We start from the raw sequence: 144,179 nt of genomic DNA on the forward strand, positions 1-144,179 counted from the left end.
CCGATTTTTGAGTGTGAAAAATCACAAAGATATGTAACCGTTTAGGTTAATAACCAAACCTATTAAAATTGTCACACCCTAACCTAAGGCGGAAATGTCGGGGCGTGATCCGATTGCTCACAGCTTGAAGATACTATCATAAATATAAGTGACAGTATCTAATTTATTATTTTATTGAAAATAAATGCACAATATTCAATTACAACAAATAATTTAAATATATGAATATAAGCTCAAATTATGATTATCTTGATTATATCCTAAGGTCTTGTCTACGTGTCCAAACTTCAATCTTCAATACAAGCAACATTCATATGCGTATAAAATGGAGTTTGCAACATAAAGTTGAGTGAGAATATCCCAGTTTTGACACAACAATATAAATAAGCATAACATGATAAGTGCGGTAAATATAATCAAGCAGGCCATAAACAAGTATGTAGACTGTTGCCAAGCGAATCGGGCGTTGGTCAATAGCAAGAGCACCCACTATACGAATGAATGAATAGTAATACAAGTAAGCAAGTAGCACGTATGTTTGATTAAGTCACTCACAATAACACGTATGCATTTGTTTGAATATATATATATATATATATATATATATATATATATATATATATATATATATATATATATATAGTATGAAATACGGATACGTGCGCATATGTCCCAAAAACGTTTAGAAAAGTTGGTAAAATAGGGTAATGATAAACTCAACTGATTAAATAAGCCAAACGGGAATCAATACGACAAGAAAGTGGAAATCACTCTATTCGGAAATTACCAAGAATCCTAATTAAATAATATAATATTACGAGTTAATCATAAATGATATAATACGTATAAAGAATTTAGGATTTCGATGTGGATTGAGTTACAAATACGATTGGTACGTTATAGATTGAACGATTGATCTCTACGGATTATTGTTATTCCAAAAACAATATTATTAGTTACCATTTAATTGTCAGAATCATTGTTTATCGTATAATTGAATTTACAATTAATTAGTTTAAATAAATATGAGTTGAGATATACTATAATGATAAACGTTTAATATATAATTATCATAAAATTTATATTTTAGAATCTTTAACGAAATCCGACGGTAAAAATATGTTTAACATGTTTAATACGTTTATTATAGTTTTGTTTAAAAAGAATAATACACACACACACACACACACATATATATATAGGAGAAGTATATTTTGAAAACCCTCTTGAGTTGAGAAAACCCATGAAAACACTATGTAACATCATTTTTTTTGTTAAATGTAATATATGTCGTTACATTTAATACAAAACATCGAAAACATAAAAAAAAGTGTTTTGTTATTTTTTTTACATTCTTTTAATAATTTTTATATATGTTTTCAGGAGGGAGATAATGTAAATAAACTTTTACATTTTTTATTAACTTTAATTATGGACCACAAGATTTAATATTTAATTAAAAACATGTGGCTGAGAATGGGTTTCTAGAATTTTCACAACTCAAGTGGGTTTTTATTCTAACCTAACCCTATATATATATATAATATAAATATGAGCAAATTTATAAAGACGTTTGAGAAACCTTAATAGTGGTGTCGGGTTTTAACAAGATAATTGTTGGTTTAATATATATACACGAAAACTTGTAACGAGACTAATTGACACGAAACGTTTAACTTATGATGTCGGTTAAATAAAATATTGTTTATTTAATATTAATTACAATATATTATAAACCATTAAAACAAGTTAAAACAATAAAAAAAATAAAAATAACCGAAAAAACCAGCTAGCTGGGACTCGAACTCGGGCCAATGGCCGGCTCAAATGGTTTAACACACACACCCTAACCAACTGTGCTAGGGTGTCAGTTGGTTAAGGTTTGTAAACTGCGTAATATATACGGACACTAATTGAAACCAGTTTGATTATGAACCCTAATTCTGAAATCGCTCAACCTGTTAATCGATTGTTTAAATTGATTTAGGGCTATTGTGAAGCATAACAAGACGAATTCAAACATATAATTTATTACCTGATTCAATGTCTAAACAGGGCCGGCATAGAGGACGACGAACCGGGTATCACCAAACTTCGATAATCCAATTAACCATAGGGGTTCTGTTGGCGCTGGTCTTCGAGATGTGCAGACGCGAACAATTGAATTATGGTTAATCCTAGAATATATAATCGATTTTTAGGTTAAGACGGTTTATCAATTATATCAATATACATTATATTGGATCTTGTTTCTTAATTAATGGTGTCGGTTAGGCCGATAATGGCAAGAATAATCACAAACATGATTCGATTCCTAGTTCAGATCGATAATTGTGGCTCAAGCAAGCTAAACGGTCACGGTTATGGGTATATGGGTATGGATCACGGGTTTTTGGATCAAGGACCAAAGGTGGAAACATTAGAGGATTAAAGTTTATATTTGGGTTAAAAGTGTATATTTTCCAAAGTTATATATATATATATATTAAATAGAATAAACCAATAAATTTTAATAATTATTCGATAGACGCGATATTTTTCAGTGATAAAATTTCCCGAACATAAAATGGGTCGAGTAACAGATATAAATTAGTATGTGGAAAAACCGAGTTGTTACAAAAATAACATGTTAAATTTATGGTCTTTTAGTCCAATGCATAGAGGTGATGGTTAAAGTTCGTGATCTTAAGGTCTGAAGTTTGAAACTTAACTCAATAGGTTTTTCTAACAGTGGTAGGTTTTCTTTTTGATGTTGTTTATTGGTGAGTCAGGCCCGAATGTCAAAATTTGTATGAATGGTTGATATATCGTATCAGGAAAGCTCACCCGAGTATTGAGGGCACCAAACTTATATAATTCTAGTCATTATGCAATCTACAACCGGAAGTCTATTGTCGTGTGGACGTGTGGTTTTGTGAATCTAGAAATTCCACTTTTGATCGGCAATATGATCGTAGCGTTATAAATATTAAATGATACTTAAATATATGTCAAAAACCATGCAATCTCTTATCATGCTTCAAATGGTGATAATCCATGCATGCTCATTTTTTTTCTTTAATTTCCATTTCATCTGTCGACGGTAGAGAATTAATAAATTTATACTAGTTTGAATCCCCTGTGTCATGGGTTTTTTTATCTTTTTAAATTGTTTTTGCTATTTTATATTTTACAGTAATTTATTTTATTTTTTAAAGTTGTTTTTTTTTAATTTAATAAGTATATATTAGTTTATTACCTTCATTATATTTTTTTAGCGTTACTCTTTCAATTGAGATGTGTAGTTATTTAGATTTTAACGAACAAACATAAACGAACACGAACATTTTGATTTTTTTTAAACAAACAAACATTAACACAAATATTTGTCTTATGAAAAAGGGGCGGTTGATGTAGGTAACAATTGTGATTGATGCATGAGAGGGGAGGTTGACGACAGTAGGTGGTAATCGGAAGTAACCGGTGATGGAGAAGATATAACTGGCAACAAAGAATATGTAGATGATAGAAATTAAATTAGGGATTGATTATGAACTTATTTCACAAATAAATAAGATGTTATAACCCGTTTAAGGGCTATCCGGGCTTGGTGAGACCCATGGCCCGTAGAATTTATTGTTTGGTGATTAAGGGGTTATTTCACAAATAAATAAGATGTTATAACTCGTTTAAGGACTGTTCAGGTTTAATGAGACTCATACATGTAAATTAGGGCCAAACGTATGAGAAACTTCAAATCATAAATCAATCAATTTGGTGGCTTGAGAGAGAATGAATAACAAACCAGAGTGTGACAGAGAGAATATTTTATAGGCATTTATTTAGGTGCTGTTTGTTTTTCAGAGGTAAAATGTCAGAAGACTGCGAAACCACATCTGCCAACATCTGTAGCAGAAGAGGTGGACCAAAACTCTGCAGTCTGCAACAAGAAGACTGTTTGTTTTTTAACATCTGCAGACTGCTAAAATAAGCTGAAATTTAAATAATTAAAGAAAAATAAGTAGTATAAACGATGATGGTTCGGGTGAAATATATGACTCAAAAATCTTCAAATACCATCATCTATAAATATCAAAAGAAACTAAAACTTGAAATTCATCAATGATTTAATAATCACTATAAAGAGGCTCAGACCTATCGAAACATTGGTGCAAAAGGTTCAAAGTGCCATGGCTGCAAGGGTACCTGCCATCCTGCATTTTTGCCACGCCAGGCACATATCCTGAGCTGATGTTAACTCGAACAACATTAGATCATCACAGCCACAAACCTGATTTCATATTTCAAACAACCATCCAAAAAACCCAAATCAAATGTCAATCGACATCGACAGAGGCGACAACCGGCGTCAGAAACCGTGGATTTAAAAGCCATCACTTCCCCACACCGGAGTACAGCCACCACACCGAATCCAGTAACAATCAGAGGTCATAAACCCTAGATTTAACAACCGTAATTTCCCAACATCGGAGAGCTGCCACCACCACACGATCGCTGCCTAGGGTTCGTAAATCAAACCCGGTAACAATCGGCGATGATGGCGGCAATCGATAGAAAAACACAGCCATAAACAAAGATTATGGTGACAACAAATGAAAAGAATAAAATGAAGAGTGAAGAATTGCTGGTGGAGTCATCAGTAGCAACTTGGCTCATCACTTCTGGGAGAAGAGGTTAAAGAAGTAATAATACCAACACTTCTGGGAGAAGAGGGCGCGCAGACGTTTTTTAATGAAACGTCTTCGAAAAAACAAACACACTGCAGAGCTCAACGTCTGCGCGCCCTCTTCTCAGTGCAGACAAAAGAGGTGGAGAAGTCCTTCTGAGGAAAAACAAACAGCACCTTAGATTGATAGATAAGGTTCGTGGTTTGTTTTATAATTTATTAATCACCGTAAATACATGCCGACTAATATATATATAGTAACATTTTAGCAATAATTGAGTAAACTGAACTTTAATAATGCAGGCATAAGTCATGGACCATGCTTCATTGGTGATCATCTGTGCATGTGATACATATATTATATTCTCAAACTGACGTATAATTTTATACTGTTGCAAACAGTATTTAGGAAAAACTTTTAAAATTCGATGAATTATTATAGTTGATATTATATTCTTAGGACGTACATATAAATAATTACTATTTTAGTTGGTAGATAATTTATATGGACATAATGTGTCATGGGAATTTTTATGCTTCTTTTTCAGCCTTTTAAATTCCAATAAAACTATAGTTACGTTATAATTTATGATATACATAATGTATTTTTAATTTGTTAGATGTAGAAAAGTATAAAATTATAAATTATGATAGCCTCCCATTTTATTTTTTAAAGGTATGTAAGACAAGTATTAAGAAAAAGAATACATGCCTAGACATTGTCACACATACACACACATACACACACACACACACACTTATATATATATAGAATCAGGATCATGTGAGAATTTTTTGAAAATTGAGAACTATGAGAGCTATTTTGGACCACAAAAAAACCCAAAAATAAAAAAAATCATAAAACACAAAAATAAAAAAAGTAAAAAAACCAAAGTTCTTATTTATCATTCCGATTTCTAAAAAAAACGTAAAAAAACAAATTTTTGGTTTAGCTAAATTATACATATACATATATGTATAATATGTACATATATGTACACACATGTTTTTTTCCTATACACATATGTATAATTTAAGGTAAATGATAATGTACATATGTGTACATTACATAACTAGAGATTAAATGAAAGTATACATATGTGTATAAGTATAATACGAATTAAAAAAAAAATCGGTTTTTTTTATTATACATATATGTATAATATGTACACATATGTTTTTTCCTATACACATATGTATAATTTAAGGTAAATGATAATGTACATATGTGTATATTACGTAACTAGAGATTAAATGAAAGTATACATATATGTATAGGTATAATACGAATTAAAAAGAAAAAAAATTTTCGGTTTTTTTTAATGAAACCGGAATGAAATATAAGAATTTTGGTTTTTTTACTTTTTTAAAATTTTCGGTTTTGTTTGTTTTATAATTTTTTTAATATTTTTTTAGAGGGTTTTTTTAGTGGTCCAAAATGGTTCTCAAAGTTCTCAATGGTTCTTTTAGGATCCTTACCCTATATATATATATATATATATATATATATATAAATTTAAGTAGCTTCATATTTATTATATGTAATTTTGTAATTACATATTTAATCATAAGTTTACATATATGTGTAATAGAAATTTAACCAAGTGTAAAAACCAATTTTACGTGCATATAATTATAAAACTAAATATAATAAACAATAAAACTATGCTCAAGTAATACTAATGCATGCATGAATGAATTATTAAAGTTAATAATGCTTGTTGAATATCTGTGGTCATATCTAATAAGACTTTATTATGTAATAAAGTTTATTTTTAGCTTTCAAAATATAAAGTTCTACTGTTCCATGCCTCCACATTACCGGCTACTAACAAGACTGCGACACAGTTGAAATAAACTAAAATAGCACGACTATAAATTCAAAGAGGCTGGGTTAAACTCCTCTACATTTTAACTTTTACAAAATGGGATATGATTAGACTGTGGTCAAATGAAATCCCCAAAACCATATCCCTCCCCCCTCTCTATTATTATTATTATTATTATTATTATTATTATTATTATTATTATTATCAGAGGAAAAACATGTTGCACTTTGGATGGATTGCATACACCCTTGAAGTGGCTACAAAAGTAGATATCATGAGCTACAAAATTGAGTTTGCTGAGTAGTTCATGATGGCACATACATGTAGGACGAATTGTCATGAAGGGCATATGGCCGACCACATTTAAGGAAGATTTTGTTAATGTATTCATGTTCTCCTTCTTGTATCATATGTAGTCTGATTAAAGATCCAAAACTATAACCATATCGTAAACATTCTTGAACCACATCGTGAATAATCCAAAACCATTTATTTTACAAGCTAACCACATTGCTTAGATTCATTCAAACAAAGGTTAACTAATAACCATGCTACAAGCTTTGCTTGAGACATAGACTGATAGACAAGTAATATGACTTCATTTAAAGTCGCTTTTCCTTTGCTTGTATTTGGAATCTATCATCAATAATTAATATGCAACACACTCAAATTTTTGTAAACCCTTTTTAGAATATTTTCCAAAATGGTCTTATATTTTTCAAAATTTAACACATGACGAGTCACATTAACTATTTATAAAACCAATAATTTACATAAAATTTTTCACAAACTCCGTTTTATTTAATAAATAACTACTGATAAAACCATAATATAACTTTAGAAACCTACAAGTTTTGTGGCATATGGGCGTGGGCTATTCAAATTTTAGTCCGTTTTCGTCTAGAACCCGATCATGCCTTTTCATCCCAAATTATATATTCAAATAAAATATTAGTAATGTTAAGTGAGAACACAACTAAAAATACATTAAAACTTGGTTAAAAACAAAAATCAAACAAATTAAGATACAACATATAACTGGTGTAGAGAAGAGGGACAAATGTTATACCAGACTTCGGCCTTTGTACCAGCATGGACAACCTCTTTGTTAAAGCCATATCTTTTAAGTTTTCAAATCAAATAATAAATTTTTTTTTTCACATTCATTCACACACGACTAGTTTATATAACATAAATGAACAAATAACTCATTTAATTCTTAATAGTCTCAACTTAAGGTTTATACCTTTGATATACCTCTGAGATCCATATATCACAACTTGCCATCCCTGCCAAAAAGTTCTTGTTGCAACCCTTATTGTTAACCGTCATGGCCGATCTTCAACTCTAACGTGAACCAATTGTCATAACTCGTTATATAAACCATTTAGAGAGAACTGAAAGAGGGTTTGAGAGAGAGAAACCATGATGAAAGACATCTAATTTCCTCCACAAAGAGAAGAAGATAAGAGAGGAAAGGCCAAGTTCTCATCATACAGGAATTTCAATTAACATTAGATATTTATTACACTACTAGTTCTAGCTTTACTATATATATATATCAATATCAATATGAAAGAAAAGATGAGAAATGTCTTAAACCCAACCATATTTCCTTTATGATTTTACATGTGACTTATATTCTAATTTCAAATATAAGTTTACCAAATACTTTTAGAAACAACAGTATATATCTTCTGTCATTCTTCTTTGATAAAGGTTTCATCTCCTCCATTCTTCTTCTTTTCATTTCACTTTTCTGCATATCAAAAACCAAACTCATGCAACATGAGTATTTTAATTACAAAAGATAGCATAAAACTAAGATAAGGGGTGGGATCCAAAACAAACGAAATTAACGTATTAAAGGTACAAATAACTATACTAATTATTACAGTATTATTTTACAATTTTGAACTAGAATAATTACAAAATGAAGTTGAGTAACACCAACTCTAATTCAAAAACTATAGAGTAATAACAATTATTTTAGTGTTAGCATAATTACTATAGTTGTTTGTATGTTTCTCACGTTAAGAGTTACTTGTATATAATTGATATTTGCATATATATATATATATATATAAAATTCAGAAAGCGTTACCTAATGATCTTTTGCAATGAACAATGGCCTCATGAACCAATCCTTCATTATAATCACAGTATGCTTTATCATTTGAACACGAAATATGAGACTTGCTTATCGAATTGTGACTCCAGCTCTTCGTTCTCCGGAATGTAACAACCGAAGACGAGATACAAACTGAATTGCTTGAACTGTCTACAATCCTTGTACCTTTTCTAGGTACAAGAAAGCTAAAACACTTTCTAAATACCTTCTTCGATGAAACTCGCCAACTTGCAATATGTTGACTATATTTTTCGTACATTTTGAAGGTTTTTTGTGGAAAATGAACCATAGGTGTAGTGGGACACGAGTAAAGCTTGATCTGATTGACGGATTTAGGAATTATATGTCCATTAAAAATTACTTCATCGGCGTCGACAAGATTTGTAGCGTATGGAAGATTGAAACAGAAATTCGTGTTGTTATCTTCGTTGTTGCGGTTGTTTTGATCGAAGATGCGGTCGAGGGAGGGCTTTTGGTTGATTAACCAAGAGTAGGAGAAGCTTTCTATGGTGAGAGGTTGAGAGGTTTCCATGGTTGCCTTTGGAAGGAATAAGGATATTAGTTTTGAGTTTGGACATATGATTATCATGTAAAAGAACATTTATATAATTGAAAGGGGGGCCAGGTTGGTGTTTTAGGTTTTTGACTTATAGTTCTAGCGAATGTGTATTCACTTATGAGGTGTATGTTTATATGAACTCTACATATGAAATTAACGTACAGATTTAACATATCCAAATTTCATAAAGAGACCAACATATGCGCAAATATATATAGGTATCACTATTTTAATTTCTGTCACTGAAGAAACACTAGTCGAACCCCGACAGATTACGAGTAACCTGAGGGTTAGATAGATGTTTCCCACGAGGGGTTAGACCCTTAGAAGATGGTTCTTCTGATAACCTGTAAAACAGACACCGTGAGCTTGTCACTGAGAAGGGGGGGGGGGGTTCCTCCTTGTGACCACCCTCCGGCGTGAGAATCAGACTAGATTGCTCTTTAAATATAAAAGTATATTAAGAGGTTGCTAGAGCAGATATCAGGTATAATATGATGATATAAGATAAGATATGATGGTCATACCATTTGTGGTATTTATAGCCGAAGGTAGGTTTCCAAGGAGGTATGGCCGGCTGCAACAGTGTTCCTGTTCTACCAACAGTAGCCTACGTACGTGCCCTGCTGGTAGTTGGTGGGTAGGTAGCGGCTGATAGCGATCAGGCCTGCTGTGTACTATTCCTTTTCCACCAACTGCCGGCTATGCACGTGGTATGACAAGAGTTGGTGAGTAGGCAGCGGCTAATAGTGACATACAGTGTAGGAGCATGCTGCTCGCCATACTGTTGTCCATAAGCTGTCGTATCTTTAGTCAGATCTTTTTCCCATACCTCGTCAGGTACAGTACAGAAGATCTTCCCGTATCGTACGGACTGGCTTATTTGGGCGGGAGTATTCCCCCTCCCGCCCTTGTGCGGGATTGTTCCCGGCTTCGCTCATTCCTTCAGGTGACACTGAATGAGAGCTAAGTGCCTTGTGCGTGTAGCCTTGCTGCGCGGGTGGCCTTCCCTAATGGCTTGTATCCGAGGCTGCGGGGACAGGCGGAGTCCTTCACCATTGGGAGGCATTTCCTGCGGGACCAGCTTGCGTACTGCGCGTAAGGACGTCACGTCTCTGAGCATGGTTGGTCATGCGGATCCAGTTGGTTTCTGCGCAGACGTCCCTGTTTAAGGTGAGTCTTGCGGGTCCAACTGGGCTCTGCTGGGACCTACCTCTTCAAGTCCCCCCAGTCCAATGTTCTTCTCATGCGTGTTTAATAAAATGAGGTGAACTTTTGGACTTAAGCAAAGGGTTTTGAAAAGGGTTTTTTAAGGTTTTCCATGGGGATTCTTCCCGCGGAAGTCCTTGTCACTTGCAGAAATTCCCGAGTTTCCTGCTTGGTCTTTGGGTATGATGCGGGTAGGTCTGTAACCTCCTCGCAAGTCAGGAGCGTTGAGTCCCACTTGTGTGGACTCTCTATGAGGTTTTGGTAGTTTTGAACATAGTGATCAATTATGTTAAAACCACCAATTCCATCCTGGAGCTTCAAACAACGTAGTTCTCGACGTTCCCGCTATGCGGGGATGTTATTTCCGTTTCCGCAAGCATTGCCCAGAAGATCCTTCTTGGTTTCAATTCCCAGCGGAGCGCTAGGTATGTGAAGGGTTTTGCCTTAACACTGTACCAGCGCTCGTCTTACGGTTACTTTACTTCCAAGGTATTCCTGGCGTCAATTCCCTGCGGGTGCTAGGTATGTGAAGGGTTTTGCCTTTACACTGTACCCGCACCCGTCTTATAGTTACTTGGTTGCCGAGGAATATTTGGCTTCAATTCCCTGCGGGTGCTAGGTATGTGAAGGGTTTTGCCTTTACACTGTACCCGCATCCGTCTTACGGTTACTTGTTCGCCAAAGTTTACTTGGCTTCAATTCCCTGCGGGTGCTAGGTATGTGAAGGGTTTTGCCTTTACACTGTACCCGCATCCGTCTTACGGTTACTTGTTTGCCAAGGTTTTACTTGGCTTCAATTCCCTGCGGGTGCTAGGTATGTGAAGGGTTTTGCCTTTACACTGTACCCGCATCCGTCTTACGGTTACTTGTTTGCCAAGGTTTTACTTGGCTTCAATTCCCTGCGGGTGCTAGGTATGTGAAAGGTTTTGCCTTTACACTGTACCTGCATCCGTCTTACGGTTACTTGTTTGCCAATGTTTTACTTGGCTTCAATTCCCTGCGGGTGCTAGGTACGTGAAGGGTTTTGCCTTTACACTGTACCCGCATCCGTCTTACGGTTACTTGTTTGCCAAGGTAAGGGGTATTTTCCTGCTTACTTTTTAATATTTTTAAATTTTGAATTTTGAAATTCGAAAGGTTGATGGAAAGATAGGAACAGTCCAAACCTCTGAAACGTCGTGCGACGGTTTCTTCTGACTGTGTCAGGACGTGCAGGAAGTTATGGTGACGTGACAGTACATGGTCATTCCAGACGCTTTTTCAGGCGCGTGGGCGCGATTTTTCCGGCGCGTGGCCGCGAGATTAGTGGTACGCGTCCTGTCAACAGCTGTTTCCAGCTTGCTTTTTGCCACGTGTCATAGTTTCATTGCACCTTCGATTTCTCTCTCCTCCGCATTAAATTCATCGCATTAATTGCGATTAGTATATAAAGGGGGAGAGGCCTCTTTGTAATCCACACTTTCACCCTTCTCTTCTTCTCTAAAGCGATTTCTGGTGAATACTCCCTTATTCAGTTGAGCATTCCTCCGAAATCGTTTCTTCTTCCTCTGCAATATGTCTTCCCATGATGCTGAAGCTGTAGCCGACGATAAGAGTACTGCTGGCGAGTGCCAGTGTGCTCTACCTGTCGATCTGTACCAGTACGTCGTCAGGAAATTCATGCTTGAGTCTCTTGAGCCTGAGTTTCCTGAACCCCACCAGACTGTGTACGATGCCCCCAGCGGCAAGATCGGAGTATATGCTGCATTCTTTGTTTATGGGAACCTTAGGTTCCCATTGACAAAGTTTGTGTACCGTGTCCTGGAGAGGCACGGTGTGCACCTGACCGAGGTGCATCCGATGGCGATTGCCAAGATTCGGCACTTCGAGTGGGTGTGCCGGATTCTGGGTATTGAGCCCTATGTGGACCGCCTGATGACCTTCTATACTTGGAGGTGCATTCAGGGGTGGTACACCCTGACAACCCGTATTAAGGGTTTGAAGATTTGCGCGACCGAGCGCAGTCTCCGATCGTGGAAGCGGGAGTTCTTCTACATTTCTGCCCGCGCCATCCCCATTGCCATGAAGTTTAAGAAGGGGCAAGCGCTTCCGAGCCTTCACGCTTCCAACTACCAGGAGGCGGAATGGTTCGCGAAGATATCCCGGGTCCAATCTCCGGTTTACCGGTTTGCGGAGTCCGGGATGGTGATGCTGGGGATGAGCCGGGTATGGAAGGAGGCGTCTCGGTTTCCCATCCTTCTCGAATACGGTTTGAACTATATTCCTTATGGTATGTCTTGTCTTTCTTGCTGATATGAGTTTGTCTTCTAACTGTTTCTTTTCTTTCAGAGGGGAACGATTTGGAGTCGCTCCTGTACCCGCGGGAAGCTGACGGTCCCGTGCGGGTGGGTACTCGTGCTCTAGACGAGAACGAGTTGCCCATCCTGGAACAAACGGCGGATCGGTTTGTGGAGGTCTATCCGCTGGGCCACGAGATCCTGAGCCACCGGCGGCCAGGTAAGGCGATACTCTATCCTCAACCCCTCAATGCTGTACCCGCTGCTGGAATTCCTGACATCCTGTCTTCTTCTGAGGAATCCGCAGATGGTCCTCCGCTGGTGCGGAAGAAGAAGGCTGCCGGCGGGAAAGGGAAGGAGAAGGTGGCCTCCACAGCTGATCCGGTGCTTCTATCTGACACCGAGTCAGATAGTGAAGAGGTGGCGGGGAACCCCGGTGGTGAGAAGACCACTGCTCCGGAGGCTACGACTGTTACCTCCGGAGAACCAACGACGACGACGGTGACCGGCATCAAGAGACCGGCTCCATCGGGCTCGTCCCCGCCCGTCCGTACGTTCAGGCTCAAGAAAACCCGTAGGTACAAACGTCCTTATTTTTGTAGATTTATCACTTTATAAATTTATTGAAACACATCTTCTTGTGCAGGCGTGGATGTTGACGCATTCCAGGGTGGAGCGCAGAGGAGTACCCCTCCGCCGATGACGGTAGGCTCGGTCAGCCTACCTGAGGCGACGACCCAGGCGCCTGCGCCTGCTTCCGCTGGATCAGTTGCTCACTCCCTTGAGCCGACTGTTCCAGCCGAGATGACGTCACCGCCGGTGGTAAGTGCGATTTTTACAGCATCTTTCACCGAGCCGGCGGTTACGATTGCTGCGGATTCTGCGGCGGCGACCGCGGCGGCGACCACGGCGGCCGCTACTATGCCTCCGCCACCGGCAACGACGGCCGGCCCATCAGGTACGCGCGGGGCTTCTCGCCAATCTTTGTCACCTTCCCATCTGCCCGACCTTTTGGATGGATTTCCCTTAGGTTCAGGTGATGGGTTCGATGGCTATCGGCCTGTGATCGACCCTACAGGTGCGTAGGGTTCTTTTGGCCTTTATATTTTTCTTCATCTTTTCCTAACTGCTTTGTTTCTTTTGCAGTGTCGGATTCCAATGAAGTGTATGTTCCGCGATGGAACATCCGCCGAGGAACAACCCTTCGTACCCCTGTGGAGTGCGTGGAATGGGCTCGCCACGCTGCTCCCCATGGTGCGTTGGGGGAAGCCATGGCTAGCTACCAGGAGGGTAGGCTAACCAATGAGCTTCGGGTTCTCCAGGCCCGGATGCAGCCGCACGTCGAGCTGCTTTGTCGTGAAAACGACAAGTTGAAAGCAGCTCGCGCCAAGGAAGTATCTCAAGCGCGGGCTCTTCGGGAGGAGAACCAACAGTTGGCCGCAGCTGCTGCGGAGAAGGAGAAGGCCTTCAAGGCCCTCGAGGTTGAGGTTCAAGCGCGACTCGAGGCCCGCTCCAAGGCTGCCCAAGCTGTTAACGAACAGCTTCGGCTGGCTAAGGAGACTGCGAGGAACGCAACCGAGAGGGCCACCAAGGCTGAAGCCGTTGCTGAGCCTTTACGCGTGGAGAACGAGGAGCTCAAGGCCAAATTAGAGGCTCTCCAACGTGCTCATGATGCCTTGGCGATGGAAGATGCCAAGAAGCTCCAAGAGATCCTGGACCAGAGGGGCGTGCTTGACCACACCGAGCGGAAGCTTAAGGGCGTTGAAGAGGCTGCTGCAAAGGAAGTGCTACTTGCCAACCTTAACAAAAGCGAAGCCGAACGCGCCCGCACCCAAGCTCAAGCCGCCCTCCAAGAAGCTCTAGTTGCCAAGGAATGGCTTCTTCGAGAAGCGTTGTCTCAGGTATGTTTAGCTTTACGTCTTCACGCTTTCCTTTGTACATAGAAAAGGTGTTTGACACTTGTATTTTCTTTGTAGGTTGTGCATCGGGTCTTCTCAGAGACTACTTACGATGATGCCATGAGCGCAGCCCTCAACGCTTCTCATGAGGATGGGGAAAAGGCCGGCTTCCTGCTTGGTCTAGGGTTCGTTGAGAAAGGCGTCCCGCCTTCCAACTTCCCTTTGTTCGATGTGGATACCGAAGCTGCATATGACCAAGCGGTGAACCAATATGCCGCCTTCCCGCATCCGGTGGTGGAGAAGGTGAAGGAAGTCGCTGCTGCTGATGATGGACTTGCTATCCTCAAGGCTTTCCTTGAACCGCCACGCTCTACTGATGGGGCGGGTCCAAGTGGAAGTGGTCCTGAAGCTTGATTCTGAAGATCCCTTCCCGCTGCTAGGATAGACTAGATTTTGTTTTGTAGGCGGGTAGTTACCCGGCCATTCTTGTAATATATCTTTTGTGAAATACAAATCTTTTTGTGGATAAGACTGTTATTTCCTTTGGGTTTATTGCTTTATAAACCTTATATGACTTGCATACTTAGTATAAATTAGCGATTTTCCAAGTGTTTAGAATAAGTTAACCTCTGAACGTGGTAGATAATGGGTGTGAAGTTTTGCTTCCTCCTTAGTGATTGTGCGGGTAGGACCGTCACTTGCACTTAGTAGGATGGCTAAACTTTACCCATATCTGACCTGCGTGTAGGTTTTCCTCATCTTTTGAGGATAAGTTAACCTTTGAACGTGGTTGATAATAGGTGTGAAGTTTTGCTTCCTCCTTAGTGATTGTGCGGGTAGGACCGTCACTTGCACTTAGTAGGATGGCTAAACTTTACCCATATCTGACCTGCGTGTAGGTTTTCCTCATCTTTTGAGGATAAGTTAACCTTTGAACGTGGTTGATAATAGGTGTGAAGTTTTGCTTCCTCCTTAGTGATTGTGCGGGTAGGACCGTCACTTGCACTTAGTAGGATGGCTAAACTTTACCCATATCTGACCTGCGTGTAGGTTTTCCTCATCCTTTTAAGAATTTTGTTTTGAACCGTTCGACGCGCGGTTGTCAATAGGTTAGTGTTCAGTTTCCTTTCATGATTCATGCGGGTAGACCGGCACTTTCATTTGATGGGATAACTGAACTTTTCCCCTTCAACTGACCTGCGTGAAGGTTTGTCGTTTTTTGGGTTTATGCGGGTTAGGCCGCCTTCCCCATGCAACGACTTTTCACGTAATTATGCGGTAAAAACCGGCATATTAGTGTTGATAAAATTAACCGTTCGACGCTTGGTTGTTGATAGGTTAGTGTTCAGTTTCCTCTCATGATTCATGCGGTTAGACCGGCACTTTCATTTAGTGGGATAACTGAACTTTTCCCCTTCAACTGACCTGCGTGAAGGTTTGTCGTTTTTTGGGTTTATGCGGGTTATGCCGCCTTCCCCATGCAACGACTTTTCACGTAATTATGCGGTAAAAACCGGCATATTAGTGTTGATAGTTCATAAAGTACAAATGTAAAATTATCAGCATCAATGTTTTAAGGAGAATCATTTCCATTAGAAGTGGCTCTTGGCCTTTTCTTTACAAATTTGGAATTGATTTACATGCAAACTGTGTAAATAAGCTCCCTTCCATGTTGTTGGGATGGGAGTGCCATCGAGCCGATACGCACCTGGTTCGGGATCTCGTTCTTTACGCAGCATGTAGTCTCCACCTTGAAGCTGGAATTTTATTCGTGTTTCCCCCAGCTGGGGTTCTACACGCATCAGCCTGCTCAGCGTTTATTGCGCCACGAGGTGCGCAAGCGTCCCATCTCTGACGAATGCTTCGACCATGTCCTTCACGTCTATGCATTCTTAGGTGGTGTGGCCTTTTGTCCTGTGAAAGTCACAGTACTTGCTCCGATCAGCATTGTGACGATGTCGGATTATTTGAGGCTTTGGCCATGGGAGCTCCTCGGTGGCGAATATCTCGGTGACGCTTTTGGTGAGCGGCGTCCATCTGGAGTTCTTGGACTGTACGTTATCCCTTCCGCCTAACCGATGCTGCAAGCCGGATGAGGTGTCAAAGTTTACCCTTGACTGCCAAATGCCTAGCTTCCGCTTTTTGTTTAATCGGGCGGTAAGAACGTTGTCCTCTCTTGTTTTTTGGGTGTAGAGGTTTGTGCTCTGTGGGAGATCTCTACCCAGTTGCTTCTCCGTTTCCGCAAAGCGTTTAGCTGCTGTCATGATGGCATCCCATGTGGATGGCATGCCATTTTTACCTGTTAAGGTGCGGATGAGCTCTGGGTCGTTCGCGCCCTGTATGAAAGCAGCGCGAACAAGATCTTCGCTAATGTTACCCAGACTAAGCTTCTTCGAGTTGAAGCGAGTGATGAAGTCCAGCAAAGATTCATCTGTCTCTCGAACGCATTTGAGGATTGTCCATTGCTCCTCGGTATATTTTCTTTGCTGGCTGAAGTGCTGGCTAAACTTCTGTTGGAAGTCTGCCCAGTCGTAGATGTGGTTGACCGGTAGACGATCGAACCACGCTCTAGCAGCCCCGACCAATGTCATTTGGAACATGTAACACCATGTAGGTTCCGTCCAACTACTGACGGTTGCCCCCGCTATGAATCTGTTCAAATGATCATCGGGGTCAGATATACCATCATATGTGCCTATGCTTGACATTTGTTTGGCACTTTTTGGGGCGATTGCTTCCGCAATGTCCCTTGCAAATTTGGACGTTCCCGCATTTGCAACTTTTGGTCTGAACGTTTTGGAGAAGTCTCGTGGACTTCCACCTGTGCTTTTTGGTTTGAAGGCTTGTCCAAAATGCCTTTTCGGTTGGGATTCCGTTTCCTTACGCTTCCCTTTTGCCCTATGGCGAGGGTTCGCGTCGGAGTTGGATTCTTCCGAGTCATCCTCCCAGTATTCGAATTCGTCGGCCTGTTGTACGGAACGCAAGCGTTCGTCCAACTCAGCCTGGAATTCCTTTTGTCGTGCCTCCGCCCATGCCTTAACTTCATCGAGAGTTTGGCGGGGGAATCTTCGTTTCTCAAACTGGGTATCAGTGGATCCCAGTAGGCGATCATTTACTGCACTTGCCCCAGCATGAGTAACTGGGGTAGTGTTCGTAAAATTTACTTCACTTGCCCCGGCTTGGGTAACCGGGGTAGTGTTTGTAAAAACTGTGTTGCCGGTATTCCCCCCAGTAGCTGGGGTTGTGGTTACCGGAATTTCTCTAACCATCTTTATAGAAGTTTGAAAAAACTGGAGAAAAATGTAGTTCTAGCTTATGCACGGATGGCGCCAATGAAGAAACACTAGTCGAACCCCGACAGATTACGAGTAACCTGAGGGTTAGATAGATGTTTCCCACGAGGGGTTAGACCCTTAGAAGATGGTTCTTCTGATAACCTGCAAAACAGACACCGTGAGCTTGTCACTGAGAAGGGGGGGGGGGTTCCTCCTTGTGACCACCCTCCGGCGTGAGAATCAGACTAGATTGCTCTTTAAATATAAAAGTATATTAAGAGGTTGCTAGAGCAGATATCAGGTATAATATGATGATATAAGATAAGATATGATGGTCATACCATTTGTGGTATTTATAGCCGAAGGTAGGTTTCCAAGGAGGTATGGCCGGCTGCAACAGTGTTCCTGTTCTACCAACAGTAGCCTACGTACGTGCCCTGCTGGTAGTTGGTGGGTAGGTAGCGGCTGATAGCGATCAGGCCTGCTGTGTACTATTCCTTTTCCACCAACTGCCGGCTACGCACGTGGTATGACAAGAGTTGGTGAGTAGGCAGCGGCTAATAGTGACATACAGTGTAGGAGCATGCTGCTCGCCATACTGTTGTCCATAAGCTGTCGTATCTTTAGTCAGATCTTTTTCCCATACCTCGTCAGGTACAGTACAGAAGATCTTCCCGTATCGTACGGACTGGCTTATTTGGGCGGGAGTATTCCCCCTCCCGCCCTTGTGCGGGATTGTTCCCGGCTTCGCTCATTCCTTCAGGTGACACTGAATGAGAGCTAAGTGCCTTGTGCGTGTAGCCTTGCTGCGCGGGTGGCCTTCCCTAATGGCTTGTATCCGAGGCTGCGGGGACAGGCGGAGTCCTTCACCATTGGGAGGCATTTCCTGCGGGACCAGCTTGCGTACTGCGCGTAAGGACGTCACGTCTCTGAGCATGGTTGGTCCTGCGGATCCAGTTGGTTTCTGCGCAGACGTCCCTGTTTAAGGTGAGTCTTGCGGGTCCAACTGGGCTCTGCTGGGACCTACCTCTTCAGTCAAATATGAAGTTAACATACAAAACCACTTACTAAAAAAAATTAGACATATCCAAGTCGCTCATTCAAGTTTGATCAATATAAAGTTTTAAGCATTTCTTCTACATCACATGTTACCTGAAGAAGTTAATTGTTTTTTCCACATCACCAAAAAATTGCCTGTTATTTGTCTTCTTCCATACATTGTATACATGATATCACCTTCCAATTATTTTATAATTACTTACCATCAACTAACCAATTAAAAAATCACAACACTTTTATGAACCCCAAAGTTGGGCCACCGACCCTTGCACCCATTATAATGCATAAGATGATAAACCAAAAGAAAGAATTTAGAAAAGATTTGAGAGAAAGAAATTTGGTAGGCTAATAATGATTAAAATAAAAGGGATTTTTGATTTTTAAATTGTTTGTGACCCTTGTCTCGTTAAATACAATAATCGTAATTATGAGCTCTTAAATTCTTCAAATGTATTATTAAGAGTTTTAAATTAATGCCGCTATATACACACCGAAACACTGATCAAGGGACTATAATAAATACATAAAAAGTATATGCTTTGTTTAAAAAGGTTAAGATATTATTAATTCGGTTAAAAGTTAAAAAGAAACAGATAATGTCAGAAGTGGGATTTGAACCCAGCCCACTCTCGAAGACCAGAACTTGAGTGTGGCGCCTTAAACCACTCGGCCATCTTGACCTTTTTGCTTATGCTCTTCATATCAGTTATTAATTTTGTTACTTTATGTCACAGAGCTAACAGTTAACTGTTATTAGGAACATATAATATGGATAATTGATAACAATGAGATAAACAAAACTAATCAAACAAGTTTACCACCTGAATTTTATCAGAAACAGGTTAGCGTACAAGATAATTGCATCAACTAGGCTGTATAAATATATCATATAAGTATGCCATGCTGATTGCTATGATTTTATTTCATAAAACATTTAATAGTTCATAAGGGGCAATAGTTTAGGATTCACACCTACTACTATTTAAATTTAAATTTGACAATTCTGTTTCTCATATTGTAGCTCAGGGTTAGGTTATAATAGGAAGCATACTTTTTATAGGAAGGATAAGAAATAATCTTGTCTATTGATTTTAAATATGAAGGGTTGAGATTAGTTTAGGGAAAAATCAAGTGTAAAGAAGGGGGGGGGCATAAAAGGAATAACACATTTGTTAACTTTCTCTCTCCACATGCAAGGCACATGCCAAATTCCCCTATCATTTTAAAACGTTCATAATTTTTTTTACGACGTTTTTATTAAAAAACAAATTCACCATAATAACGAGTGTCTTTTTATCTTTTATATGTATTGTAATATAAAAATTAAAAAAAAAATTAGTGGGTTTTTTACAAATTGTGTTTTACCAAATTGTGTTTTACAAAATTGTATTATACAATAATATTTTTCATTGTGCTTTTTTTTCATTGTGTTTTTTCCATTGTGTTTTTTACATTGTGTCATACAATTGTGTTTTTATTATTGTGTTTTTTTTTTTCATATTGTCTTTTTCCATTGTGTTTTCCATTGTGTTTTTTGAACTTTTCCAGCGAGGTGGTGGCGGTGGGTGATGGTTGTGGTGGCGGTGGGCGGTGGAGTGGTGGTGGTTGTAGGAGATGAGTGAAGATGTAATTGGGTTTTATGTAAGTGGGTTTTGAGATTAAAGTAAGTGGGTTTTAATATTAAAGTGTTAGACTAAAATTCCCTCCTTCCCAGCTTTCTTAGAAAAATCAAACTTCTTATTTGAACCTAACCCTTGTAGCTCATTACTAATGACTAATGAGTATGACTGAAATCTCATTATAGTTTAATCTTGATTAACAACTATATGTCAGTAACCAAAACCAATCCTTTCAAAATGCGAAGTTAGCGAACTAATTATTTGACTTGTCAAACCATACACTATTAAACTTGAACAATGTTTCATAGTCGGACTCGTCATCAAACATGTTACTTTATTGATTCATCTCAATTTTAGTCCGGCACACTAACTCCGTTGGATAATTATACTAAATAAAAAGGCAATTTAGTCTTTTGGAACGAGATACAACCCTTGTTGAACAATAGATTCATTCCCATTATTTTTTTAATAATTGTGTGTGTTCATGATGAATCTGAAGGTGCTAATATAGAAGGCCAGATGTTTGATTAAATATAAAGAAATCACTCATTATCCTTGATAAATTAGCTGATAAACTAAAATTTATAATAAATAAACTCTTGATGATGGTTAAATAAACAAAATAAGTACATATGTGATTACTATAACTTATATAAGAAATTAGTACACTTACAAACAATGTTTTCATAATCAGACTCGCCATCAAACTGGCTCGGGCTCAACACTCAAGAATCGGATGACGTCATAAATATATTTACAAATATTTAAACATCACATAAAATCTAAACTATATATTACGTTTTAAGTTTGAAATAAGTATGTTGTTACGTTAGTTACTTAGTTATATATTAAAATAAAAGAAAAAGGAATATTACATTTTAAAAAAGAGATTAAATAAAAAGTGTATTGAATTTATATAATCATAACTATATTATCAGGCCCGGCTCATGGGGTGTGCTGAGTGGGCGACCGGTAGGGACACGTGTTTTTCGGGGGGCACAATTTTTTAAAAAAATTCCCGATGTTATTTATGTAAAATATCCGAATGTTTATAATCCCCCTATTTTTATAACACTCAAACACTTTTTAGACCGATTATTTTTAAATTATCCAAAGACTTATAGGCTCAATCAAAATTGAAAAAGGCCAAGTACTTTTAATTAATCAATATTAGTTAAACAAATAAAAGAAACGTATATGCGGGATAACAACAAAGTCGATTTCGAACACCAGCAGTCACGTTAGCATCTGCATAAATGAGCTTTTCGAAATTATATTTATTGAAATATTATTTACGATCCACAATGCCTCAACAACTGGTTGGCGATGATAGCTATCGAGAACGGAACGTTAGAGAGAATAAACTGTGAAGAATCGATTAACCAATATGTTATCAAAAATGTTAGCAGAGCTTCACAAATCCATTAGCTATTAGCCTATTCAGTATGTCATAAACTCATTCTAATATCATGATTTTGCTAATTGTTATGTTTATCGCTATAACTTTAATCGGCGTATAAAAAATGTGTTTACATTACTTAGTGCGTTAAGGTTTAAGGGGCATATTTTTTTGGCTCGGCCGGGGCACGTGAATTCTCAGAGCCGGCCCTGTATATTATCCATCCACTGAACCGGTAACGGGTACGGTTGTGATCCGGCCATGAAATCACTACACACAACTTCATCAAATCCACGTCTCAGCTTTTGCTTGAAGAAGACATTATTTCATCCATATCTTTTTAGCAATGTTTTAGGGCTAATTGTATGCTTTGGTGAGGGTAAACGAGAAAAAGAATGTCAAATAACTCATAAACTGGTTGAACCGGTTCAACCAAAGCACTATGGCCGGTTCAAAATTCGTTTTTCAACCCGGGTGAACTTCAAATGGAGTAAGCGTCCCATCGATTGCAAAAGCATAGCGGGCCGGTGGCCCATCGAACTCCTCAATTATTTGGAGACTTGTAAAACTATATCAATATCAAATAATGATAATGATATTTATGGTCATCCATAAATCATTTTACTTGTTTTAAAAGCAAACTAAGATTAATATCTTGTTTTTCTTCTTCTTGTTAACATATGGCAATTATAATGAGATTTATTTCTTTTCTTTTAATTCAAAGAAGGAGCAATATTAACTACTAGGTTCTATCCCCTGTATTACGGGGAATGTTTTACAGTTTTTGTTTTTTAATATTTATGTTTTGGATTTTATTTTTTTTATTGTAACGAGGGTTGTTTTATATTTTTTGTTTTTTAATATTTATTTTTTGGATTTTAAATTTTTTTATTTTAAGAAAGTTAATAATATACTTAGGCCATGTTTGGGATTCCTTATTTACACCTCATTTTGACTTATGTAAGTTGTTTTTGATAAGTTACTCCCTCCAAACTTATTAAAACCTCCTTTTTCCTACTTTAAAAACTTAAAAAAGTCACATTACCAAACGCCTTTTTAACTTATAAAAGTTAATAAGTTACAAGAAGGAAAAAATAAAGAATCCCAAAACCCCATTAGGGTTTGATGATGAAAGGGTTTCACAAATAAATGATATGTTATAACTCGTTTAAAAGCTATCTGAATTTGGTGACCCATGAGCCGCTTATTTTTGTTACTATAAAATTGTTTCTTAATTATAAATAATATCATTTTTTAGTATATCCCTATTTTATAGGATTTTCATACCAAATATTTAATTAATTTTTAATTTAATGGATGTTATAACCCGTTTAAGAGCTATCTGGGTTTGGTGAGATCCATACCCATGAATTCGGGTCAAATGCATGAGAAGCCTCTATTTACAAATAAAGCAATTTGATAACTTGAGAGAATTTAGGGAGCAACCACAGAGTTTTTAAAAACTTTCATTTATATATATTACTTGATTATATTTATACTAACTAAAATAAAAATCGTATCACTAAATTTTAAGACTTACTCTTTTTTTTTTTAAATTCATTATCCTTTTTCTTTTGAACGACAAATACACCTATCCCTACTCCCTCTTAAATTACACCAAATTTTTGCTTGCTTATCTTGAACCCGAACCCAAGACCTTCTATCAAAGAGGCTCGCACCTCTGTTGGGATTCTAAGAAAACCAAAACTAAGAATCTAAATAAGATGTGATTTTTTGTTAGATGTTATGCAATTTATCACCAAAAGCTTTATTTGGATCTAATATAAATTCAGCTTTAGAAAAATAAGTTGGTGTGAAAACTACAAAATGTTCAACAATAATAAAAGTAGCATATAAAAATAAATTGTTATCGTAGTATGTTAAAAAGCAAGAATAAACGAAGGATCGAAATAGATAAACCAAAACACAGTACAAAATAACGGTTGTCAATTAAATTCATTTAATATAGGAAAATTGGATTTTAATAATCAAAACTATTGATCATTGGCCAATAATAATCCAAACTAATAATCTAATCGGTGGCAGTCCCAACTTTTAGTGTAGTTACTAACAACAATCTCAGTCTAATAAACTACTAACTCCGTTAATTATGGTCGTTAAATTTATGTTAAATGACCAAAATACCCTTCACTAACAAATAAATAATAAAAAATAAAATTTACCCCTTTCTTCCTCATAAATCACAAAGCACACCATTCAGGTCATCATCTCCGGCAAGCCACCACTGCCTTCACCATCTCCGTCCTGCCACTGTCAGTAACCTTATACGTCATCATCTCAGTCCGCTACTACCCATTTCCGGTCGACCACCATCATCTCGTCCATCACCACCACGATTTTCCGGTGAAGGAATTTGAAGTGAAACGTTATTTCACAACTAAAATTAGTAAATCAAATTGTTATTGAATTAACCAAATTTTGGTTGTCTTAACTGAAAGATTACAAGATAGAAAACCGAAAATTGATAAAGAACTAGAATAAGGATGGGAAGACAGATTCATAGAATATGGGATGAGAAGAAAAGCTAAACATTCTAACAATATTCATTCATGCCATACTCTCTCTTCATTCTCGTTGGTCCTAATTACTTCTTTTGACTTGGGCTGTCTATCTTGACTTGGGCTGCTAAATGGGCCTGAATAAGTGTTCATAACATTACTCTCCCCTTTCAAATTCACCTTGTCCTCAAGGTGTAAGTTCGGACTAGAATTGAAAGATAGTACCCAGGTGAAGGTGACTAAATTTGGCGGTTTACAACCACAAAGAGTGTCAAATGATTTAATGTTAGGAACCCGCTGCGCAAAAACTGTTTCAATCAAGTCCGTGAAAGGTGAGAGGCGGAGTGGTACTGGGCAGAGACTGCTGCCAATGTCTAAAATTGATGTCATGTGACCCATATAACCATCATAATGAACATGAAGAACAAACACCAGTGGTTGTAGCTTTTTAACACCTTCTGCAACTTTGGTTAATAGGAGGAATGTTGTGAATGATGTTTGGTGGCGGTTGAAAGTTGAAATTTTGCTGTCAATACCCAACCCTTTATTATGGACCACAAAAACTTGTGACTCCAATGTATCAGTAGTATCAAAAGTACCAATTTTGATCACAGTGTGATTTTTCTCCACAATGCCCATTTGCCCCATGTGAGAGTTGAATGTTGTGGGCCCTAATGGAGTTGTTCCAGTGTTGGCAACAATGTTATCTTTAGTCATAAAAGAGAGCGTTTTACTGGTCTTTTGATTGGTTGACTTTGGATGCAGTTTGACCTTTGGTTGACTTGGATAAACGGGGGTGTCTCTTTTCATATTTCTATGCGAACAAAAATGGCATGTGTATACACTGTGATGATGGTTGGTTGTGAACTGAAGCAAACAATTTATCGATGTTGACTCCAAGGCGCTCTGAACATAGGGAAGCTCTATCGCGTTGTGGCTTAGTGAAGTACCCATTGGCTCGTGAACACAGTCATGCGGTGCAACAACTTTGATAAATATTACATAGAGAATTCTGAATTGAACTTATACCCACCCTCAAAAGTTTATGTTGCTGCTTATTTAATCTACTAGCAATCCCACCATAACTCACAGATCCAAATAGTTGAATAGCAACAATAGTATGTCCTAACGCAGCAATATATCCACTACTACTAGCTCCAAACTTATGTATAACTTGCTTACCAGCGCGCCATTCAAAATTTTTGCCAAAAGCATCCAAGAAACTATAGTTAACTGTAATGCAACAACTCATTTCCAGCTTGAGAACATGAATATGTACCTCATTCGTCCTCACAATGTTCTCAGCATACAGCATCTGGTCATCTAAAATAACCGAAATATCAAAAAGTCAGTGCGTAAAACTCGATCTATTTAATTGCTTCTTGATATCTTCTGTAATATACCCTAGTTCATTCCATATTAACATAAATTCTTGATCATTTTTACCTACATTCTTATCTCCCCAAATACCACCTGGGTCATAAGTCAACTTTATAGAAATACAAGCATGAACAGAATGAACCAAATTCTGTACCGTATGAGCCTTAACAGCAATTGCAAGTTCCGAAAGGAAATTACTAGACTCAAACAAATCCACACCAATATGTTCAAAGATTATAATAGTGTGATTATAATAAAGCCTCATAATTAAATACGGGCCATGATCAACAGCGTAAGTCCTTGCTAACCAGTTAGCCCCAATATTCGAACAAGAGCCGACAAGGAACTTAAGAAAGCTACCAATATCATCATGAGGTACACGAATAACTGCAATACTAGTGGGTGGTGTATGAGGTGGAATTTTAATAAACCGATCAAGCATATGCAAATTATATACCTGCTCAGAATAATCGAAGTGAGTTGTTGTCGCATCATGGACTACTGATTCTGTCCTATCAGATGGCAATCCAACATCAACCAGAATTAATTCCTTTCTGACTCTATTTGGTTAAACCGATAGGTCATCAACACCAAATTGATGAGCAATGTAAATAATGTGAGTAGAATAAGGCATGAAGACAACATTGGGACCGGGATCAAAACCAAAAGTACCAACAGTAATATGCTTTGTGCAACAGCGGTAACAGTGGGTGGTGTAGTAACAAAACTTAAATCAGTGGCTTGCAATTTACCAACAAAAGGTGAATGACAACGAGCAGTTACCATAGCAGATTTCCCAAACTGGAAATTTAGTGTACTAGCAGCAGGGATTATGAATTTCCAAGGCGATCCCTGAACATGATTCGCGATCAAACCCGGTTTCCATGCAAATGAGTGAATAACTATTGAGTCAGCACAAGAATCAATATCATAAATGTTGGTTTCTACCATATGATTCTCCTTTGAATCATCTGCCAAGACTAAATTTAGACATGATTTAACATGTGCAAGCCCAAAAAAAGAATCTGATAAGTCGATTTGAGCATCCGGTAGTCCTAGTGACCCATGAACATCAACCATGGAGTCAGATTGAATTTCGATTATCTCATCATCCATAGTTTCATATTCGGCACCGATAGTTTAGTTGCAATACGATCAGGCATTTCATCAAACACCTGGAGAGCATTCTGTGAATAACCAAATTGATGCACAAGAGACACTATGAAAGCTGACCATTCCGTGTATTGATAAAAACGTATCCACATGGCTGCCTCATTATAGAAACAATTAAGCACATAAGGAAACCGATCCGTATCATGAATCCGATAGTAAGTGAAATACCTTTCAGCATATGCGAGCCATTTATCTGTATGTACACCAGTAAATTGAGGTAAAACTGGTGTTGGATCGTACATACCTAATTCTGGAGTAGATAACACATCATCTGGTAAGTCACTAAGCTCAATTGGATGTGGAATTGGAAATTGAGCCAGTTGACTGTAAATCTCCTCAAGTAGAGCATGGCGTTCCGGTAGGGTAAGCAATTGCAGATCATCATCCGAAGCCATCTGTGCTAAGGAGCAATGAAAGCACCATGTGCTAAGGAGCCACATGGCTACTGTTTTTGTCGGTTCATTCGGCTGAAATGGTAATGGTTGTCAAGACCAGATCTGTATCTTTCCGGCGTAATTGTCACAGCCCGATCTAAATGATGGGAAATGGGCCCTAGTGAACTGGTGTGTTGCCGGAGACGGTGAAGTTAACAGGGGGCGGAGATGGTGACTGGAATGTGTACGGGTGTTTCAGTCCTTTAACACAAACATAACTAACGGAGTTAATAATTTATTAGATCGAGATTGTTATTGGTAATGAAACTAAAAATTAGGATTGCTACCGGTTAGATTGTTAGTTGGGATTATTATTAGCCAATAGTTAATAGCTTGGATTATTAAAATCCAATTTTCCTTTAATATAAAACAAGTTAAGTTTTAGTTCATGTCTAGCATCAGTAGTAGACGGGCCATGGCTCGTGTGTACTAATATTTTAAAATTGAACGTGTTATACTAACAAATTAATTAACAAGTTGTACTAATATTTTAAAATTGAACGTGTTATACTAACAAATTAATTAACAAGTTCACCCGTATAATGCCTTCCTAGGAAGGTCTATTATTAATCAATAAGAATGAGTCTTCTTTGGTTCTCTATATATCATTGAAGCTTGACATCTTTTTGCTGTTAAACTTCTCGTTGTTCCGGCATTTCCACAAAGTCCAAAACGTTCATAAGGAAAACGAACATCGAACATGATAACCCTTTTAGACTATGTGTAGTAAGTTAATTAACCAAAATTTGCAAAAGTAAATTGTCATGTAGGGTTAGGGATTTAACTAAACCAAATTTTCACAAGGATGTAATGGGTTAACTAAACACATAATTACTTTTTAATCCTTGTATTAATTTTATAAAAAAGGAAAATATTTTTTGATTGGTTAGATTGCAATTTGGGCCCCACGCCCATGCCCTCACATCCATTAATGGCATATCGGAAGGAGGGCGTGAGGCACGTTGGCACCCTGTAGATTGTGCTCGTAATCGGTTGACAGTGCGATGTTTGTGACGTGGAGGCTCATTGACGCCCCACTACGTTTAGTCTTATTTTCGCTTCTAAGTGTCTTGGTTTTCCCCATGCATACGCTCGTCTTATTGATGATTATACAACTGGAAAGGACATTTGATCCAAATCCAAATTTGCCGTGAGAAGTTTTAAGACAAATTTATATCATCTTGTATACAGGTGTGTAGCCATTTTTCTACATTTGAAATATCAACCATGTTGTATGCATTTTGGTGTTAACAAGTTAGTGTGCTTTTTACAAATTTCATTTATACATACAAAAGTGTATTTTATTTGTTGATGATATTACCCGATACGTTGATATACCAAATTATGTCTACACATTACAAATTTCATGTATTCATAAAAACTTTGATACACCAAATTAACTAGAATAAAAGACTTTTCTTTATAAAACCAAAATATATCTTATTTGTTACGAGTCATAAATGTTTCTATTAATTTGATCATTTGTTTTTTCAATTTCACTTTTGGGTTGCATGCATGTGATTTAATACCCCATATATACCTGTGTTATTTGCTTTGGCTAAATGTAGTGTGGTAGTTAGGTCGTTGGTATGCTTGATTTGGGAAGATGAACTAGGGCCGGCATAACACTTGGGTCGCGTCAATTTGTGCAATTTACCTGGAGCACTGTTGCTAGTTTGCTACTTGGTGTAAGGTATCGTCTGTCTTTGTCTTTTCAACTCATGCTTCATTGGAATTATATATGTAATCTTTATTACCAAAAGAGTAACGTGACATTTTCGTCCTTAAGGTTTGGCAAATAATGTGAATTTAGTTTAAAAAGTTTATTTTTTTGCATATGGACCATCCACGTTTTCCAAATTTTGCCAATTGCATCCAAATCACTAATCCCGTTAAATTTAATCGTTAAGTTAGGGGTATACATATCTTTTCACTCTTTCTTTATTATATGATTAAAGTGCCAAAATCGTCCCTGAGGTTTGGTCACATTTGCGAGTTTCGTCCAAAAATATTTTTTTTCGCAATTAGACCCTCGATATTTCCCAACCGTTGCCAATTTCGTCCAAATGTTAACTCGGTATAAATTCAGCGTTAACTTAGTGGTATTACTGCCCTTTTACATGTTTGTTTACATCATCATCATCATCATCATTATTATTATTATTATTATTATTATTATTATTATTATGTGTTTGTTCGATGACATATGTAACATCTCACAATTCCTATGTTTGAATCTAATATAGTATCCATCTGTTTATTCATCTTTACTTTTAGTCATATAAAGGGTTTAGTTCAGTTTAATAATAATAATAATGTAAACAAACTTGTAAAATGACAGCAACATCTATAAGTTAACGTTGAATTTAGACCGAGTTAACGTTGAATTTAGATGAAATTGGCAACGGTTGGGAAACATCGAGGGTCTAATTGCGAAGAAAAATATTTTTGGACGAAATTCGCAAATGTGACCAAACTTCAGGGACGATTTTGGCATTGTCTCATATAATAAAGAAATTGAAAAGACATGTCCGCCGCTGACTTAACGATTCAATTTAACGGGGTTAGTGTAGTGATTTGGATGCAATTGGCAAGAATTGGGTAACGTCGATTGTCCATATGCAAAAAAATAACATAAACTTTTTGGACTAAATTCGCATTATTAGCCAAATCATAAGGACGAAAATGGCACTTTACTCTTACCGAAAAGAACGGTGAAGACATTTCATACGATTTGCTTGACAACTATTTAGCGTATTTTGAAAATAAGGAATTTAATGGCGTTTGAAAGGAAACGGGTATCGCTAAGTAGCGTGATTGGTGAGTTAAAGAACTAAGTTTTTTGTGAGTAAAGCAAAGGTCCAAGTGACCAGATTTAACGTGAGAAAGGTAGTGTTTGATGAATGGAAATTAATATATATATTAAATTATTAATATTAAACTCTTCATATGTTGAAAATATCGAGTAGAGTTTTATTTATGACGCTTGATGAGTTTTATTAGAGTACTAGGATAGAGCCCGTGTGACACACGAGTGGTTAAAAAAAACAAAAAAAACTAAGTCACGAGTTATAACATAACTAAAAGGGTTCGTGTCCCATATTGTGTTTAGAAGAAGAGATAATAAAATAGAAAGCTGCTCACATGACATCTTCGTGACATCCTATGTAAAAGCCCTAGAATGATGTCATGTGAAAAAATTATCTTGCTTTAATATTAGATTATACACTTTTGACCCGTAATACCTCTGTCAAAAAAATTCAACAAATTGATCAAACTGTTGAAACCAGTTATTATTTCTTAGGTAATAACTAACTTGTGGTAATTAGAAATTGTTAATAATATAATTTTAAGAAATTCATAATTGGTTTAATTGAGGTAATTAATAAATACTAAATATTAATAAATGTATTAATTGTCATATGATTTATCATAAAAATGTGTATTAAATTGAATGAGTGGTAATTAAAAAATTAGTTAATTAGGTGGAATATGTATAAATGGAAATTGATTAGTTGACATCCCATGTGAATGACATATTTGAAGGCAATGTGAAAAACATGTATTACTTTAATATATTAGTTAGATTAAATCTCTAATTAATCCTCACTCACCCACAACTCTTGTATATGTAGTAGACTTGATGTTTCATTTGGGAGATGGGAAAAGAAGTATACAAGTAGATATATAAAAGAGAGGTATTGCGAGCATACAGAGCACTTTAAGACCCATATGTTAGAACCCATAGAGAGGATACTTTCTACTCGATTACATCATCATATTATTCTTCCCATTCTTTTTCAAAAACATCAATATACCTAGTGCAATCTTGGGTGCAAGAGCCATCTCCGGCAGTACACATGTCTATTTTGGTTGTTGTATCCTATGAGACAGACAAACTCTTTAGTAGAGACCCGAAATCTATTTTAAGATAAGCGTATTGAATAAGTGCCTCAACCAACGCTCAATATAGATGTATGTGTGTGTGTATATATAGTTCATCATTTGTTGCGGTTAGTGGAATTGAGTCAAGATCTAAAATCTATAGCCACAACAATGAAACTACGGCGAAGGTAAAGACATTTCACATTTAATGGGTGGATGACTCAAGTCAAGAAGTTTGTGCTCAAACTTTCACCAAAGACATCGACTTGAATCTTTATATTTATATAAGTTGTATTCTATTTCCTTTCCGATTTTGTATATGATATTATACTACGATATTTCCCTTATACGAGAGTATCTTTATGTTTATTATTTCTAATAAATGTGACTCAAATCCTACAAATAGTTATCGGGTGTTAGTCATTATCATGATATTTCACTGTATCGGTGGACTTAGACTAGATTTTGTGTTATTTACTTCATACCTAGAACATTCATCACACATACACGTGTTTGCTGTATGCCATATGCCACTCACAATCTAACATCATCATATTTGACTACATTAACGGTGGTTCCTTCCAGATCCTCATTTAAATCAACTTCGCCGCTTATTCTGAGATTCAACAATCAACAGTTTATCACATAAATGGGAGAAGTGAAGAACACACAGATTGTGTTGAAAGATTACGTTAAGGGTTTCCCTAAGGAATCCGACATGATCCTCAATGCTTCTGCCACAACCAACCTCAAGCTTCCACAAGGCTCTACTGCCGTTCTTGTTAAAAACCTTTACCTCTCCTGTGATCCTTACATGCGCCTCCGGATGACCGAAACCGGCGGTGGTTTTCAACCCCTCACACCTGGTTCGGTCAGTAACTTCGTCTTCATATGTTTTCTGATTTATTTTCTAATAAAAATTTAGCACAAAATTGTTAATACGACATAGAATAAAACACAATTTTCTTATATATTTAGTTGTCATTTTTTATATAATGATATGCACGGCTGACCCGTGGGCCAGCAAAAACGAGTTATGGGTTTAAGTCCACAGTTAGTTAGTTAAAAACCTTCACGTCTAAAAAAAACATTATATATTAATATATTATAATGGGTAAAGCAAATTCAAAGAAATGTATTGATGTAGCGGTAGGCTTTGTTTTTGCTAAAGTATAGGTAATTAGTTCAAAACTTGTAAACAATATTTTCTTTTCTTAATAATTGTCATAAAAGGATCCCAAAATCTTATTTTGATTTAGGCTTCCACATTCGTTGAGCTGCCTGCTGATATGGTACTCAAGTTATGCATATTTATGATGCAATTTCAAAAATGCTTGATTTTATGATGCAATTTCGAAAGTGCTCATTTCTTAACATACATGTCTCCAATATTTTTATGTAATTAATCTTTACCGGCTTGCAGCCTATAGAAGGATATGTAGTAGCTAAAGTTATTGATTCTGGGCATCCAAACTTCAAGAAAGGTGACCTAGTTTGGGGAATGGCTAGATGGGAAGAATACAGTGTTGTCGATGCACCTGAGACTCTGTTCAAGATTCAACATACTGATGTGCCTCTATCTTATTATACAGGAATTCTTGGTATGTTATTTGTGTGCTCACGTTTAATATTTTATTACAACTCAAATGTTGGTGTATGATGTATAGTCCAACTTATAAATTATGTGTTTTATTTTCTGATTTTTATCCTTCTGGTTTATCATGCATGTAGGTATGGCTGGTATGACTGCTTATGTTGGTTTCTATGAGATTTGTGCTCCAAAGAAAGGAGAGAGTGTCTTTGTTTCGGCAGCTGCGGGTGCAGTTGGTCAGCTTGTTGGGCAGTTTGCAAAGTTGTCCGGATGCTATGTTGTTGGGAGTGCGGGTACAAAAGAAAAGGTTAATTTGATCTTTGATCATTTTAAATAGTATCAACTCGTATGATTGCTAATTCCTTGCTGGTTTGCTGCTTATTACCATTAATGTTTTCATCTTATTGTCACAAACCTAGCTAACAATTTTATTTCCTCCGAATCATTGTTGTATGTGTACAAGGTTGATCTGCTGAAGAATAAATATGGATATGATGAAGCTTTTAACTACAGGGAAGAGCAAGATCTAAATGCAGCTTTGAAAAGGTTAGCATAAGATTCTAGAGGTGGCAAAATGGATTGCTCTATCGAGTCGTTTTATTTTTTTATTTTTGTTATGTGTCTGGTCAGATTAACAATTTAAAAAAAGTATTTTTATTTAACAATTTGGAATGAAGTAATTTTAAAAATAGTCTAATGTTTTGTAATTGTTTGGGAGGCTCTATGCCTTATAAATACCCTTTTAAACACTTTCAATTAGACCTTGTTGACCTGTTTTGTTTTGTTTTGTTTTTGGTTTTTTTACATGTTTTCTTTTTAGCTACTTTCTTAAATCTGCCTATTTGAGATAGAACACAACCCTGTCGTCCAATTCGATACATAACGAAACCATCAGTAAGATATAGTGTTTTGATATTGTTGTTTTATGTAACAATGTCAGGTACTTCCCCGACGGCATTGATATTTACTTTGAGAACGTCGGTGGGAAGATGTTAGAGGCGGTCCTCTCAAACATGAGATTAAATGGTCGAATTGCAGCTTGCGGGATGATTTCACAATACAATCTAGAGCAAGGGGAGGGGGTGTGCAACCTGTTTTTGTTTGTAGCAAAACGTTTGCGCATGCAAGGTTTCATCGTGGGTGATCACTATCACTTGTATCCAAAGTATACGGAAATGGTTATACCTTTGATAAAACAAGGAAAGATTTGCTACACAGAAGACGTTACAGAAGGGCTCGAGAATGCACCCGCGGCTTTAATTGGGTTGTTTTCAGGCAAAAATGTTGGGAAGCAGGTGGTTGTTGTAGCTCGTGAATGAGTCCCTTGTATTTAGGCTTTAACTACTTATGGTGTGGTGTTTTTATTAGTGAACTGTGATCACTTATTTTATAATTTGCTTAGTGAAATAAGTGCACTGAGAAAACATAAATAAATCTTTGAATGTAATGGGCTACATTTAAAGTGTTTGTGAAAAATTAAATTGCAATAATTTTAAAAATATGTCAGAAGTGGGATTTGAACCCACGCCCTCTCTCGAAGACCAGAACTTGAGTCTGGCGCCTTAGACCACTCGGCCATCCTGACTTTTGTTAGATGTCTTGTTTTGTTGGAATTGATCTTTGTATTCAGTAGAAAGCATTTAAAACACTAAATAATTAATCTTTTACATTATTTCCATTGGTAAAGCATAGGTTTTTCCCAGTTAAATACCATTCTCCATCAATTGCAGATACTAATAGTCATGCTCATCACATATCAGCTTTTAATTTGTACTGCTTAGCGTCCGATTGCATAAACATCGCATTAGCGTTACGATAAAAAGGTGATTGGGATTCATGTTTATGTGAAAATTGATGGCGAACGTTTGAATGTATCGATGGTTTAAGGAAATACCTATTAAGTGTTAACACCGTTTAGAGGAGTCTAGACTAGGTAATGCTCCTTATTAGGATGAGTTCACCAAGGATCTAAAAGATGAAAATAAATATAACTAGGATGGATCATAGATGAAGATTAAATTTATATACTTTCTCTATATGCACTAGTTGGTATGTGTAAAAGCCTTAGGTATATGAATCCTTAATTATTCGATTTGACAGAATAAGCCTTTCAAGGTATGCTAATTCAAAGATGGCATTTGTAGCAACAGGCGGACCCAAACTCCATTGTGGTAAACTAGGTTGGGGGGGGGGGGGGGTGTTAATCAACGGGGTAATTATGGAAAGTTATTGAAAACGGCTCATCACAACTACTCGATCCATAAGTATTATAATTTGGTCCAATCTATAACCTATTGGTATGTTGTTTGTCCCTCTAAACGTGAGGTGAGTGGTTCAAATCTTTTCAAGTACAAGGTTAGGGGATTTTTGGTGAAAAATTAAGTCAAAAAAAACAAAACAACAAATCCTTCGGTCCATTATTGAAGAGGTATGTACCCGCCTCAACACCAAGCAAGGCGGGTCAACCCACAAGATAAAGACATTATGAAGGCACAAAGCCAAAACCCAGGCGCATGGCGCATACAAAACATGCTCAGGCATCATATGCTCGCGCATCACATATGCGCGCGGCGCATATCGCATGCTTCTTGCACATCACATATGCTCGCGCGTCACATATGCGCGTGGCGCACCAGCGCGTGGCGCATATCACACGCTCGTGCATATCACACCTGCGCATGAAATATCTGCGCGTGAGAATAAAAAGAAGACTTCGCGCATCCTCAGGATGGGCGCATATCACACGTGCACATAATCAACCTCGTCCTTATCCAAATCAGGATTAGGGCAACCTTGATTGTGCACGTCAGACAATCTTCTAGAAGGCATCTTTTTAAGGAGTAAGAATATGCTGATGTTGACAGCTGCCAAATGAAAGGTCGACAACTCAGCATGACACATGTGCTACCACATGATTACAACCAACGAGAAAGCGCCAGGTGTCCCAGAGGGCACGTGGCGCAGTGCGATTGGAGGAGGCCAACGAGGTTGAGCCCAACCAGTAAAAACCCTAGCACTATAAATACAGCATCAACTCCACTTTGATGACAGATTCATTCACACTCAATCATTGACAGTTACAAGCAGTGATATCACATTCAATCATATTGAATTATATTCACTCACAGTCAGTTACAGAAAAACACACAGTCACACAAATCAAGAGTATTCAGCGATTCAGCAATACTCTTGAGATTCACTTACATACAACATTATTATCTTCTCCAAAAGATACTGATTCTCACGCCGGAGGGTTACCCCAAAGAGGACCCCTCTGTCCCTTTCTGAGGGGTAAGTAACGGCGCTGTTCATTTTGTAGGTGGAAGAACTCGGATCCAGAAGAACCATCGGTGAAATAGTTTAATCACACCCGAGGAAAGTAGATCTGCTACCAGTGAGTAGATCCACGTTTCTTCATTGGCGCCATCCGTGGGACAACGGCAATCAGAGCTCATCCAGATCTAAAAAATTCAATCACCATGGTTTCTGGAGTTCGTAACGTTGATCAAGCTCTGGAGGATATTGAACGTGAGGGTGTTAACGACGGACAGCAGGTTCTGAGGGTTCCGCGTGATTCTACGCGTACCACCAGCAACCGTCCCTTCGTCACAACCCCTCACGGCCAGACTGAAACTCCTCCAGACGATCACACGTTACAAAATATGGCCGGCGCGAAGCTGAAAGGACCAATGGGTCCAGAAGATGAAGCAGACGATCCGAATGAATGGCTCATAAATGAGCAGCGGCGTCTGATGGAAAGGTACACTGAAATGATCAAACAGAAGAAGCTAGCCGACCAAACACAAAGGCAAGCGATGGAGAAGCAGCCCACAAAAAGGCCGCGCGCGCCGGAAGAAGGGCATTCTGTTCACACTGCACACACAGAGTTCAGTGATGAAGAGGTGCATAGCATGAGAAAGACAAGGGATACTCATGCAGGAGGCTCGCAGCTCCGCGCGCCTGTGAACATGGCGCCAGGAGCCAGAGCAGATCCGGATCTGCACATGCCATACAGCCCACCGGTCAGAGGGCAAGTGGACGTAACCACACCCTACAGACCAGCCATCCTGGTAAAACACTCAAAGTTTACTGCGCGCATCGCGCAGGCTCCCATCCAGCACAAGACCAAGATGCCAAGTGGTCTGGGGAAATATGATGGCACGACAGATCCAGATGACTTTTTGCAAGGTTTCTATAACACGGGAAACCTAGAGAGCTGGACGATGCCAACATGGTGTCATATGTTTGCCCGCTGCCTCACAGGTGCAGCGCGAGTATGGTTCGAGAGCTTGCCGACAGGGCAAATTGATGGGTTCGAGGAACTATTAGAAAAGTTCCAGGCCCACTTCGTACAGCAGCGCAGGCACACGCGCGATCCTGATGACATCATGCACTGCATCCGCAGGAATGATGAAACGATTGAAGATTACATCACTCGTTTCAATCAGGAGTCCCTGGCAATCAGGGGCATAACTGAGCAGCTCCTGCGCGTGGCCTTTATACAAGGCGCGCGCAGTGATCAGTTACGACGAACTCTCGTAAGCAAAGATGGTATGCCCACCACGTGGGCCAAGTTAATGGAGGCATCGCGAGTTTTCGCGAGAAATGAGAAACAGATTGCCCAAGATAGGGCAAGAGAAAGAGCGCATCAGGCTGAATCACCGCGCAGCAAAGAGAAGAGGGCCAAACAGAACTCTGTATGGTCCAGGTTGCAGCCAACAAGTTTTTCTTCCGCGGAAAAACAAGCGCAACCAAGCTCACCCCAGCCCCAAAAGGATGCTCGTAAACACGGGGAGGGTGACAAGAGGGAGGGCGGCAGAGATCCTAGCAGACCTCTGCCAAGAATATGGACTCCCCTCACTAAAACACCTTCACAGGTGTTAAGTACTGAGAATGTCCAATTCAAGCCTCCCAAGCAACTACACTACAAGGGGCCGCAAAACAGTGGTAAATATTGTGAATTTCATAGGTCCCCGGGCCACAACACCGACGCATGCCATCATTTAAAGGATGCGATCGAGAAGGATGTAAAGTCTGGCAGGCTGGCTCACTTGGTGAAAACCCAAAGAATAGAAGATGAGCAACCGGAGGGAGCCTCTGCCAGCAAGAAGTACAAAAGAATCTGTGTGGCTGAGGGGGGACGACAAGGGCACACGTCAAGAAAGAGAAGCGCGCAAATTCACGGAGATTGGCGCGAGCAGCAAGTCATCTTCCCAAGAATCAGGGGAGGCCCTTCAATAAGCAGTCCTCTCGTCATTACCACACACATTGCTCATTACGAAGTGTCAAAGGTCCTGGTGGACACTGGAAGCGAATCTGACATTATGTATGAGCAGTGTTTCAGAAAGTTAGACCCAGCAGACCAAGCTCGGCTCGAAATTGTGAACGCACCAATCTGTGGTGTCTCAAATGAAATCATACATCCCCTAGGCCAGATTCAGTTTGAACTAACTATGGGGGATGATGAGCACAAGCGAGCCGAAGTTGTTAACTTCTTGGTCTTGCCCACCACGTCATGCCACAATATGATCCTGGGTAGGGGAACAATTGCCCAATTTAATGCTGTACCATCGCCAGCGCACGGCGCATTGGGGATCCCTACACCAACAGGCGTAGCATTTGTTTACCGCGATCATTTGTGCGCAGTGACAACCACGCCGCGGGAAGGGAGAATGAAACTTCCAACGGCGGACAATGCGCCAGAGAAGTGGATTTTAAACCCAAAATTCCCCGACCAAACGGTCACAATTGGCGCTACCATTTCAGACGATACGAGATTGAGAGTGAAAAGGTTGCTCACAAAATACATGTCGGTCTTCGCGTGGCAACACTCCGATATGACTGGGGTCCCGCGAGACTTGGCGCAACACTCTCTTAACACGTTCAAGTCGGTGGAGCCAATTGCTCAGAAGAAGAGAATCATGGGGGATGAAAAGGCGAAGGCCATGAATGAGCAAGTTGAGGACCTGTTGCGCGCAAACATTATCCGCCCGATCCGATACCAGACGTGGGTAGCCAATCCTGTGATGGTAAAGAAAAGCAACGGGTCATGGAGGATGTGTATTGACTTCAAGGACCTCAACAAAGCATGTCCGAAAGACTGTTACCCACTACCAAACATCGACGCAAAGGTGGACTCCGTGGCGCCATTCAAACTCAAATGTTTCTTGGATGCCTACAAAGGCTATCACCAGATTCAAATGGCACCACAGGATGAAGACAAGACGGCCTTCAGAACCGACAAGGGTGTTTTTTGTTACACAAAAATGCCCTTTGGTTTAAAGAATGCGGGCGCCACCTATCAGAGACTTATGGATTCTGTTTTCAATGAACAAATCGGAAGGAATCTAGAAGTCTACGTTGATGATTTGGTGATCAAGAGCAGGGAGGAGAGACAAATGCTCAACGACATCGAGGAAACTCTTCAGCGCCTAACGGAAGTTAACATGAAGCTCAACCCGAGCAAATGTACTTTCGGCGCGGAAGAGGGGAAATTTCTTGGTGTAATGGTCACTAAGGATGGTTTCAAGGTGAATCCTGAGAAGGTGGAAGCCATCCTTGACATGCCTTCACCAGCCACCATGAAAGAGGTTCAGAAGCTGAATGGTAGATTGGTGTCAATCAACAGGTTCCTAGCTAACCACGCCAGCAAATCTACTCCATTCGTTAACACCTTGAGGAACTGTTTGAAGAAGAGCCAATTCAAGTGGACGCCTGAGGCTGAGCAAGCTTTCACTGAGATAAAAGAATGTCTCATTAAATTGCCAGCGCTCACAGCTCCACTTCCTGGCGAGGCCCTTACATTGTACCTGTCAGCTGGAGACCGCGCGATCGGCGCAGTATTATTGGTGGATCGCAAGGGGATACAAACGCCGATATACTATGTGAGTCGGGTGCTCACAGACCCTGAGACGCGCTATTCCATCATGGAAAAGTTAGTTTTGTCGCTAACACACGCGTCGCGCAAGCTCCATAGATACTTCAATGGTCATCCTATTGAAGTACTGACTGGTTACAACATCCAGCAAGTCTTGCGACGTCCCGCGCTCTCCGGAAGGCTGACAAAGTGGGCGCTGGAATTAGGTGAACACACGATCACTTATAAGCCCCGTCCAGCAATAAAGGGTCAAGTTTTGGCGGATTTCATCACGGAAATCCCAGAGGGAAAGATTGAAGAAGCTCAGCGCGAGGTAGACCCTCCGCGACCAAATGATGAAGAAGATGTTTGGAGGCTATTCACTGATGGAGCCTCCAACAGCGAAGGGTCTGGCGCAGGTCTCAAACTGGTGGACCCTGATAATCATGAATATACTTATGCTATCAGGTTGGACTTCAAGAGTACCAACAATGAGGCTGAGTATGAAGCCCTGCTGGCTGGTCTGCGCATCGCGCGCAAGTTTGGGGTTAAAAGACTAGAGGCGCATGTTGATTCTTACTTGGTAGCTGCTCAGGTCAACGGCCTATATGACGCCAAGGAGAACACAATGCCTCTGTATCTAGAGCAGGCAAAAAAGCTCGTTGAGCAGTTTGACTTCTTCAGAATCATACACATCTCGCGAAGCGAAAACAAGTCCGCAGACGCGTTGAGTAAAATGGCATCAACTAATTTTGATCACTTTGGCAAAGATGTCAGGGTGGAAATAATGAGCAGCCCGTCAGTGCAAACGCAATCGGTCCTGGTAGTTCATACAACTCCTTCATCCTGGATAACTCCAATAATGGAATTCCTGAAAGAGGGGAAGTTACCGGATGATCGCGCACAGGCGAGAAAGATAAGACACAAGGCGCAGAACTATGAATTACTTGATGGTACAGTGTATCGGCGCTCTTATCTTGGACCGCTCATGAAATGCCTGGATGCGGAAGAAGCAAGCTATGTGATTAGGGAGATTCATGAAGGAATCTGTGGAATTCACGCTGGTCCGCGCATGGTGGTTGCCAAGGCGATGAGCTCAGGCTACTATTGGCCAGGCATGTACTTGGATGCGCTAAAAGAAATCCAAAAATGCAAGGCATGTCAGAGCCACGCGCCAAACACCATGCGTCCAAAGAACAACTTGATTCCAGTCACCTCCGCATGGCCTTTCCACAAATGGGCCATTGATATTGTGGGGCCCCTGCCGCAAGCGCAAGGGCGAGTGAAATTTTTGGTAGTGGCGATAGACTATTTCACAAAATGGGTTGAAGCCAAGCCACTAGCGAAAATCACAGCTGAGGCGATGAAGCAATTTATCTGGAGCCACATCATTTGCCGTTTTGGCCTTCCTATGGAAATTGTGAGCGACAATGGCAAACAATTCACTGACAGGAAGATGTCAAGCTGGCTCAAAGAATTGCACATCAACCAAATCTTCACGTCCGTCTACCACCCTCAGGGGAATGGCCAAGTGGAGCGCGCGAATCAAAGTTTACTAAATGGGCTGAAGAAAAGATTGGAGGGAGAATCCCATTCTTGGGTCGAAGAGTTACCTAATGTCTTGTGGGCGCACAGGACATTAACCAAAACTAGCAATGGCGAATCCCCGTTCAGCCTAACCTATGGGACAGAGGCTATGATCCCAGCGGAAATTGGATGCCCATCCCATAGGGTACTCATGATGAGCAAAACTGATAACGACCGCGAAAGAAGATTGGACCTTAACTTGCTTGAAGGGCGCAGAGAAGCGGCTATCATTACTGAGGCCAGATACAAGAAAAAGCTGGAAAAATATTATAATCAGCGCGTTAAAGAGTGCCACTTCAAGAAAAATGATTTTGTCCTTCGAAACAATGAAGCTAGTCGCGCAATACCCCCAGGAAAAATGTCCCCCAATTGGGAGGGACCTTATCAAATTTCAGAAGATCTGGGGAAAGGCGCGTACGCTTTAAAAGATTTGAACGGAAAAAAGATACCGCGCGCGTGGAACGCGGCACAACTTAGAAAATGCTTCATGTAAAAAGTTCAAATTTGTAATCAAGGCTTTTAAGCCATCATGAATGCTGATTCGCGCTATCTTTCAATATTGGTTCTATTACCTTTGCATACATGTTTCACACTTCCTTTATTAAATTGGAACAATATGACAACATTATATTGACTTCAAAACAAAATAAAGCGAAGTAAAACATACATGCGCGAGCCTTAGCTCAAACACGTTAATGAGTCTTAACTTTAAAATCGTCAGGGCCTTAGCCCAAAACAAAGAGCCTTAGCTCAAAACACTCACATACATCCATCTTACACCCCGCGCAGCCTGATCATAAAAATCCTTAAACAAAACTAAGGCAAAGTACATGCCATATCATGTTAAGGTCTCAGGTCGAGGCCGCGCGCGGAACCATAGTGGATATCTGAGTAACACAAGCTGACATGTAATGGCTAAACTCATACTTCCATACCGCGTGACACCAACGCGCGAAAAAGAAATAACGAAAAATTAGCGTGCATGTCAGCATGAGCAAGATACTGCGAGAGCCACAAACAAAATAGAACAGAGGTTAAGTGAATAATTTCCTTACAACCTTGTTCTTATTTTAACGTTCAAGCATATCTTATATCTATACAACCAAACATGAAGAGATGAATGGAAATGCGCAAGATACGAAAAGGAGATAACAAGTTTCATTTCATTGGATCGAAATTTACAAGTATGATGAGTTACAAACTACAAGTATAAAAGATAAATATACAAAATTTGATGAAGGGCTTCTCAAGTCTCCACGTCGACGTCAGCCGCTTCATCATCCTCATCATCTCGCGCAGCATCTGGCGCGGTCTGCTCTTCATCTCCGAACTGACCATAGTCAAGTTCTTCCTCCTCATTGGAGTCTTCGATCACAACGGTGTCACGAGCAGATTCTTTCGCCGCGCCAGAGCCGCTGGCAGGGGCAACATCCCCCGCGCCACCATCATCGCCACCAGCCCTCTCGCAATCATCAAGCAACTTCTTTAGTGCGCCGAGGTCGGGCTGGTCAGCAAGCGCAGCGATCTGTAAATCATTAGAAAAGTAATGAGTACAAACACTTAGAAAAGTTAGTAAAGTAAAACTCATTAAGATCAACGTACCTGCATAAGGATGGGGATAGGAGTATTCATATACTTTTCCCCCACCGCGGCCATGTCCGCGCAGGCCGCATCGAACTTGTAAGGGTACTCGGATGGGTTCTTCCTCAATATGCCATACTCATACCCATCCGTAAACCCTTCAGCTCGGCCCACCAAACGCGCGGCGGCATTGCAGTCCATCACAAGGGCTTGAAACTCGGCGGAATATTTCATCGCCAAAGCGCAGCGAGCCATGCCCTGTGACACCAGCCATTGGCGATCCTGCGCGAGGCCAGCAACAGACGTCTCGAGGGCAGGAACCTGAGAGTTTAATAACTCAATAGTTTCCTTAGCCTTTTTTAGTTCCTCCTTGTCAGACGCTGCTGCCGCCAAAATTTTTTCTTTCTCCGCCTGCGCAGCACCAAGTGCTTCCTGGCTGGACGCCGCCGTGGCCAAGGCCTCATCTCTATCGCCTGCGCGGCCGCCAAATCCCTTTTCAGGCGCGCAACCTCGCTCTCCAACGATGATTTCTCAGTAATACTCTTGATGATAGCTTGGTCACGCGCCTCGGCCTGCTGTTCCAAGACACGCACTCTGCGCGCGTACTTGTCAACTTCGGCCTCCGCCAACTGCTGCTTCTCCCGCGCAGCCTGGAGCTCATGCCCGCGCTTGATGTATGCGGTGTTGGCACTTGCTCGGTTTTCACTGAGCTCCGCCTGGAGTTTCTCAGCTCGCGCGCGAGCATCAGACAGGTTCCAGGCGGCCACCTTAGCCTCTCGCTGGGCTTCCACAAGAGCGTCGCGTACTTTAATATAATCACGACGAAGCTCTTGGGAAGCAGCGAAAAAAGCCGACCCAGCGAAAACATGGTCGTTCAGCAAGTCCGCGCGAGTGCGCTCCTCTTGATACCTCCTTTCAGTAGGAGGCACGGCATGAGCCCAGAAGTCCTCGCATACGCCCATGGATTGAAAGGAACTTTCTTCATTAATATTCCATCTCGGGCGGTAAACGTGGTCACCTTCCTGCAAAAATGTAAGAAAAGTTCTAAGTCATAAAACATACTTATAGGGAGATACGCGCAGCGGACCAACAAATCAATACATACCTGCGGGGATGAAGCAGGAAAGTCAGCGCCAGCCCCACCAGAGGTCTGCGCTGCGAACACTTGCGGCATCGCAGGGCTGGCGCGATCTCCTAAGGAGTCTTCACCTTGAACCCCCTCGTCCTCCTCGTCTCCTTCAACAGGCCTCTTCTGCTGCGACCTGGAAGGCTCCAAACCAGCCTCGCGGGGAGGGCTACGTGCAGGAGGAGGCGAAGGAGGTCTCGACGCCGCCAGTTCGGCGCGCAACACCGTCTCCTGCTCCTTGGTAATCCCAATAAGGGGAGACTCAGCACTAGCAGGAGCAGGACCAGAACCAGCGGCGCCAGAAGCGGCGCCAGGAGTATCACCAGCAACTGTTGCGCCAGCTACAACTCCTATGAACAAATAAACAAGGAAAAATTGTTTATGACTGACTTCAAAGAGAAAAATTCATAAGACATATGTGCAAAAACTTACCTTGGCGCAATTCTGTTCGCGCATCGAACATCGCCATAAAATCCATTCTACCCTTCTCAGAGGGTAGAACAGGGGACTTCGATGGAGTCCCCGGCGCAGCCGTGGCACCTTGGGGCGCCGGCGGCTGATCTGTTACCGTCGCTGCCTCTGCAAACATTTAAAGGAGCAAAGGTTTAATAACAATTCAGCCAGATGAAGATAAATAAAGTATACCTGTTGCAGGCGCGGCACTGCTTCTCTCGTCAGCCGCGCGAAAGGAGGAGGCGACGCCACCATACCTCAAGTGGACAGGAGGTCTGCCCACTCTCACAGGCAGAGAACTTAAAGAAACCTTTGTGGTTTCCTTAGGTCTCTTCGTTTGAGCATGGGGATGAGCGACAGGGGTGTCCTCTTTCTTCTGTTTCTTACTGGCCCCTGCGCCAGATTTCCCCTTAGCTTTGCGCTTTAGTAGAGGCGCCTCCTCTTCCTCCTCCTCCTCCTCTTCCGCGAGCTCTAGCTCGTAGTTTTCAAGCGCATCTACAAAAACAAGCGACAGAACTGTTAATAAGCTTGGGTCTTCTAAAGGAATGAGCAAGAGTGCGAAGGCTTACCAGGCGCGTCACCGTCAAAGTCAAAATCCAGATCCACTGGGATGAACATGTCATCGAAGCGATCCGGGAAACCAACCTCCCCAACGCCAAGTTCGACGGAGCCGCCCTCCACATGTTCATCATAAGCGGCAAGGATGTAATCCTTGGTGACTGCGCAAAGACAAGTTAAATGATATCAGCAAAAGAACGATGTTCGCGCAACAAAAAAAAAAAAAAAAAAAAAAAAACTTACACAACCCGTCGACTTGGATAACGGGCTCAAGCGCGCTGTCGGCCCAGAGCCTGCTCATGCCGACCCCAACCAGCGCCTCCTCGCAAATTTTCTTCGCGGGGGATGGTTCGGCGGTCAGTTTCTTAACCCATGCGCCAGTTGGGTTCTTGAGGACATCCTCATCCGCAGGCGCAGAAGTGATAGAGCGCATGGTCATACGGATGGGGATCACACCGGCCTTAATGTAAAAAAACCTCTCAGACCAGTCATGAAGGCTCTTGAATGAAACAGTGGAGCACTTCACCTTCTGACTGCGAGGAATAAAAGAGATCCAATTGTCTTGGATCTTGGCCTTATAAAAATATTGAAAGCGCCGAGGAGTGGGTTCCTCGCGCTGGGATTTGCACATGAACTCAAAGTGAGTCACGCGCACGAGTCCAAACGGATGGACTTGGGATATGTGAATCCCATAGAACTTCAACAGTGCACCCACAAACCTTGTCATCGGGAGACGAAGGTTGCAGTGGGTGAAAAAGTGGCTATATAGGGATATATAGCCGGCAGGCGGGTCCGCCGCCGTTTGCCCGGACCTAGGCAACATGCAGCCAAACAGGGTGGGAAAGCCCTGAGAGGCGATGAGGTTGTCGAGATCGGCCTGCTTCAATTTGCAGGGGATTTCATTCCACCTTTTGGTGGCCTTGGTCCTCCCTACTTCCTCCGATGTGGTTTCAACAACCTTCTTCCCCTTTCCTTTTTGCTTCAATGTCGACATCACCACAGATTTCACACGGCGTCTTCGAGAGGCAACGGAGGTGATTGAAGGGCTAGACGAGTATGAACTATCAGACATACAACTGTAATAGCCGATAATCGAGGATTCCAATCGATGTAAACACTCAAATCAGAATTTGAAAGCAGAAATTTGAATTTTAGAAACAATGAAGATGAAGATAAAAATTTCCTAAGGGCCTGCTTTTATAGGACCAGGAGAGAGAAAAGTGGCAGCTGATCGGATTCCACGCGCCCCCACTCGCAGGGGCAACCCAACGAAGGCGCGACACGTGTCCCTAACAGCTGTGTGAGGGGACAAAAAGATGTAACCGACCTGCCACGGAACAGACACGCGCCCTCACTCGCAGGTACAAACCAATGCGAGTGCGACACGTGTTCAAGACAGCTATGAGGGGACGTGAAAGGCAACTGTAGCACCTCGAGCACACGAAACGTCTGACACGTTTACGGCGCACGTCATCACCAACCAACCACGTGTTTGGACCTTTCGTTTTCAACCAAATGGATAGAACTTCGCGCGACGATGGAAACAACCAAGAAAACGACAAAACCCCCTACAAAAGGACAATTCAGTGAGTCTAATATCTATCTTACCGCGCTCGCGCGAGATAAGACACACATTAGACTGGGGGGGCTTGAAGAGGTATGTACCCGCCTCAACACCAAGCAAGGCGGGTCAACCCACAAGATAAAGACATTATGAAGGCACAAAGCCAAAACCCAGGCGCATGGCGCATACAAAACATGCTCAGGCATCATATGCTCGCGCATCACATATGCGCGCGGCGCATATCGCATGCTTCTTGCACATCACATATGCTCGCGCGTCACATATGCGCGTGGCGCACCAGCGCGTGGCGCATATCACACGCTCGTGCATATCACACCTGCGCATGAAATATCTGCGCGTGAGAATAAAAAGAAGACTTCGCGCATCCTCAGGATGGGCGCATATCACACGTGCACATAATCAACCTCGTCCTTATCCAAATCAGGATTAGGGCAACCTTGATTGTGCACGTCAGACAATCTTCTAGAAGGCATCTTTTTAAGGAGTAAGAATATGCTGATGTTGACAGCTGCCAAATGAAAGGTCGACAACTCAGCATGACACATGTGCTACCACATGATTACAACCAACGAGAAAGCGCCAGGTGTCCCAGAGGGCACGTGGCGCAGTGCGATTGGAGGAGGCCAACGAGGTTGAGCCCAACCAGTAAAAACCCTAGCACTATAAATACAGCATCAACTCCACTTTGATGACAGATTCATTCACACTCAATCATTGACAGTTACAAGCAGTGATATCACATTCAATCATATTGAATTATATTCACTCACAGTCAGTTACAGAAAAACACACAGTCACACAAATCAAGAGTATTCAGCGATTCAGCAATACTCTTGAGATTCACTTACATACAACATTATTATCTTCTCCAAAAGATACTGATTCTCACGCCGGAGGGTTACCCCAAAGAGGACCCCTCTGTCCCTTTCTGAGGGGTAAGTAACGGCGCTGTTCATTTTGTAGGTGGAAGAACTCGGATCCAGAAGAACCATCGGTGAAATAGTTTAATCACACCCGAGGAAAGTAGATCTGCTACCAGTGAGTAGATCCACGTTTCTTCAATTATCTTTGTCCATATGAGACTTTTGAGTAGTAACGTTTTATCCGTTAAATAGTAGTCTCCCTTGATAAATATATTGATCGGGCTTAGTGTAGTAGATTAGCCTACTACTTGGTAGACAAAAAAATTTTGTTGGGCTTCCAGGTTCCCTAGCCCAGTCCCTACATTGATCACTATTTGTATTTTAATATTTTGTGCAAATCATTTATCATCGATGATATATACTTTGTATATTTTATTAACTTCTTTTTTTAAATCTTAGTGTAGTAGATTAAACCACTACTGTGGAGCTGATTCTATTGAGCACATTCTTACCGGATGCTTAGTGTCGACGGTGGTTTGGCAGCACATCAGGATGTGGTGTAAAATCCCCCGATTTTTCCTTTCTCTCCGAAGGATGTTTTCAACTTACATGAATCAATGAAGCTAGGGGAAAAGGAGAAGTGGATTTTACATGGTATTTTGATAATAGCAAGTTGGAGGATATGAAAAACTAGAAACGAGAAGTTATACGAGGAAAAGGAGGTTAAGATAGAGTCTATTATTGGAGGCATTAAGTCATTGAGTTTCCTATGGATTAAAAATTGGTCAAAGTTATTTGAGAGGAGTTGGAAGGATTAATGTAAATTTGCCTTTATGTAATATTTTTGTGTTGGGATGTGGCGTCTCCGAGCCCCGTGAAGGTGCCCTGCTGCTTTCTGTTATGTGGTTAGTTTTGTTTGAAGTTCACGTTTCAAAAAAAAATGTGTATAACGAAACTATTGAAAGCTAGCCAACAAAAGAAAAGCAATTATTGAGTAATTAGCATTGATGCCTTTGTATAGGTGGGCCGGTTCGCACGCTGACCAATTTTATTACTCATTTTTCTACACAAATAAATTTAGAACTTTGCACTGGCACGATAAATTTCACATGATAAAGAGCCAAAACATGTTGCTTAATTTTTTTTGAACGATCAATTAATTAAAACGAAATTAAAGTCGACGAAATAACAAGAAGCTATCTCGCCTAATTATACCACCAAACTTTACAAATAAAACACCCTAGCTTACAAGTAAAGGAAGCCCATGCCACCACCTATACAAAGATTACATATTTTCAATATCAAATCTCCGCCACTTCTTCCATGAAATACATGTATTCTTCGACCTATTACGACCAAAAGGAAACTCCTCGCTCTTATTTCTCCGATAAGATTACATCGGTTCACTGGTTTCCGCTCGAACACTGCCGCATTTCTAGCCTTCCAAATACACCATATTGTCGTTAGACAAACCGCATGAAAAATCTTTGCTTTTCGTTTAGAGAAGAGGCAATATTTATATAATTCTAGCACATCACAAGTGGAAAAGGCATATATCACCGGCACCTTACACCAATTGGCTATTCCATTCCAAATGGCCTGGACAAAGCTGCATGACACTAAAAGGTGTTCCGCAGTTTCCTCCGCATCACCAAATACCGGGCACCAAATGGACTCCACATTGACATTTCTCCTAGCCAAAGCCAACAATACCGGTATCCTTTCCATTTTCGCCCTCCAAGCTAAAATCCCAACTTTTTTCAGAACAAAGTTATTCCACTCGATTAGATAGCCAATGTCGCTACCTACTATCACCTCCATCTTTGTTTTAAAACTTTTCACAGAAAAAAAATTTTCTTCGTTGAAACTCCACACAAAGCAGTAGGGGTATTCACGGTCCAGTTTTTGGGTCAAACCGTGAACCAAACCATTGGTAACGGTTTTTGATTTTTGTAAACCAAAACCGAACCGTAAAACTCCTAAACCGAACCGAACCGAACCAAACCGTTACTAACGGTTTGGTTCCGATTTGGTTTTATGGTTTGGGCTTGTTAGAATTTTATACAAGATGTCCGAATTAATGGATAATATATTTTAGTAATGTTGTCATATGTTTTTATAATTTAACAAGCATATACACATCATTAAGAAATAAGCAAAACACGAGTTTAAGTCATAAACTGCCAAGTAGAAAACCTGTATGGAAATTAATTATGTATAGCAATAAATTCGAACATATATATACATATAAAATATAAAATTTTAAAATGTAAAATAATTAAATCACACGGTCCGGTCCGGTCCGGTTTTATACTGTTGGTTTTCGTTGTAAACCGTAAACCAAAGCGTTTGCAACGGTTTGAATTTTTTGAAACCGACCGACCGATAGTTAATGAAAAAAACCAACAGTGAAACTAAACCGATGACCGGTTTGGGCGGTTTCAGGGTTTCGAACCAAACCATGAACACCCCTACGAACCGGTCAACACCCGAAACAAGTAGAACCGGTTGACATGCCAATAACAAGCCTCTCAATTCCTCAATTTCCACCTGGAAAGTTGCGACTCCAGACCAACCCCACTGTTAGCGGTGGATTTATATAGAAAGGGGGTCGTTCCCCGGAACCACCCGAGTTTCGAAATAATAGTGCACTTTTATATAGAAAATATTATAGGAATCACCTTATAAATTAGGAAGGAACACCCTAATCTCAACTGTGAGCGTTGGCCTATTGGTAAAAACTTGGTTTTGTAAGGGGGAGGTCGCGGGTTCGATCCGGTCATGATGCATTATTTTTGAACTTTTTTTTAATTAAGCCTTACATGTTATATCAATTTAGGGTTTTAAGTTTTACCACATGTCACAACAGCCGCTGCATATCAAGACTCACGCATACACACAGTCGGCTCTCCATCTCCGACCACCGCCAACGCTACTGCCTGCCGGCCTGGCCTGTTCTCCGACCAGTGCCCACCCCCCACCGCCACTGTCGGTCGGCCTGGCTTGTTCTTGATGTGTGGGTGAAATATCGTGTATTAAATGAGTCATATCACATATTTTACGAGTTTATATGCCGGAAACACGATTACTTTGTTTGAGTTTATGATTACAGGTGTGCGGAGCTTAAAGGAGCTAAATTGGAGCATAGGAGATGGAATGAAAATGAAGGTTTTATTGCATGAAATGATAGAGAATTTGAAGACGAAGACATGGCCGAAAAGAGCCAAACGAAGAAGTTACAAGCGAAACACCATGGTGGGTGACAGGCCCACCATAGCCTACAGTGACCCACCAATGCCTACGGTGGGGCTGTCACCGTAGCCTACGGTGACCCACCATAGCTTACGGTGGGACTGCCACCGTAAGGCAGAAGATGAAGACCGTAGGCTACAGTCTCCACCGTAGCCTACGGTGGTGTGACCGTAGCTTACGGCCGCCTGGGCGGAAAAACGCGATTTTTAGGTTTTTTCTTCCATATTTAAGCCCGGTTAAACCCTATGCCGCCTATGCTTCATACCCTAACCTATTGTGACGATTTTGGAGTTTCTTTCCACCATCTTAACACTTCTTAATCATCTGAATCATCCATGGCATCATCCACCCAAGAATCAAAGAAGATATTCAAGACCACTATGCTAGGCTAAACCACTCGTGACCATCTCCGGGTGTAGGGTTGAGTTGTTCATTGGATTGTTGGTACTCTAAACCTTATTTTTGGATCTTGTTTGTGTGCTTGAAGATACTTTTGGGTAATCAATGAGATTTGGAGTTTATCAGTTATTAATTTTGGTCATCAACAATTAGAATTGAGTTCTTAGTGTCATTGGCCTAGTTATCTTTAACCATAGAAGTAATGTTTCATCATTACCTAAGATTTACAATCAATTAGATTATTGTTTAGTTGGGTCAATCAATTGGATTATGTTCTAACGATCAACATAGTCAAACATCTAGTCTCTTGGTTTATTGATTCAAACAAAGAGTATAATTCCATAGGTTTAATCATTTATCCAATTTACTTCAAAACCTGAACCCTGGAGTTTGGTTGCTTTTTAATTATTGTTTACAAATCAAAATCTTTAAAACCGCTTGACATCGTTTGTCCACTTAGTATAATTAATAATTAAGTATTAGAATTGATTAGCACTTTCCACTGATTTCCTGTGGATTCGACACCTTACTTGCCCTTGCTAGTAAAGGTATTTTATAAATATTTTTGATTGACCTTTCGACATCGATCAGTTCTCCGCCCACATCGGCCTGGCCTGCTCTCCGCCCACCGCCGCTGCCCGCTGGCCCTCTCTTTTACCGGCTAGCCACATATCCACACTCAAAACAGCTCTTGCCTTCAACCTTCTACTTTTCCTCAAAGCTCGAATCCTCCCACTTTGAAGGTATGTTCACATTCATTTGTTAAATGCTAATTACTTGTTCTTGTTAATTGTTTTTTATGTTGTTAGTTATGAACTTTATTTTTAATTTGTTAATTTCTTAGTTTTTATGAACATCACAAGATATTGGGTGATCTTTGGGTGATCATCTTCAAGTAGTAAACCGTCAAAAATAAATTTTGGTGATCTTTCATGGGATCCTTCCGAAAGGCAACCAATTTCATCTTATCACCCAAATCAAAAAGATGAAATTTGACTGGCATATCTACTTAGAGGTCTTTTATTATTTTATCGTATTTTTATTGTGTAATGAGCTTTGCCATCGAACCGACCCGAACCTCAAACCGACCCGAAACTTTTTTATACCAAACTCTATGAAATTGAAGCATCTATAAGTAGTGCACCACCCAAAAAAAAATTTCCTGGATCCGCCACCGCCCACTGTCCACATATCTCGCCCTCATGCATTATCAACCTGTCCAACACACTACACCATTTGTGGGTATCGAGTTGAATTAATGATGGAAACCGAACCTGGAAAGTTGAATCCCCACACCACCGGTCAATCCAAAATAAAGTGTTATTCCCCTCCTTTACTTCTCGCTGAAAACCGTTTTCAAGATCTAACCCAAGTTATTTCAACCCTTTGGAGATGTTAACAATATGTTTCCAAGGACCTAGAAGCACTATCCTCGCTAGAATACAAGACCATGACCTCTCCGAATGGTGGAAAGCCCATATAATTTTTCTCCACAACCCATTTGTCTCGCTTTCAAACCTCCACCACCATTTTGCAAGTAACGAGAAATTAGAGTCACGAAGCGACCCTATGCCAAGACCCCCACTTTTAACCAGAGATGTAACTTTTGACCATAGAACCCAATAAATCTAAGAATCATAAATCTTTTTTTAATTGTCCTTTCATTGGTTAATATTATCAAAGCAAGAAAGGCCATCTAGCAAGAATTACTATATAATACTATGTTAAGTCCAGGGTTTTAGGTCCATATTTATTAGTTTCAAAGGTTTTTTCTTTCGTAAAAATTTTAACCCCAAATACTGAAATACAAAACCAAATTAAACCCAGTATGAAAACTGAAACGCAAACGGTTTTCAAAAAACCTAGAAACGAATTTCGTTTTGAGCCCAAAACGACCCATCACACCACTAAATCCTAATTAGAAGCATGTAATTAGTTATTAAAATGATTAATTGTTAATTTTCAATCGTAGAAACGTTAAAATAAATGGATAATCAGTGTGACGGACCATTGTGTGATCACTACATGGTCCACATGCCAACACATATGTTCGTATGCGTGTGGTCAAAAAAAGAACTTATGTTGTCGTACTTGTACTTGTACGTGGATGGTCAACAAATAAAACGAAGTCTATTTTTAATTTAAAATTAATAACAAAAATCCTTTCTTTAAAAATTAAATCAGGATTTTTTGCGTTGTGACTAACGAGGTGATGGTTTATTCGAAAAAACAAAGTCTTTAAACATCTAAGTTCGAGGGGGAATGTTTAATATTCAAGTTTCACAGAAAGAAATTTTCTGTTAAAATAAAAAAACAGGTGTTACATTGTTAGATAGGTTACTACTATTTGCAACAGTTCTTTTATCGTATACGTGAGACTTTCAAACACTAGGGGAAAGAATCCAGAACACGAACACGCTTAAAGTACAACACCTTTTGTGTCATAATTATGCACAAAGTATATAATTACGCAACATATATAAGTAATATTTACAGATTAAGTAATTAAATTATACATTAAAGCTAGCACAAAAAACCACACAAGTATGCAATATGTAAAAACAATCACGCAGCCTATATTTAAACTTGCGTACGCTTTATACATTAATAATCGGTTTCCGACAATAACCTGAACTAAAATACTAATTAATTAGCACCAAAAAAAACAAAGTTATTATTAATTAAAATCAAAGTTCGTAAACAATTATATTGCTTTACACAAATTTCAAATCAAGCCACCAACGTACCAAACGCCAATCAACAAACTACAGTACCAGAAAACCAGATCTGCTGACGTCAGATCACCTCCTGCGACGGCCATCGGAGTACTGCGAGAGCGGAACAACCTCCGCCAACGGCGTAGACAGCGGTGTAGGAAGCGGCGAGTTCCGGCAAACCGGACACGATGCATTAAGCTTCAACCATGCATCAACACACGTCAAATGAAAACAGTGCTTACAATCCGGCAACATCCTCATCATCTCGGCTTCTCGGTACTCGCATAAACAGATCGCACACATCGAATCAATCGTCTTCGATGTTTTGATCTTCGAGAATGGAAATTTAGGGTAGGAATTGATCATAGACTGATCAAGTCCCACCACGACGTTTTGATCTTCGTTGGCCGTGTTCTGGTCAACGAAGATTATCGTCGGGAGAATAACGCCGTTATCAGAACTAGAATTAGAGTTACCAAATCCAATTCTGGTTCTGGTAACGTCGTTATTGGGGTTTTGGACCCTGGTGTGGCGGTGACGTAAGCAGATGTAGGAGGCGAGGAGGAGAGAGGAGAAGAGGACAAGGAAGCCGAAGGCGATGGCGATGGCGTAGCCGAGGCCGAGGTTGGTTATGTAGTAATGGGCGGCGTTGGGAATTGGAGACGGTGGTGTTGGTGGTGGTGGGATGGAGAAGGTGGTGGACATGGTGGTGAATAGTGGTGGTTGTCCATTTGTAGATGGGAAGAGTGGAGGTTAGATGATGAAGGGTGAGAGTTTTAGTTTAAGTGGTTGAGCTGTAGCATTAAATGACTGTAGAACAAGTTAGAGATGTGTCATTAATGGCTATCGATCACCATCGCCATTGAAAGGATAAACAAACCTAACCGGAAAGCTAACCATATTTTACACACTTTTATCTAGTTTATATAAGAGATATTATAAGCTTTTTTTTTTTTTTTCTTTAAATAGTGTTTGGAACTACCCTATATATTTGACCGAACATTTTCATGAAACGGGATGTTAATAGTTTGTACTGATTTTAACGTTACAGGTTTGACTCATCCAAAATTATTGTTAAAAAAGAAACTCATCACTATAGGAAAAAAACAGGTTCCACGTTCCGAACTTAAGGTTATAACTCTAAGCCATATAACCATCATCCCATGCTATTGGACCAGAAGTTCACCTGCTTATAGCATCTTAGTATTTATGTAGAAAAGATTAGTAAAGAAATTTATGTGTAAGTATATTATGTATTAAAGGCAAAGTTTTAAAAGCAGGTACGTACCAGCCGGTTGAACCGGTTATACTGGATTTTTGTAAGACAACCGGTATTTAGAGTCCTGTATTTCTTGACGGTTTGCTAAAACATTGCACCGCCGGTTTTTAAAAAAAATACCGGTTTTAAACCCAAGAGATTTTTGATATTTTTTGCGGCCCATATTTTTTAAAAATGACTTTTAACATAGCAGGATACAATTGAACGAGTAAACATCAAAAACGACAATTCATTAATCAACCAATTTTGTATCATACAAGTTCAATGTTGGTTTATTTACATCTTTTGTAATTGACTAATTTCGTATACAAAGTATAAACTTTCTATCTGACTCAATCATTGTTTATATGTGATATTCGGTACAAGTGTACGTGTTGTTTACTAATGTACTTTTGGTTATTTTTTAAGTTGGAATTGTATTTATATGGAATTACAAGGTAAATTATTCAATCCGGTTGAACCTTTTGGTACATTCCGGTTCAACCGGTTGTACAATTTTTGAACTAAATCCGATACAAGTAAAATCCGGTTTTTAAAACATTGATTATAGGTGAAGTATTGAATTTTAATTATCAAATTGTTAGTGAGATCAAAGACAAAAGGAAGAGCATGCAAGTATGCAACTAAAAATATTTATGGTTTAATATTTTGATACGGAAGATATTATTAGTCAAGACATAAAAATGAAAGTTTTGTTTGTACGTGCAAATTGTCAACAAGACAATTAGTTTTGCCCGCATGTCAAGGCCAACATCGTCCACCTATGTATATGCTTAATATGTATCTTCATTTAAAAGAAAATGATTTTTTTAGTATCTCTGATTTTTGTTTAATCTTTCATATATTATTCTCCATCTCTAAGTTTGTACGTTTTTTATTATTTTTTTTTCCTTTCTTGATGCTCGAGAGTCGAGATACTTTGAGGTTTTTAAAATTTAGATTTATTGAATATTGAATCTCTATATAGACAGAATTATTATAGTAAATATTTTTATATTTTAGATATGAAGATGGAAATAGAGAAAAAGAAATACAAAATATCATTTGGTGAAAGAAAAATAAATACAAACTAGTGTGAGTGTTCTTATTCCATTAGTAATTATATAAGGTTATAATCATACATCTTTACTATTATAATTTAGCTTCTTGTATTCAATTTATGTTCTCAGATAAATACAAGTTAAATCTCAAGTTTTTTTTGTTTTCTTAATGTTTTATAACTTAATAATTATTATTATTATTGCTATTAATTAAATTTGAACAATAAATCAGTAATCATATCTGCAATAATAGTAACAATCACTAAATTGTATTCCCTAAGCGAATGACCATTGTTAGACGAGTTATATAAGGCACAGGATCAATTACCCGTATATACGTATATGCACATTCATTAATTACATGTATTAGTCTTTGTATTTTGTAGGAACCGGGTGTTGCACAGGCTAGAAAGCAGATGATTATGTGTGATAAGGTTTCTTGATTGCAAATAGCCAAATAGGTTCTTATTCTCATGAGCTATAAGGATTGCAATACTTGCTTCCCGCTATGGCAAGGCCTTGAAGAGTTACCGAACTACCAGACATTTGCTATAACACATGCACATATCATGGTGTTATTATGACTAAAAGGAGAGTATACAATGCCATTATTACGCCACTATGGATCAAAACTCGTCTGCAATTTGATAACAAACGATGTATATGCCACGCTTAGAAATGTATACTCAACTTTACGTTGTTTTCAAACATTGTTGTAGATGTGAATAGAAGTTATATTATGAACATGGAATTTATAAATTAGTTTTAAGACACAAAATGCAATGATTGTTCGTGTGATAATTGCCAAGACATTTAGTTTGCCCGCATGTCATGGCCATTTATCATCCGCATATATAAGACCCATTTTCATATATACGAACACATTATTTATTAAAAATAATTATAAATAAATATTTGTAAGAAAAGATCTAATACTTTAGATAAAAGACTTGTGACTATTTTAACTTGTAATCTATTATGCCAAATTTCTTCTAACAATACTATTAATTATATGATGTTGTGTTCCACTGTTCCAGGTTCATTATTAGATCTTATAGCTGTTTGACTATAGTACAAAAGATGTTATTTGGGGGGCAAAAATATTTAATATTTATACTTTATAAAATAATTTAAATTGCTACTTTAAGTTCTATAAAGAAATTAAACTACTTAATATTTATTGTGTACAGCTAATAGGTATATTAAAATATGTAGACATATACCACATACAATCAGACAAAAAAATATTAATTTATTAACTAACACTCTATAGTTTGACTTTTCTCTTACATTCTTGGTCTTCAATTGATCTACTATAAATGTTGACTTTCATGGTGCAGTTCATCCTCACAGTCACATGCCTGTCTATAAGGCTGAGGGGTGCGGAGCGCTAGTCAGGGCGCGTGAGGGACTTCGATAGCGCCCCGGGGCGCGAGAGCCACACCACCGGGGCGCGAGAGGGGCGCGAGAGCGGAAAACGAGGCAGGCGCCAGGAGGCTCGCGCGCGTGAGTGGCTGTGGGAAATGGGAAAGAGCCGTTGGAAGGCTTTAATAATGAATAAAAATATTTTTTTTTTTTTAACAAAATCATCTATATATATCACAATACATATATCACAATACATATCAAACACAACCATTCTCACATACTACAACCAAAACGAATATCACACACCACACCCAAAACCCAAAATCACCCTATCTTCGAAACCTTTTTTTAAAAACATGTCTGGAAATTGGTACCCAAACCTAGATTCAGATTACCCTTACGACGATTTATGGTCGGCACCGGAACAACCGATGTTTTATTCGGGGTCGCAACAATCATCCGGCTTTCAACCATCCAACATGCAACCGTCTCCTAACTTTGTAGTTCCGGAGACACAAGAACCGGAACCAGAAGGTGAAGCTGCGGGACAAAGAAGACGCGTCCACCGGAAAAAACAACTTGCAACGGACGGGTCGGGTTCGGCTTCGACCGGAAGGGCGAAACGGAAAATCACTCCGTGGTCATCGGATGAGAAGGAAGCCCTGTGTCGGGCTTGGATAGCCATTTCTGAGGATCGGCGTTGCGGTAATTGTTTTAACGTTTTTAAAAATGATTGTAAATAAAAAGTTAAATAAAAAAGTTAAATGGCTTACAAATTTATTTACATAATTTTGCAGCCGACTACCAAAAGAGCAAGGTCTTTTGGACAAAGGTTAGGGAGACGTTCTATTCGCTCGTTGGGAGTACAGAGCGGAATCCCGATATGATTTCGGGTCGGTGGACCGAAATTAGAAAATTTGTCGGCTTGTTTACTAATCTGTTCAACAGGAACGCCGGTCGTATGAGACCAAGTGGCAGTGACGATTTGGCGGTCTATAATTTCACTGTCGAAGAGTGGAAGCAGGAGTGCCTGCGGAGGTATGGGGCGGTGAAGACGTGGGACGGTGTAAAGTTGTGGGAGAGGTTGAGAAGGTGTGCCAAGTGGGTTGAGCTGGTGGCGCCGGACCTTGATGCGGAAGTAGGGCCGAAACGGACTAAAACTAGTTCGTCTGGAGCGTACAGCACAACGGACGGGTCGGATTGCCGGGTTGGATTCGACCTAAACGTTGCGGGGGAGGAAACGTCTTCACCGCCGAGGAGGCGGCCATTGGGAAGGGACGCCAGGGGGAAAAAACCGGCTGAGGGGGAAGCCGTAAACATCAACGATCTTGTTGAATCCCTCAATAAATTCAACAAAACCCTGGAGGTGGTCTCTGTTGACAAAAAGGAAAAAAAAAGAATGAGAGATTTGGACTTCCTTGCAAGAGACTTCAGCCACCTAAATCCGGTCGACCAAATGCTGATGGAAAAACAAAAGGAACGTATCCGGAAGAGGTTGATCGAAGAAGACGAAGCCGAAGAATAAGAATAATGTTAATGTGTTTTTTTAATTTTTTTTAATTAATGTGTTTTTTTAATTTTTTAGTACTTTAATTTTTTTTATATATTAATGTGTTTTTTTAATTAATGTGTGTTTGTTTAAATAATTACTTGTTTTTTTAATAATACGTTTTTTTAATACATTTATAAAAAAATAAAAAAATAAACCGCTCGCGCCCCCTCTCGCGCCCCTCCACACCATGCCCCGGGGCGCTATCACCACTACCAATACCCATCTTATCAAGTTTCTCTCTCTGCCACACGTCACAATATTATTGGATGGCGCCCCCACTCACGCCCCCTCTCGCGCCCCCCACACCCCTCAGCCTAATCGTCAAAATTTTGATCCTGCCACCAACTGATGTGTAGCTGCTCATGGTCAATAATCCCGTACCTAAATCATTTTGTAATTGAGGGTCTTTTAATAGACTATCAACGATAATATCAAGTGTAATGTTCATTCTAGCCGTACGTCGCGCCTTCGATTGTCCTGGTGGCCCTCGTGCCTCTCCTATCACCGCCCCATGGTAGTAGAGGCTCGTTGTCGTCTTCTTGTACCTGAATGATATTATCGTCCCATAACTATTAACTCCATCGTCAGTTATGTAAATAGTATACGAAAAACATGTAGATATTATATAATTAACATATATAAAACTATAAGAAAAAAGTTGAATGATGTCACGTGACATCGGTCTTTTAATAGTTGGGTCCGCCCCTAGCTATATGTGTAGCCAATGTATCTAATATCAAAAGGTTGTCTTGAGATATAGAAGGCGGATAAATATGAGCACCTATTTTAACCATAAATAAAAATGAAATGATTTTTGCAAATTACCAATCAAAATATTCATTGCTAACCTGAAAGACGAATAATTCGGGTTTTTAACCGATATATCAGCTATTAAAGACATGTTGGTCCCTGGTCCTGGTACGGTACCATTAACCAAACCAAGATTGTCAACCGTAACGCCATTCATCTTGATCTCGGGTTCTTTAATCTTAAATATTGTAAAAATCAAGGTCACTACCACCACGACCACGATTACTAGCGCAGCAACCAAGCAACTACACCACTTGATGTATTTCCTTCTACGGGTGGTTTTCTTTAAGACGGTCTCTTCGTCGCTGCTGTTGCTATGGCGGTGATCGGTGGCTGGAGCCAGTGGTCTAACCTGTTCTTTTTCCATCATGTTTAAATTTGTAGAGGTGTGTGGGAATTGGTTTAGGAGTTTTGGACTTTAGGGGTTTATGAGTAATGTGGCTTTATACTTGTACAACCTTCATTTATTATTTTGACTTTTAAGAGTCATGTTGTTATATGAATCTTTTAAAAAATAATGAAAAATCTGTGTTCTATAAATAATATAAAGATGGAACCATGACATAAATAATATAAACATGAAGTTCTATTTTCCGAAGATGAAGAAAAACGTATGCCAGCCCTTGATGTGGAACGTTAACGTACGTAATACTAGAAGGATATCTACGTTTTACAAAAAATATAATTCATCCCATATTAGAAACGTAAATGCGAGCAGTCTCTTATTTTATTATCTTTTATTCTAGAAGAATGACCCGGTTTCTCCTCAAATGCATTCATCTTCATATGACAGTAAGACTTTGTAAAATTTAGAAAAATCAATTGTTGTATGATACAAGTCTCGAACGAACCAATACCTTATATTTAAACTAAAGATTCTTACCAACTCCACTTAAGTGATAATTGTGTTGAATTTCTTGATTTATAAATGAAATATTGTTAAAATTCACTTATAATATTTAATACTAGCAAGTAGCAAATCATTAAACCTTTAAGTCATAAATCATAATCCAATGTTGTATTGAAAGAGGTATTTAAAGATTTACGAATTGTAAAATTTTGTTTGTCATTATTTATATGTTATCATGTATATTATTAAATTTAACTTTTTTTTAATTTTTTTTAGGAAAATTGGTTTTCATTGGTCTCAACTATTTCATTTTTGTCGGCGCTGGTCCCAACTTTCATTTTGGTTGGCAACGGTCCCAACTTTCACATACATTTCTTCCACCAGTCCGCGACTAACGGAGTACTAACTCCGTTATGTCAATGCTGACGTGTCCATCCAACTTGTCAAAAACAAATGACTTGGCTGCCTACTTGTCAAACTTAACCTCTCCAACAACAAGCAGTACTCAACCTCCTCGTTGTCTTCTTCAACTCTCTACTGTTCTTCCACGAACCACCATCAATGACTCACTCTCTGAACTTCACCGTATCAACAACCCCCCACTCACCTGACCTCACACACTACCAATACACCAAACCCACATCCCAAACCCCTCTTCGCATCTTCCCCATCACCAAACGCCAATCAAAACCACTTATTTGGGTTCAGTTGAGGTGGATGCGATGATAGAGGCTGAGCTGAAGGAGAATGGGTTTAGGATTACCCGGCGGATGAAGCTCGTATAATCAAGGAGAATGCTTATTGAAGTGTGATCAATTTAGGGATTTTGAGAATTAGGGCTTGAGAGTGAATGAAAGTTGGGAGAGAGATTAGGGCTTAAGTATAATCTACATAAACAGACATAATATCCACGTTGGCTGCCACGTAATATTTTTTTTACAAGTTGAATGGACACGTCAGCATTGACATAACGAAGTTAGTACTCCGTTAGTCGCGGACTGGTGGAAGAAACGTATGTGAAAGTTGGGACCGTTGCCAGCCAAAATGAAAGTTGATACTAGCACCGACAAAAATGAAATAGTTGGGACCAATAAAAACCAATTTTTCTTTTTTTAACCACCTATGTCACGCGGGCTCAATCCTAGTATTAAATATTACTACTAGTATAAAATAGTTTGTAATGAAAAAAATATGAATGATAAAACCATATGAATAAAAACAGATATGCATATGGAGTTTTAAAGATGATTTTGATTTCTGTTTAGTATTTTTACCAATTTGCAAGTGAACAAGGTGGACCAAACGACATTAATAACATTAGTTGAATAATTTCAGAAAAGTTTCCACATGTAGACATTAGATAAACTAACACTAGTTAGTGGTGGTGGTGGTGTGTAGAAGTCGTCCACATTAATATCGTACTTAATTTTTTTATTTATTTATAATATTACTAGATTTTATCTCCCGTATTACGTGAGTTGTTTTATATTATTCGTTTTTAATATTTATATATGTATATTTGGATTTTAATAAAACGGTTTCACATATAAATTATCTGTTATAATCCAGTTTAAAAGCTATTTGAGGTTGGTGATACTCATCACCCGCTTATTTTTCATTATTATAAAATTATTTCTTAATTATAAATAATATTTTTTTTTAAAATAAAATAGGATATTAATTTTTAGTATATCCCTATTTTATAGGATTTTCATATCAAATATTTTATGAGATTAATTTTTATTATAATGAGATGTTATAACATGTTTAAGAGCTATCTGGGTTTGGTGAGACATTTACCCGTGAATTCGGGTCAAATGCGTGAGAAACCTTCATTTACAAATAAATCAATCTAATGGCTTGTACATAAAGCAATCTAATGGCTTGAGAGAATGATTGTTTTACATTTTTCGTTTTTTAATATTTATTTTTTAGATTTTAATTTTCTTTATTGTAATAAAGTTAATAATATACTTAATGTTTGATGATAAAATAGTTTCGTAAATAAATGATATGCTATAACCCGTTTAAAAGCTATATGGATTTGGTGACTCATGACCCGCTTATGTTTTTTTACTATAAAATTGTTTATTAATTATAAATAATATCTTTTTCTTTTTAAATTGGATATTAAATTTTAGTATATCCCTATTTTATAGGATTTTCATATCAAATAATTGGTAAGATTAATTTTCAATTTAATGAAATGTTATAACCCGTTTAAAAGATATCTGATTTTGGTAAGACCTATGCCCATGAATTTGAGTTAAATCAATGACAGACCTCCATTTTAAAATTAAACAATCTGGTGGCTTCCACAAAAAGGAGAAGCGACCACATCGCGACACGTAGGATTTTAGAGTTTTCGTTTATATATATTATAGATTTAATATTTATATCATTATATGCGGGTATATACGTGTCTGGAATGAATAAAATTGTTTAAATAAAAGTAATGATAAATCGATCAAATTATTAGACATTAGTTTTGACAAAGGATTATATTTCAAATACTTTGATAGATGCATACCATATGCCGGAGGTTTTTGGGAAGCCCCACATGCGGTGTCGAAGCTTGGACTAAAACACCGGGGGAGGGGGGATTCAAATGTATACAAAATTTCACAAACGAAGGGGGCCATGCTAAAATGTTTGGTCGAAAACGGCTAAATTTACACACGTAAAAAAACAGAGGGGGGGGGGGGGGCGTGGCCACCCCAGGCCCTAAGCAACCTTCGCCATTGCCCACTTGGAACTAGAGGTAAACAAAAAACAGTTTACGAACCTGGTTCAAACCCGACCAATATCGATTTGAATGAACAAACAAGCAGCAAACTTGTTCATCTTTGTTCAATTGGCTAAACGGACGTAAGCTCTTGTTTACATTGCATGATAACAAATGAACGAACTACTCATCAAACGGTGTATTGAATGTTTGGTTCGTTATAATCTCGAGACTTAGCTATTCATATTCTTTTAAATAATATTAGCAAGAACATATGCAACAACTATTCACACAACTAATTTGGATGTATTGGCTCATCTATTTAGTACGTATTATATGCAAAAAAGATCACATCAACATATGAAATGTTTATTTGTCATTGTTGATTCTAATTGTTTGAAGGAGCATACGAGTCTATGACCGTTAACTAAAATCATTAAAGACGAATTAAATATGGTGGTTGTGCCTTTGTTAGTCGTTGGTGATGTGTAACGAAATGTGGCCCGATACTCTGATGTTTGACTGTATTATGGTTTGAGTAGCCAATTTAATTACCAATAATTCATCATATGAATTATAGATGGGCATACGGGCACATTCGGATAACCCAATCGAGTACTTTGGTATTTTGGAAACACCGGACCATGCACATTGGGAGAAATAATTGGGTTCATATACTCGAAGTTGCCCCGCGATAATATTTGCTTTATGTTGAAAAGTGAGCCTCTTTAAATTTACGCGAGACCCCTTTGTATTTATGATAAGTTGGTTTTTATTTTCGTAGTCTAAAGATTTCTTTGAATCTAACAAGCATTTCATACGAATTTAATGGTAACTCAAAGCAACTTTCATTGTTATTTAAATAAGGTAACATGTATTTTTTTTCACCACATGGTATGAGTGTCACTCGATGACTAGGCAACGAGATCTTACTTCTTACTACACTAATAAAATAAAATGTTTAAACTTAGGTGTCAAGTCTATATTTCTTCTAATTCTTAATCTCTCTTCTCAATTATTATAACTATTCATGGGTTAAAACCATTTTGTCTAATAGGTTATAGCATAGTGTGGATTTTATTCATTATTGAATCAAGTGTCATTTTCATATATGAGGTTTGACCAACTACTCAACTTTAGTACATCTTTTAAATTTCTTACAAATCAACACCTGTCGTTTCTAAAATCATGTTATTTTAGTACTTTGAGAACCACAACTGAAATAACAAATCTTATTTATTTTTATTATTTGACAAAAAGAATAGACATGAATGAGTATGTACTCGCACTTCCTAAGCACTTATCAATATTTATTCTTATTTTTTTAGTCTTTGGTTAATTATAATTTAATGACACTTTTATTTTTTTTGAAAAATAGACACTTAAACTATTAACGAGAAGTCAATACTAGGTTATTAAAATACCAGGTTATGGACTCGTGTAAGACACGGGTGGAAATATTAAAACTGTCTAATAAACACATATAATTTAAAGGACAACATAAGTTGTTATATGTTTTTTGGAACGACAACATGCTTCAAGTTGTAAATAATATTGGTACGAAACAAATGATTGTGAAACATAAAGATAAATCAAAATAACATTCAAATTACAATATTTAGAAACAAAATCAAAAGATAAAAATGTAAAATTCATAAGCTACTAAAGACTTTCTTATAAACCATATTTCTTGTTTTATTTGTAGCTTTACCTTCCTTGTCTAATATAAGCATATATTTTAACACCGTCTCTACTCTTCACTCTTGATAAAGCTACATAAAGTTGTCCATGTTAAACACAGGGTCTTTGAAATATATGTCAACTCTTGCCATAGACTGACCTTTGACTTTTGTTAATGGTTATTGTAAAACAAACTACAACTGGAAACTATCTTTTCTTCCGTTGAAACGGAAGTTTCTTATTTGAATTTGTTAGGCCACTACGAGTTATATAAGTGATATAACCAATATTAGTACCTGAAGTAAATTTAACTTCAATAAAGCGCCTACCCAAATTAATTACTTGCAATATAGTTTCGTTGCACAAACCGTTCTTCCGATCAACATTCCTTGGTAATATTATTGGCACACTGACTTTTAGAACCAATCTATGGTTAGGCAATCCAGACATTTTTAAACTGTTTAGGAAATCAGGTGAGTGTAAAACTGGATCGAAACCAGGGCCAACAGTATCAGACTGATCTATACTATCAGAATTGAGGTATTCAACTTATTCTCCCGGAAATAACGCCAAAAATATGTCATTAATGTCTTGCAAAACCTCATTTAAAGGTTCAAGACAATATGCCTAATTTGTCATTAACGGCAAAAAAAAACATGGTTGAATAAAATGTGATATAATAAAGGATATTAATTGTAATTACATTTAGTAGGTGTAAAAAATTGTTCCAGACAACATACCTATATTACTTGATGTTGTTGGCATACAACCTTATATAATATTTACGGCTTGATTTTCTTTACCATCATATAATTGATTATTATTAAATGATGAAATTGGATAAGTAACAGCATAGTTATCTGTAATAAAAAAACAATGAAAATCCATACAAACAGTGTACTGATTTATAGATGCAAATTAATTACTAAACAAAATATGATAATTGTTAAATTCTTTAAGCTGTTTAATTAAATAAAAAGAATTATTTATGTAAATATAATCTAAAAAATTTAAACTGATACCAAACATAAAGAATTAAGTCAATTATTTTAAAAAAAAACACACATATGCTTATGGTGCGTATAGTTTTTTAAACCTTACAATCAAATATTTAATTACTTATTTTTTATTTTTTATTATATTTGTATGAGTCTTCGGTCATGTTGATTTTATTTACCATAATGCATTTATGAAAATTTTAGTTTAAATTTAAATATACAAAAAGAATTGGTATGATCCCATATAAAAAGCCAAATAACTTATTTTTTATGTGGACTACGTCTAAATTTGTGAATTTTGTTGCCAACTATGAAAACAATATAAATTGAGTAAACTAAATATAAGTAAATTAATTATGTAGAAATATCTTTGCTGCTCTAATTAACATAATTGATTCGAATATGCATGTTAATTAAAACATTTATTTTAATTGGCTTTAAGAAAATAAAATAGTATTGGATACATGAAAATTATGTTTCGTGTCATTTCAAAAATAAAAAATACAAAAAAATTTGTGTAAACATGCATTCAATATTATTAAGAATCTGATTATCTAAAAGGTATTATACAGTTTAGAATAACTATATTAAAAATCTTTTAAATTCGTATGTTAGAAGTGCCTAATTTATAGTTGATGTGCTAAAAGTAGTTATATAAAAATACGCCAATATAGACACTAAGTAATAAATTCTAGACTCTTAAACTTAACTAAACTACTAACTGACAAGTGAACTGATCGGCTCTAGTATAGCTAAGTAAGTTCAGATATCGAACCCATAGGACTCTTTAAATTACGTTAACTAGCTAAATTTAAACTTAACTATAGACACGACTATTTATTTATTATTATTATTAGGGGGTTTTACTTAAAAACTAAAAATTAAACTAATTAATAAAACTAAAGACTTAAAAACGACTTATCCCTGGACTTAATTCAAATGATGACAAGAACTACCTAGGCTAGAATCCCCTAAATTTCAGTTATCAATTAACCCGGGATAATACTTAGTTATGGAACTGAGATCGTAAAATAGACGCTCAAGAGAAAACCCGAACATGACCCCTGACCCTTCTCAAAAGACACCTATGGATTTCTAATAAGTTTTGACGCACACCAGTATTAAAAATCAAGTTTCCTTACGGTCATCTAATTGATTACAAACTAGTTCCTGTATACGAAATCCTACCTTACAGCGCGAAAATCAAAGGCAGTCTAATATATTTAAATTGACTCGATAGACAAAGTTAACCGATCAAATCTAGACGGACTCCTTACAAAGAACTAAATCTAGCAATCCTGATCAACAAATACCTATCAATAACCTAGCACCTTACAGCTATTTAGGTTAGCAACACACTTAGGTTTATTTGATTAACTAATATTATTCCTATGATCTTAATGCATATCAATTACAAAATAATCAAGAACACAAAGTAATTGACCTAATAGCGACCTATCATAATGACAAACAATAATCAAGGCAACTATGGAATAATAATAATTAATCAAACACCTAAATATCCATATGCATCAATTTAATATAATTAAACCTTTTAACTAGTTCATAAAAACCATAACGATAAATAAACTCAAGTCAAAATCAAACGTCAACAAAATTTCATCATAGGCCTAGGCAGTCTATAATGTTTAGCCTAGCATCTTAAAATCAAACAAAACAATAATAGACGAAATCATGACGAAAATAAATAAGAACGGAAGATTAAAGGCGATAAAACCCGTGGTCTTCGTTCTTGGATGATAAGCACTTCGCCGGCTGATTCCTAGCCTTCAAACCCACCAAATATTGCAATCCTAAGCTTCAAGAAACTCCAAATTCAGCTCTGGTTCGCAGGGTATCCTCAGGATTAAGTTTAGGGGTGTTTAAATTGGTTTCCTGGGCCCAAAACTGATAAAAACCAAAGAAAATATGCGAAACGGGATGCCCGGCGCGCTGCGTGGCGGGATTTGGCCTCCCGGTCGCGTGGCGCTTCGGATGAGGGGGGTTGACCAGTCCGGTTCGCTTCCTATGCGGTCCGATTCAATTCTGATGCGGTCCGGTTCAATTCTGATGCTCCGGTTCATCAGTTTGGCTTGTTTTAGCTCTTTTTTTCGCCCTTTTTAACCATGAACAAGTCTCGAAACCTACATTATTCAGATATGTTAGTAATATACAAATTCTAATAAAACCCGAACGGAAACTAATAAAATTTTATATTAAATATACAAGGGATTTATATACAGGTAGATCTTTCGTTGATAAGATTTAATATACTTTTTTAACCTTAACCGTTTTGCGTGACCTACGTATCTACTATCTACCCAAGTGCCTAAAAATCCCTTTTTTTTTAAAGGCTATTAAAAATCATCCACCTATCAAATTAAATTCGAATGTGTAACTAGAGGCGTACGAACAGGGTCGGTAAAACTTATTCGGATTTCATCAACGGAACAAACCTTGTCAGATAGAAACCTATTTTCCTAGAAAAATAATTTTAACCGATAGAAATCGGTTTGATTGGATAGGAACCAATCTAAGTGAAACCGGTTAAAAAAAACCTATAACTTTTCTGTGAATCCCCTGTTTAGATTGGATAGGAACCAATCTAAGTGAAACTGGTTAAAGAAAAACCTATAACTTTTCTGTGAATCCTCGCTCTTGTCTCTCAAAACTCAAAAAACAATCCAGTAAATGCGGTCAATTACAATCTTCCGTTGGTGTTGGACCTTCGACAATGAACTTAACAATTGTATAACTTTTATGTGAATCCCCGCTCTTGTCTCTCAAAACTCAAAAACAATCCAGTAAATGCGGTCAATTACAATCTTCCGTTGGTGTTGGACCTTCGACAATGAACTTAACAATTGTACAACCATACCTAAGACACAACTTCTGCGATTTGCTTGTACGACTACTGGGGCATTTCTTGAAAAACTACTTCTACGATGTGAAACGGATACCCTCTAAAGATAATTTCCATAAAAATTTATAACAAATATGGGTTGTGGATCTTGTACTCTTGTTATCGGCTATTGGACTCAATATTGTGTCTTTGGTGCACTTACTCATATGGGCTCGTTGTTATTGTTAATGGGTTAGATATTTATGTACAGCTAAAAGCCTAAAAGTCACGTGTGAGGCTGAGATTAGAGATTGGTAAACCAGGTTTTTGGGGAAACCGGTTTGAGGTTTGGTCAACAATTCAATAATCGGGTTTCAATTTTGTTCAACAAGTCAAAATCGGGTCGAATAGGACTCGGTTTTTATGCACACATCTGGTTGAGATTGTCCATTTCTTACAAGTTACCGACCTTGAGAGAAAAATATCAAAGTTGATTCGATACCATAGGCTACAAAAGGTGATGCAAATGTTGTTACTTTTGGACTGTTTGCCACCAATTTTTCACTACGTGTATGGTCCAAAATGCTCATTTGAACCTTTCGATTGGTTTGATTGTTCTAACTTATAATACACACGTCATAAACATCAAACATCATAAGATATAATCAAACAAATACACAAACAAACATACATTATTCTTATATATCATCCTTTGAAACAAACTACACATGCCCTTTAAAGTAGTTACGTATACAACAAGTAACATAACATGATCACGAACATAAACGGGTATTAGTTAACATCCGAATAAACTTGATAGTGTTGGGAGTTTAATCTCACCCTTACTGTTAACCGGAATATTAAAGTTACCGAAAACCGGAAGATCCACAGTCAGAATAATATTGAGCTCGTAGTCTATGTCCCAGTCTGCACCAATGTCCTTCACGAGACTAGCTAACACGCTGTGTGGGACCTTAACCCCGACATCGAGCATCGTGTCGGCCTTCGCCTTTAGTGAACCTGGGTCCGGTATCGTGCCTTCAGCAATCACCCTGACAATTTCAATATTCACACGCTAATTATTTGTAAGACATGAAAGTTGAATTTATCAAAAATAATCATGAATTTTCGCTTTGAAATTAACCATAGGCATCGTCATTTCAAATTTTTTTTTCCAACACACATTAAAATTCGGGCCCTTTCCATAAGAAAAATGTTTTCAATCCTATTACTTTTGTGTTATCTATGCGTATCTATAATTACAAAATACAAACTCTACTGTCTAACAATCTCAAAACCAATATTACCAACGTATAATTTGTTAATTTAGAGCCTAAGGAAGTATTGGCTAAAGTCATTGCTTTATTTCGCTCCTCTTAAACCACCCCAAATATTTATTTAATGTAAAAAAATTCCAAATATTTATCTGATCTAAAAAAATTTCATAATTAGGGAAACCGAAATTACCTAGCTGTATGTTTACACTTTACATGAATACCAAACATTCGATTAAATTTCTATTTTACATGTAATTAAAACCGAAAAATCGAACTAGTCCGAACCGAACTTGTAGGATTTCATTTTTAATTATGAGTCTTAAATAATTCTTAAGAATATTTAACAAATAAGGTAGCCAGTAAACCAAATATGTTAGTCGAATATACAATATCAATTAACTATCATTGAAAAATTACTTAGCCCCAAAATATATTTTTTGTCAATAGGCTCCAAAATTTCAGCCCAAAAGGTAAAGCCGAACCAACCGAAAACCAAAAACTATTATCGGTTGAGCATAAAATCAACCCAAACTAACCCATACGCACCCAAGCGAGGTACCTATCCGCGCTTTTGAAGGTATACGAGATTTCACATATCGGGATCGCAGTGCTATAAGGATTCGACACATTAACGTCCGCTTTATAGGTGATGCAATCGGAGGCGACATCTTTCAAATCGACATTTGTGACATTGGCTTCGGGTTTCTCCATGTTGGCCACCTTCTCGGCCACAAACTCCTTCGCCTGATCAAGCAATCCCGTCATTTCTCCGGTGGTTATAAACTTATAATAATATTAGAAAACAACAACGTAAGAGAGATTGTGATATTATCCGTTAAGGTGGAAGGAATATATTTATGTTACATGTATATGGAAGGTACATGTTGGGTTATCCGTGGGTGGGCCGTGTGATCGGGTAACACCGACACGTGTTGCTACTTTTCATAGTCCACCAGATCTCTTTATTATGGGTTTCCGCGTTACGCCACCGGCCCATTTTCACTTTTTTTCCGAATAAAGTTAAAAGAATATATTTTTCTTTCGTTAATGGTGATGTGACAACTAGGGTGAAGGCTGTTAATCCATCTCTTATGATTTCTTATTGCATTCAAGAAGAAACCTTAATTATGATAGTAAAGGTAATTATATGCATCGAATATTCACTTGAATATTTTAAATATTTGATCATTATAATTAAATAAATAATCGTGAGAGTCATTTAATAATTTAACATAGATCTTAAATATTTTAAAGCATTCACATTCTATCCATTATTTTCATAAAGGAGTTTTTATAATATAGGGAATGTTTAGAGTGTTGTGAAATGAGGAGAGAGACAATTTATTTATTTATTTATTTTTATATATTTGAATAGTTATCGGTCGATTCTATTATTTTTTTTTTCCAAAATGATTGTAAGTGAAATAAATATAAAAGATAATAATGAATATATAAAAAACGTATTATTTAATTAAAAAGATAAAGAGATGTGAATACTGTTACAGAGATACTTTATGGTGCCTTTATATCTAAAAGCATAGAGCGTACATATCCTTTCTCTATCTTGAAATCCTAAAAATTATATTAAAAATCACTATATTTTTTTATACTTTTTAATTAAATAATATTTTGATAAAACAGCAAAACTAGTCCTTTATGTTTGTACGTTTTTTCAATGGCTGTCATTTCGCAAACTTAATAGTAGAAAACATCCTTTATGCTTAAAAACTCTATCACGTTATGTCCTTTCGTCCTAACTCAGTTAACTTTTTCCGTTAATCCGGTCATGTGCAACATACATGAGGGTACTTTTGTAACTTTACACATTTATTTAATAAATAAATAAATTATGCATAAAAACAAATAAAGTCTTTTTCTTCTCTCTCTCTCTCTCTCTCTCTCTCTTTCTCTCTCTCATTACTCTTTGCCAGCACCAAGCACACGACAGTCACCCCACCACCAATTCTCCGGCTGTTGCTAAAATCCGGCAGCCATCAATCAGCACTGCAGCTTCAAGATTACGGTGGGGTTTCATAACAACCACCAAACATATATGCCAACCCCCACCACAACTTTGACTTCTCGCTGACGTTCCTCACCACCACAACTCCGACTTCTCGCGGACCGTCGTCACCACCACCACGGTCACCACCGGTTGTCGAAGTTTGTGTTGGGAGAGAGACTTAAACGCCGTTAACCACCACTACACCGGAGAACTTATCCAGTCACTGTCACGAATAACTAGACTGCCTCCATGTTCTTCATTATAGTCGGTCAAGTACATGCATCCCCACTATGTTTCCTCCTACAACCTCCATATTCACCCGCCGGCTACCATCTACTCCCGCCTTCATCCATCTTTATCGTCACTAGGGTTGTCGGTTCCACCTGATTTTGATCATTCCCTCCTTTTAAACCGACCTTTCTATTATCCAAAACCTTTAGATTTATGGATTTTTAGGTGGTGGTAATCCAGTGGTGTGGGTGCTTGTTGGGCGCTGTGGCGATGGTGGTGTAGAGAGAGAGTGAAGAGAGAGAGAGAGAGAAATGAAGGACATGATTCTTTAAAATGATAATATATGCATTATATTTTTAATATTGTTTTAATTTTTTAGTGAAGTAAAATGACTAAGATACCCTCATGTGCATTAACTGACAAACTTAACGCTCGTTAGTGAAAATGTCAGACCGTGCAACAAATTTTAAATATAAGGTATTTATTCTACTATTAAGTTTGCGAAATGACAACCATTGAAAAAACGTGTAAACATAAAGGACTAGTTTTGCTATTTTGTCTAATATTTTTTTTATACTTTTGTTATTACATTTTTTCTCTCATTGCCTCACAACCACTTTCAAAGTATAAAAAACTATAAGGGGTGAACATTAATTTTCAAGTATACAGAAAAATCATCGTATTTTTTCTCCTCTACTCACAACACCTAAACCACTCTCAACATCATAAAAAACCTTCACAACAAAAAATGAGGGATAGGATGTGAACGCACTCACATCTCTTCCCCTTTCAAACTTAAAATTATATTAAAATCATAAAATTTTATCTCTCATTTTGAATTGAATAATACTTTTATGCACAGATATTATTATATTTCTATCTACTCTACTCACAAACACTTTAAAAAAATATTAAAAAAATAATAGGATAGAACAAAAACTTTTCAAATATACATTAAAATCACTAATTTTTTTTCTCTCCACTTATAACACCTTAAACCACTCCCTACTTTTAGGCTGAGGGGTGTGGGGGGCGCGAGAGGGGGCGCGAGTGGGGGCTCCAGCCAATAATATTGTGACGTGTGGCAGAGAGAGAAACTTGATAAGATGGGTGTTGGTTGTGGTGCTCGCGCCCCGGGCCCTGGTGTGGAGGGGCGCGAGAGGGGGCGCGAGCGGTTTTTTTTTTATTTTTTTATAAATGTATTAAAAAAACGTATTATTAAAAAAACTCATAAATTATTTAAAAAAACACACATTAATTAAAAAAACACATTAATATCTAAAAAAAATTAAAGTACTAAAAAAAAACATTATTCTTATTCTTCGGCTTGGTCTTCTTCGATCAACCTCTTCCGGATACGTTCCTTTTGTTTTTCCATCAGCATTTGGTCGACCGGATTTAGGTTACTGAAGTCTCTTGTAAGGAAGTCCAAATCTCTCATTCTTTTTTTTTCCTTTTTGTCATTAGAGACCACCTCCATGGTTTTGTTGAATTTATTGAGAGATTCAACAAGATCGGCGATGTTTACGGCTTCCCCCTCAGCCGGTTTTTTCCCTCTGGCGTCCCTTCCCAATGGCCGCCTCCTCGGCGGTGAAGACGTTTCCTCCCCCGCAACGTTTAGGTCGAATCCAACCCGGCAATCCGACCCGGCGGAAGTGCTATACGCTCCAGACGAACTAGTTTTAGTCCGTTTCGGCCCTACTTCCGCATCAAGGTCCGGCGCCACCAGCTCAACCCACTTAGAACACCTTCTCAACCTCTCCCACACCTTTACATCGTCCCACGTCTTCACCGTCCCGTACCTCCGCAGGCACTCCTGCTTCCACTCTTCGACAGTGAAATTATAAACCGCCAAATCGTCACTGCCACTTGGTCTCATACGACCGGCGTTCCTGTTGAACAGATTAGTAAACAAGCCGACAAATTTTCTGATTTCGGTCCACCGACCCGAAATCATATCGGCGTTCCGCTCTGTACTCCCAACGAGCGAATAGAACGTCTCCCTAACCTTTGTCCAAAAGACCTTGCTCTTTTGGTAGTCGGCTGCAAAATGCATAAATAAATTTGTAAGTCATTTAACTTTTTTATTTAACTTTTTAATTAAAAATCATTTTTAAAAACGTTAAAACAATTACCGCAACGCCGATCCTCAGAAATGACTATCCAAGCCCGACACAGGGCTTCCTTCTCATCCGATGACCACGGAGTGGTTTTCCGTTTCGTCCTTCCAGTCGAAGCCGAACCCGACCCGTCCGTTGCAACTTGTTTTTTCCGGTGGACGCGTCTTCTTTGTCCCGCAGCTTCACCTTCTGGTTCTTGTGTCTCCGGAACAACAAAGTTAGGAGACGGTTGTATGTTGGATGGTTGAAAGCCGGATGATTGTTGTGACCCCGAATAAAACATCGGTTGGTCCGGTGCCGACCATAAATCGTCGTAACTGTAATCTGAATCTAGGTTTGGGTACCAATTTCCAGCCATGTTTTTAAAAAAAGGTTTGGAAGATGGGGTGATTTTGGGTTTTTTTTGTGGTTGTGGTAAGTATTTTATGTGATTTTGGGTGTGGTATGTGATATTGGGTTGATATTGGTTTATATAGAGAAATTTTTTTTTTTTTTTTAATAAACATAAAGAGCCCAACGGCTCTATTTACGCATTCCCAGGCTCCCTCACGCGCAACCTCTCCCGCGAGACCCCTTGCGCCCTCCTGGATTTCCGCGCTCGCGCCCCTCTCGCGCCCCTCTCGCGCCTCGGTGGTGTGGTGCTCGCGCCCCGGGGCGCGAGCACCACACCACCGAGGCGCGAGAGGGGCGCGAGCACGAAAAACAAAGCAGGCGCAAGGTGGTTCGCGGGTGAGGATGGGCGTAAAGGTGGCCTGGGAATGCGTGAAGAGCCGTTGGGGCTTAGAAATAGAGCCGTTGGCTCTTTATTTTTATTAAAAAAAAAAATTGTGATGAAGATCCGGTAAGAAAAAGATGTGTGATGAAGATCCGGTAAGAATGAATGCAATTTTTCCGGCCATTTAAACCATTTTAGACTTTGTAAATGAATTGTGATGAAGATCTGACAAAGATGTGTGATAAACTATGATTATGTTGATTGAGGCAGCTGAGTGGCGGTGGCTATGAAGTATCTAATTAGGGTTTGAAGTTTTTAGAGTAGGGAAGAGGAGAGAACGTGAGTTTATATATTTAGGTTATTTACCCAATTTTTTTTATTAAGTTACACTTTCCCTCCTGCAAGTTTTAGTTTTACAAAAGTTAACCTTAAACCTATGCTAATGTGTGTAGTTTTATGTTCTTGTTCTTAAGTTTTTTTTACAAAAGGATTGTTAAATATGTCTACTTAAAAAAAAACTACATGTCAATATTTTTAAGACTAAAATTGTGATGAATGTTTTGGATTTTTGATTATAATGTATGTTTTTTTAGTTTCTAAGCCGTTGGGGCTTAGAAATAGAGCCGTTAGATATTAATGTGTTTTTTTAATTAATGTGTGTTTTTTTAAATAATTTATGAGTTTTTTTAATAATACGTTTTTTTAATACATTTATAAAAAAATAAAAAAAAAAACCGCTCGCGCCCCTCCACACCAGGGCCAGGGGCGCGAGCGGGGGCTCCAACACCCATCTTATCAAGTTTCTCTCTCTGCCACACGTCACAATATTATTGGCTGGAGCCCCCACTCGCGCCCCCTCTCGCGCCCCCCACACCCCTCAGCCTTATAATAAATATATTTTAAATCCTCATTCATCATTAAGAATTATGTGACATCTTAATGTTGCGTTACCATAGTCCTCCATATTTCACCCATCTTTTAATCAATATTATATCTATCATTCTCATTCATCATTAACCCCTTTAATTTTGTCTAATACAAATAACAATTATTATTTTAAAAAAAGTTTATATAAAATAAAAATATAAATATATGACTAATATTATATTTCAAAACATTGCATGATGATAAAATCTTAAAATATATCACTCCAGATCAATAGCATAAATGTTAAGTGCAAAAATAAAATAAATAAATAAAATCATGAAGATTGAAGCTACTCTATTCAAACTTGGGCTTCTGCTGAGGTAATGGGCCATGTGTCTGTCCTGCTGGAGTGCTGGGTTTACCGATCGCAAAAATCACAGAAGCTTTGGGAAATTATTTACTAGCCATTCTTATCACAAACTTTTAATAATATGGTTGTGATAAGAAAATCATGTCATATTTAGAAAATCATCTTTACTTACATCATCAAAAGATGATTTTCTAAATATGATCTGGCTTGAACTTTCAATATTATATCCAGAAAGTAGAAACATCCGATGGCAGCAATCTTCCTTGTTAAAATATTGTATGGCTTGAACTTTCAAATATTATCTGGAACCGTTTACCGTTCATCGAATATTATGTACATGAGTGCATCTTCATCGAAAAACATACTAACACGAATCTTAACTTACGATATAAGTTCAAATTTGGAAGGCTTAAAACAAAGCTTTTTCTTTTATCAAATAATATAGTCCAATTTAATCTAATCTATTCACAAATGAAGATACATCTAATAAAAGGAGAAAAAAAGAACTAAATAATTTAAATGTTATCAAATTTGTTAAATCACTACAACTCAAGTCTCTTGCTAGAGAATTGGTATTTTATATTTTTGGTTTTACTTGAGTTTGGCCCTTTAGAGGTGGAACCAGGAGTTTTTTTCTATGGGTTCCGTATTTTTTGGTATTTAAATCTATTACAATGCAGCGGCAAATTTTTCGGGTCAGGACGAATTGGGTCGGATTCGGTTCTAGCTTTCTTGTAAAAAGTCGTCAATAACTTCTAAATGCACAAAAACAACACAATCTACATATAATTTTAAGCATAATCATATACTTCTAATCAAGCTTAAGCATATTGCAATTATACATAAATCATAAATGATAAACATAAACAATCAAACAAAACCTAACTCTAGTTTTTTTTTTTTTTTTGTCATATTGGGTTTGAAAATCAAAACCAAAGTTGGATGATTATTAATGAGTTAGGATGGTCGTCATGAGGGCTGAAAATCGAACAGACTTGTTGGGGCACGGATTTTCAGTATCCTCATCAAAAATTATATTCAGGATGAATCCAGGATGCGGTATCCTCTAAGGTAACCGGTATCCTAATTACATTATATAACTAACGCTATGTTTGCTACCTTCCATGATTACCAAGTCAAAGGTAGTTGCCATGGTCTCCCGAGAACTCGCACTTGCTGTTATTAGAGCGTGGTCAATAAGGAAGCGTGCTGATTAGAAGAATTAACGGCTAATTGGACTGATTCTTTAGTTTCCTTAAATATAGGACTTTTAGTTAGTTTTATTTTTGTATAAATAGAGCTCAAAATGGATCATAAAACACACACTCTAGCACTCGAGAACTTACTAGTACTCGCATTCTTTGTAATCACGATCAAGTTTGAGCTCCACAATTGTAATCACCTTTATTATTAATAAACCGGTGGTGATAGTTTTCACCGCCCGGGGGTTTTTTGCTTGTTATCCCAAGGATAACGGGTTTTTTCCTCGCAACAAATCCTCCTGTTCAAGCACTTTTACGTTCATTTCATACAAGCACCTAGTCTCGATTACTAATTTGGTTACAAAATCGTTGTTGTTAATTTTTGACCAAAACAATTTGGCGCCCACCCGTGGGGCTAACAGTGCTTTAATCCATTAAATCCGTTTATTTTATTCACATTCATCCTCTTTACAATGGCCTCACAACCAAAAACCAGTTCAGTCTTTGCTCTAGTGGTCACTACTGCTCCAAGTGTCAACCCAGGACCTCCACCACTACCGAAGAAAAATACTCAGCCAAGAGGAGAACTTCCACCATTCGCGGGATCCTCTACACAGGTAGACCCGGTCATTTCTAACAATGATATTTTTGCTTTGATGAAACAAGTCAAAACACACATGGAGCAGCAATAGAAAACCAACTCAAAACTATTCAAGGAGATTGAAGGAATCAAAAAGAAACCAGGGCAGGAGGCCACTCCAATCATGCCCAGGGTCCTTGATTTTGATTCTCCAGGTTCATCTATCCTTCAGAATCCCGGATCCTTGGGGACACAATCAGCAAGGGTTCCATCGCAGCAGCAATCAGGATACCGGGGAGCTTTTCCTTCGGTATCCTCCGAGTTACCCAGACCAACGAGGCCAGGGTCCATCAACATGCAGCCTCGCTCAACCGTGCCTGCCGGCATATTCTCATCAGGATCCCCTATGATGTCCTCGGAAGTGCATGTTGGAGATGACATCCCTATGCAGGCACCGCCTTATCCTGGGGATACCATCAATGGAGGAATTAACCACCCAAGCTCAGGATACTAAAGACCTAACCAAGATACTGGTAACAGTTTACTTAATTCCAATTTATACACTAACCATGGATCTGTGCAGGATAAGGGAATATCCCCCGATATAGCCAGGGAATTATAGAAAATGAAGGATATGATTTCCAGTATCCCGGGAATAATCTGTCCCATAGCTGAAATTCCGATAGGCAGTCACAGATTATCCAGGTTCACTTGGCCCATATGGGACGTGGAAATCCCCAGGAAATTCCAGACGCCCAACATGAAACTTTATGACGGCACTACGGATCCTGAGGAGCATGTAGCTCAATACATAGAAAGGATGGAGGTCAACCCTATCCCCGCAGAAATCAAAGAAGCCTGTCTATGTAAAGGGTTTGGTTCAACACTAACAGGGCCGGCCCTCAAATGGTTATTAAGTATTCCTTCTAATACTATCACTTCCTTTGCTCATTTAATTAACTTGTTTAATAATCAATTTTCTTGTAATAGATCTTTTGAGAAAATGACAGGTGATTTATATAGAATTGTTCAGCATAATAATGAATCCTTAAGGGATTACATAATCAGATTTAGCAGAGAAGCTTTGGAAATCCCCAACCTTGATATGGCAGCAGCTGTTGAAGCCTTCAAGATGGGACTTAGGAAGGATTCTCCTTTCTACGATGACTCATCATGAATCCATGCAGAAATCTAGATGAAGTCAGAAACAGGGCGTTGAGATACATTCGGCTAGAAGATGATAATAAGTCTCATGGAGGTTTGGTTATCCCAAAGTACGAGTCTACCAACAGGAAATCAGACTCTCCCCAAAAGTTCTTTAGGCTGAAGCCTTACTCCAAGCAGGATAATCCCAAGATCAACGCTGTGGAAGAAGACGAAGACGACGAAGAATATCCTAAAATATCCGAATATTGCTTTAACCTTGATATTGGTTGTGTGATTTGTGCCATGCAGGATTTAGGTGACAAGGCTAGATGGCCTAAAAAGAATGAGAAGCCCGGATCAAACAAAGATAAGTCAAAATGGTGTGCGTTCTATGAAGACTTTGGCCATCGCACTGACAATTGTATAGCACTTCGGAAGGAAATAGGATACCTTCTCAAGCAAAGGACACCTAAAAGAACTATTTGGAAGAAATAAGAACAAGAGTCAGGATCCTGTCAAGATACCTGAAAGGGCACCTTCTCCACCACTCGGGCCAAGGTGGTATCCTTTATCTCGGGAGGATCTGACATCTGTGGGACCTCGTATTCAGCAGCCAAGAAACATTCTAGAGAGACGAAGATGGACAACGGAGAAAGACCTTTCCGTACTTCCACATTGACAACTCAAAGAATCATATCCTTCGATGAGGAGGATAGATGTGACCTTGTGGATCCCAACCACGACGGTTTGGTAATCACTTTATGTATAGCTAACTGTTTTGTGCGCAGGATACTCGTTGATGGAGGAAGCTCTGTAAACATTATCCAGATGGATGCATTGAAGAAAATGGATATCCCAAAAACAGAGATTATCCCGAAATCCTCAGTACTTGTCGGATTCAGTGGCAAAACCAAGAACACTTTGGGAGAAATCAAACTTCCAATATATTGAGGGAACTAACTCCCTACAAAAGTTTTGCATTATTGACTCTTTATCTTGTTGTAATGTGATTTTAGGCAGGCCCTGGATCCACAGCATGAAGGCAGTACCCTCAACCTACCGTCAGTGTGTGAAACTCCCAAGTCCTTGGGGAGTCATCAAATTGAGAGCGATCAACAAGATGCCAAGGAATGTTATGCTTCGTCAATGAAGTGGACTACAAAGCCTACTCAAGCATAGCAATTACGAAAACAGTCGGGGAAGGTCCTGCAAGCAAGAGAACAGGATGTAAAGGAAGTATCTTTGAATCCTCAGGATACTGAGATCAAAGTATTGCTGGGATCAAATATTCCTTGAGGATATTGAGATAGAGTTGATATCATTCCTAAAGAAAAGAGCTTCTACCTTCGCCTGGAAACATGAAGATATGACATGTATCTCTAAATCCATAATAACTCATAAACTTGGTATAGATAAATCTTTCAGACCAGTACATCAAAAACGAAGAAAGTTTGCTCCTGAGAGAAACGCAATCATACAAGAAGAAGTTCAGAAGCTGCTCATGACTAAAATGATAAGAGAAGTCCATTATCCCAGATGGTTGGCCAATCTAGTTGTGGTCCAGAAGAAGAATGGAAATTGGAGAGTGTGCGTGGATTTCACAGACCTGAATAAGGCCTGCCCAAAAGACCCATTTCCACTCCCACACATCGACTCAATGGTGGATGCAACCGCTGGCCATGAATTGCTAACCTTCATGGACGCATCCTCAGGATTTCAGCAAATTCAAATGGAACCTTCGAATCAAGAAGACACAGCCTTCATGACTCCTACAGGTATATACTGTTATACTGCAATGCCTTTTGGACTTAAAAATGCAGGTGCGACATACCAAAGGTTCGTTAACATGATGTTCAAAGACCAACTGGGGGACACGATGGAAGTCTACATAGATGACATGGTGGTGAAGTCAAAAAAGGCCGAGGATCATCTCAAAGACTTGGCAACAGCATTTGATATCCTGGATGAATACAACATGAAATTGAATCCAGCTAAGTGTCATTTTGGGGTCAAAGCAGGAAAATTCTTGGGATACATGATCACCAAAAGAGGAATAGAAGCAAGCCCAGAGCAGATCAAGGCTATCCTGGATATCAAATCACCAAGGAATGTCAAAGATGTCCAAAGGTTGACCGGAAGAATAGCTGCTTTCAACAAATTCATCTCAAGATCTTCAGAGAAGTGTAAAGACTTCTATGATATCCTGAGGAAGAATCAAAAGTTCGAATGGGGAGAGAAGCAAGAAATGGCATTGGTATCCATGAAGGAATACTTATCCTCAGCACCACTCCTAATGAAGCCAGTTGATGGTAAGCCTTTATCCCTATACTTAGCCGTTTCTGGCAGTGCAATCAGTGCCGTCTTGGTCAAGGATCATGAAGGTCAACAACATCCAATATATTATGTAAGTAAAAGTCTACTAGATGCTGAATCCAGGTACTCTTATCTTGAAAAGTTAATTTTAGCACTTATAATGGCTTCAACTAAACTAAGACATTACTTTGAAATTCATGCTATACATGTAAAAACTAACTATCCTATTAAAGCTGTTTTGAGAAAACCAAAAATGTCAGGTAGGATGGCAAAATGGGCTGTGAAACTTAGTGCATACGATATCTTGTATGAGCCAAGAACAGCCATCAAATCTCAGGCACTAGCCAACTTTGTGGCTGATTTTAGCCAGGATATACTTGAAGAAGTTGAAAAGGAAGTTCAACAATTGAACGTCAAGGAATGTTGGACTTTGCATACCGATGGTGCCTCCAACATAAGAGGAACAGGTCTAGGTATCCTGCTAAAATCGCCACAGGGGGACATAATACCTCTATCTTTATCTTGTGAATTTCAGGCTACTAATAATGAGGCTGAATATGAGGCCTTAATAGCTGGTTTGCAATTAGCTAAGGATATGAAGTCAGGTATCTTCAAGTTTATGTTGATTCTTTGTTATTAGCTGATATAACGTTTATTATTCGTTAATCCCGTGTACATTTATTTAATATTTTATTAGTTTAAGTTCGGTTTTTGTTAAGATTTGTATACTACTAACTTGGTTTTATATTTTAGGTTTCGGGATTTAATTTTGGTGAAAATAGGGCGAAAAACGAGCACAAAAACAAGCTGAACCGGAGAACTGACGCGTCAGGAAATGAACCGGACCAAACCAGGAGTGAACCGGACCAGCATAGTGGACCAGACCCCCCCCCCCCCCCAGGGCCGGTGCGCCGTGTGACGAGCGAGGGGGAGCTCGCCGCGCGGCGAGGTGAGGCGGTGCCCAGATTTTCAGAATGTTCTTTCGTAGGCTGACTTAACCTATTTTTGGACCCCTTGTTGCCTATAAAAAGACCCCTAAACTCACCATTAATCATACCTCAATCCCACATCTGAATTTGGTGAATCCCGAGGCGACCGAGAAGAGTTTTCAGCAGTTTTGGAGTTGAAGAATCAGCTGGTGTTGCGTGTGATAGTTGAAGACGAAGAACACGGGTTCTATCTTTTATTTCTTTCGTTTTCGTTTATTTTACACAATGAATTCTTCTTTGTTTGTTTTGTTTAATTTTAAGATGTTAGGCTAAACGTTATAGACTGCCTAGGCTTATAATGAATTTATCTTGATGTTTTGATTTGACTTTGGGATTATTTACGTTATTGTTTTTATGATTTAGTAAAAGATTTGCTTATAATTAATTAATGCGTATGAGTGCTGTAGGTTCCCAGCCGGATCTACACGAGATATCGCGTACTACGCAGGTGCGGAATCCCTACGTAAGACGTTACTAGTATAGAAAACAATACGGTTAACACACGATACGATAATCAAACACGTTGTATACCAACCTTAAACACGTGATACTATGATCACCGGATACAAAACTCTCTGACTCGAAACACACTGTTAATCTCTCTCTTTTTTTTCGAATAAGCCGTAACAAACAACTTAAATAGACACGACAACTTCGCCTGGTATGTTCAGGCGAAGTTGTCCCTAACTTCGCTTGACTAACAAGTTCGCCTATATCAGCGAACTTGTTAGCAACTTCGCTTACATACAAAACTCAAATATAACTAACACGATTACAGACACTCGACACTGAACTACTGACATTATGCACCAATAGACTCCCCCTTGGCAGTAGCTTCATCTCTTTAGCTTCAAACACGTGTCTTGTAATCTTCAACCTTGTATCTTCACGCATGCATTCCTTCTCGAACACAAACAGAGACAACTCGTTGATATTTCCTCGCTTTATCTTTCCAAGCAGGAATATAAAATATCTTCTTGTCATTCAACACCTGCAAATCAGCTTGCGATAAGTTTACCAAGTGCATCGAATCGTAAACTCTAAGCACCTCTTGTTCATCCTCGTCTTCCATCACTGCCTCAGCTGTCTCACAATCCACATACCACCATTTCAGGTCTTTAAGCACATCCTTGGGCATTAGCTTCATCGGTACTTCTTTCAAACACCGGATCGGTTTATACTTCATAATCATCCAAGGCTTTCCATCAGCTCTCAAACCTCTATCCTTGTCTTCAACAAGTTTTCCCTTTTGTGGCTTCAACAGCTCAAACTTCTTCTCTTTTATACTCTCTTTCCACACAATTTTCCCAATGACTCTAGCCATATTATCATCACTTCTGTTTATCAATCCCAATCTGGCTAAGTCTTTCACTTCACATTCTGGCAGTGTATTCAACGATCTTAACATCCTTCTCAAGTACTGAACACCGTCATACCTTTTAATCACGAAGAGCCTCAACTACTCATCATATATCCAGCATATAATCCCTTTCTTCGCTTCAGCATAGCCTTTAATGTTGTAACTCTTCTTAAACATTGTAGGGACCGCCGGTTTCTTCGTTTTGACGAACCACTGAGCATAGCCTTCCTTCCATCTAGGCTGCTCTTCCCATTCAGACTCATCGCTTCCAATCTGTTCACTCAAATCTGCGTTCTCGACTTGCGGTATCTCATGCTCCACATTCTCCTCTACTATCTCTCCCTCTTCTATCTCTGTATCCATCACAATCTCTTCACCAATCTTTTCTATCACATCACTCGGTAGTACATCATCATCACCAAGCAAAACATCATCCATCTCCTCTACGTCCACCACCACCACGTCATCACCACCAGCTGCAGTTGTCGACTCCCCCCTGAGTTGTGGAAGTTCCAAGAGCTTGATCAGTTCTTGGCAACTCACCACCTGCATCTTTCGATGCATTAGGATCATCGTCTCTATCATTTCGTCTCTTGGTCCTCAACTCGTCGCCTTTACAGCTCGTCTCCCCCTGAGATGCCAAGAACTCCTTGAAAGCATCTATGATTTTTCCATGTTGTACCAGAAGGGACGACTGCATCTGATTCTCTGTAACTAGGCGCTGAATAGCCTGGGTCTGATAGGGTTGCATCGAAATCGAACCTCATATGTGATATATCTTGAGTGTACTGAGGAGGGATTTCCGATGTCACCGGGACCTCAGAAGTTGAGATAGACGTAACCGTAGGTGGTATCGTCACCGATAGCCCTGCAGTGGCCACAACAGTCGACTCTATAAATTGTGCCACGACCTCCGATGGAGTAACGGTCGGAGGCGGCAATGAAACGATCTCAGGAGTCGAAAGTTGGAAAGTAGTGGGTGGGAGGCCAAAAGTAGACGAGGTAGCCACCACGGGAACACCCGTAGCGCTTGGCCTTGTAACCTGTAGTGATGAGGGAACCATTGTCATACCGGATAGTGCTGGTGGAGTGAAACGTACCACCCTAGAGCTCTCACCGGCTCCTGATCCTGCACCTATCCGTTCCCTTCTTGACCTCCGGATCAACTGTTGTACCTCTTCCTCATAATCAGACTCGCTATCGTCATCTGTTCTCTTTCTTTTCCCATGTAGTCTTTCTCGAGTAACCAACATCCTTCTTGCCTCTGCCACTTCATCATCAGAAACTGAGCCAGCCACCGTTGTAGCTGCCCTAGTAACATTCACAGTCGAAGCACATTCAACCGGAACCTGAACGTTCTCCTCTGGATCCACCCGATCCATATCAAAGAAGCCTTGACCACCAAATTCTGCATCAAGGTCCACGTTCTCCTCCGGTGACACAACAGGAGCAGCATGTATAGCTTGAGGTGCTTCTGCCTGTTGTGGTGCCGGGTCCCTAAACTCGTCCCCTCGAGCAGGCACATACCCTGGTTGATTAAGTACCCAAAAAGTGGAGTATGGCGAGGACGAAGCTCAGGTTTGATCCTCGCACTGGAGGATCGACACTGGGCAAAGATCCGTTTGTTCACACTCTCTACATAACGGATCGGACGGCGCTGAGGGAGTGTTGGAGCAACATGATTCAAGATCATTTGAAGGAATCTTGGATACATGATGAACCGCTCACGCGCCATCGCTCTTCGTTGACGATCAATCTCGTAAAAGACCATCTGACTGAAGCTAAATCGCTTGTTGTATGTCAGAGCAGTCGCGCCCATGCCGTCAGTGCCCGCCTTTCTCCCTGACATGCATACTATCATAACATGCATGAGAAAGCGCCACTGGTCAAGTAGAAAGCCTTTCCTCCTTTGCGTATCCCCCAAGGGACCAGAGTATCACATCCTCAAAAACGCTCCATCACGGAAAGGAGCTACAAACTCAGTTGGGTCATCCCTTGTCTCGTTCCCAAACCGTAGAGCCGCCCGGATATGTTCAGAAGAGAACTGAACAATCTGACCGTTGACTGTTGCGCGCATCACCGGGGGCTCGACTCTACAGTCGTATTCCACTGTCTGCCAGAAATCCTCAATGTTGGGTAAGGATATCGGCAGAGTTGTTGTAATGGCGTGGAATATCCTCGAGCGTAAAAGGAATGTGATGATTTCGCGGAAATCATCAACTCCGCTCGCTTCCGGGTCTAAGGTGATATACATGTTGTGACCCGGGAAGAACTGTCTTTGTTGATCACCTCCGTCATCACCGCCTGCACCACCTGCTCCAGCAACAGCAGCCATATCTGCAACAAACAGGTTAAGTTAGATAAACGTCAAAGCGAATCACAAGTTCGCCTGTTACCATGAGCGAAGTTGTGATATATTTTGTACAGGCAAAGTTAAAGGTGGGGCGAAGTTGGGGAACAACTTCGCTTCAACTTGAACTTCGTCTGATAACTGTTATGTAAAATGGTCTAGGCGAAGTTACGGATAACTTCGCCTAATCACAACATCGCCTCATAAACTGTTTCAAAATCAATAATCAGGCGAAGTTAAACCTCAGGCGAAGTTACGGATAACTTCGCCTAAACTGTAACTTCGCCGAACTCGAAACGGCGACAGTGAAGGCTGTTGAATCGAATCGATTTGGACAATTTTGAAGATTTCGGCCAGTTAACACTTGATTTTGAGTCGATTTGGACGATTAATATGTTTACTATCTCGTGAAAGTAAGTATGAAAATCGGGTGTTTAAGGTTTCGAAAGACGAGGTCGATTATCGAGTCGAAACGACCAATGATTAACCTCAAAAACAATGATATTAGAACCCTACACACCTATAATCGGATTAGAATCGGAAAAGAATGAACACAGAAGATCGATGGATTATGATCGATAAGTTCGCCTAGGTTTAGGAAGATAAGTTCGCTGGTTTTGAAAATTATGAAACTGTTTGACCTTAAAACTTCTTTATATAGGGTCAAAGTTAGGACATGCGAAGTTATCGATAACTTCGCCTATTCCAGGCGAAGTTATGAACAAGTTCGCCTGTATTTACAAAACAAACCCCTACACTTTTAACAATTTTCAATAAAGTTTTACAAACATCCTTTAAAGCGTTAAATGATACGATCAAGACCAAGTAACCAGGTATAAAATCAAACAATTACAAAAGTAACACAAATTTGAAAAATTAAAGTACACGGGATCAAATTTCAGTCTTGACAGGGACTACCATGTTTTAGAAAAGATCCGAACAGGAATCATACTAATTTCGTGACTGTCACACATATCCGTGTTCAGCTGTATTATGACATAAAGAAACAGGTTGTAAACAGGTAATATACTTAAAATGGTTTTCATCGTTTCTTTGATACGAGTTAGGTTCAATTAAGCTCAAAACTTAAGTGGGCAACAACTCAGAGATTATGATGCCTCCTATCTATTCTCAAGGCGTATTTGGCTTTCCCCAAGTCACCCCGAATTGACCTCGACCCGTAGTGTCTGATTAAAAAGAAATTACTCTTCGATTTTCAGACTCATCTTCCCGTTCACCTTCTTGCGTCTTGATTGATAATCATCAACATTATGAACTCTAAATTTTTTTTTTTAACATGTATAATCACAACTTCAAATAGAAAATAACTGCAAGTCCCGAATCTGGATCACTGCAGCGTCTTGACACGCTATCTTTACGGGAATCAGAACACTCACGGGCTCGTGTATGACTGGGTTATCGCTTTTCTGCCTATCATTCGGAAAGATATGTATGAAGACATGCACAACTCTTAAGGAGTTTCCACATAAAATCGAGTAGATTTAGTTAGTATCACTTCTACTTTTACGCACCATAAAAAGCTACCATGACAAACAATGAATGTTCTAAAGTCTTTTAAGCCTAATAACTTCACTAGTTAAGCACACAGAATCAGTATATCTATCACTTTCCAAGGTTAGATCAATTTTCTGTTAAATATAGTAAAGGTACTTCTTACGAAGTAGTAGACTTGAAAAATAATTTCATCTCCCGAAAAGAAAAATTTTAACATCAATTGCCCCGACCAACTCAAAGTCTTCAGGGAAACGGCTATCCCGAAGATCCAATGGATCAGCTGGACCGACCACATACTAGTATGTGTCCTTCTAACTAAGTATGATCGACTAATTTTCAGCGAAAGAATGAAAAACTCATCATAAACCGCCCCGGTCACTTTCAGTCATCTGGTTAATGGCTATCCTCATATTCTACAAGTAGAAATGAGGACCAAACATATCCGAAGACATGTCCTTCAAACTGAGGCAACCGACATAATTCTAAGCGATAGTGACGTTTTTTTTTTTTTTTTTTTTTTTTTTTTTTTTTTTTTTTAACACAAACACATGACTTGGTTACTCAGGATTGATCATCTCATTCAGCTCAACAAGGTTTTGAAATCTAGTTTTGTCAAACGCTTTCGTGAACAAGTCAGCGAAATTATCTAACGTGTCAACCTTTTCGAGCACAATCAGTTTCTTCTCAGCACAATCCCATATAAAATGATGACGAATGTCAATATGTTTAGTTTTACTGTGCTTTACGGGATTGTTAGTTACTGAGATAGCAGCAGTGTTATCAATGCAAATAGGAGTAAGTAAGAAATTCAGACCATAATCGCGCAACTGTTGTTGAATCCAAAGAACCTGGGAGCAGCAGTTGGATGCTGCCATGTATTCTGCTTCACAGGTTGAAATTACGACTGAGGTCTGCTTCTTACATTGCCACGACACAAGTCTGCCACCAAGAAACTGACATCCACCAGTTGTAGATTTCCGACTCTGATTGCACCCTCCATAATCAGAATCTGTGTAAGCGACTAGCTCCAAGTCTCCTCCTCTCGAGTACCACAACCCCAGCTTCGGCTTGCCCTTGAGATACCGTAGTATCCTCTTTGCACCCTTCAAATGAGATTCTTTTGGGTTCGCCTGAAAGCGTGCACAAAGACAGACAGCAAACATTATATCAGGCCTAGAAGCAGTTAAGTACATTAAAGAACCTATAATTGCCCGATATTGGGTTGGGTCCACGTCTGCATCGTTGTCTGAATCAGCACCCAATTTGTGATTGACGCAGACTGGAGTATCATATGGAGTGATGTCCTCCATCTTGAAGCGTTTGAGAACATCATGGACATGCTTCGTCTGATGAATGAACATCCCGTCTTTCTTCTGATCAACCTCTTTCAAACTCATTCTCAAGCAAGTAATCGGATAATGTTGAGTACCAGGCACGAGGTGCTTGATGTAGTCCATATAGCGCCTTACTTAGCTTGTACACGTGATCAGGAAAGTCAGGGTCAGGAAAACCCGGAGGTTGCTCAACATACACAACCTCATCGACTTTACCATTTAGGAACACACTCTTCACATCCAACTGAAAAACTTTCATCTCCTTATGAGCAGCAAATGCCAAAAACAGTCGAATGGCTTCCAATCTTGCCACAGGAGCAAACACCTCATTGTAATCAATCCCCTCTTGTTGATTAAAGCCTTTAACAACCAGCCTCGCCTTGTTTCTGATAACGATCCCTTTCTCATCTCTCTTACATTTGAAGACCCATTTCGTGCCTATCGCATGCACATTCCGTGGTTTTGCAACCAAGTTCCATACTTCCATTTTCTTAAACTGAGCTAACTCTTCTTGCATGGCTTCGACCCACGAGCTGTCCTTAAGAGCCATTTGATAGTTCTTTGGTTCAATCTGGCTGATGAAGCAGGTGTACAAGCACTCGTTGATTATGCCTGATTCTTTAATGCTTGTGTAAACACAGGTGTGCTCATTCAAGCTTTTTCTTGTTTGTACACCGGCGGACAGATCACCTATCACATTCTCCAAAGGATGATCTCTGTGAATTCTCGTAGTCGGAAACGAACTGACATTCAGATTATCTTCCAAGTTCGAAGATAGCTCATCAATGGGTGATTGATGTTGAGAGTGAAACGGATTGATGAATTCCTCTTCAGTAGAGGCAGCAGGGGTATTGACAGCATTTGACGAGGAAGGCTGACATTCATCAAACTGTGGTCGTTGCACCAAAGTGTCTTCCTCATCACATATCATCTTCGTAGCAATTCTTTCCTCAACATCAGCAAAATCCAAATAAGGCATCTTAAAAGATTTAAAGAGTCTATCATAGTCGAAAACCCCAGCGGGTCCCGTGCTTGGTTTTGGTGATTTGTAACTTGTGATATCAGTGTTACACACCACCTCAACCTTGCTGGTCGATGTATTAAAGACCCGTCTGTTGGGAGTCCCAACAACGTATCCGACTAAGATTCCTTCGTCGGCTACTTCACCAAATTTAGAATTGGTCTTTAATATCGAACATGGGGACCCGAATGGTTCAAGACCACTCAAGTTGGGCTTTCTCCCATGCATAAGTTCGTAACAGGTTTTATTTAATCTTTTAACAGTTAACACTCTATTAAGGATATAACAGGCTGTTGCAACAGCTTCAGCCCAGAACACCACGGGAAGTTTCGAATCAGCCAGCATGGTCCTGGCTCCTTCAATTAAAGTTCTGTTCTTCCTCTCAGCCACTCCATTTTGTTGCGGTGTATACGGTGCCCTGTATTGGTGTTCTATCCCTTTCTGTAAGCAGAAGATCTCCATCTCATAGTTCTTGAACTCAGTTCCATTGTCACTCCTGATGAATTTAACCCGTTTCCCCATGATATTCTCAACCTTGGTAATCAAATTCTTTACCAACTGCACTGTTTCATCCTTTGACTTCAGGAAATATACCCAGGAATATCGAGAGAAATCATCAGTGACCACCAAGCAGTAAGATGTTCCTCCTAGACTTCTTACATTCACGGGACCGAAGAGATCCATGTGAAGTAATTCTAGGGTACTGAAAATTGAATTGACCTTCTTGGTGTGATGGGATTTCTTGTGTTGCTTTCCCTTTTTGCATGATAAGCATTTGTCTTCAAAGTTGAAATTCTTCAAGGGAACACCCAGCACAAGCCCATTTTTGACAAGGTAGTTCATTTTCCGAAGATGAATATGGCCCATTCTCCTATGCCATAACTCGGACTCCGATTCCGTTGCTTTTGACAGAAGACACGATTCTTCTGTGGCCATCTCAGTCGACCTCATATCCATGATATACGTATTTTTCACTCTTGGAGCCTTCATAACAATCCAATCCTCTGGTATCTTGAAACCAGGATATAGCACGATCGCCTCATTCTTTGTAAAATGTACGGTGTATTCTTTGACACAGATCTGCGAAACACTCAGCAGATTGTGCTTCAGTTCTTCAACAAAATTTACTTTTTCCAAAGTCATCTTTTGACACCGTCCCTATTCCTGTAATCCTTCCACCGCTCTCTCCTGCGAAACTCACTCTTCCTCCTTGAACAGGTTTCAAGTCGTGTAACAAATTCTTGTTACCCGTCATGTGCCGGGAACAGCCGCTATCCACAACCCATTGATTGTTGGCAGCCCTGTTCAACTGTTCCTGCACGATTAAAGCAGATCATTAAAATCTGGGGACCCAAGACCGATTGGTCTTGGGTCGATACATTCCGTACCTTGGCTGTCCAAAGTTAGTATCATAATGATTTATGTGAGTCCTAACAGGATACCTTCTTGTGGATTGTCTATGAGGCCATCCAAACCGTCTTGAATTAAATGAATTATTAGTTATGGTTTGGTTGTTAGCAGTGAAAAACTGAGATCCTTTTCTTTGAAAACCTGGATTAGTCCATTTTCTGAAATTCGATGGGTTTTCAGTTTATCATTAAATTGATTACAGTTAGCTCTTTTCTCAGATTTTAAAGGCCTTACACCTCTGAATTTTTGCTTCAGAGGACAATCAGCAACAAGATGTCCTTGTTGATTACATCTAAAACAACACCTGTTTTCAACTTTCTTATCAACAGTTGTCTTAGATGTTGAGGCTGTATTACTGCCCGTTTGTCTCACATATGGTGGGACATACGGGTTTAGTGGAGACTTCTTTTCAGATGTTTTCTTTTTCTCTCCACTTTTAGTTAACACTTCCTCTTGTTTTGTCTCACTTGACTCAGAAGACTTGTCTGAGTTAGATGAGACAGGACTCGGAGCAGAAATCTTAACGCTTGCGACAAGCATACTAACTTCTTGTTCTTTAGTAGTAACTGGAACTGGAACTGTCTGACCATAGTCAACATCGACAGATTTTTGATTACTAGGGTTATAAGTGTAATTATGATTTAAAGGTGGTGGAACTTCATGATAACCAATTCCTCCCATTTTTGGGGAACCTTGATCACTAACGAGGTGATCAAGTATAGCGGAGGAATTTCTGAATTGCTCCAGTTTCCTGTTAAGTTCCACCACTTTTACCTGGTGATCAGCTATCTGTTTTTCTCTTTCAGCTATAAGTTTGGTTTTTTCTTCTAGAACCTCATAGCTAAGATCAATCATTTTAATTTTTTCAGCAAGCTTTGCTTTAAGACTTTTAATATCTGTTTCACTAGCTTTAATTTTTACTTTGTAACTATTTTCTCTAGCTTTAGTGAAATGATGATCTTCTTTTAAAGTTTTATATTGCGCATCCAAACTAACAAACTGATCAGTTAGAGTTGTCAGTTGTTCAGACAAATGTTCACACTTAGTACAAGGAAGTTCGGTACTTACCTCGGAGAGCTGGTCTGCCACATCTGCCATGTAAGCTTCATTTTCGCCAGTTCCTTTCTCGCTATCTGCAGTTTGGATGTTTGCTAAGTTGGCCTGTTCAAATACTTCTTCAACATGCAGATTCCAGTTGTACTCCTCGTTCTGTCTGGAAATCATGGCTATATAGTCATTACCACTACCACTCTGCTGTGTAGATCTGTTTTGACTGCGTTCTACACGTTCATTTTTGCACTCTTTTGCAAAGTGGCCATTCTGCTGACAGTTGTAACAGCGTACCTTCGACTTATCAAACCCTGGCCTCTCACCGACAAACTTCCTGCCAGTCTTCTTCATGAACCTCTTTACCCTTCTCACTATCATGGCCATCTGCCACTGCAGATCCATCTCCTCCAGATCATCAGCATCGATCTGGTCATAGTCTTCATCCAAAACTGCAGGATCAACGATCTTACCCTGAATGTAGTTCTCATACGAAGCAATAAAAGATGCATAGAGAGCAAACTGTTGTTCAGCAGATTTGACACTCATGGGCATCTTCGAGTAGTTATTGTTTGAAACACTTGGGGAGTAACTACTCTTGTTCGCTTGAGGTTGAGAAGCATTAGATCCTTCAGCTACAAAGCACACGTCACCGTTCATGTTGAGAGATACCTGTCCCTCATGTGTTGAGCTCGCGCCTGACTCTCCCTTAGAGTAATAAGCAGATGATTCAGTTTTCGAACTTGATCCTGAGTTAACCTTTGCCCCATACATACCCGGATCTTGAACCTGATCGGTAGGTGTCTCCTTTCGTACCATGTTCAGTTCAAACGTTCTTAGCTTGTTAACTGCTGTCTCCAGGTCATAGTCAGCAAAGTCTTTGTCTTCTCTCATCAACACAGTATACATCTCCCATTTCGGTGGGAGAGCATCAAGAAGCTTCTCAACAATCTCATCTTCTTTGTATGCAATTGAATAGTTGCTGAGTTCAGTCATCAGATGATAATATCTAGTGATGATATCATCAAGTGATTCATTTTTCAGATACTTGAAGACCGAGAATTGGGTTTTTAGAAGTTTAATCTTCGAAGCACGAATTCCCACATTGCCCTCAAAACGGTTTTCAAGAGCTTCCCAAAGCTCTCTAGCAGTCTTGTACTTTCCGAAAGTGTGCAAAATCTCTTGTGGAAGAGCCATTGTAATTGCTGCATGAGCTTTGCTTTCGGCTTCATACATTTTCTTCTTTTCATCTTCCATCTCTTTGTACTTCTTGATCTGATCACGACCCTCATACTCAGTAGTAGGTGGAATGTAACCATCTTGTATACACACCCACATCTTGGCATCTTGATACTTGACATATTGTTCAAAACGATCTTTCCACGCTACATAATCCGTTTTCTTAAGCATCTTAGGTGCTTTTGTAGCCGAACCTGCTTCTACTTCCATCTTTACTAGTTCAGTAATGTTTATCGAAGACATCTTTCTCAAAACTCAAAGAAATCCGAGAAAAAAAAATTTATTTTCAAACAGCACTGTAGGCGAAGTTGTGGATAACTTCGCTTAAAGCTTAACTTCGCGTGAATTTGTAACGTCACTCACTTTCTTAAATTCGCCGGATTGGCGAAGTTGAGAATAACTTCGCTTAAGTTGAGCGAACTTGGGAGGTAGGCGAAGTTGTGGGTAACTTCGCTTAAGGTAAGCGAACTTGAAGAGGTAGGCGAAGTTGTGGATAACTTCGCTTAACCTTATATCTTCGCCGAAACCCTAGTAACAGTGACGGCAACTTCGTCTGATGAACACGAAGTTTCTGCAGATTAGATTTCTGGGTTTTTCGAGGTTTGTGAAGGTGTTATGGGTTGTTTAAGCTTGTAGGAGATGAGTATGACACAAAAACTCAGAAAACTCGTCCCACGAATAGTCGAACGGAACGATTTCTATACCCGCGTGATAATCCCGAACCACACAATCGAGCAAAAGCTCTGATACCAATTGTAGGTTCCCAGCCGGATCTACACGAGATATCGCGTACTACGCAGGTGCGGAATCCCTATGTAAGACGTTACGAGTATAGAAAACAATTTCGGTTAACACACGATACGATAATCAAACACGTTGTATACCAACCTTAAACACGTGATACTATGATCACCGGATACAAAACTCTCTGACTCGAAACACACTGTTAATCTCTCTCTTTTTTTTTCGAATAAGCCGTAACAAACAACTTAAATAGACACGACAACTTCGCCTGGTATGTTCAGGCGAAGTTGTCCCTAACTTCGCTTGACTAACAAGTTCGCCTATATCAGCGAACTTGTTAGCAACTTCGCTTACATACAAAACTCAAATATAACTAACACGATTACAGACACTCGACACTGAACTACTGACATTATGCACCAACAAGTGCTTAGGATTGTTTGATGAGTTTTATTTCATAGTTTTCCTTGATTATTGTTTGGCATCTGATAGGATTGCTATTAGGTCAATTACTTTGTGTTCTTGATTATTTTATGATTTGATTTCGCGATAAGATCATAGGAATAATATTGTTAAATAAACCTAAGTGCGCTGCTAACCTAAAATCTGTAAAGTGCTAGGTTATTTGATAAGTCTTTACTATTTAATCTTGCTAGATTTAGTTCTTCGTAAGGAGTCCGTCTAGGGTTGATTATTTATTATTGTTTATCAAATCAATTAATAATAGTAAATTGCCTTTGATTTCCGCGCTGTAAGGTAGGATTTCGTATAAAGGAACTAAATTATAAACAATTGGGTAACCGTAAGCGAACTTGATTTTTAATACTGGTGTGCGTTAAAACTTGTTAAAAATCCATAGGTTTTCTCTTGAGAAGGGTCAGGGGTACTATTCGGGTTTTGTTTTAAGTGTCTATTTTACGATTCCAGTCCATAACAAAATATTTTCCCGAGTCAAGTCATTACTGAAATTTAAGGAAGTCTAGCCTAGGTAGTTTTCTCATCATCATCTTATTTTCACAACAACTTTGGTTTCGTTTAAATTACTTATCTTCTTAATTAGTTTTTAGTTATAGTATTAAATTAGTATTTTAAATAAAACCCCCCAAACAAATATAAATTAATAAGTCGTGTTTGTAGTCGAGTCTAATTAACTAATAAACGTAATTTAGAGAGTCTCGTGGGTTCGATATCCGGACTTACTTAGCTTTACTAGAGTCGATCGGTTCACTTGCCGGTTAGTAGTTTAGTCGAGTTTTAAAGGTCATCACCTTTCTAACGACGCCTGGAGCGCACGATGATTCGGGTATAGTTCGAGGCAGGCTGACCAAACCAGCTGACAATCCGTCTGTTGTTGGCTATATATCGAATCCTTAAGATAAGTGGCAGACGTGTCACACATATGGTTTATAACATTTTCATGTTATCTTAGGTTTATAACACGTCCGTGTTATCTAAAGTCTGGGCATAATCATGCCCATGCGTTTGGGACCTTCCCCAGTATTATCTCAAGCTTAGACATTTTCATGTCTCTCAAGTAAAGGCCTAGCCGCCAGTAAAAAGGCTTTATCGCCAGTTAATGGGCCTTGTCACCAGAATTATCTAACTTTGTCTTGATAGATCGCTAAATCTATGAATGCTACAAAGTTGTTTTTGACTCAGCAAAATTCCAGAAACATGATACTTCAAAAAGCTCAACAATTAAGGACATCATATGTAAGCTAACTAGATTTATAAATGCTTTCCATGAAGGTATTCCTTACACTTAGATCGATCACTCAATTTATATTTCAAGATATGATCTTTTTGTTTGATTGTGATAATTACCGCAAGACAGAAGGATATGTAATCCTGAAGTTATTTCATACCAATTCCTAATAAGTCTTTTAAATTGTGTTTTCTAAAAACATAAGAGTATTTTATCTTCAGGATATATGGTCCTCGGGACATTTCAATACAAGATCTTAACAAATACCTTTTCTGAAATTATAATTCTCAAAATAATCGAGAAGCATGTTTTTAGGATACGTTATCCTCGAAGTAACTTATTTCAAAAAACTAACACGATATCCCAACTAAAATATACAAGTTACTGATACTTAAAGCCAAAAGATTATGTTATTACTGACCATAAGTGCAGGAAATTGGAAAGGCAACAACCAGGTTTCGTCTTGAAAAGCCAAGATCCCTCCACTCGAATATTGCCTTATATTCAAAAGTCAAGATAACATGGGTTTCGTCTTGGAAAGTCAAGATCCCTCCAACCATGTATCCTACTATCCTAAGCATACTATTGTTCAAGACAGAAAAAAGTAAATTGTTCAACAGACCGTTACAACCCAACATCATAAACCATAAACACATAAAAATTGGGCTCAAGCTTTTTCTTTACCGCCATCACTACCAAATTGCACCTCATCACCAACAGGCTTCACCGCTCCCTTGATCGCCACGTCCACTGCCTCCTTAATAACCTTCTCCGCTTCGCTCGGACCAGCCTCCTCTACCGCTTCCCCATTCAGCTCAGCCAGTATCTTCCCCCAACCAGCTACATCCCAGAAGGGAGTGTCCAGACCAGCATCCTTCGCCTCTTTAGCCATCTTAAGCCGGGATTGAAACACCGAAACAACAGCAGATTTTTTCGCCCCTTCCATGGCCTCGTAAACCTTTACCAAGCATGCAGCTTCTTGATGAACCAACTCCTTCTTGGCCAGTGACAGCTCCAGTTTCACGTCTTCCAGCTCTTTGGTCTTCTTATCAAAAAGACTAGTCTTTGTGACTCCTATCTTCATCAGTTCGGAGATGCAAGTGTTGGCTTCATGGAGTTCGAGGCTCATAGTGGCGAACCGGGAGGAAAGATACTCGAGGCCCTACAAGGATAAAGGATCCTCAATATAAATTATCCTCAAGATATAATAAATCATGACAAATTAAAAAGATACCTGCTGATTCTTGTTCATGGCATCGTGGAAATCAACATCGTGCATGGGAATGGATTCACTGGTCTCTTGACTCTTCCGCTTCTTAATGCCCTTTGCGCGGCTGCCTTCAGGTCGAGGGATAGAGCTAGAGACATGTTCCTTCTTGATAGTGCTTCGGGTGGATACCATGCTGTCAATATCTTCAAGAGCAAAACCAGAAGCAGACTTGCCTACAAATATACAGATTAGTATCTCTGATCCTTAAAAACTTCTAATAAAATCTCAAATATTTCTTACCAGACATAACGGAGCTCACGGATGGAGACGGATCTTGGAAGCTTGACTGGAAATTAAACGTTCTCTCTTCCTCGTCAATGAGAAAAAAAGAGGTAAGCTTATCCTTGGTTTCTCTGGTGGAGGAGCAATCTCAAAGAACTTCAAAGCTGAAAAATACAAAAGAAAACACATCAGTCATAAAAGATATCAGCATATACTCAAGATACAGTATCCTACTTTTGGAAACCCAGAGATAAGGAAGATTATTGTGTTGTGGAAGAGAATCTCTCCTAACAAAGAAAAATTGTCTCTTCTACTGATCATTATTCTGGGTATTTCTCAAAACCAATGGGGATTGACTAGATTTGATTTTGAGAAGATATCTCGAAGACCCGTAGCTGCGAAGATCGTATACAGCAGCAAGCTCTGAGAGGGTAAAATCAAGAGCATGGTCGGCGATTAGTCTCTCCAAGACGAGCAAAGTCCTCCAAACCATGGGCATGGTTTGGGCATAACTAAGACCCGTTCTAGAGAAGAACTCTATTGTAAAGGCAGGGAATGGATACAAAAAGCCGATTTTAAACGGTAGAAAAGGAAAACAGATCCAAGTTTTCGAGACATGGTCAGAAGAAAGGGCGGCGTCGAAGGGTCTAAAAACTGTTCGAGGAGGAAAGCATCCTCGAGATCGCATATTAGTGATATCTGCATCACCAAAAATGCATATCTCACTCGCTGGACTAGCAAGGAGAGTCTGCGATACAAAATTCTCAATACCGGAAGGGCGAAGTTTCGGACTCATGATTTGAGAAGGGAGAATAGAGAAAAGTTACCTGAACAATGGAAGAAGATAAGATAAATATTATTTATTTGGGTAATTATATGGACGACCTAGTGTTTGGCAAGTCATGAGAGCGGCGGACGCGTGCATTAAAGATCCACCACACAAAATTTAAAACTCAAATTTAAAAAATTTTACAGCTGTAATGCATATCTACAGCCGGTAAAATTTAGGGACAATTGTTGGGGCACGGATTTTCAGTATCCTCAGCAAAGATTATACTCAGGATGAATCCAGGATGCGGTATCCTCTAAGGTAACCGGTATCCTAATTACATTATATAACTAACGCTATGTTTGCTACCTTCCATGATTACAAGGTCAAAGGTAGTTGCCATGATCTCCCGAGAACTCGCACTTGCTGTTATTAGAGCGTGGCCAATAAGGAAACATGCTGATTAGAAGAATTAACGGCTAATTGGACTGATTCCTTAGTTTCCTTAAATATAGGACTTTTAGTTAGTTTTATTTTTGTATAAATAGAGCTCAAAACGGATCATAAAACACACACTCTAGCACTCGAGAACTTACTAGTACTCGCATTCTTTGTAATCACGATCAAGTTTGAGCTCCACAATTGTAATCACCTTTATTATTAATAAACCGGTGGTGATAGTTTTCACCGCCCGGGGGTTTTTTGCTTGTTATCCCAAGGATAACGGGTTTTTTCCTCGCAACAAATCCTCCTGTTCAAGCACTTTTACGTTCATTTCATATAAGCACCTAGTCCCGATTACTAATTTGGTTACGAAATCGTTGTTGTTAATTTTTGACCAAAACAAGACTGAAGGGTCGTCATCAAGGACCATCCGCCTGGTCCGAAGGTGCTGGAATTGACGCTCGACAATCGTGGAAGACGCGTAGGGCATAACTCATAAGGGCAAATGAGCGAATGGCCGGACGCCAGTTTTTTTTTTTATGTTTTTTTGAATTTCACATTTATTTAATTGTAATTTAGGTTTTATATGTTAATTGGGTTATTTACAAAAAAAAACACTAAATTTTCATAATTAGTGGGTTTAAATAATTTTTAAAATGATAATCTCTTTCTCGCTAAAAAAAAGAAAAAAAACAAGAAGAATTGGTTCATACGTATAAGTAAAACCAAAAAAAATATTGGATTCCATCATTCCAATGAAAACAAACCCATATACCTAGCTCTGCCTGTGTGGCCCTTTACCACAAAAGTATATTATCACTTACCCATGAAACACCATGAGACGAGTGTTGGGCTAGTATGGATGTTTACAGTTCGGTTTGAATCGTTTTAGACTAAAACTGAACCAAAAACTAAAACTTTATGTACAGGTTACGAGGCAATAATGTTAAAAAAACAATTCTGATCCATACTCATCCTGACACAAACTCATTCTGACCCATCATCTAATCCAACCTAACCATTCATATTGCCACCTCTAATCTAAATAATGTTAAAAAAATAAGCTTTTCATGACCAAGTATAAAAATATATTATAGTTATTTATATTTAATTAACTGAAGTTAATATAAATGCTAATTATTTTGCTTGCGTTATGCGTAATTGCGGTTAAGATTGGTAGTTCAAGCAATGAATATCTAATTAACTAAATATCAAAGTGAATCACATAATATGTCACATGGATGTTTTCTCAAAGGTTTTTCTACTCTAGTTGTTGGACAATATGATGTGGTGGTCGAGTCATTTTGTTAGAGCCATTAGGCAATAACTGTGGTTGTTAAGTTGGCACAAACTTGGCCCAACGGATTTGCCACCACGTTGATCGCATGATACATAGAATGTGTATGTATTCAGCTTTAATCTTGTTCTCCAGGTACTTATGTAATGAAATGGACGATTTAGTCATTAGATGAAAATGTGAGGCTGAGAATTCATATTTTATGCTCAGACTAAGATTCAATCAATGCATCTTCCAATCAATTATCCTAGTACTTTTGATGAGTTTATAGAGAATGAGACTCCTTGTGAAATAAATGAATCCATTCTATTGGCTAATTAGCTCGGCATACCAAACACTACCTAACTTTTGTAACTTCTTTAGGTTGGAATGATGTTGTCTCCGACCTTACTTTGTGTAGAAAACTAGAGGGCGTGAATAGTTTCTCTTAGATTTTAATTTAATTTAATAAGCTAATGACTTGTTAAACTCTTTTCACAACTTATAAAAATATAAATACAAATAAGTAAAGATTTTAAGGGTTAGAGATGACACAACGGAGTTTTTAGGCGTTCAAGTGAATGTTAATTAATCCACCCTACGTCCTCTCCTTGAACCCTGATCAAGAGTTTTCTTCACTAGTCGTTTTCCTAAAATGGTAGGGATCAACAATACAAACGTCTCATTCTACAAAGGAAATGATCACGTTCTTTACCAACTATTAACTTTACAATTCTTCTAATCTCACTACACCAAGATAGCGTGTCTTCTCCTAATAACTAAATAACTCAATATCAAGATAGAGTTCCAAACTCAATCCAAAACAACAAGTAAGATAGTGTGTTGGTAGCTTTGGAAAGCTATTCTTTTTTGCTTTACACTTTGATCACTTCTCTTGATAATTGAAGTTTGATTTGACTTTAATAACGGAAGAGATTAGACTTGAAGCGTGTATGTTAATGTTGTAGAGCAAAGAGGTGAAGACTTAGTTTGAATAAGTTTATTATTTGTATCCAATCACGTGAGATGCTAGGATAGGGACTATTCGGCTGTCGACTCCACGGTCGCTTCGAGTGACCATGGACACCCAGTCCACTTCACACTGGGTTTATCAATATGAACCTTATGTGTTGTCATTATCTTCAGTGTTGGGTCTTTAGTGTAACAAACGTTACTTTTCAAACCCGAACACCCGACCCATTTTGAATTTTCGGTTTTTTTATATAAATATTACATAATGTTTCGTCGCATGTGGTTATGTGATATTCGTTATTGCTTTGCATTCATTAAATTGACTCGTTTTGTTATTGTTTTGTTATACTTTCATCTTTAATATAAATATTAAAGATCACTAGGAGTTACGCTTATTACTCGTTCAATTTCTTTTCTTTTTGTTCAAATAATGAAACGCCAAGGTTTAAAGTTTATTAAAGTTAATCTATTCGCAACTATCGGGTATAATACGTAAACATCCAAATATTATAACCTTATTACATTATTTATAATATCATTAAAGTTCAAGGTTTAAAATGAAAATGCATTATTATTCTTTTTGTTTTAAAGAAACTTGAAAGTTGAGGGACCGGCATTGTAATTTACCCACACTTATAATAATTATACAAAATCACCCAGCCCACTCTTCCCGTAACCCCTCGTTTTTCCGTTCTTCGGTGCCGGCGACGACATCGAGGATTCCGGCAGCCCCTAGTCACCTTATAATGCATAACTAATTCAATTAACGTGTCATGACGGCCATAAATTTCGTTAACAAACTTTAATCGTCAATATTAATAGGTTAATTACGTTTTAATCAACGAATCAATCCCCATTCGCCGGAAATCCGGGTAAATCAAATTAATGCATTGGAGGCTTGCGCTCCACTAACTAGTATAAATAGGAACCTAAGCTCCATTACAACTCGCTCACACCACTCTTTCCTCTCTAAATCACTCTATATCGGCCGTAATCTTTCACCAAAACTCCGGCTCCGGCGAGGTCTCGTTTTCCGGCAAAACAACACGTTATCGGGTAATTAATTTATGCTTTTCATTAGTTCATATACGATAATCAAAACCCCCAACTCAATTTCGTCGATCATTGAACGGATTAACCTAATAGAATCTAGGGTATTATTAGGAAGAAGATGAACTGAACTGTTTATATATATTTAACAATTTCCATCTGTAAAATGAATTGTTAGCTAGAGCAGCTGGTTAAGGCTTATCGTTGTGAACTGTTTATATATAGTTTGTTACATTTTTTTTAAAAACCGATTTTATTAAAAATAATAATTAAATAAATTCTTTAAAAATCATAATAAATCAATAAAATTATTCTAGTTAAATAAAATTAATTATAAATTATCTTTTACCATTTTTGCCCAAAAAAAAACCTAACTTTTTGTTTTTCCGTTTCGCAACAAACCGCTAATATTACAATATTATATTCACCATTTTCGCTAACCTTTTAATACACTAAAATAAGAACTTTACCGTTAAAATCCGCTTTCAACGAAGAATATAATTCTCATGTTAGCAAAATAATATTTAAATAATATATATTTCGTTAAACTGTCAATATTAGTTTCGTTTAATTTTAATCCATTAGCTTTAAAATTCGTTAGCTTGTAATTCGTAAACCTTAATTCAATAACATAAAATCCATGCCTTGTAAATTATCGTAATGTTCATATTAGGGTTAAAAGTTATAATATTAAAATAATATCAAACCATTAAAATTATCGTTAAAGCCTAAAAATAATATTAAATTATCCTTGCTTTAAAATAATAAAAGCTATTAAATATTATATAATCCCAAAAGGTAAATTATTTAAACATTTATAATCCCGTTAGTTAGTTTTTTTAAATGTTCGTATTTATTTTAATAGTTCGAGGAGTTCAATCATTTCGGGTTCTTTAACGCATTTTCGGTTGCTTCGGTTTCGTTATCGTGCTTTCGGTTTTCATTACAATGTTGATCTTCAACTTCGAGGTGAGTTTCTCACAACCCCTTTTTAAACGTTTTCATATTTTGGGGTAGCATATGTATCTATTACAAATTCAAGTATTACGATTTCGATTACAAACTACAATTCACTATATGGACTTGTGTGTTACTTGATTACTTGCTGGAATTTACTTGCACGTGGTAGCCTTAATAAGTATGATCATGTGCCCCCTTTGCACTCAGGTCCATTTGTATCGAGTGGAAAAGGGCCTCATTATCCGAGTACGTTGGTCGTTACCAACTGGAAAGGACCTTACTTGCGCGATTACCCGAGTACGTTGGTTGATACCAACTGGAAAGGACTTTACTTGCTCGTTTATCACTTGTCCATAAATTCTATGATTTTTACGTATTATATCAAACTGTGGGGATCTCACCAGCTATGTTCGTAGCTGACTTTATTTTATACATATGTTACAGGTGTAAAGATACGAGGATGAAAGTTAGAAGACACATAGCATGCCTATAGGATATCAAAGAATAACTTATCATTTATATATTTATTTATTTATTGTTTCAAGTTGTATTATTTGATAAACTTGTGTTACATGATGATTTAAATGAAATAATGTTATTATGGTCATCTAATAATGTCACGTGTGTTTGAGCAATCTGTACATCACACTCAGGCGTTTCCGCTTTAGCCGGGGTGTGACATTTAGGTTGACCAACATATCTGAGAAGACATCCCTTTCACTTCCCACTTCTCCATACGCTACAACCCAAGTATTTCACTCATTTGGTTAAACATACTTTATGAACTCATCCAATGCTTTAACTCTTGCCTTCTAAGAATTTGACTTGCCCATTTGGTGAGGCTGGTTGTTCAATGTATGGTTTGAATGAAAGACACGCCCAAAGAGGAATAAGTCTTTCATATAATATTGAAATTCAAATATTATATGGTTCGCTTTGATCCTAGAAACGTCCAAAAAAGACCTGCTACGGAACTACCAAGCAGAGGCAAAAATATGATAAGTAGATACATGATTTCGAAAGCAATTGTGTTTAAATATATTTTTATAAACTTATCCTAAGTTTATAAAAACTAACACCTAACTTGACTAAGTTGTTAATTTATCTTCAATGGATTAGTTTTGTGATTTCTTTAACTTCATGTTGGTGTAGAAATCTTGATTTAACCTTTTGTAGACATAATTGACAATTTCCTTAATCTCTGATCTTGCTTGTGCACATTGTTGATTAAGTTTTGTGTTGTTTAATTGTGACTAATAATGATCAGTCAAGTGTTAAGGAACATGTGTGTGATATATAGCATCATTAATGAAGTAATACTATTTTATGTCATATTGTCTTAATTAAGTTATTATCAAAACATTAAGGTTGATTAAAATTTATACCATTGTTTTCCCAACACTTTGTATCTTGTAATATGCCAAACGTCTTACTAGTCATTTTCCTAATGCAAGTGTCACGGTTTTAAATAAACTATACAACTCATGGAACTGCAAATTAAATTTGGCACAACCAGAATTGCAAACTACGTATCGTGCGGGCAAAAAACGTATAACACCTTGGGTTGTAGTCGTCCAAAAAGTTGGTCTGAAGACTATCATGTTGGAATCACGTCGTTCCCACACGGTTTGTACAATAAGGGTATGTGATTCCCCTTTCCATGTCATATTTACATAAAAGGGGAAGGGAAATTTATCATCAATATGTTGGTGTTATCAAAATACAACAAATGATATTTGGTTAAAATGATATCTTGGTATGTTTTAAGATGGTTTTTGTTGAAACTCAGGAGGATTCATGTAACATTCGACCCCTCGCACCACCAATATTGTCCGCTTTGTCCACGAAGAGTTTACGGATTTGTTTTCGGTTGCCCAGGTGGAGACTTCCCAGGAGGTCACCCATCCTCCTACTACTCACACCTGAGCATGCTTAACTGTGGAGCTCTCCTCTCGTCCACTACCATTAAGCCCAAAACGCGTTGGTGATTTAAGAGACAAGACATTTACTTATGAACCAAGATCTCTCCTGTCCACGGCTGATGTAAGATTTACCTAGGGTGTTACAATTCAAGTCTCGCGATAAACATTAGAAAAACATTAGAAACCAATTAAATAGCGCTATTAGAAAGAAAAGTTGATTAGGTTGTCAAAAAGAAAAAAAAAAATCAAAATATAACAAAGAATCGTAAATCTTTTGAGCCACAAAATCTTTACATGCCCTATTAGCCAAAAGAAGCAATACACACTTCCCAATATATGTACACCAAATATGCGCAACGTACAACACTCACTGCACATGCTAAAACAACAAACATTATATTTGACAAAAGCCACTTTCACTTTACTAACGGCTCAAAACGTATCAAACCCAACGGCACAAACAACAAAAAGTAAAAAAAAAAAAAAAAAGTATACCCTGATTCCAATACTAAATTATATTAAACCCAAAGTAAATACAAAGGCAAAAGAATAGAGTACAATTCACTAAAGCATATTAACTCTGGATTTATAAACTTTTGCTATGGTAAATCTAGGTAACAAAAGTCAGCGGGAATAAACACGTATAATATCATCATGATGACGTCAGAAACTACTAATTAAAAAAATCTAACATATTTAAATGTCAATGCTTTTACTCCGGGTTGGTGATCTTTGATAGAGATAGGGCATTTTAATCGTATAAAGGTTTTGGGTTCAAATCTCGAGAAGTAAGAAATTCGCCGTCATCAATGCCCGCAGGTAACATGATCAGAGAAAATGTCTTTGGTGGCCGGACCGACAAGGACATCCAACCCATCTAGAATATCTTCGTCAATAACAATGCCGTTGTCATTTTCTTCCAACTTTTCCTTTGTCGGAGAATTTTTTTCAGTGGCATTGTCCCCGGAGGTAATTGTTTTGCTCCGGGAGCTACAGGCTAAAGTGTTCCGTTGAGTTGGCATAGGGTGGCTGTGTTCGCCGGTGTACGTGATAATTAACATACCCGGGTCGGATCTATTTCGCTCCACTTGTTTTCGGGCCAAACAACCTTTTAATGTGCTACATTTATAATATCCCCTGTTATTTAAAAAAATCACAATGTTAATCAAATAAACCAATTTAACCGAAGGGCATTTCGTCTAATATTATTAGTGCATTTGATAAGAATTTAATTTTTCTACCAGTGAGTAGGCCTGTAAACGAACCGAACATTCGGTGAACTATCATGAACCGTTCGACGGAAAGTTCGTTTATGTTCGTTTATTTAATAAACGAACAAACATGAACAAAAAATTTGTGTTCATTTAATTAAATGAACGAACATGAACACATTTTCCGTTCGTTCATTTATGTTCATGAACGTTCGTTTACGTCTGTTTATTTATATTCATTTATGTATTAATATTAATAAAAATAATTAAATATTATCTAGATACGTCATCTGCTTAAAGGTTTTATATTTGTTAATTTGTGTTCATTTAAGTGTTTCATTTAAGTTTGTTTATATTTGTGTTCATTTACGTTTGTTCATACATGTTCGTTTATCTTTATTCAGTTATGTTAGTTTAGATTTTAAACAAAGGAAAACAAATGTCCATTTTTAAATAAACGAACATGAACATTAATATTTGTTTGATTAAGTGTCCGTGTTCTTTTAAAGTTAAATGAACGAACACGAGCATGCCCTTGTTCGTGTTCATTCGATTCGTTTACAGGCTTTCATTATTCACATTGATGAATACATCGGTTTCAATCTTTAGGCTTTGCCGATTACTCACATTGATTAAGTGTCGTTTACAATCTTTCATTACAGGCTTTCAATATTTGTTCGATTAAGCGTCCGTGTTCTTTTAAAGTTAAATGAACGAACGCGAGCATGCCCTTGTTCGTGTTCATTCGATTCGTTTATAGACTTTCATTATTCACATTGATGAATACGTCGGTTTCAATCTCTAGACTCTGCCAATTTTATTTGTGTTCATGAACCGTTCGTGAACACATTAATTTCCTTAATGAAAGAACACGAACATAAAATCTCGTTCGGTAAGTGTTCGTGAACACATTATTTACTTAACGAACGAACATGAACAAGGCCTTGTTCGTGTTCATTCGGTTCGTTTACAGCCCTACCAGTGAGGGATCAAATCCCATATATGACAAATAAATAAAAATATATAACAAACCTTAAAATAAGTTTTTTATTTAAAGTAATTATCAAGCTAAAATAAGAAACAATTAGTAAAAGTATCTAAAAATAAAAAAGAAATGAGGAAACAAATTACCTTGGGTATGGAGAGCCTTTGATGGGTTTTTGACCATATTTTCTCCAAGACCACAGATCAGAAGTTGGTCCTTCAGCTGGCACTTGACAAACCTTTTTAATCTGATTTTTCCTGTAAATATGATTAAAATCTAATCATTTTGGGTAACAAACATGAACAAAAATAACTCAAATTTACTACATGTGGGTATACCCAAAAATTTATATTTTCATTCAAATACCCTCTAAAAAGAAAAAAAAATTCAGTTTGCTTCAAGGGTATTTCACATATCTAGAAGTTAAATAAAACCCATAATTGGATCCATATGAAATTAAATAAAAAATGCATCTTTTTACCTTTTCTTGAACTTAGTTGTACTCTGTGCATGAGTAGTTGTACATCCAGATATGCCAAAAGATAGTTGCTTTCCACGAACCTGTTTCTCATGATGATGTTGTTGTTGTTGGTGGTGGTGGTGGTGGTATGGTGGATCTTGAAGACCTCCAAGGACAGATAGGGGTGAAACTGGGATACTTTGTGGAGATGAAGGTGGTTTATGTAGATTTTGAAAGTGCAAGGGGTGGTAATGATTATTCAAAAACTGTTCTATACTGTTGTCACTTGTTGGTTGACATAGATCTAGGAAAAAACTCATATAATTATGTTCATAAAAGGTTGAGTTTTGTTGAGTATAAGTGTCAAGAGGTGGAGTGGTGGTTGTGGTGGCTGAGTAGGAGGATACGGCAGAGCAACAGCCTCTTACCACCGCATGGAGGTCCCAATCGGAATCCATGTAGAGAGGAAATGAAGACAAAACAAGGCGCTGACTTTTGAGAGTGAGAGAGATGAGGGTGTGTGTAAGGTGATAAATTGGGTGTGAAATGGAAAGTGGTTATTACTTTTTTCTATTTCTGTTATTATAAAATTATTGCTCTAAAAGGAAATTGTGATTTTTTTCCCACATATTATTTATGCGAGGAACGTTTACGTACAAACTAAAGCATAGTTAGTTAGTGAATCAAATAATATAATTATATACAGATCGTGTAATTATGTAATTATACCATGTTGTAATTACACTATAGTATAATTACACTATACTGTATATATAATTACAATAATTAATTTGCACAATTAATATGTTAATTTAATTTGTATTTGATGCAAACCTTATTTATATTATCTTTCAAACTTAATCCACATCTTATATTTTTCTTTTAATGATGCATGTATTACTCTCCAATCCTTTTAAACTAACTATTTTATTTATCATATTATCTATCAAAAGTACGAAAAAAGTCATTGAAAAGTTTATGCGAAGAGCACCCACAACTCGGGTGAGGTGGCAAAGTTTGCCTCGGAAAAATTGTGCCACCCACAAACCTCAGCATTGCGAAGCAAATTCCTTAACACCACTCCCCCCCCCCCCCCCCCTCTTTTTCTCGCTAGTCTGCCCATGAAGTTTTGCAAAAGCAAACCTTTGTATGGTTGGTTATGTGAGTCACCTCTCTCTCCCTCTCTCACACAAATTATATATATATAGGCTAAGTATAAAATGAAAACCTACTTGAATTATGAAAACTCTAGAAACTCATTATCAACCATATGTTTTTAATTAATGTTTAAACCTTGTGGTTCACAGTTAAAGTGAATAATATAAATATAACTTTTTCTCTCTTCTGAAAACATATATAAAAATTAGTAAAAAATGTAAAAAAGTAGCAAACTTTTTTTTTAATGTTTCGATGTTTTGTATTAAATGTTATAACATATATTACATGTAACAAAAAAAAAACGATGTTACATAGGGTTTTCGCAGGCTTTCACAACTCAAGTGGGTTTTCATTTTAACCTTACCCTATATATATATATATATATATATATATATATATATATATATATATATATATATATAATATTATATAGATAGTTTTAATAATATTTCACCACGGTTTGTGTAGGTTTATTGTGAAAGAAAATGAGGTTGTTTGGAGAGGTTTGAAATATAAGGTAAAGCTAATGTGATGGTTTGTGAAGGTTTAACGTTACGAATACTCTAAGTAGGAGGAGCTTTATATGAATCGAGCAAGCCAATGATAAAAGGAATCATCGGGTCTCGTGGCAAAATGTTGTTAAATCAAAGGAATGTAGAGGTCTGGGTGTGAAATCTCTTATAGATGTAAATTTGACGCTTTACTTTAAACTATGCATAATACGAATGATCATGATTGTGACATCCCTCGATTTCGGGTCAAATTATATTTATTTTGTATTTGTTTTTATGTTGTAAACCGACCCGATTTATATCCCGAACATTTCAAATATATAAAATATTGGATTTTATGTTACTAAAACATTCCCGCTTGTCTAATTTGAAAAACCCCTTTTACGGATTTAGAAACGGACTTAAAACGCTCAAGATACATCAAAAACGAACTTTCGGATGTGAACCGACGTGCAGACCAGCAGCCCCATCCTTATTTTTGTTGTTTTGTGACTTGTCTTGACCCCTCTTGCATGCAAACCTTGATATCACACCCCATGCTTGACCCTTTCAACCCACCCTATATATACACCCCTATCCCCTTCATTAATCCCTGCTCATTCATCTCTTTCTCTTTCAATTCTCAAGCATTCAAAGGTGTTCTTCATATTTTTTTGGGCAGTTTGACTTTGACTTTCCAAGGTCGAACTGACCATAGTTTTACATTATAATCAACTTGTTAACACTTATTTATACTTGAAGATTGTTATACAACATATATATAATAGCATCCTTTGTACCTTCGGTGGGCATTTCTCCGGTCTCGGTCGGTTAAGTGTCCGGCCCATAAGACAAAGCTACATGGAGGACTCGTAGTAGTCCTTGATTATATATATTTTCCCCATCTAACCATCAAACTTGTTATACTTGTTTAACTTATGCTCATCTTAGTTCTATTTTACATTTTGAGTTCCATGGTTATTGGTTTGTAGAGACTAGCCTCAGTTATTCCGTAAATAGCTCCAAACCGGAAGCCGAACTCTTGTTTACTCGTTTGTTTAAATAGTTGTATAAACATGTTTTATGTAAGATTTGAGTTTCTAAAAACCATTTTAATTAGTTCCATGGTTATGGGTTTGTAGAATCTAACCTCGGTCTTATCCCGAAACAAGATCCGAACCGGAAACCGAACTTTCGTTTAAAGACTTTGTTGTTGACTTTTTGTATGTAAGACTTTGGTATTATTATTTATAAATTATTTTACAAGTTCTATGATGTATGGACATGTGGTAACCATTCTTGGCCTTATTCCAAGATAAAAACCGAACCAAATCGAACTAAACCAAGTCTACTCGCTTAAGACACACAAGTGTGTTTTTAACCATTAAAGCTTATATATTTCTTTAAAAATACTTTATAAACTGATTTTAATTATTTTCACAAAGTACTCGGAATGTTGAATCCAACTTGATTCCTATAACAAAGTTTGGACCGACTAAACCGAACACTCGCTTAACGGACGTTGTTAGTTCTAAAACAATAGAACTACATACTTGGTTAAGTCTCTTTAAGATTTATTGAGTTATCTCATACATTTATTATTTTGGGAAAGTTGACTTTGGGTTTGGTCAAGTCACCAAGACCCGAAACCGACCACCCGAACACTCGTTAAAACCCGTTTTAGTATCTATATTATAAAGGGACTTGCTTTCTTGCATTTTTACCCACCTTATTACTTAACATAGGTTGAGTAAAATTAAGGGCTAGATACTTTAACCTGGTTTCGAGCAAACTTACATTTTTAAAGGACTATTATTGTAATTTCTTAAATATTTACATTTTAAACCTTAAACTTTAAATTGTTTACATTTCTTATCATTTGTTTTCATTTAAAGACTTCCAAGACAACTTTTCTAATACAAGACTTTTTCTCCTTTAGGCTTCGTTCGTTAAACTCATGGTTCCGGTTAATCTCCAAATCATCAAATCTTTCAAGTTTATTACTTAAACGTGAGTACTTTCATCCCCCGTTTTCACTCTTTTATATTTTGGGGGTGACATTGCAAACTTATTCAAATCCAAATGATTTATACTTGAGTCTTAAACCACAAACTTTATTGTATAATTTACTTAAATAAATGCTCGATTTGGTGTTATATGCTTATATGCTTAAGTGCTAATGTGTTTACCGCTTTTGGATGGTTGATTCACAAAATCCGAGTATATCTGGCATCCCCTTATAGAAAGGTGTTGTTAATTTATTTTTATTAACGATTTCATACAAAATCCGAGTATATTTGGCATCCCCTTATAGAAAGGTGTCGTTAATGTATTCTTATTAACGATTTCATTTATCTAAATTGTTACTATTATTTATTGTTTTGTATACAAGTTGTGGAATTTCATATTATATATCTATTATTCAAAAACTATGAAATTGCTCACCAACCTTTGTGTTGACAAATTCTATTTATGCAATGTTACAGGTTTGACTTTAGGTTGACTCGAGGACTTGAAGAAAAAAAAACGTTATCAAGACTATTAGGATATTAGCAAAACGAACAAATTATTATTTACTATGATTTAAATTCGGTTATTGTATGAACAAGTTATGTAACTCTTTGTGTTTTTATGAATTTAAATGAGTTGATTAAATATTGTCACTTAATAGTGTGGTGTGCGATGAACAATCGGTTGCGCCCCGACGTTTCCGTCTTGGTCGGGGTGTGACAATGATCATTGTAGCCTAGCTAACGAAAAAACAGTTTCGAAACCCCGGTATAACATTGCTAAAACTAAACGGGAGTTTTTCGGCTTAGGCTTCAACATAAAAAGCTTATCGGAAAGATTGTGGGCACAAGTTACAAGTTCCATTGTTGGAATGGTACTTGGATTGTTTATGTTTAATCTTCCGAAGCCTTTTGAAATGAAGGCGTAAGTTTTAAAATGGTTAAGGTTTCATCCATTTCTACTAAAACATTCATCTATGATATCTCATATCTCATCAATCGGGTTGTAGACATTTGTAGTTTAGTGGTACCTAGATGTTAGATAATTAAGGTAAATTGTCTTCAAAATGTTATTTAAGTCTCAGTATCAACAAATCGATACACATTTAGTAGTTTATTATAAGGGGTGCGTGAGTATGCCATTAAAAATTTCCATAAAATCCTATTAAATTACAAATTAGTGATCCGGTAAGACAATGTGTGGTGGCGGCAAGATTGGGCAACAAAGGGTGAGTTTGGCAAGGAACAACCCCCCCTGGCGATTAAAGGGGCAACAAAGGAGGAAGGGGGCCAAAAATACATGTCGTCAGTGTGTTTTTTGATTTAATATTATTATATTATGTGTGTGATATATATATACACACACACACACACATATATATATATATATATATATATGATGTGTACCATTATACCCCTAAAATGAAAATCGTTCATCTGTTGACATGGCACCACGTGTTGAAATCGCTCTTATTTTGTAGCCCTCCACTACATATAGCCTAGCCATTACTTACACTGCATTCTCGGGTTTAAAATACAAGAAAGAGAGGTGATAAGATTGGATAGAGAAAGAAAGTAGAAGAAATTATATACTTAAAGGGCATTCTTGAGTTAAAATAAAAGAAAATAAAATAAAGTATTAATTACATTTTTAAGTTAGATCGGAAGAAAAATATAGGAAAAAATATGTAACTTTACAATTATGTTCTCATAGCAACATGTCATATTTGGCTAGAAAAGAGAATTGAGATATGGTAAATTAGTTATATTGTAATGGGTCATAAATTTTTTTTCATAATCAGGCTACATTTAGCTGGAAAGTTTTAAAGTAAAAAAACCCTAATTTTTTTTTTTCATTCTCTTTTTTTCTTTAAAAAAACTGAAAAATGAAAAAAAAAATTTCTATTTTTATTTCCAAGCCCTTAAATAAAAAACTCATGAATACAACATTAGTTTTATCAGATCCCCAAAACGTTCGTTTATGATATCCTGTTAAACCTATTATGAAAAACATAGAGTTCCGTTCTAAACTCTAGAAAAATAAAACATAGTATACCAAACTCACAACTATAAAAAAACAAAACATTGAATGTAATTCCCCTTTTTTCATGTTTTGGGGCCTGCTTTTTATTTTTATTTATACTTTTGATGATGATTGACTTTTAAAATGTCAAAGGATATTTAATTATTTATTATAAAACAAAAAGAAAAAGTCAGAACGGGTCCTTAATACTTTCACAATCTTTCACTTTTTTGGCGCACTGTTATTCGTGTCCATGAGGTATTTTTAGTGAATTTTAAATTTTGGGAGTTGCCGACAAAAGGTAAAATATAAATAAATAATCCACGAGTATTAAAATAAGGCAAAATGGGAACTTTGTGTCCTCCTCTAGTCGTCCTTAAGTCGGCAATGCAACACTGTTTCTTTTATCATATGACGAGCGATCTCAAAAATTTTTATTATAGAAAAATAATTACATGAATGGTTAACTGGGATATATTTATATATATAATAACTAGCTTTAAAATTCATATAATGTGGGGTGTTTAAAATAAATATAATTAATATACAAAAATTAAATGATTAAATTAAAAAACCTATATTTTATCAAATTAAATGGTTTTATAAGTTTAATTATATTTTCTAGTTGAATATTTATACGAATATGTGATGTATTCTCACACAATTTATTCAAAATCACGAAATAGAAATAGATGCACCTGGTGATTTATAAGTTGTAATTATATTTTTTAATAGAATAGTAAATTTTAATAAAAGACGATAAGATGTTTCAGTATGAATAATATAAAAAACATCATATATAAAATAAAATTAACATTAATAAAACACGCTTTTGTATTACAGTTTCGAAAGAGATGGATGGAAATTTCATGGATTCATAGAGGTTGAATGAATATGTGAGTATAATTTTTATTTATTCATAATTTTCGTTTGTTTTTATCATCTTATACATATAAATATTGTTTATTGAATTTTACTAAATTCATCTCCTATACTCAAAAGTGTATATAAAAGGATTTAATTAAATAGGTAGATATGATTTTATTAAATATATAAATATTTTGATTTATGGACATAAATACATACATATTTTTAATCACTGCAATTTAGGTAATTAGTTATTTAATTAAAAATTGATTGATATATATTGATTACACTGACATAAATATGTTTTTATTAAAAATAAAAAATAGTTTGAGTGGGAAATCTACGCTAAGAATGAATCTTCAAATGACATGCTCTCAGTTATTTTTTTTATTAGAATATATATATATATATAGTAGTTTAAGAAAACATACCACATAGGGATATATGTAAATATTTTAAAATAAAAATAGATTATCTAATAAACTTACATATTTATTTATAAAGTTTTCCTAAAAATATAGAAAAAATAAATTACACATAAATTCCCGATTTCACTTGGCAGGGAGCCAAATATTTTTTAGATGGAGTTTTCAAGTTCAAACTCTTAACAATAAAGTAGTTTAAAATTATCGGTGTAAAGTAAGTATAAATAACATGTATTGTTACAAAAAAAAACACAAGAAAAAAAAGAGACATTTCCGACCTAGTTCAAAGCCTTCTTAACGGATCTTATTTTATTAATAAAACTATACACACCGTTTAAACAAGTACTTTATATGCATATGCATGTGGTATCAACTCTTTATTTGAAAAAAGGCATATGTAGTGGGGCTACCCGACACTCTTTTTTTTTTCTACTCAATACGCCCAAACACCACCACACAAGGGACTTTTTTAATATTTTTTTTTGGCCCTCACGTCTTTGGCATGACGCCGTTTGGGGTAAATGCGTTTGTCAAAGGACCAATCATAACTCTAAGTTTTTTTATTGGTTTAGTTTGTTTAGATAATTTAAATAATATTTAGTTATTACACTAGGCTTCACTATGCATAAAACTGACAAAAGCCCCCGTGTCTACGTGTCATTGACTTTACATGAAAAATAGCGTTTTTAGCCCCCCCACTATGGATGCCGTAACACGTTTGATCCTTGACGTAATGGGCGTTTATCTTTTTATATTAAAGTTTAGAGTAAATTGTACCTTGTGGTTTATGGGTGTGAACGATCTAGTGCCCCTCTTTCCTAAAATGAGAAATTTGTGTCCTTGTGGTTATCGGGTGTGAATGGGTAACCACGGCGGTCAGTGGTTGTAGTGGGAGGGTGGTGATATAGGGTGAAGAAAGGAATGTAATGAAAAAAAAAACCAAGGGGATGAATGAAATGAATTTATGGTCTTTTTGGTATAAAGTAATGAAATAGAGAGAGAATATAATAGACAAATGAATAAAATAGACCATTACCATTCATTTGTACCATTCCTTTATCTTTTTTGATTAACCAAATGAAATGAATTATTACGTTATGTTGTTTTTTGCTACAAACAAAACGCAAAAAAGAAATAAAAATGACAAAAATTCCTTAATCCCAAAATATAGACAATTTACCAAAATAAAAAATTGACTAGGCAACAGTGGTGGTGGTCAAATGGCGATGATGGTGACGGAGGTGGTTAGGTGGTGGTGGTCAGGGAAGAGAGTGGGGCGAAAGATAAATGAATGGAAAAAAAATGTGTGTGTGTGTGGGGGGGGGGGGATTGTTTGATGGAATGGGATTCATTGTGTACATTTATTCAATTCTAGTGATCAACCAAACACCCGTTTTTTCATTCCTCATAATGATTCATTCCATTTTTTATGGTATTCATGCGTACTAAACGCTACCTTAGGGTGCTTACATCTTGTATGCATACTATTTTAAAGAAAATAAAATGAACAAGGTAATATGTGATTCCATTTAATTAACCAACCAAACGCCGCCTAAGAGATCTGAAAAGAATTGCAGTTAGAGAAAACAAGAAAAACTTGAATTTTACAAGTTCATATTTGTCTAGCCTTGTCGTTTCATATTATTTGATTGGCCCATACAAACATCCCAATTTTTTTGCTGGTTTCTTATGGGCCCAAACTCACTAAATTTCAGCTCAGCCAAGCCACACATGAGATGAAGCCCATTGCTTCATATTTGAGTCAGCCCAAGTAATTGTGGGTCAAGATTGCGGAGCCTGGTTAAACCCAAATGGAACTTGCTTTAAATCCTCGTAATTCGTATCTTGGTAGTTGGTAGCAACGATTCTCAACCTCTCAATTAGTTTCTATTTTTACTAATTGTTTTGAGTCCCATGTCACAATCAGGTTTTTCTAACACTCGATTTTGGGTGTGTTCATTTATTGGAAATCAGGAATTGAGAGAAACCGGGTTGGGTTTGGGTACGGGTATTGAAAAGAAAAACTCAACCCTACGTACTTGGTAGGGTATTACCAGGTTCGGATATAACCAGATATGTATTCGGGAGATTGGATATTTATACCCGCTATTTAATTTGTAACTTTTTATACATATTATAACTTGTTTAAAGTTAAATTTGCTTTATAATTTATAACATAATTACAATATATTTAAGAACCATAAATTCACTTAAGTACAACCCAAATTAAATATTATTATTATTTTATAATATTATCAGTTTGGGTGATAGTTTGCATTCCTCATGGGTCATGCCTTCCTGATTTGGCTTACAGCCTTTTACATTGACAAAATCAATAGTTTTTGGATTATTTTTAATCAACACAAATGAAATAACTAACGTACGTAGATGTAGTGTATTAATATCATATGTTAAATTATATTTAAAATGAAAAGTAAAATATGTTTTAAATATAAGTTTGGGTTATGTTTGCATTCTTCACACCGATCCAAATTTAGCTCACCTTATCGTTGACATAATCAAGAATTATAGAATTATTTTAGATCAATATTTAAACGAACATAATTTAGTATTTTATCGTTTAAAATTGGTTGCAGATTCTTCATCATCATGATAAGATGAGCTAATAAGCCAATTTCATGATAAATTTGATATAATTTTCGCAATGCCCTATAATAGATAATATATCTGAACAATAATAACATACGCATTTACAAGATTACTTACTTTGAAACTAAGATGGTAATAGAACTTTGGAAGTTAGAAGTGTAAATGATCCAAGTCGACCCAAGTCTGATCCGTTTGGTCCTGACTTGTTTCAATTTGTTCAAAGTTACATAGATAATAATAAGTTTGCTAATAATATGTAAAACCTATATACTGAAACATGCGTGTATTACATTAAGAGCATGTTTGGGATTGAGTTTGAAAAATACTTATTGGCTTTTTCAAAAAGCCATTTTGAAAAGTCAGGATTTTGGGCTTTTGAAAAACTGCTTTTTAACCATTTCAAAAAGATAAAATAAGAAATATTTTTGTGATTGCCAAACACATTTTAATTTGTTGGCTTTTTGAAAATATGCCAATAAGTATTTTTTAAACTCAATCCCAAAAGAATATATGTGATATAAAATTATGAATTTCACCAAAAGAAGAAGAAAAAAAGATTTATCTCTAACATAATACATTCTCTTGTATTGCATACGAACAATTTATTTTTAATTATTAAATTTGAAGGTTAAAAAGTTATCAGCACAAAAGCAATTGTTGCATAAACTTCCAATAGCAAACAATTAAAATGTACATCATAAAATAGTAGAATAATACCTACTTTTTACATATATTAGTAGTCTTATTATATGATTTAAATATTACTTTTTTACTTTATTTTGTACCCTTAATTATTTTTAAAATTTCATAACATTTAAATAAGTACATAAGAATATTTGTCTTGGATGCTCATGACCACATGCCATATAACAACTCATTCTCGTTATTTCTCACATGGAATCATGCAAAACAACAATTGTACCTTCTTGTCTATTGCAGTGTCAGTGTCTAACACTCAGTTTATTGTAAATATAATTATATTATTTTCTGTGACATCTTAGCAAATCTTAAAAATAATATCCGATTCCAAATACTACAACTTCTTTTGGATGCATTGGACATTTGGACTATGTGTGAGATGAGAACTACAAGGTTAAGTTATAACTGTGCTTAGATGAAAGGTGACCTATTGAGAAGTTAATTTTACTTGGGTAACAAAAGTCAGTTTATAAGTTCTTAATAAGTATAATAAAAGATATTGATTAATATAAGGCTGAAGAGGTAGGTCCCAGCAGAGCCCAGTTGGTCCCGCAGGACTCACCTTAAACAGGGACGTCTGCGCAGAGACCAACTGGATCCGCAGGACCAACCATGCTCAGAGACGTGACGTCCTTACGCGCAGTACGCAAGCTGGTCCCGCAGGAAATGCCTCCCAATGGTGAAGGACTCCGCCTGTCCCCGCAGCCTCGGATACAAGCCATTAGGGAAGGCCACCCGCGCAGCACGGCTACACGCACAAGGTACTTAGCTCTCGATCATTCAGTGTCACCTGAAGGAATGAGCAAAGCCGGGAGCAATCCCGCACAAAGGCGGGAGGGGGAATACTCCCGCCCAAATAAGCCAGTCTGTATACTGAAGGATCTTTTACTATACCTGACGAGGTATGGGCGAAAGATCTGATCAGAGATACGACAGCTCACTGATACAGTATGGCGAGCAGCATGCTCCTGTACTGTATCACTATTAGCCGCTGCCTACTCACCAACTACTGTCATACCACGTGCGTAGCCGGCAGTTGGTGGAAAGGGAATAGTATACAGCAGGCCTGGTCACTATCAGCCGCTGCCTACCCACCAACTACCAGCAGGGCACGTGCGTAGGCTACTGTTGATGAACAGGAACACTGTTGCAGCCGGCCATACCTCCTTGGAAACCTACCTTCGGCTATAAATACCCCAAATGGTATGATCATCTGAGGACATTATTACATTATCTTATATCATCATATTATACCTGATATCTGCTCTAGCAATCTCTTAATATACTTTTATATTTAAAGAGCAATCTAGTCTGATTCTCACGCCGGAGGGTGGTCACAAGGAGGAACCCCCCCTTCTCAGTGACGAGCTCACGGTGTCTGTTTTGCAGGTTATCAGAAGAACCATCTTTCAAGGGTCTAACCCCTCGTGGGAAACATCTCTCCAACCCCCAGGTTACCAGTAATCTGTCCGGGGTCCGGTTAGTGTTTCTTCATTGGCGCCATCCGTGCATAAAGCTAGAACTTTATTTTTCTCCAGTTTTTTCAAACTTCTACAAAGATGGTTAGAGAAATTCCGGTAATCACAACCCCAGTTACTGGGGTGAATACCGATAACACAGTTTTTACAAACACTACCCCGGTTACCCAAGCCAGGGCAAGTGAAGTAAATTTTACGAACACTACCCCAGTTACTCAAGCTGGGGCAAGTGCAGTAAATGATCGCCTACTGGGATCCACTGATACCCAGCTTGAGAAACGAAGACTCCCCCGCCAAACTCTCGATGAAGTTAAGGCATGGGCGGAGGCACGACAAAAAAAATTCCAGGCTGAGTTGGACGAACGCTTACGTTCCGTACAACAGGCCGACGAACTCGAATACTGGGAGGATGACTCGGAGGAATCCGACTCCGACGCGAACCCTCGCCATAAGGCAAAAGGGAAGCGTAAGGAAATGGAATCCCAACCGAAAAGGCATTTTGGACAAGCCTTCAAACCAAAAAGCACAGGTGGAAGTCCACGAGACTTCTCCAAAACATTCAGACCAAACGTAGCAAATGCGGGAACGTCCAAATTTGCACGGGACATTGCGGAAGCAATTGCCCCAAGGAGTGCAAAACAGATGCCTAACATAGGCACGTATGACGGTATATCTGATCCAGACGATCATTTGAACAGGTTCATAGCGGGGGCAACCGTCAGCAATTGGACGGAACCCACGTGGTGCTACATGTTCCAAATGACGCTTGTTGGGGCTGCTAGAGCTTGGTTTGATCGTCTACCGGTCAACCACATCTACGACTGGGCAGACTTCCAGCAGAAGTTTAGCCAACACTTCAGCCAGCAACGGAAGTATACCGAGGAGCAATGGACAATCCTCAAATGCATACGAGAAGAAGATGAATCTCTGCCAAACTTCATCACTCGCTTCAACTCAAAGAAGCTAAGTTTGGGCAATATCAGCGAAGATCTTGTTCGCGCTGCCTTCATCCAGGGCGCGCACGACCCAGAGCTCATCCGCACCCTAACAGGTAAAGATGGCATGCCATCCACATGGGATGCCATCATGACAGCAGCAAAACGCTATGCGGAAACGGAGAAGCAACTGGGTAGAGATCTCCCACAGAGCACAAACCTCTACACTCAAAAAACGAGAGAAGACAACGTCCTCTCCGCCCGACTAAATAAAAAACGGAAGCAAGGCGTTTGGCAGTCAAGGGTAAACTTTGACACCTCATCCGGCTTGCAACATCGATTGGGCGGAAGGGATAATGCACAACCGCACCGGAACTCCAGATGGACGCCACTCAGCAAAAGCGTCACTGAGATATTCGCCACCGAACAGCTCCCGTGGCCAAAGCCTCCAATAATCCGACATCGTCACGATGCTGATCGGAGCAAATACTGTGACTTTCACAAGACTAAAGGCCACAACACTGAAGAATGCACAGACGTAAAAGACATGGTCGAAGCATTTGTCAGAGATGGGACGCTCGCGCACCTCGTGGCGCAATAAAGGCTGAGCAGGCAGGTGCGTGTAGAACCCCAGATGGGGAAAACACGAATCAATTCCAGCTTCAATATCGAGACTACATGCTGCGTAAAGAACGAGATCCCGAACCAGGTGCGTATCGGCTCGATGGCACTCCCATCCCAACAACATGGAAGGGAGCTCATTTACACAGTTTGCATGTAAATCAATTCCAATTTGTAAAGAAAAGGCCAAGAGCCACTTCTAATGGAAATGATTCTCTTTAAGAACATCGAAGCTGATGATTTTACATTTATACTTTTCTGAACACTAATATGCCGGTTTTCACCGCATAATTACGTGAAGTCATTGCATGGGAAGGCGGTCCTACCCGCACGAACCCAATAACGTGACAAACCTTCACGCAGGTCAGTTGAAGGGTAAGAGTTCAATTATCCCATTAAATGAAAGTGCCGGTCTATCCGCATGAATCATGAAAGGAAACTGAACACTAACCTATCGACAACCGCGCGTCGAACGGTTCAAAACAAAATTCTTAAAAAGGATGAGGAAAACCTACACGCAGGTCAGATAAGGGTAAAGTTTTGCCATCCTACTAAGTGCAAGTGACGGTTCTACCCGCACAATCACGAAAGAGGAAGCAAGACTTCCTGTTATCAACCACGTTCAAAGGTTAACTTATCCTCAAAGGATGAGGAAAACCTACACGCAGGTCAGATAAGGGTAAAGTTTAGCCATCCTACTAAGTGCAAGTGACGGTTCTACCCGCACAATCACGAAAGAGGAAGCAAGACTTCCTGTTATCAACCACGTTCAAAGGTTAACTTATCCTCAAAGGATGAGGAAAACCTACACGCAGGTCAGATATGGGTAAAGTTTTGCCATCCTACTAAGTGCAAGTGACGATTCTACCCGCACAATCACGAAAGAGGAAGCAAGACTTCTTGTTATCAACCACGTTCAAAGGTTAACTTATCCTCAAAAGGTGAGGAAAACCTACACGCAGGTCAGATATAGGTTTAAAGTTAAAGCCATCCTACTAAGTGCAAGTGACGGTTCTACCCGCACAATCACGAAAGAGGAAGCGAAAACTTTAGTCCATTATCAACCACGTTCAAAGGTTAACTTATCTTAATGCCTTAGAAATTTCGAAAAGAAAAACCTACACGCAGGTCAGATGAAGGTTAAAGTTTAGCCATCCTACCAAGTGCAAGTGACGGTTCTACCCGCACAATCACGAAGGAGGAAGCGAAACTTTAACCCGTTATCAACCACGTTCAAAGGTTAACTTATTCTAAACACTTGGAAAATTGCTAATTTAAACTAAGTATGCAAGTCATAAGTTTATAAAGCAAGGAACCCAAAGAAGGAAATAACAATCTTATACGCAAAAAGATTAATATTTCAAGAATATATTACAAGAATGGCCGGGTAACTACCCGCCTAAAAGAATAAAACTATACAAGTCTATCTTAGCAATGGGAAGGGATCTTCAGGATCAAGCTTCAGGGCCGCTTCCACTTGGACCCGCTCCGTCAGAAGAACGGGGTGGTTCGAGGAACGCTTTGAGGACAGCTAACCCATCATCAGCAGCAGCTACTTCGTCAACCTTTTCCACTACTGGATGCGGGAAGGCGGCGTATTGGTTCAATGCTTGGTCATAAATGGCTTCGGTATCCGCATCGAACAAAGGGAAGTTGGAAGGCGGGACGCCTTTCTCAACAAACCCTAGACCAAGCAGGAAGCCGGCCTTTTCCCCATCCTCATGAGAAGCGTTGAGGGCTGCGGTCATAGCATCATCGTAAGTGGTCTCTGAAAAGACCCGACGCACAACCTACAAAGAAAACACAAGTATTAGAACCTTTTCTTACAAAAGGAAAACGTGAAGATAAAACTAAACATACCTGAGGCAACGCTTCTCGAAGAAGCCATTGGAGGGCAGCTTGAGCTTCGTTATGGGCGCGTTCGGCTTCGCTCTTGTTAAGGTTGGCAAGTAAAACTTCCTTTGCGGCAGCCTCTTCGACGCCCTTAAGCTTCCGCTCGGCGTGGTTAAGCACCCCCCTCTGGTCCAGGATTTCCTGGAGTTTCTTGGCATCTTCCATTGCCAAGGCATCATGAGCGCGTTGGAGAGCCTCTAATTTGGCCTTAAGCTCCTCATTCTCCACACGCAAAGGCTCAGCAACGGCTTCAGCCTTGGCAGCCCTCTCGGTTGCGTTTCGCGCAGTCTCCCTGGCCAGCCGAAGCTGTTCATTCACAGCTTGGGCAGCCTTGGAGCGGGCCTCGAGTCGCGCCTGAACTTCAACCTCGAGGGCCTTGAAGGCCTTCTCCTTGTCGGCGGCAGCTGCCGCCAGCTGTTGGTTCTCCTCCCGAAGAGCACGCGCCTCAGATATGTCTTTGGCGCGAGCTGCTTTCAACTTGTCGTTTTCACGACAAAGCAGCTCGACGCGCGGCTGCATCCGGGCTTGGAGAACCCGAAGCTTATTGGTTAGCCTACCCTCCTGGTAGCTAGCCATGGCTTCCCCTAACGCACCATGAGGAGCAGCGTGGCGAGCCCAGTCCACGCACTCCACAGGGGTACGAAGGGTTGTTCCTCGGCGTATGTTCCATCGCGGAACATACACTTCATTGGAATCCGACACTGCAAAAGAAACAAAGGCAGTAAGGAAAAGATGATAAAAAACAAGGGAAAAAGAAAGGAACCCTACGCACCTGTAGGGTCAATGACAGGCCGATAGCCGCCAAACCCATCACCTGAACCTAAAGGAAATCCATCCAACAGGTCAGGCAGACGGGAAGGTGGCAAAGATCGGCGGGAAGCCCTGCGCGTACCTGATGGTCCGGCCATTGGTGCCGGTGGCGCGGGCATGGTGGCAGCCGCCGTGGTCGCCGTTGTGGTCGCCGCCGTGGTCGCCGCCTTGTAGCCAGCAGCAGCAGTAACCGCCGGCTCTGTGAAGGATGCTGTAAAAATCGCACTCACAGCCGGCGGTGACGTCATCTCAGCTGGAACAGTCTGCTCTGAGGGAGCAACTGAACCAGCGGAAGCAGGCGCGGTTACCTGGGTCGACGCCTCAGGTAGGCTGACCAAGCCTACCGTCATTGGCGGAAGGGTACTCCTCTGCGCTTCACCCCGGAATGCGTCAACATCCACGCCTGCACAGAAGAAAGTGTTAGATAAATTTATAGTGATAAATCTACAAAGAAACTATGATTGTACTTACGGGTTTTCTTGACCCTGAACGTACGGATGGGCGGGGAAGAACCCGATGGAGCCGGCCTCTTGGTACCAATCACCGTCGTCGTCGCTGGATCTCCGGAGGTAACAGTCGTAGCCTCCGGAGCAGTGGTCTCCTCACCACCGGGGTTCCCCGCCACCTCTTCATTATCTGACTCGGAGTCAGATAGAATCACCGGATCAGCTGTGGAGGCCTTCTCCTTCCCTTTCCCGCCGGCAACCCTCTTCTTCCGCACCAACGGAGGAGCATCTGAGGATTCCTCAGAAGAAGACAGGTCAGGAATTCCAGCAGCGGGTACAGCATTGAGGGATTGAGGAAAGAATATCGCCTTACCTGGCCGCCGGAGGCTCAGGATCTCGTGGCCCAGCGGATAGACCTCCACAAACCGATCCGCCGTTTGCTCCAGGATGGGCAACTCGCCCTCGTCCAGAGCACGAGTACCCATCCGCGCGGGACCGTCGGTTTCCCGCGGGTACAGAAGCGACTCCAAATCATTTCCCTCTGAAAGAAAAGAAACAGTTAGAAGACAAACTCGTATCAAAAAGAAAGACAAGACATACCATAGGGAATAGAGTTCAAACCATATTCGAGAAGGATGGGAACCTGAGACGCATTCTTCCACACCCGGCTCATCCCTAACATGACCATCCCGGACTCCGCAAACCGGTAAACCGGAGATTGGACCCGGGATATCTTCGAAAACCATTCCGCCTCCTGGTAATTGGGGGCGTGAAGGCTCGGTATCGCTTGGCCATTTTTAAACTTCATGGCAAGGGGGATGGCGCGGGCACAAATATAGAAGAATTCCTGCTTCCACACGCGAAGACTGCGCTCGGTGTCGCAAATCTTCAGACCCTTAATACGGGTCGTCAGGGTGTACCACCCCTGGATGCACCTCCAGGTATAGAAGGTCATCAGGCGGTCCACATGGGGCTCGATGCCCAAAATCCGGCACACCCACTCAAAATGACGAATCTTGGCGATCGCCATGGGGTGCAGCTCGGTCAAATGAACACTGTGCCTCTCAAGGACACGGTAAACAAATTTTGTCAATGGGAATCTAAGATTCCCATAGACAAAAAATGCAGCATAAACCCCGATCTTGCCTCTGGGGGCATCGTACACGGTCTGGTGGGATTCAGGAAACTCAGGCTCGAGATGATCGAGCATGAACTTCCTGACAACATACCGGTACTGATCGCCGGGCAGAGCACACTGGCACTCGCCAGCAGTACCCCTGTCGTCAGCTATAGCTTCAGCATCACGAGAAGACATCTTGAAGAGGAAGAAGAGAACGATTTCGAGAGAATGCTCGATTGAATAAAAGAGTATTCGCCGGAAATCGCCTTAAAGATGAAGAGAAGAGTGAAAAGTATGGATTACAAATAACCCTCTCTCCCTTTATATAGGAATCGCAATTAATGCGGTGAATTTAATGCGGAGGAGAGAGAAATCGAAGGTGCAATGAAACTATGACACGTGGCAAAAAGCAAGCTGGCAACAGCTGTTGACAGGACGCGTGCCAGTAATTTCGCGGCCACGCGCCCGAAAAATCGTGCCCACGCGCCAGGAAAAGCGTCTGGAATGACCATGTTCTGTCACGTCACCATAACTTCCTGCACGTCCTGACACAGTCAGAAGAAACCGTCGCACGACGTTTCAGAGGTTTGGACTGTTCTTATCTTTTCACCAACTCTTCGAATTTCAAAATTCAAAATTCGAAAATATTAAAAAGTAAGCGGGAAAATCCCCCCTTACCTTGGCAAACAAGTAACCATAAGCCGGGTGCGGGTACAGTGTAAAGGCAAAACCCTTCACATACCTAGCACCCGCAGGGAATTGAAGCCAAGAAAATCTTGGCGAACAAGTAACCGTAAGACGGCCGCGGGTACAGTGTTAAGGCAAAACCCTTCACATACCTAGCACCCGCAGGGAATTGAAGCCAAGTATTCCTCGGCAACCAAGTAACTATAAGACGGGTGCGGGTACAGTGTAAAGGCAAAACCCTTCACATACCTAGCACCCGCAGGGAATTGACGCCAGGAATACCTTGGAAGTAAAGTAACCGTAAGACGAGCGCAGGTACAGTGTCAAGGCAAAACCCTTCACATACCTAGCGCTCTGCTGGGAATTGAAACCAAGAAGGATCTTCTGGGCAATGCTTGCGGAAACGGAAATAACATCCCCGCATAGCGGGAACGTCGAGAACTACGTTGTTGGAAGTTCCAAGATGGAATTGATGGTTTTAACATAATTGATCACTATGTTCAAAACTACCAAAACCTCATGGAAAGACCACACAAGTGGGACTCAACGCTCCTGACTTGCGAGGAGGTTACAGACCTACCCGCATCATACCCAAAGACCAAGCAGGAAACTCGGGCATTTCTGCAAGTGACAAGGACTTCCGCGGGAGGAATCCCTATGGAAAACCTTAAAAAACCCCTTTTCAAAACCCTTTGCTTAAGTCCAAAAGTTCACCTCACTTTATTAAACACGCATGAGAAGAACATTGGACTGGGGGGACTTGAAGAGGTAGGTCCCAGCAGAGCCCAGTTGGTCCCGCAGGACTCACCTTAAACAAGGACGTCTGCGCAGAGACCAACTGGATCCGCAGGACCAACCATGCTCAGAGACGTGACGTCCTTACGCGCAGTACGCAAGCTGGTCCCGCAGGAAATGCCTCCCAATGGTGAAGGACTCCGCCTGTCCCCGCAGCCTCGGATACAAGCCATTAGGGAAGGCCACCCGCGCAGCACGGCTACACGCACAAGGTACTTAGCTCTCGATCATTCAGTGTCACCTGAAGGAATGAGCAAAGCCGGGAGCAATCCCGCACAAAGGCGGGAGGGGGAATACTCCCGCCCAAATAAGCCAGTCTGTATACTGAAGGATCTTTTACTATACCTGACGAGGTATGGGCGAAAGATCTGATCAGAGATACGACAGCTCACTGATACAGTATGGCGAGCAGCATGCTCCTGTACTGTATCACTATTAGCCGCTGCATACTCACCAACTACTGTCATACCACGTGCGTAGCCGGCAGTTGGTGGAAAGGGAATAGTATACAGCAGGCCTGGTCACTATCAGCCGCTGCCTACCCACCAACTACCAGCAGGGCACGTGCGTAGGCTACTGTTGATGAACAGGAACACTGTTGCAGCCGGCCATACCTCTTTGGAAACCTACCTTCGGCTATAAATACCCCAAATGGTATGATCATCTGAGGACATTATTACATTATCTTATATCATCATATTATACCTGATATCTGCTCTAGCAATCTCTTAATATACTTTTATATTTAAAGAGCAATCTAGTCTGATTCTCACGCCGGAGGGTGGTCACAAGGAGGAACCCCCCCCCTTCTCAGTGACGAGCTCACGGTGTCTGTTTTGCAGGTTATCAGAAGAACCATCTTCCAAGGGTCTAACCCCTCGTGGGAAACATCTCTCCAACCCCCAGGTTACCAGTAATCTGTCCGGGGTCCGGTTAGTGTTTCTTCAAAGGCAAACCATCTAATATAGTAATATACTTTATTAATAGCGGAGCTAGAATGAAAAAAAGTCAAGATATATATATGCCACGTTGGAGAAAACCGAAGAAAAATCGTAGCAAAATTCCATAGCTAAAAATGTAGTAAGATTCTCTACCTAACAATTTGTCGCAAAATCCGTTGTTAACGTTGATAAGATAACGACGTCACTTTTGTAGCTAAAATCAAGTCTGATTTTGTAGCAAAAATTCATAGCAAATAAATTAGCCTACAAATCTACAAGACTTGTATCTACGGATCAAATCCGTAGGTGTTTTCTATATATGCTAATGATTGCAAATAACTTTTTTTTGTAGTGGTGGATGAAAACAATTGAACATGTGGTCACAGCCCATCAACATTGACTTGAACGGTTGAGCCAGCAATTACTTGTTTTGCCCAAACCGTGCAGAAGAAGTTAAGAAAGACACATATTTCAACTTAACCAAGGCCAAGGGACAAAATGCCAGACCTACTGATCGTTATCTAAAGCACAACATAAATTATAATAAAATTAATATGTGAAAAGACAGTACTCATAGTACTTTCAAACATAATTTATTTACATCTTTACATCATACATTATTATTATTAAACATAAGGATCAAAATTTCTATAATGTTCCCACCCAATAAAAGTGCCATTCCTTTTATACAAAAGAAGATAATATAATAACAATAGTAACAAAAGAGTTTTTACGCCTATTGGTCGTTGCTTGGCTTAACTTTCGCATTAAGATGAATGCGTATTGACGAATGTTGTGATAGTGAAGAGTCCCTCCCAAATCAAAAATGTGAACGGGAAATTGTTGTTGGATATGAAAGTATTTTAGAAAATAATGCACCCGTTTGGATTCTCCTCTATACTGTGCTGACGCTGTTGATACAGGTGATTCTGATGATATTGCTGCTGATATGGATATTGTTGTTGATATGGTTGATACATCTGTTGATACGGTTGATACTGTTGTTGATAGTTATAATAGTTCATCGGAGGGTAATATGGTGGTCGTTGAGGCATAAACATCCCGGGCATTGGTTGTGGTAGGAACACCTTCTTCTTCTCTTCTTCCTTTTCACCTTCTTTTTTCTTATGTTCTTTTGAACCATCTTCCTTCTTTGCGTCGTCTTTTTTACCATCTTCCTTCTTTCCCTCTTCTTTCTTACCATCGTCCTTCTTTGCATCATCTTTCTTACCGTCATCCTTCTTTGCATCATCTTTCTTCTCCGGTTCTTTTGCAGGGCCCACTGATACTATATCAGCCGGCCAAAACTTACGCAACCTGCTAACAACATTGATAGGATCAACGATTCCAACCACTATTAGTGTCTTGTCCTTCATGCTTATGGCGACTGAATCAATCCCTACAAATACATAACATGATCATGATCATTTTGTTACATTTAACTTTATAATGAAATTATTATAATAATGAAAAGACAAGTAAATAAAACATCATTTCATTATTATTATTAGGAATAAAATTTCACATCATGAAAATATAATCTGGATATAAAGGCAAAAGTGACAAAATGACGATGGATTCCCAACTCTCAAGAGTCAAAGAGACAGCCTTCGCCCACCCACCGCCAATACAATAGGGGCCAAAAGAGAATGCCAAATAGGACCAATGAACCACGTCATTGTTACACAAAAGAATGAAAATAGATTAAAAAAATATATTAATATTAACAAGTTGTCATAAAACATTAAAACCAAGGTAATATTTTATTTTAACCAATCTTTTTATGCAACTACAAGTTAATGATAACCAGTACAAATATAGGTTACACAAAATGTGATAAATAAGTCCATTTTGTCCTATCAAAATCACTTTGAATAATATTAGTCACATATTTATTGTATTCATTAATTTTTGTAAAATCAATTATTATACTTCATTTTTTTCAAAGAACACTTATCAGTAAAACAAAATGAATAATGGGTCTCACAATGCAATTTAATGGTTGTTAATAGTTATATTTATCTTTTTTTTTAAAGACGTTATTATATTCACACGTCAACTAGCAATTCACTAGTCACCAAGAAAAACACGGCAGTAACTTACATATATTTAGTACATTAAATTTAAATTAAAATTAGTTTTTAAACAAAATTGTATTTATTTTCTTAAGGTGATTTTGTAAATCATCATTTTCACTTTGTATATACAATCAATCTTTTACCATAAACTTTGTCTAAACATATAAAACTAATGAAGTGAAAAGTGTGTTTTTATTTTAGGACTATGATTAGTGGGACAATTATACATCTTCTTACTTGAAGGCCGAAACATGTGTCAAAACTAATAGAATAATAATATAAAATAAAACTAAAATGATGAATTATAACAATTTATTCTATTTGCTTTTTGGGTAATTCATGTTTCAAACTTTCAATGGTAGTTGTACTATTGGTATTGCATAATGTATAATTGTTGTTGGGAATGCGACATAAGATCAAGATATGACAAGTCCATGTGGAGTAGAGAAAAAGCGATTCAACTAAATCAGAAGCTTTAACTTTTCTATGAATTTAGCAAAGATCAAATCAAATTGTCTTGTAGAACATATTGAATTTTGACTTTCAATAGTCAAATCAATTAGCTTCTTAATCCAAAAAATTAACAAAATTTTATGTTGCATAGAGCTATTAATTAAAACCCACCTTCAATTTTAAACAAAGAATCATCACACACACACACACACACAAAATTATTTAAAAACTAATAAATTCAACACTAATTTTGAAATTCAATAATTATTTTTTAAACAGCCAAAAACTTTTTTCCATATATTTTAAGTCATGTCTCAATCTCAATCTCAATCAATCGACACTAGAACCAACAACCATTTTATCAGTAGACCAAGCTAAGTTTGAACTATAATAATATAATATTAATAAATGGTTAGTTGGTTTACCTGAGAGAGCAGATACAATCTTTAATGCTTTTCTTTTTTCTTTATCATCATGCAAATCCAATTTTATTATGAACTTCTGAAATAATAATAATAATAATCCAGAAATAAGTAAAAAGTATTAATTCATAGACAACCTTAAACAGAAAGTGAATTGAAAAGAGATTCTGGAATCCACTTTGGAACCAGAACACATAAACATGTTGGCAATCTAAAGATTCATGGGAAGTAGAATGAAAATGCAACTAGGAAAAAAAGAATCAATGGAATGGTACCTTCATGTGGTTGAGAGAATTTGGGATCAGAGCCCAGAAACAAGTTGAGAGAGAAAGAGAAATAAAGAGAGAGAGGAAGTGGAAATGAATAATGATTTGTTGAAAAGGGTAGAAGATTTATGGACACAAGAATGAGAAATTGGAATCAAACAATAATTTGCAAACGAGGAGAGAGAATATAAAGTTAGTTATATTTTGTAACTTAAAAAAATAAAATAGGGAAAAAAGGAGTTTAAAAAAAAAAGATTTTACTACATGATATATTGGTACATGGTATGTAGTATAAAATGTGATAAAGATGTGACTAAGATGGTGAAACGAAAGTAGAGATGATGTATTCATCATGTCAATCTTAGACATGACCATGCCGACCATGTTCGATCATAGACGTGACCAACCAAGAGTGTCCATCGTGGACAAAAGCTATGAAAATTAATTTGTTTATGACTGACTCAAAATCATGTTGATATGGATATGACCATGTCGACCAAAGCACTCAAGCAATGTTGTGTCTTGGCCAACGATTGAAGCGAGCGTGTCGTGTCTGTGACTTGACCATGTGATGAGATTTTTTTAGAAAAAATGTTTTTGACACTTGAACTGATATATTTAACCCTCGTTGGACACCACCGTCGGCTAGATACGATGTCATTGGTACCTAATCAGATAAAGATATGACATATTTATATTTTTTAGAGAAAAAAAAAGTAATTGGAACCACTTAACCAGGTCAGATTGTTATGCATCAGGATATTTTCTTTTAATAAAATCAACCTTATAGTTGATTAAAACATAATCTTATTAACATGAACTTGAAACACACTTTCATGATTACAAAATATTCTTTTAATACATACATCTCTTTATTCAATTTTTTTTTAAAAAAAAGTCATGCACGAATATAAGCCACAAGGTTTTATAATTGCCTAAGGAGTCTCCATCCTTCCGGCAATAATACCCTTGCTAAAACCATTATTTTTTATGTGATCACCTAAAATTGCTTTTAGAATAATACGTCAGCAAATGCTTGTAAATAACAACACACAAAATAATGCTTGGTATTAGTGAATAATAAAACATGAAACACTTGAGCATATTTGAGTGGTAGTCTACACACTCAATAGGACTACGACACCCTAAGAGTGCAACCGCTTGTACATGATAGGTCATCCTAGCCCCCCATAGATCTTATATAAGTATGCCTCGCACTGGGTTCTTTACTAGCACGGGTACAACATCTCATTTGTAACGTGATATGTTATTCGTACATCCTCTCAAAACTCACACACCCTACATACGATCATATAGGAGCTATACGATCGTATGGAACCCTACTTGAAAGGGTGTGTGAATAAGTCAAATGATGTGTGGATAACCGGAGCCTTTGTAACATGTACACATTAGGTCCAACTATTTGCGTACTAATAGTCTGAGTGATATCACTTTAAACTTCCCTATAGAGAAAAGCTAGATGCATTACAAAAATTTGTATGAGACCCCATCCAACTTCAGTAAAAAGAAACGCTTTATTTTTTGTTATTTCGATTTGATCACAGCAAATACATTTGTTACTTATTTTATGTTTTATTTGGACTATATTAAGCTTCTCATTTATAGTGTAAATTAGAAATTGGCTCGCACTCGTCGCAGCACGTTTAAATATGAAAAACCTTAATGTGCGTACATAAGTTTTTTTTTGCAAGAATCAAAATACAAAGGTGTTAATGTGTTGGGTCAACCCAACAATGACTAATATAAATAGTCGTCACTTTTTACTCGTTACCCGAATGTTGACTCGATTAGTCTTCCCTTCAACTACTACATTTGTTTCATCTTGTAAAGCCCATATCTGTCAAAACAAAATGCACAGTTTGACTTTCAAAAGTCAATTAAATGCGTTTGTTTAACCTCTTTTATACACGTGTGTGATAGATAACTAAAACAATACATGAAACGGGTCAAAACTTTCTAAATCAATTTAGTAAACAAATAGATTGTTAATATAACATGTGTTTTAAGGAAAATCAGACATGACCCGACCCGTTTGAATCTAAAACGACAATATTACCTTCATATCAAGTCCACTACTGCCAATTGCATCCATAATATATGTCCATTTAAGCATCTGTAGAACAATAAAATGTCAGTTTGAGTACCTAAAGGACTTATTAGAGTATGAAAATTTAACATATCTTTGATTCTAGTCCATGCAATTGAGTGTCAGTATGATACACATTGGCAGGGCCGGCTCAACGTCCTCGGAGGCCTTAAACTAACTAAAATTTTGAGATCTTTTTCTCTTCTTTATGCGTATAAGGCTAGAGAGTATACAAGAATTATAGAATTTTGATGATATGCAGTGATAATGGATATAAAACAATCCTCTTTAGCTTATGGCATATCAATTAGTTACTAATTATAAAATAACTCTACTTCAAAATCTCATAATACATAGCTTCTATTTAAAATGAAAGCCCTATAAAAATGAAGGCCTAAAGCCATAACCTCATTTAACTTATCCAAGAGACAGCCCTGCACATTGGACCAATGATAGAAGATATTATAGTAAATGGCATTCAAAAGAATGCATACATGTAAAAAGGTGAAGCATTGACTGGGTTGCAAAATTTACACAATTGTCTGAACCACCTCCAAGTGATAAGAATTTAAAAAACTCCACTACGGTCAAGCTAAATAATTCAAGTATGTGAACAACAAAGTGCATAAAATCAAATTCTTTTGGTGTAGATAAAAACAAAACTGGAGATTAATCTTAAGTAACTTACCAATGGCAATACCCATGGGGTTTAATCAAACAGCAAGCAAATCCACCCACTCCGCCACATGTATTCATAAAATGGATGGAGATATGGTACAACTTTAAAGTAGCGTTTGGTATGCAGTAATAACAGTAGGAATGAAATGATTCATTACGGGGGAATGAAAAAAGTTGTGTTTGGTTGCTCAATGGAATAGAATCATCCATTACACATAGGAATCTCATTCCATCAAAACCATTCCTTCCCACCACCTTCTTTTTTTTCATTCAATTCCTCATTAACTTTACTTTATCAACAACACCACCACTTAACAACCACCACCACCACTACCATCGGCACAACCACCAACTCCGCCGACACCACCGCCGCCGCCACCATCGCCACTGCCACCACCATTTTCGTCGCCGGAGCTACCATCGTCGCCATTGTAGCTTTTTTTTTTTTTTTTTTTTGTAAAAAGCATTTTGAGATAGGAGTGTTTTTATTATTTCTATTTCATTCCTACAATTTTTTATACCAAACAACATAAAGTAATAATTCTTTTTATTCCCATAAGTTAACCAAACAAGACAAAGGAATGTAATAATCCATTTTATTCCATTGTCCATTCCATTCCTTCTCCTATTTCATTCCCCCTTCATTCCATTATATCCAACCAAACAAACCCTAAGTGAAGATTGTGCAAACCGTATTGCACAACCACACCCGTAAATGTAAATATATAAATAGATTGACAAATACAATAGACACCCAAATTATATGCACAGAAGATATATTTTTTAATGACTACTAAGACGAAAGAGTAATACTAAGTTTTAAAATGATGTAACTTGTTAAACTTACATTTTGTGACAAAGGGTTATATATTGATTGCTAGTTTTCTAAACTTGACAACTAAGCTTTTGGTTGTCAACGAAGTGGGCCAATTTTTATTAAGTTCCTTTTTTTCTCCCTTTATCGTCTCATGTCACTTGTGTTTGATAATTGATCATTTCTTATATTAATATAATTAAAAATGATGATATCATCAATATAAATCAATTTTTAATACTTTTAACTAACCAAAGATAAAGGATATCAACAATAAAGATGTTAGTATACGAATTTTTCTTTATGGGATATAATCTTCATATATCACTCCCATGCTAGCTGTAACTGTACAAGCCTATAAAACGAACTGTATGGCTCGTATAGCCCTATACGGTGCGTATAGGTCTTCAACTGCTCATATAGAGCCTGATACAAACTAACACAACTCAGGTCTTATACGGCCCGTATAGCCCTATACAACCCGTATAGACGAAAAGTGATATGCGAAGATCCATAATGGTGTATGAAGATCCTATGCGTTCTTTATTAAGTTATAAGAAAACCTAGCTATATGAATGAATCTTCTTCTTCATTGTTTTAAACCTATATCAATTTAGAGAATCTTGGTATTTCTATTATTACTTGATGCTTATAATCACTATATGATATTTAAGATATTAAATACCTTTTTATTTAAAGTTGTGCTCCCTATTCTCATAACTGGATCAAATCGACTGATCTGATTCGATTCGGTTCGGTTACATACTTTCGAATTGTTTCCATTTGAAATGACCAGTTATGGGTATAATTATGGAATCTAAGTACATGATCTGTAGTTGGACCGAATTTTTATAATTTAATTTCGAAATCTCATTTACTGTTTCAGACTTTATATAAAGTGGTTGATGCTTCACGCAATTAGCTAAATGTATAATTTAAATTTAAACTATTGATGAGGTCGTTCAGTTTTTAGAACTGGTCAGACTAGTAAATCGATTAAAAAACATTTTAATCAGAAAAAGCGAGAAAAGATGTTGACATAATAAAAAAGAAAAAAAACTCAATTTCTAACAAGGATAATCGTGTTAATTTGTCTTCTTAACCGTCATTCAATAGTTTTCAAATAAATCTTTTTTTTTTTTAGAAAAATAAACTTCATTTCAGATTTTTTAAAGAATTAAACTCATGAATGATTTTATATTTTTAGGCATGAATGATTTTATATTTTTAGGCATTTGGCCTTTCCTCCACCCCAAATGTCTATTTATAGTTGGAAGTAGATACAATAATTGTACATTAAATAATTAATGGAAACAAATGCATCCACAAATCTAAGCTAGTGTTGTTATGTTTCATCCACAAATCTAAGCTAGAGAAGACAAACGACGAATCCTGTTAGATCCGTAGAAAACGTTACTATAGAGGGGATGAGGGGTAGAGGACGACCGAAATTGACTTGGGATGAGAGGATTAGGCAGGATTTGATAGACCTAAACCTCTCCGAGGACATGGTTGAGGATAGGAATTCGTGGAGAAGTAGAATTAAAGTTAAGGATTTTTAGAGAGAATTGAATACCTTAGGGCTTAGACTTAACTTATTTAGGTCACATACCATAATGATATTTCCCTTACATATATTATTATTATTATTAGCTTTTATATTGATGTTAAACTGTGACCTTATTATTAATATTATTATAACTAGTAGTAGTTTTTATATAACTGTTAAACTTTGATTTCCTTTATTTTGCTTCATACACATGTACTTAAAGCCGAGGGTCTCTCTGGAAGCCACCTCTTTATTCCTTTGGATAGAGGTACGGTGTGCCTACATCCCACCCTCCCCAGACTCTACCTATAGCTTTGCTGTCGGTGGGATTTTACTGGGTATGATTGATTGATTGATATTGATTTTATTGTTATTATTATTAAGTTAGGGATTGTGGATGGTTATTTTAGGTTAGTTTGGGGGTGTCTATTGTAATTTGGATTTCTATTTAATTATGTACGTGATTAATGAAAGATCAACCAGTTTTGAGATGATATTCTTTCTCTTTGTTCAAGTTTCTTCTTTTTAGTTGATTCTAACCCTATCAAGTGTATCAGAGCCGTTCTGATCTTCCATGGATGCTCAAACCCTATCCTATGAAGAGTTTGATGAGTATTTATGCAAGAAGATTGCTATACAAGGGGTAATCTTCAATCAAACGCAAGCTACGATTCAAACCCTTCTGACCAGGATGCAATCTCTCAAGGTCTCCTTGAACCAACAGCTATGTTCTGGAGAGTCTCGTGGTTCACCCAACACACATACCATTCCGAACAACACCCAAACCATCCCATATCATCAACCCCTCAAGTTGCACTTTCCAAAATTTAGCATCGGCACTCTAGAACATGGGAATGTAGAAAACATAATGGTTGTTAACGAAAAGGTCAACAGTATTATTATGTTTGGTGCATATTTAAATCCATTGGCGAGTTCGGTGTACGATTGGCGCCCACCATGGCACATTGGTACGAGTTTTCCGATTGCAACCGGAAGAACTGAATGGCGTCCACCATGGATCGAGTCAACCCAAATAGTCCATGGTTGTTGCAGTCTTTTTCTTTTTTCTTAATTTTGTGATTCTTGGGTCAAGAATCTTTAAAGGGGGAGTATTGTTACGTTTCATTTATTTATATTTATGTTTTATTGTTATTATTATTAAGTTAGGGATTGGGGATGGCTATTTTGGGTTAGTTTGGGGTTGTCTATTGTAATTTGAAATTCTATTTAATTATGTACGTGATTAATGAAAGATCAACCAGTTTTGAGATGATATTTTTTCTCTTTGTTCAAGTTTCTTCTTCTTAATTGGTTCTAACCCTATCAAGTGTTGCAAAAAAGTTGTTTATAGAGTAATGATATTATTATATGTGGGAAACGACTCTTTATTTTGGAGCATTACTTTCATTTTCCTCAAATGACAACTTACTTCTATTAAATATTTAAAATTAGTACATAATAATTAAAAGAAGATAGAATAAGGTTAATGTACTTTGGCAAAGAAAACAAAAGAAGTGATGAGTGTTCTAAAAATTTTGAGTATAATCACCACCAAACAAAGTACCATCACCCAAACTAGGTGCTTCACTTTATCACTTAATTCAATTTCCTAAGCAACCCTTTTAACAAAACAAGTTCCAAGTAGACATCTTAATGTTTGTTATAAGTTTATCCATTTTAAAACACACATACATGGAACCTTAATCTGCAAAGCAAGAACTTGTCAGCATGCGACACATGCCCTTGGTCAAAGGGTATTTTCATCTACGTCACAATTACGCACAAACATAAATAGTTACACACAAGTTATGGAACATATATACCTAAATACACAACTTATATAAGTAAATACGCAATATAATAATGACGTAACATGTGTTTATAATTACGCAACTCGTGTTTAAAATTACGTACATTAATAACTCCGCACGTTATTTGCACCTCACATCGATGTTTTGTTAAGGCGATTTGAAAAAAAAATGCATACAAAAACATACTAATAAATTGCTCGGACAGTCATACCTGATATCTAATCAGAGCCGCGTCGACTCCTGCTCAGTCTTGCAGTTCAACAGAGTAAGAGGCATTGGCACATGCTTGGGTCAACGTGTCATAGGATCGGATAACCGATAACACACATTATAATTTCTTGATGCAGGAGCATTCGGTCCATTAAGTCGGCTCGGCCCAAATGCTTTTTAAATAAGGTTGTTAGGCATTTTGTTTACTTAATTGATTATGTTTTAATATATAATTTTGTAAGCTATAAGCCTGTAAACCGGATAATTCGATTTGAATCATTTGAATGAAATCCTTGTCTTCTTAAGCCATTCGATTGCTAGTCGAAACTGCACCAGTTGGGATTTAAAATGAAATGGTCAATTTTGAGATCTTGATTAGTAACGCCGATTTCAAAAACTAATTGGAACTCAATGCAAAGTGGTCGAAGCCTTGAAGTTTAAAATTGCCAAAAAAAAAAGAAAAGAAGAAGAAATATGGGTATTTTATTGATGTTATTTTAGTTTTATTATGTATTTTCTTAAATGCATCTTTTGAATATGTATAAGATAACTATGTTAATATATTAAACATTATTTGTTTAAAAAGAAGAATTATAAAAGGTTGAATGGTGATGAGTGATGGGTATTGGCTTGACTGTGTATATCATATGCAGACTGTATATCATATGCTTTGGAAATATTTATAGTTTTTGGTTAGCTCTTGATCGTGTTAATGTGTCTCATTAGTTTTTTAACATCTTTATTGTATTTCTCTAGTTGCCAAATAAAATTTGTTTATTAAATACATATTGTACAAAATAAAAAAAAGTCATATAATAAATACCTCTTTATATATATGAAAATAGTCAATAACACAAAATTTTCACACTCTGGTGTTAATGGGCTTATGTATCCTGTGGTCTTTTGGCAGATTTTATCAAACAAATATCTTTTGTTAGTCAATATTTGTGTCATTCAACTTCAAACTTATTGACGAGACCTTTATGATAAACTGATAATACCTATTACATATTATCTTGTGATTGAACTTCTAATGGTTTTTAATAAGTTTGATGGAATTTTCAAAATTTATTATTAAATGTCAAAAATCAAAAGTATAACACAATTTTTTTATTATTAAATGTCAAATTTTAAAAAAATATATAGCACAAAGGTAAAAATAATATATAGCTAAAATAGTATTTATTATCAAAAAGATATTTTTTAAGTTCTTTTAATAGCAAACGTATTTGTCAAACCGGCCTCAAGTGGTGGGTTTGAAAACTTAAATTGCATTTACTAATTTAGCATCTTTAGTGAGAAGCTTAGTTAATTTTATAAAATCGGTCCACACAGCGTTTTAAAACCGGTTTTTGAATCTTGATGGGTTGAGTTATAAATAGCACATCCATTGTGTCAGGAGTTCAACCGGGGTGACTAGTTAACCATATAATTTTATAAAAGTACAAATTCAAGTAAAAAAACTTAGAAGCACATGATTCAATGGTTTAGTAAAGACTGTTAAGTTAAAACTTTTAATCAGTGGTCATATGGGCCGCTAAAAGTCTTTATGATTTAAAGTCTAAACAATAAAATTTAGCTTAGGCTTAAACCGACACGGCTGTATAAACCACTATTACAGGTAATACCGACGGTTTTAATTACAAACCGTTCACTCAATTTACCTGGCTAAAACGTACAACCCACTTACCAGCTTTCGGTCTAACCGATATTACCGGTTAGTAAAAACTAGCTTTTAAAACATTGGGTCCAGACCCAGATGAATATTTCGAGTTTTAATAAGCAACCTAGGTACTAAACCATTTAACAGAATTCAAAACACTTTAAACAATCTGCATAAATATACTTTGTTATTTTTGTTAATATTATATTATAGTTTTCTATGAGCAACAAATACTTTAATGCACCAAACCCACTGGTCGTGCTCATCGCCCACCGTCGGCATACATTGTATAAAAATGATGGCTGTCCTTCTCTTACTCCTGGTCAAATATTCCGCCCATACTTTACTAATAATCAAGAAAATAATAATATAACATCATTCTTTTATGAAATAAAATATATGTAACTCAAGCAAAATATTTTACCAATAATAGTAAATAGCAAAAACCACGTTGAATTTTATGAGGCATAAACAGCTAATAAAAAAGATATGGTGGCAATAGGAGGTGTCCCAGTCAGAGTGAGTCATACTATCTATTACACAATATAGAGACTGCTTGACTTTGTGGTACAAACATTTATAATCTATGTTTGGGGCCCTTGTTGGGTACCCACTCAGCTACAATGGTGTAGATTTTGCTCTATTATCAACATAGATTTACTGTAACTTAACAAAATAAACTTATTTTGATTTGCGTTTGAAGGTTTCTAATTTTCATATTTTTGTAAGTGTGGCAATCATATCGGATTGGTAGGAAGGAAGTGACGAACTTATGTCAAGGGCTTCTACAAAGTCGTATGACTTGAGCACTAGTGCATGACCATATAGCCCATTTATGTGAATACTCAAGTACACAAGTTGTACACGAGTTAAAAATCTTATATGAACAAGTTGCATTAAAGTTGTAAACAGATTAAACTGTATAACGTAATCCACTCAACATTGCTTTCAAACACGAGGGAAAATACAAATATTTGAAAGTACTCAACGCCATATTGTCAGGTTGTCTATCTCTACGAATACTCGTGCCCCAAACCCATACCCAAGTTGGCTACAATACGATGAAAAAGGAGAAAGAGTAGCACCACCATGCCTCGTCAAATTGGTCATCAGATAAGCTTTAACAAAAGCTAAAAGGATGCTCTAAATTCTACAAAAGCCACTTTAAAGTACACACCATATACAAATCATTTGCCTCTAGTATCTCCTTAACATCCTAGTTCCCAACTTCCATCAACTTTTATTTGTTTATGCATAGTTTAAAGGTCATTTTTTTTTCATTAGGCTGAGGGGTGCGGGGCGCTAGTCAGGGCGCGAGAGGGCGTTCGCTAGCGTCCCGGGGCGCGAGAGCCACACCACCGGGGCGCGAGAGGGGCGCGAGAGGGGCGCGAGAGCGGAAAACGAGGCAGGCGCAAGGGAGGTAGCGCTCGTTATTGGGCGGTGGGAATTGAAAATAGCCGTTGAAGGCTTTAATAATGAATAAATTTTTTTTTTTTTTTTAATATAATCATCTATATATATCACAATACATATCAAACACAAACCATTCTCACATACTACAACCAAAACCAATATCACATACCACACACAAAACCCAAAATCACCCTATCTTCGAAACCTTTTTTTAAAAACATGTCTGGAAATTGGTACCCAAACCTAGATTCGGATTACGGTTACGACGATTTATGGTCGGCACCGGAACAACCGATGTTTTATTCGGGGTCGCAACAATCATCCGGCTTTCAACCATCCAACATGCAACCGTCTCCTAACTTTGTAGTTCCGGAGACACAAGAACCAGAATCAGTAGGTGAAGCTGCGGGACAAAGAAGACGCGTCCACCGGAAAAAACAAGTTGCAACGGACGGGTCGGGTTCGGCTTCGACTGGAAGGGCGAAACGGAAAATCACTCCGTGGTCATCGGATGAGAAGGAAGCCCTGTGTCGGGCTTGGATAGCCATTTCTGAGGATCGGCGTTGCGGTAATTGTTTTAACGTTTTTAAAAATGATTTTAAAAAAAACTTAAATAAAAAAGTTAAATGACTTACAAATTTATTTATGCATTTTGCAGCCGACTACCAAAAGAGCAAGGTCTTTTGGACAAAGGTTAGGGAGACGTTCTATTCGCTCGTTGGGAGTACAGAGCGGAACCCCGATATGATTTCGGGTCGGTGGACCGAAATCAGAAAATTTGTCGGCTTGTTTACTAATCTGTTCAACAGGAACGCCGGTCGTATGAGACCAAGTGGCAGTGACGATCTGGCGGTATATAATTTCACTGTCGAAGAGTGGAAGCAGGAGTGCCTGCGGAGGTATGGGACGGTGAAGACGTGGGACGGTGTAAAGGTGTGGGAGAGGTTGAGAAGGTGTTCCAAGTGGGTTGAGCTGGTGGCGCCGGACCTTGATGCGGAAGTAGGGCCGAAACGGACTAAAACTAGTTCGTCTGGAGCGTACAGCACTTCCGCCGGGTCGGATTGCCGGGTTGGATTCGACCTAAACGTTGCGGGGGAGGAAACGTCTTCACCGCCGAGGAGGCGGCCATTGGGAAGGGACGCCAGGGGGAAAAAACCGGCTGAGGGGGAAGCCGTAAACATCAACGATCTTGTTGAATCCCTCAATAAATTCAACAAAACCATGGAGGGGGTCTCTATTGACAAAAAGGAAAAAAAAAGAATGAAAGATTTGGACTTCCTTGCAAGAGACTTCAGCCACCTAAATCCGGTCGACCAAATGCTGATGGAAAAACAAAAGGAACGTATCCGGAAGAGGTTGATCGAAGAAGACGAAGCCGAAGAATAAGAATAATGTTTTTCCTTAGTACTTTATTTTTTTTTTATATATTAATGTGTTTTTTTAATTAATGTGTGTTTGTTTAAATAATTACTTGTTTTTTTAATAATACGTTTTTTAATACGTTTTTTTAATACATTTATAAAAAAATTAAAAAATAAACCTCTCGCGCCCCTCCACACCATGCCCCGGGGCGCTATCACCACTACCAATACCCATCTTATCAAGTTTCTCTCTCTGCCACACGTCACAATATTATTGGATGGCGCCCCCACTCACGCCCCCTCTCGCGCCCCCCACACCCCTCAGCCTTAGTAGACACATCATATAACATTTCAAAATTTTCTCTTTGAATCTTGTTTTGAAATGATTAATAAATTAGAGTAAATTAATATATACATAAACTAAAACTAGCTAAAAAGGAAAATCCATATTTAAAATAAAGATTTGAACTAGGCCTTTTGCAAGGTTATTAGTTCGAATCCCGAACCCAGTCGGGTTTCCGTCTCACCTGTGTTACGCCAGAGCGTTATGCGCTTGTGGCGGCACAACGACTGTCAAGTGGCAGCCGACGGTATGGTTTTTTATGGGAACGCCCAAGTCAAACTCTGAAAGCAAGTGTGTGTCCGGTTAAGACAAAATAGTCTGGCTAGAGTGGGACAACAAGACTCTCCAAGTTTGGGGCGTACGGTGGGCCTAAACACAAAAAAGTCGCCGCACTAAAGAAAAAGCTTGGAAAGTCTTGTAATAAGAGGTTACCTCCAAATCAGTTAGAGATAGAGTGTGTTTGGTTTGTTTAAAAAACACATGTTAATGGCTTATGAAGCCTCTTAATGCGTAGGTTTAAGAAACATGAACCATAACTTTGGGCTGAAGCCCAGATAATTCAAGCCCATACGACTCTTTTTACAAATATTTCAGATTCGCATAAACATATACAAATATAAATTAAAAAAAGTTATATAAATATGTTTTATATTTATAAACAAGCACATCAATATAAGTTTTACATATTTATACCAACACAAGCCGACCAAAAGAAAAGGCAGTGCCATATATGCTTGGTTGTCTAAATTGTAACGCATGATTTCCAGTTTTAGTATGTTTCTCTTTTTGCCCAATAATAATCACTACTTGAAATTATTAACTTTTGGCCTCACAATATAGTTTGTGCATCAACAACAATCTTTAGCCTCATAATGTAGTCCATCCACTAGTTTTTTATT

The 144,179-nt window shown here is 38.2% G+C and overlaps 5 protein-coding genes, 1 non-coding gene and 2 pseudogenes across 7 annotated transcripts; 1 reads left to right on the forward strand and 7 right to left on the reverse strand.

The window, feature by feature from the left end:
- Positions 1-8,117: 8,117 nt before the first annotated feature.
- On the reverse strand, positions 8,118-9,204 carry LOC143628958 (putative membrane-associated kinase regulator 6; annotated as a pseudogene). The gene is made up of 2 exons (XR_013152852.1): positions 8,600-9,204; positions 8,118-8,254 (listed from the first exon to the last, which is right to left on the reverse strand). The product of XR_013152852.1 is annotated as a putative membrane-associated kinase regulator 6 (transcript).
- Positions 9,205-31,957: 22,753 nt separating this feature from the next.
- On the forward strand, positions 31,958-34,244 carry LOC143628960 (2-alkenal reductase (NADP(+)-dependent)-like). Its single transcript, XM_077098386.1, has 5 exons — positions 31,958-32,182; positions 32,735-32,912; positions 33,043-33,209; positions 33,366-33,448; positions 33,843-34,244. The coding sequence occupies exons 1-5, from the start codon at positions 31,961-31,963 to the stop codon at positions 34,219-34,221; spliced, it is 1,029 nt and encodes a 342-aa protein (XP_076954501.1). The 5' UTR covers positions 31,958-31,960; the 3' UTR covers positions 34,222-34,244.
- Positions 34,245-34,403: 159 nt separating this feature from the next.
- Positions 34,404-34,487, reverse strand: TRNAL-CAA (transfer RNA leucine (anticodon CAA)). The gene has a single exon. It is a non-coding gene; the product is annotated as a tRNA-Leu (tRNA).
- Positions 34,488-53,913: 19,426 nt separating this feature from the next.
- On the reverse strand, positions 53,914-54,779 carry LOC143628961 (RING-H2 finger protein ATL67 pseudogene; annotated as a pseudogene).
- A 1,890-nt stretch (positions 54,780-56,669) lies between these two features.
- On the reverse strand, positions 56,670-60,402 carry LOC143629016 (late embryogenesis abundant protein At1g64065-like). The gene is made up of 3 exons (XM_077098413.1): positions 59,967-60,402; positions 59,402-59,663; positions 56,670-56,747 (listed from the first exon to the last, which is right to left on the reverse strand). The coding sequence occupies exons 1-3, from the start codon at positions 60,296-60,298 to the stop codon at positions 56,670-56,672; spliced, it is 672 nt and encodes a 223-aa protein (XP_076954528.1). The 5' UTR covers positions 60,299-60,402.
- Positions 60,403-69,716: 9,314 nt separating this feature from the next.
- On the reverse strand, positions 69,717-71,065 carry LOC143628962 (late embryogenesis abundant protein Lea14-A-like). The gene is made up of 2 exons (XM_077098387.1): positions 70,860-71,065; positions 69,717-70,075 (listed from the first exon to the last, which is right to left on the reverse strand). The coding sequence occupies exons 1-2, from the start codon at positions 71,063-71,065 to the stop codon at positions 69,820-69,822; spliced, it is 462 nt and encodes a 153-aa protein (XP_076954502.1). The 3' UTR covers positions 69,717-69,819.
- Positions 71,066-106,254: 35,189 nt separating this feature from the next.
- On the reverse strand, positions 106,255-108,583 carry LOC143629017 (WRKY transcription factor 22-like). The gene is made up of 3 exons (XM_077098414.1): positions 108,126-108,583; positions 107,791-107,901; positions 106,255-106,585 (listed from the first exon to the last, which is right to left on the reverse strand). The coding sequence occupies exons 1-3, from the start codon at positions 108,560-108,562 to the stop codon at positions 106,255-106,257; spliced, it is 879 nt and encodes a 292-aa protein (XP_076954529.1). The 5' UTR covers positions 108,563-108,583.
- Positions 108,584-128,863: 20,280 nt separating this feature from the next.
- LOC143629019 (uncharacterized) lies at positions 128,864-131,180 on the reverse strand (the record flags this gene model as incomplete). Its single annotated transcript, XM_077098415.1, has 2 exons — positions 128,864-129,511; positions 131,069-131,180. Coding segments are annotated over 2 exons (648 nt in total), but the record flags the coding sequence as incomplete, so codon positions are not given.
- Between the last annotated feature and the right edge of the window lie 12,999 nt (positions 131,181-144,179).

Source organism: Bidens hawaiensis, unplaced genomic scaffold, assembly GCF_021521415.1.
Source record: "Bidens hawaiensis isolate Kalapana, Puna unplaced genomic scaffold, B.hawaiensis_p1.1 tig00005142_1, whole genome shotgun sequence".
Classification (NCBI taxonomy): domain Eukaryota; kingdom Viridiplantae; phylum Streptophyta; class Magnoliopsida; order Asterales; family Asteraceae; genus Bidens; species Bidens hawaiensis.

Bases quoted from the DNA above. Each gene is read 5' to 3' on its own strand.
- LOC143628960 (XM_077098386.1), top strand. From the start codon at position 31,961: ATGGGAGAAGTGAAGAACACACAGATTGTGTTGAAAGATTACGTTAAG. The intron at 33,210-33,365 runs GTTAATTTGATC...TATGTGTACAAG, and splicing joins GTGCGGGTACAAAAGAAAAG to GTTGATCTGCTGAAGAATAA. The intron at 33,449-33,842 runs GTTAGCATAAGA...TAACAATGTCAG, and splicing joins CTAAATGCAGCTTTGAAAAG to GTACTTCCCCGACGGCATTG.
- LOC143629016 (XM_077098413.1), bottom strand. From the start codon at position 60,298: ATGATGGAAAAAGAACAGGTTAGACCACTGGCTCCAGCCACCGATCAC. The intron at 59,664-59,966 runs GTTAGCAATGAA...AATATCATTCAG, and splicing joins CCGAATTATTCGTCTTTCAG to GTACAAGAAGACGACAACGA. The intron at 56,748-59,401 runs GTGAGTGGGGGC...CATGTGTTATAG, and splicing joins TGGGGGGCGCGAGAGGGGGC to CAAATGTCTGGTAGTTCGGT.
- LOC143628962 (XM_077098387.1), bottom strand. From the start codon at position 71,065: ATGACGGGATTGCTTGATCAGGCGAAGGAGTTTGTGGCCGAGAAGGTG. The intron at 70,076-70,859 runs GTACCTCGCTTG...TGAAATTGTCAG, and splicing joins ACCTTCAAAAGCGCGGATAG to GGTGATTGCTGAAGGCACGA.
- LOC143629017 (XM_077098414.1), bottom strand. From the start codon at position 108,562: ATGGATTCCGATTGGGACCTCCATGCGGTGGTAAGAGGCTGTTGCTCT. The intron at 107,902-108,125 runs GTAAAAAGATGC...TCATATTTACAG, and splicing joins ACAACTAAGTTCAAGAAAAG to GAAAAATCAGATTAAAAAGG. The intron at 106,586-107,790 runs GTAATTTGTTTC...TTTAAATAACAG, and splicing joins AAAGGCTCTCCATACCCAAG to GGGATATTATAAATGTAGCA.